General features: G+C 47.7%; 1 protein-coding gene and 1 long non-coding RNA gene across 5 annotated transcripts; one reads left to right on the forward strand and one right to left on the reverse strand.

Annotated features, from left to right (window-relative positions):
• Positions 1 to 12330: 12330 nt before the first annotated feature.
• On the reverse strand, positions 12331 to 16822 carry LOC140425845 (uncharacterized). 2 transcript variants are annotated; one of them, XR_011948042.1, is made up of 3 exons: positions 16243 to 16822; positions 16004 to 16020; positions 12331 to 13802 (listed from the first exon to the last, which is right to left on the reverse strand). It is a non-coding gene; the product is annotated as an uncharacterized lncRNA (long non-coding RNA). The 2 variants fall into 2 exon arrangements; XR_011948043.1 differs by lacking the exons at positions 16004 to 16020; positions 16243 to 16822 and adding an exon at positions 14363 to 15992.
• A 453-nt stretch (positions 16823 to 17275) lies between these two features.
• On the forward strand, positions 17276 to 94663 carry pkdcca (protein kinase domain containing, cytoplasmic a). Of its 3 annotated transcripts, XM_072510239.1 has the most exons (7): positions 17281 to 18128; positions 29910 to 30032; positions 32378 to 32649; positions 36997 to 37076; positions 41741 to 41848; positions 91662 to 91835; positions 93232 to 94663. In XM_072510239.1, exons 1-7 carry the CDS (start codon positions 17427 to 17429, stop codon positions 93315 to 93317), a joined length of 1545 nt encoding a protein of 514 aa, XP_072366340.1. In that variant the 5' UTR covers positions 17281 to 17426; the 3' UTR covers positions 93318 to 94663. The 3 variants fall into 3 exon arrangements, 2 of the variants coding, with proteins under 2 accessions (XP_072366344.1, XP_072366340.1); XR_011948044.1 differs by lacking the exon at positions 36997 to 37076 and having other exon boundaries at positions 17276 to 18128; XM_072510243.1 differs by lacking the exons at positions 91662 to 91835; positions 93232 to 94663 and adding an exon at positions 85207 to 85402 and having other exon boundaries at positions 17276 to 18128.
• The last annotated feature ends 49516 nt before the right edge of the window (positions 94664 to 144179 follow it).

The raw sequence follows: 144179 nt of genomic DNA on the forward strand, positions 1-144179 counted from the left end.
TTTGGAAACAAAAGTTTGTACTATTGACCTCTAAATGTGCTTAGGTAATAGTTAGATGTTCTGATAGAGAACTGCATCTCTGAATAGATAAGGGTGGATTGAACTGCCCTATATCCACCTTGCATGGGTGAGTTTTCAAATGTATGCTGATGACACCCAAGTCTGCCTCACATCACTTCTCTTGACTCCTCCGCTGTTGCTAAATTATCAGGCTGTTTATCTGATCTCCATTGCTGCTCAGCACAAATTTCCTCCAATTAATTATTGACTGAAGCCTTTGATTTTTGGTTCCTGCTCCAAACTTTATTCCCTATCTGCCAGCTCTAGCTTTCTCCCTGACAACAGCCTGAAACAAAACCAGATTGTTTACAGCCTTAGTGTCATAGAATCACAGAATTGTTACTGCGCAGGAGGAGGCCATTTGGCCCATTGTGTCTGCACTGGTCTCCAAACGGGCATCGTGACCCCCCCCGTCTTGATCATCTCTTCCAGCCCCAAACCCTTTACATAATACCTGTGCCTATCCAGTTCGAGCATCCCAGATTTTAATTGTTCCCAGATTTTAATTGGTGGCCGTGCCTTCAGTTCCATTGACTGTACATTTTGGAATTCCTCCCCTACACCTCTCTCCATCTAAACCTCACTTTTCTCCTTTCAGAAATTCCTTCAAAACTACCTCTTTGATCAAGCTTGTGGTCATCAGGCCTATTATCTACTTACGTGACTCAGCGTCTTATTTTGTCTTGTGATGCTCCTATGAATCACCTTGGGGTGTTTTGTCAGTTTAAAGATGCTAGATAAATGTATGCTTAGATAGCACTGTTGCTTCACAGCACCAGGGTCCCAGGATCAACTCCCGGCTTGGGTCACAGTCTGTGCGGAATCTGCACGTTCCCTCAGTGTCTGCGTGGGCTTCCTCTGGGTACCCCGGTTTCCTCCCACAAGTCCCGAAAGACGTGCTGTTAGGTAATTTGGACATTCTGAACTCTCCCTCTGTTTACCCGAACAGGCGCCAAAATGTGGCGACTAGGGGATTTTCACAGTAACTTCATCACAGAATCACAGAATTTAAAGTGCAGAAGGAGGCCATTCGGCCCATTGAGTCTGCACCGGCCCTTGGAAAGAGCATCCTACTCAAGCCCACGTCTCTACCCTATCCCTGTAACCCAGTGACCCCCACTTAACCATTTTGGGACACTTAAGGGCAATTTAGCATGGCCAATCCACCTAACCCGCACATCTTTGGACTGTGGGAGGAAACCGGAGCACCCGGAGGAAACCCACGCAGACACGGGGAGAACGTGCTGACTCCGCACAGACAGTGACCCAAGCTGGGAATCGATCCTGGGACCCTAGAGCTGTGAAGCAACTGTGCTAACTACTATGCTACCATGCTGCCCATTGTTAATTGTTCATTGCAGTGTTAATGTAAGCCTATTTGTGACAAAAAAGATTGTTATTATTCTGTTGAAATCACATTAAATCGGATTGTTTATTCTCCCATGTGTTGGGCATAGTGCAGCAATGTTCATCATTTCTCAATGTAAAGCACGACTGCCGCCTTATTATTACTAGCTCGGGAAAAGAAGTTTTCTTTGACCTGAGACACGGTGGGTGATGTATAAGAAGGTTAATGCATGATACGGGTAAACAATAGCCACACTGGAGAGGGTTTGTGGTGCACAGATTTTACTCTCAAGGACAGTATCTCCACCAATGGCAGCTGGCTGAGCTTGTCGGTGTGAGGTGTTTCATTATCTATTTAAATGTATTCACTCAACAAGTGGTACACAAAAGCATACACGACAAAAAAGATTTCCATAAAGCTGCTTTGCATTCTCTTACTCCCTCGGCCACCTTATTGTTGGGTCTCCGCAGGTAGGAACCCCGTGCAAAGTGAAAAATTAAATAAATCATGGACTTCTCTTCAGGATCATTAAACATTCCTCTGTGTTTACACAATTAACTGATAAAGCTCCTAAAGCTCTGATGAAAAGACACAAAGTCTTGCACTGAGATTTTAATCTCCACTGAATACCTATTGCTTGTGTCCTGTTGGATAAGCCTCTGCCAGGCTGCTCCTGTGGTGCAAGGGAGATGGTGCCGGGGGTGGGGGTGGCAGCGAGAGGGGGTGGGGGTGTGAGTAAAAAGCAACAGAAGGCAACTGAAGAACACAAAACTCATTTCTCATCCCCCCCCCCCATTTTGACCCCCCCCCCCCAAAATGCCAAATAAATGTTCAAAACAAAAATCACAACAAATAATGCTGTCTGTCTTCGTCATCGAATCGTGAAAGCCATCAAGATCGTAAACACCGATCAGCAGGCATTCTGATAGATATTGAAATTAAATTTGCAATATCCATAGTTAAAAGCAAATTACAGCGGATACTGGAATCTGAAACAAAACCAGAAAATACTGGACAATCTCAGCAGGTCTGACAGCCTCTGTGGAGAGGAAAGGGAGCGAATGTTTTGAATCTGGATGATGCTACTTTAAAGAAATGGCGTGGGGGCCTGGAAGTTCCTGGGCCTGGCTGGAACAAGGATTCGAGTTGGACTAGATGACAGGAAATTTGGGTAAGACACATTTCTGCTCAGAGTCGACCTTTTTTCTATATATTCTGATATTGCAGTGGAGAAAAGACAAAATAAAGGCCTACATTTCTAAAGCACCTTTTACAAAATGAGGATGTCCCAAAGCATTTCACAGCCGCTGAAGTACTTTTGAAGTGCACTCACTGATCTAATGTATGAATTGTGGTTGCCAATATGTACCCAGCAAAGTTCCACAAAAAACAAGGTGATAATGACCAGATAATCTGTTTCCAATGATGTTGCTTTGCACTTCTGTAAAATAGTGACATGTGATTTTTTTTACACTTGCCTGAGACAGCAGATCAGCCTCATTTAACAATTTGATCTGACAGATGATGCCTTCAATGGCGCACTGTTCCCTCGGTACTGCCCATATTAGCCTGGGTTTATGCACTCACATTTCTGGAGATATTTGTGAACGGATGGGTGCAAATTTCCTTTTTCTCACTTCAGTCGTGGTGGCATTGCCCCGAAATGCAGGGTTGGCAAGTTAGCGTTTCACCACTATCATTCCCAACAGTTCCACTGAGCAAACATGGCAGTGAGAGGAGGAGGAGGAGGAGGGGGGGGGGGGGGGGGGGGTGGAGGCACTAACACCAGCTTCCCAATTGCCTTGGTCCTATCCCTGTAACCCCACTTAACCTGCACATATTTGGACACTAAGGGGAAATTTAGCATGTCCAATCCACTTAACCTGAACATCTTTGGACTGTGGGAGGAAGCCAGAGCACCAGGAGGAAACCAACACAGTCACCCAAGGCCAGAATTGAACCTGGGTCCCTGGTGCTGTAAGGCAGCAGGGCTAACCACTGTGCTATCGTGCTGCCCACAATCTAGCTGCATTTCTGATCATCCTGATTGCACCAACAAGCTGATGGCCCAGTGTGTAGTTAAATGACAGAATCCTTCACCCCTTTAATGTTAATTTTTCTGCAGTGGTTAGCACTGCTGCCTCAAAGCAGTGGGGACCCGGGTTCGATCCGACTGTGATCACTGTCCATGCGGAGTTTGCCACATTCTCCCTGTGCCAGGGATTGGCATGATGGTGCAGTGAGCGGTTGCCCCCCCCCGGTTTGCCCCTCCCCAGCAAACCTCCACCCTCCCATGGCGGCTACCCATGTTGCTACCCTGCTATCTGCTACTCTTCAACGTTGCTACCCTGATGTCCAGCCCCACAGGACTTGCTGCAGCGGACTTGGGCTTGAGGGACTTTGACCCTAGAATGGTTTGTAAATTATGATTGATTGAAAAGATACTGTTATATTCCATTGTTTTCAGATTTGTGCGGTAAAATCGGTGAGTTCATATGCCCCCTCATAGTCCCAGCAATTTTTGAGCCTCTATCGTTTCTTTAAAGCTGTTATGAATATTGAACATTTAATTTGCAAATGTCACCTCAGCAACAATATCATATACGGCAATCCTTGTGAGGCATATGTGGACTGGAAAGTGCTGCTTTATCTTTCAATGGCTCCTTTTTCAGTCAGTTCTACTCCATGACACAGTGGGGAATGTTTGCACAACAACACAAATAGCTTTCTTATTGGTGCCTGCAGAAGATGTGTTTTTCACTGTGCTACACTCTAGCTGTGACTACCGAGGAGTCGACCCGCTGTCTTGCAGCCACAGGGAAGATTATTGCAATCCTCAATCACCTCCTTCAACTGGCCAAAGAATTCCTTCTGGAGTTGCAATGTGGTTTTCACTCAGTGAGCGGTACCACAGACATTAGGCTCAATCTTCTGGCCTCGTTACACTCACGTTCAAGCGTAACGAGGCCAGTGAATAGCAGGAGAGGCTAAAAACAGGAACTATGGCCAGGCAGCAAACAGTTTGCGATGCAACTGACCCGCTTCCGTAGGCGAATTCGGAATCTCGCAGTAGCGTGCGAGAAACCAATTATCACCACTTAAGCCCTATTTCCATACAATTAACGACAGCCACACGTCAGCCAATGGCCTCCTGCCATTCAGCGGCCTCCCCAGCAAGTGGTCACGCTGGCGCCGATTCGTACTCCTTTTGAAAAACATGAACCTGACGGAAGGGCTTCTGTGGGGAGCCAAGGAGGTGAGTAGCCATCTTTGCTCACAGGCAAAGAGGCCGGGAGGCTGGGCTTGCTACCCTTGTGCTCAGTGGGGGATGGGGGAACCTCAGCTGAGGGTGGGGGAGCCTCCGCAGGGGTGGGCTGCCATGGGAGGTGGGGGGTTGCTGGGGAAGGGGCAACCGGGGGAGCAACTGCTCGCTGCACCATCATGCCAATCCCTGGATTGTGTGTACCTGTTCTGGGGGCAACCCTTCTGCCCGTCTGCCCCGGACCACCCATAACTGCCACCAGCTGTTGAGACATCTAGCCTTGTAGCTGAAGGCTATTGCCAATAGGGAATTGGCAAACATGGTTAACTGAGCACTTAATATAACCAAGTGTATTCCCGTGGGTGGGCGGGCCATGTAGCATGCGGGAGTCCTAAACAGACCGTGATGCCTGAACAATATACCTGAAAACTGTGCGAGGCAGCACCACACACGCAGCAGCCAATATCCGAACACCCAAGGGATGGGACACCGCTCCAGCAACATGTCCACGGCACGAGGGTGGGTGGGTGCCACGGGGAGTGGGCTAGCACCCAGTCCGGGTGGTGACGTGAGCGGGTGTCCAGGATACAGAGTCTGGGGCCCAGTGAGGGGGGCCTGCTGCAGCCTGGAATACGTGGGGAGGACATTCCGAGTAGGGGTGGTGGTGGGGGAATCAGTGAGGGAATGGAGAGCCCCGAAGTGGGAACCACTGCTGTATCCTGGAGCAGTGGGTCATCCCTGCCCTCTTCAAGGCGCACCCCAGGATGGGGGCTGACTCTTGGGTGATAAGTAACATCCACTGAGGACCTGGCTAATGAAGCCAGTACGGAGGCCGGAGACTGAAGCGGAGACCCGGTACAACGAGTTCCATGCAGCCACCAGGGCTGTCATTGAGCAATGCTTCAGACTCCTCAAGATGAGGTTCTGATGCCTCGACCGCTCCGAAGGTTGTCCTCCAGCACATCGCCCGGAAGGTCACCCGCTTTGCTGTGGTCTGCTGTGTCCACCACAACCTGGCACAGCAACGGGGCGATAAGCTGGAGGTTGGTGAAGAGGAACATGTGGCCACCTCGGTGGAGGAGGAGGGAGAGGAGGAGGTGAAGGGGGGCAGGGACGAGGATGATGATGAGGCGCCGGACCAGCAGAGGCTGATGGAAGAGGCCGGGGAGGAACCTGAGGCCCAGCTGGAGGCTGCAGGACAGGCAGCGGTGGTGAGGGCCTGGCAAGCAAAGGAGGATCCTATACTGGCCTGATTCACCTAGACGTGGCCTGGTCCATCATCGCATCCTTACCCACCCACCGCCCCAATTTCCCACCCTCCCAGGGTATGTGTCACATCAATCCAGGGTGCTGGAACTGTGTCGGCACTCTCCACGGGTTACTGTTGGGGGCAGGGAGGTGATGATAACCCGCAGAGAGCTGGGCACTGGTGCTCCTCAATCTATGCCATAATCTGGCCCCTGCCTGTCTGCTGAGTGCTCACTCACACCCATCACCTGCATGCGGCAATGCATTGCAGAAAAAAGTGGCAGAGGCTTCCTACTGGTTGTGCACAAGGGTGTTTATTATTCAATATATGTCCCCACTTTCCTGATGGTGATCCCCACCTAACCCCCCTACCTACCTTGTCCCCCCTCCCCAGATGCCCTCAGTGATGCACAATGTACTTTGCCCTCCTAGTTGTGTCCCCAGGATGCACCTCCGAGGTGGAGGCAGCCGGTTTCAGCTTATGTTTCCCAAGCGAACTATTGCCCCACTTTATCTCCTGGAACTAGATTCAGCATTGCCTTCCTCCTTAGTGGACTGAAACAATGTGTTTCCTTTCCTACCTCCCTTTCTCCTGCCCTCCCTTCCTTTCTTTCTTTTTGTAATCAATTTTATATCTCTATCACCTTCCTCATCCCTACAATCTTCTGGGATCTCTTTACTCCTCCAACTCCAGTCTCTTGTACATTCCTCATTTTCATCACTCCCTCATTGGCATCCCTGCCTTCAGCTACCTATGCCTTAACTTTAGGGTTCACACCCTGAATCACTTTGCCTCACCACCTTTCTTCTCCTTTTCTATGCTCCTTCGAACCTGCCTCTTCGAAAGAAACTTTGGTCACCAGTCCTAATACAAGGCATAGTGTCAAATATTGTTCAATAATGCACCAGTGAGGCATGGGATATCTTACTATGATAAAGGCGTCATATAACTGTACATTGTTGTTGTTACATGTTCCTATTATCTATAGTCAGTGTTGTGCATGCACCAATTTATTGCATTTATTATTACTTCCCATATCATCATTTTGATTAACTTTTTAATGTCAATTCTTACAAGGGCAACTGCTGTAATTAACACTTAGAATATTACTCAGAATGACAACATGCATTCATATAGTGCCTCTATTGTAGGAAAACATCCCAAGAATCTGCATTGAGGTTGAAGGAAAAAGGAAACTTACCTGAAAAAGGAGGGATTGGAGGAGTGGCTAAAATCGTAGTCAAAAAGGCCAGTTTATGGAGAATCTTAAAGAGGGTGATGTTTGAGAGGTTGAGCATTGAGGGAAAGAATTCCAGGGTGCTTAGTGGAAAGCATGGCTACCAATAGCAGAATGAATGGAAGGGGACTTTACACAAGATTCCAGGATTAGAGGATTAGATCTTCAGGGGGCTGGAGGGTTGGGGGAGGTTATAGTGACAGGGAATGGAAAAGACACAGAGATTTCTTTTTTTTTAAATTATATTTATTAAAGTTTTTTAACACAATTTTTCTCCCTTACAAACAATAACCCCCCCTCCTCGTAACAAAAAAAACGAGAAATCGGGCAGAGCAAGATATCTACATGGCAAAATGATATATTTACACAGCTTTGTACACTGGCCCTCTCCCGTACGTGCCAGTTTCCCCAACCCTTCATGTTATCTCTTGCTCATCCACCCTCCCAGGCAGTCCCCCCTTTCCCCCCCCCCCCCCCCCTCCCCCCCCCCCCCCCCCCTCCCAGGACATCCCCTCCGCCCCCCCCCCCCCAAGGTTGCTGCTCCTGCTGACCAATCTTCCTCTAACGCTCCGCGAGATAGTCTAGGAACGGTTGCCACCGCCTGTAGAACCCCTGCGCAGACCCTCTCAAGGCGAACTTAATCCTCTCCAACTTTATGAACCCAGCCATATCATTTATCCAGGCCTCCAGGCTGGGGGGCTTCGCCTCCTTCCACATTAGCAAGATCCTTCGCCGGGCTACTAGGGACGCAAAGGCCAGAATGCCGGCCTCTTTCGCCTCCTTGCACTCCCGGTTCGTCAACTACTCCAAATATTGCTAGCCCCCAGCTTGGCTTGACCCGGACTTTCACCACCTGAGATATTGCTCCCGCCACTCCTCTCCAGAATCCCTCCAGTGCCGGGCATGACCAAAACATATGGACATGGTTCGCCGGGCTCCCTGAGCACCTTCCATATCTGTCCTCTACCCAAAGAACCTACTCAACCTCGCCCCCGTCAAGTGCGCTCTGTGGACCACCTTAAATTGTATCAGGCTGAGCCTGGCACACGAGGAGGAGGAATTAACCCTAACTAGGGCATCAGCCCACAGACCTTCCTTGATCTCCTCCCCCAGCTCCTCCTCCCATTTACCCTTCAACTCTTCTACCAGCGCTTCCCCTTCTTCTTTCAACTCCTGGTGTATTTCCGACACCTTGCCCTCCCCGACCCATACACCCGAGATCACTCTGTCTACAATTTCTTGTGCCGGGAGCAACGGGAATTCCCTCACCTGTCACCTCTCAAACGCCCTCACCTGCATATATCTAAAGGCATTTCCCGGGGGTAACTCGAACTTCTCCTCCAGTGCCCCTAGGCTCGCAAACGTCCCGTCGATGAACAGGTCCCCCATTCTTCCAATCCCCGCACGATGCCAGCTCTGGAACCCCCCGTCCATCTTCCCCAGGACAAACCGGTGGTTACCCCTGATTGGGGACCACACCGATGCTCCCATTGCACCCCGGTGCCGTCTCCACTGGCCCCAGATCCTTAGCGTTGCCGCCACCACCGGGCTCGTGGTATACTTTGTCGGCGAGAGCGGCAGCGGTGCCGTCACCAACGCCCCCAGGCTCATTCCTTTACAGGGCGCCATCTCCATCCTCTTCCATGCCACCCCCTCTCCCTCCATAACCCACTTGCGGATCATCGCCACATTTGCTGCCCAGTAGTAGCTCCCCAGGTTTGGCAGCGCCAACCCTCCTCGGTCCCTACTGCGTTCCAGGAACCCTCTCCTTACTCTCGGGGTCTTATTCGCCCACACAAACCCCATAATACTCCTGCCTACTCTCTTAAAAAAGGCCTTAGTGATCACGATGGGAAGGCACTGAAACACAAACAGAAACTTAGGAAGGACCACCATTTTGACCGACTGCACTCTACCCGCCAGCGAGAGCGGTAACATGTCCCATCTTTTGAAATCCTCCTCCATTTGCTCCACCAACCTCGTCAGATTCAGTTTATGTAGGGTCCCCCAACTCCTGGCTATCTGGATCCCCAGATACCGAAAGCTCCCCTCCGCCCTCCTCAGCGGTAGGGCCCCTATCCCTCTTTCTTGGTTCCCCGCCTGTAATACAAAGAGCTCACTCTTCCCTACATTGAGCTTATAGCCCGAAAACTCCCCAAACTCCCTTAGAGTCTGCATGACCTCCACCATCCCCTCCATTGGATCCGCCACGTACAGCAACAGGTCATGACACAGAGATTTCTACACAAGGATGAGAACTTTTAATTTGGAGGCTTTGGGGGATTAGAGTTAATGTATGTTGGTTAGGACATTGATAATGGATGAGTAGGACATGGCATGGGAAAGGATGTGGGCAGCAGAATTGCAAATGAGTTGGGAGATAACAACGGGTGAAGGGTAGGAGGCCATTGGGAATATATTGAAACACGTGAGTCTGGAGGTAACTAAAGGCATGGACGAGGGTTACAGAAGTAGAGCTGAAGAACACAATTCATCATAATGGGAGTAGGTGGTCTTTGTAATGGAGAAAGAAGTTGAATAAGAAAATCATAACTGAACAGGACACTAAGTTTGTGAGAGATTTAAACAGAAATTGCTGGAAAAGTAAATATTGATTTGGGAAGTGGTTACATTGGTCAAAGACTGGAGAAGAGAGGAAGGTAGAAAATGGGGCACTAGTTTGCAAGGGCAGGGAGGTCAAGGGTGTGTTTTTGATACAATGCTATTGAATGGAAGGGAACAGTTTAGCAAGCATGAGAGACAGGGAAGGAAGTTGTCTGGTCTGCAGTTTCGTGAGCATGGGGTCAAGGGAGCAGGAAATAGCTTTCCACGACATGATAAACCAGGTGGACCAGGGAGAGATGGCAGAGAAACTATAGAGAGATGTGGGTTCAGGGCTAGGGCAGAGAGAGGCGTGGGAACATGTAGCATGGTGGGGAAGGGAAGGATGTAAACAAAAACTGTGCCTGCTCTGATGGTCTAAACATTAACCAAAAGGAATGGAGTATTTTTGCTTCAGTTGTTTGAAGTGAAGGTAGAGAGGTCAGGGTAGAGGTGTTTAAGGAGATAATTGGCGGTGCAGAAATGAAGCCAAAGGTAATCTTTGTACTCCAGGATGATCATTCAGTAGCAGATGTTTCTGGAAGATAAGGGTTAGGCCTGGCAGAGTTTGGTGTGCACAGCTAAATCGATAATATACCAGGTATGCCTGAGTGTCCCTTGGAAGAGGCAGCAAAGATGAGGGCCATACTAAAGTGAAAGGTTGGGATGATTGAGAGTTAAGATTTTGCTGGTGATGAGAACAGTAAAGATGAGGAATGGTTGAGCAAATGCACAGCTACATGAGTATTGTGGTGAGTAAGAAGTCAAACATTTAACAGTCCCTGTGGTGGTTGCAGTTTATTGCAGGTTTTCCCTACTGGTGGAACAATGCACATTTCTTCTCCCCTGCTTGCAACTAATGTCTGCTTGTCTGCTGTATGCTCAATCCTTAGGTTTTGCATTTGACTTGGATACGTTACTTTAACTCGTAACATTAGTGGGGGGGGGGGGGGGGGGGGGGGGGGTGTTGGACTGTGTATGTTGTTGGTGACTATGTATGGATGGACGGTAGATTCCTGATTCCTTTTATGCAGGAAAATACGAGTTAAAATAACATTTTTTTAAATAGATATTTTTATTCTCCTTTTTCACATTTTCATCCAATTCCTGATTCCTTTTCTTTGATGTTTGTATTTAAAACGTTGAGAGTTGTTTGGGGGTTGGTGGGAGGAGGGGATTGTTGACCAGGGGTTTGACATTGTATTTGATTGTTTGTTGGTGGGTTTAAATTTGGATGAAAATGTGAAAAAGGAGAATAAAAGTATCTATTTTTAAAAATTTTATTTTAACTCGTATTTTCCTGTATAAAGTTGTTTCAAGGCTCCATGCCAACCCATCTCCATATCTTTCTGAGCCCAAACTTTTGCCCTCACTCGACCTCCCCCCTTCCGGTTTGTGATCTAGCATCTTTCTGAGCCTGCGGCCTAATATGTTGAGCGTTTCCAGCCTGGTCTGTTCTTGACTTCCGATATCCCGCATCTGCAGTATTTTTAAAAACTGACTGTGGGTGTTTACATTCACCTCACTTCAGAAACTGTGTGGGCAGCACGGTAGCACAGTGGTTAGCACAATTGCTTCACAGCTCCAGGTTCCAGGTTCGATACCCGGCTTGGGTCACTGTCTGTGCGGAGTCTGCATGTTCTTCCCGTGTGTGTGGGTTTCCTCCGGGTGCTCTGGTTTCCTTCCACAGTTCAAAGATGTGCAGGTTAGGTGGATTGGCCATGATAAATTGCCCTTAGTGTCCAAAATTGCCTTTAGTGTTGGGTAGGGTTACTGGGTTATGGGGATAGGATGGAAGTGTGGGCTTGCGTAGGGTGCTCTTTCCAAGAGCCGGTGCAGACTCGATGGGCCGAATGGCCTCCTTCTGCACTGTAAATTCTATGATTATGAAAGCAATGGTACAGATAGAAAGAAAACCAAATCGGCCCCGGCTCATTTTTGTTTTCAAGCTTGATAACCCGGTCCTCAGAGCACCAGCCAATCGTCGAAAACTTCCTTCAGCAATTAACTTCCAATTATCCCCATTCAGACATCTTGCTCCACAGGAAGGACCTGAGAAGTGGTCTTAAAGGGACAGGCCACCCACCATATCAGCAAATATCACAAAAATCCTCAGGCCCCTGGCTATCCGTAAACAATCGGCTACTAATGCAGAGCATTGTTGAATCGATATATTGTTTGGCCTAGCTCGAAACAGAAGTGATTTGAAGAAAAGTATTCCAGGGCACCATAGGGTTAGTTAGTGCGGTCATTACATTGATGAATTAATGCAGGGACAAACTCAATCAGAGTGCTGATGCGGGTAAGAGCTGGAACAGACCCAATTCACCGCAATTAAAAAAAACACACGGTGAGCATTTCAAAGGCAATCCATGAGATTGGAGGTGGAAAAAATTGAACGTCAATTTAAAAAAATGAGGACTTCAGAAACACTTCCAGTTGCTAAGCATATTAGGTAACTGGCCAGGGGTCCGGCTGAATAGCTTCGAAGCACTGCCTCCATATCTGGTGCCTTCCCCGTGTATACAATGCTGGGCTTTTTTTTCGACTTGAAATAATATTGTTTAGATAAGGGCAGAGACAGACACAATTTTAATTACGGTGCGAAAAAGACCAATATTTCAATTTACAGTCAAAGCTCCGTATATTATTGCATGGTTTACAAGTTGTCAATTAAACGGCGGGATACTAATTATATATATTTGGCAAGTAGAGTGCTGGCTTTCAAATCAAAACACAGGAAATATATTGGAGTAAGTAGTTATTTGCTGAAAGATGTTTTCCCCCCCAGCCAAGCCTTTCCAACTGCCTGGTATGTTCCAGTACAACTGCTGGGAAATATTGTGTTAACAGGAACTCCGCTCCACCTTACCTAATTTTCTCTCCCCAGACAGTAGCACAAAACTACTTCCTAAAATCTCTCTGGGTGATTTTCTGCAAACAGTGGTCGCAATGTCAGGAATTTTAACGCAGTTTTATCCCAATTGCATATTAGCCTGTCTGCAGTATAGCCCACAATTGAAGTTTGCTGTCACAGTTCTGGCAATGGGCTGTATGGGGTAGAAGTACATCACGTGGACGGGATAGCAGCATATTTCTGAATTTGATATTGAATGTTCGACAGAAACTGAACTGCAGTCAATGTAATGACCGCACTAACTAGGTAGATAGAGGGTCAGCCTTTACACCCTCAGAGCTCGATACTGGCGCTTTGAGATCCCCATATGTTCGTTTTGAATTATTGAAAAAAAAAGGTTTCTTTCATACAATCATTTAAACATTATTTTTAAAACTAAAAGGCTCAGCGTTACATCAATGCATATATTACAGTTCGCAAATAAATTAATTCAATATATTTATTATGGTTCATCAATTAATTAATTCTATGTATATATTGCCGTATGCAAATTAATTAATTTAACGCATATATTAGTTCATAAATTAATTACTTCAATGTATGTATTACACTTTACAAATTAATTAATTCAATGCATATATAATCCGCTTTATACATTAATTAATTCTATGCATATATTACAGTTCACAAATTAATTTAATTCGATGCATATAATACACTTTATAAATTAATTAATTCTATGCATATATTGCAGTATACGGATTCATTAATTCTATGTGTTTATTAAAGTTTATTAAAGTGCAAGTGGAAACAATGGGAACGCCGTTAATACACATCTCTTTCTCACTCACGAAATAAATCAAAGTGTCTTGTGGTTATCTAGACAGGAGCAAACAGCTCCAATTCGGTCTACCTTCAAGCCCTTCGCCCGATTGCATGGGGCAGTGTGGACGTTTCAATGTTGTTGTTGCAGTATGAATCTGGACCAGTGTTTATCATTTTGTTACTTCGCGATTGGAAATGTTTCGATATTTCAGGAAAGTTCGCCTGTGAATTTAGTTCCAGTTCCAATTCAAATGAATAGCATCAATTCTCCGCCCAATTCCAGTTAGAAATATATATTTTTTCTCTTCTTCACAAGGAATCTGCTTCGTCTGACCTTGGCCTCTGGTAACTGGATGTTGTTTCCTGTATACATGTCGCAGAGTATTTTTTTTTGTGATGTGCCATAGATTATGAATATGCAGTATGATTCTTCTCAGAATCAATATTAGCAAGCATAAGGCTGAAGTGTTGTTAAAATGAGCGCATTGCCAGCAAATATCAAGTTAATTCGTAAATTATTCTTCCTTTTTGTAACAGTAACGGGGTCAAGCTCTTAGTCATCTGATGATTTAAAATTATACTATATGGTCATGCAGTCACTCAATAAAGTTATATAATAAAAATATAAAATATATATAAAGATATAACCATGATAGGTGACCTCGCTGTATCCCGCCTTTTTGCCATAAGGTGATATCAGACAAGCAGAATTGGTACAGCCGCCTTCTCCGTATCAAGTACTATATATACCCGGGGAAGTCTGCCAAGATGAAGATCTCTGGCATTTAGAATGAAATGTTGCCCCCGTGTTAATCGCCTCGGTGTAACACCCACCATCCTGCGGGTTATTGATCTATTAATAAACGGCTGATTAAAGTCTAAAACCTAACACCGTGCTAAATTTGACTCATTAGTAAACTGACCGTGTTGTCAAACCTCGGGCGTCCAGTAACTCTTGCTCCTTGAGCTATGTAGTGCGGGAAGAAGTCTATTTCTACCAGTCGATACGTTCCGTTCCAGCGCACGTAATGACTGTCATGGAGCAATATTGGGTTGGGATTATGAATCAGAGACGATCATTGATTAATGCTTGAAATGTGGTACATTGAGTACTTAGATATGCGTGTGAAGACTGAGCTGCAGTTCCCAGTATCCAGAACTGCTGGCGTTGTGAATCTTTCCCGACGGGTGGAATGACACAGTCGGCCAGGTCATGCAGTGCACAACATCGCGATACAAATGAATTACTGTATCTGTAAAACGCTTTTTTTAGAAATCAATCCTAAAGGTGCAGGAACATTCCCTGAGATAGGCAGAAACACACAGAGGCAATAAACCCAGCGAAGTTTAAGTCGCAGGGCAACAACGAGAACTTATGTACTGCCTCATTCTGTGTGCCCTGGTGATACATTCTGCCCCGCTCTCGTTGCTAAAATTACACTCCATTTGAATGGATTAGTAAAATCCCTGGAATTAGTCTCCAGAACACTAACAAGGCAAAGGATTAAATATGCTCGGGTTTGAAACTGAGGTTTGAGAGATCAACAGTTGTGTGGCGGTGGATGGCACAGCCGTGCAGATATCATGGTGTCTGTTCCCTCCTCACCCACACAAATTGCCCTTTCCAACATTATTGACTCTTGGCAGGACGTCCCGTTCGTTTTAAATGGATTTACACATTTAAAAGGCGAAGCTTGGTTGTTGCCGAATCCGATCGGGAGCTTTTCCCATTCGTTAGTTTGGTATTTGTGAAATTGAGCGGGCGGTTCACGTGCAGATTATTATATACACTATAAAAGGTTACATTCAAATATAAGTTTCGCCCCGCTCTTTAAGCCACAGTACGTGTTCTCATATAATTGTGCACTGGGGTGGGGGGTGTAGATCGTTGTTAAATTGTACATAGTCCTGTATTTATGTTGCGGTTATAATACAGTTGGCAAAAATTGAAGGCTCGGTTATATTGTGAGGAAAATGGGCGCCGTGTATATTGTGCAAGTTGTTTGACATGTTGTGGGTAAGTGAGCAGTAGGAATGGTGTCTCTTTAAAACCCGCTGGATTTATTACTTTGAATCCTCCAGGCCACCCAATCCCGAAATGCGAGTCTCGCTCAGCATGGTGAAACAGTAGATGGCGTATTTCTTAATTGCAAAATATAATTTCTCGAATTTCGGTCTCCGAAATGTGTTAGTTGTTCCGGCATTGCCGCCATAGCCACAGTGAAGGGACATTTCCATCAAAATAGGTCTAACCACAGTCAAGTACAACGTTAAAAAAAGACAAGAAACTGTTTCCCCTGAACTGGGAAAATAATGCAGAGATCGCCTGAAAGCGGCGCATGAATCAGTAAATGGGGCAACACATTAATCCCGCGTACATTAACAAAGCGGCTTTGCATGGCACAGCCAGGAAACAACTGCAAGAAATATATTGTGCAGCGCTTTAGGGCTTTATAAACAAGTCGCCAATGTGATTTAAGAAATGGTTTGGAGTGACACAAGAGTTGGGACACAATTGGCACAAACACAAACTAAAACAGGGATTGAAAATTTCCGAAACTCACAACCAAGCTAGCAGCATCTGTGAAGAGAGAAATGGAAATATCTAAGCATTTCAAGTATGGGCGCTTCACCCGAATTCTCAGCCTCCTTTACAATATGTGACAAAGTTCATTCAAACTAATTAACCCCCTATCCATTACTTTTCCACCAAATGTTTAAGATTCCGCTGAACGATGCAACTACGAGGATATACAAGTTGGTCAAAATTCTATTTGACTGGGATCGTGATGGTGAAACTTGCCTTCTTGAGAATAGTCCAGCCTCACGTGTATTTTGCTGAAAATGCTGTTGTTGGGGTTTCCTGTGTAAAGGTCCCACACTGTACACCGTGTCGACCCCAAGTAAAATGGGATAAACTGAAAGTAGAAGACTGTACAAGATATAAATTAACACGACGAAGCGCACGGGGATGTTTCATTAGGATAAAGGGGCTATATAAATACAAGTTCTTTTGATTTAGTTACCGCTCTTCATTTCCATTATTTGCTTCTTAGGTTAGAGAAATTAGGGATCGCACAGTGGATGAGGCTGAAGTAATCCAGCGTGATCCACCGACTCTAAATAGTTACTTCAGTCAGTATACTGTAACAACAATTCTGTATAACCTGCATGAAAAGCTGCCCCGAAGTTATCCAGGTTGCGCGCCCTTCATTTATTCCCATTCATCAATTATCGCACTAATCAAAACATTTATTTTTTTGCCCCCTTTCCGGCTCCTCTAGAATTTGAAGCATGATTGCATTTGTTAATTAGTCGCTAATAGCGAGGTAATGTGCGCTTGATGGATAACCGTGTCATTGCCAATCACTCCACTCATTCATATTCCCAGCGGCGCGGGGCGGAGTATTTGGGCTCAGGTTTGTCACGTGCGCTGTCTGGCGGGGCGGGCCAGAGAGCACCTCCTTCACAATGGCTGTTGATGATTGGCGTGAGGGCGGACCAATAGGTTGGCGGCGTTCGGTGCGTCGATTAGTCCAGATCCCAGTGTACGGGAATCGCTCGCGCGCGCCAGCTATCGCCGGGCGCCGTGGCAGAGGAGAGGAGGGGGGGGGCGCGATGCTCTCTGGGACTTGTAGTCCCGGAGATCCTGGGCCGTCGGCGGCCAAGGTGAAGGGACTACGACCCCCATGCTGCCACGCGACGCTATGCGCATGGCTACTTTACCCCTGTCAATCAGCACGCGTCACGCTGCTTTGCTTATCAAAAGTTTGTGTGTGTGCGGGGGGAGGAGTGATGGAGGGGGGAAGTGCAGCCAATGTGAAGAATACATAAGGAATGGGGGGTGGGGAGGGAATCCCCAAGTGTTATCTTCCCTGCAGGGTAGAAATGTTACTGTACAATGTGAAAACTTCAGTTTCAAACAGCCGCCCTCGATAGTGTTTCACACACTAACTAACTAACTCCCTTTGGCAGATTGAGAACGAGATGAAACGCAGAAAGATTGCCATCGCAGCCGGACTCTGCTGTTCATTCTTCCTGGGCACTTTGCTCAATTTGTTATTCATCCCCGGGTTTGACCATCAGCAGCGGTGGCGGCATCAGCGCCTGGAGAGTCCCGGGCAGCGGGATCACCTCAGCGTGGACCCGTCACTCCTCTTCAGCCGGGTGAGCGACCGGGACCTGCTGCAGCAGCTGAGGGAGAGGTACGAGGAGGTGGTCCGCTATCGGCAGCAGCCAGGCGCTTCGGCGGCGGCGGGGAGGCTCGCCAGACCGCTGGAAAGGCGCTTGATGGACCTGGCCCAGAACAGCTCCCCTGACCAACTGCAAGCCCAGCAGCAGCAGCAGGGACACCCCGGCTTTCACAAGACTGCGGCGGGAGAAAGCACCTTGGTCTTCAGCAGCCCAGCCAGTGCTTTTCGGTTCCATTCCCTTTCTCTGGGCTGCCCGCATATTAATAACGCCAGCAGTGTCCATTACTTGGGCTCTGGGTACACAAAAGCGGTGTACAAAGCGGTGCTGAACGACACGCTGGCAGTTGCTTTAAAGTCGGTGGACTTTGGGGGCCACGACATGGAAAACTGTGTCAAGCAGTACGGCACACTGGAAGCTTGCTACAGGCTGGCGTCCTACAAGCTTGTCAAAGAGATGACACTTTTACAACGGTTGCAGCACTCTAATATTCTGAAGGTAAGTGCCAAGGAATTGTGTCCATCGGGAACTTGTTCATGGGGCAAATTCTTAATGGGGAGGGGGCGAGGAGAGACTGAGCATATTCGGTTTATTTGGGGATTCCGTTCTTTATTCCGACCCCATCCTGATCTCTTTTGGTCAGAAACAGGCTTGAAAAATGTGTCGAGCGAGTGCTCAATGAAAACACCGCTAACCCCACCATTATCTAAACTCATTCACGGTGTTCCCGAACATTTCGAGCATCCTCTCGCTGGAATTAAAATGTGCAAAAGCAAACAATTCCGTTCATTCAAGATATTTCTCACTTCATCTTCCCGAGACAGCACATTGGATTTCTGGCGGTACATGTGACACTGAAGTACATATGATTCAATTCTAACCCTCCCCAGTTATTTCAACATCATGTCACTGTACAACTGGGTGGCGATATGAACGGTTTTGAAGTTCTTAGACATAATTCACATTTCAAAGTCCAGAAGACGCAATTATGGGCTGACTTTTTTTTAAAAAGTGAATTAAGTTTTCGAAATGATGTTAGGCTGAAATGTGTTGGTTGTTCGTTCTCTCTGCCGCTCACTTATTGTGTTATTCAGTCAATGTAATATTTAAGAAACAATTCATTTTGGATCTTTGTTGAAAGGTGGGGGTTGGGGAGTTGGTCAGTTCTCCTTGGAGCTTTATCGGAGGGGGTTAATTTGGGTTAACTGTGTTCCGGCTGGCCCCAGCTCCACACATGCCCAACTTCCCGCTGCATTTTGCTTTTAAGGTGCCTTGCTCTCGGGTGACCGAAGCCGAGATCCCCTCCTGTTTTTTTTTAAAACACAGACTGGCTGAGAAACTGGAATGTATTGTCAGCACTGCGTGCGGATTCCCTCCAAGGCGTTTGAACTGCAAGAGTTTCAGATTGGTTGTGGGTAAGGGGGTTGCCGGTTGGATTAGGGGCTCGACGTTCTCGCCAGGGCTTCAAGGGGCAATGCTGTAAGATACTGTTCCAGTTTAAAATGCAAATAGGCGAAATCACTGCTCCCACTTTAACACAGACGGGTTGTAATGTATTGATCCTAAAAACGATGACTCCGCCGCTTTCAAAATTAATCACTGCTCACAACACATTTGAAACCTTGCACAGATTAATAAAACCGGTCACTACATCACCGCGTGGCTCCGAGTAGTTTTAAGGGCCACACAGACATGATGCGCTTGGGACATGTTGCACATTTCCTGCAAGTTTAGTGAAACCACTGCGCTTACACAGGGGACAAGGCTTCTCACCCCCCGGCTTGTCAGACCCCACCCTCCCCCACCTCATACCTTCCAGCAAACCCTAATAATAAACTCGGGATGGGATCTTCTTGCCACGTCTATCTCGGGCCGTGTACACTCTTAATGATTGAAGAAAATAGTGTAGGATCAGCCCTTCGATTCGTCGGTTGCCCCGGCTTCATATCGAGAGCGACAAAGGGGTTTGTGTTTTATTCGGTATGATTTTTTTAAAATGCCAGATCCATTTCAACCGATAGCTTTCTCCAGAACTTTGTGGGTTGAGGGAGGACGGACAGATCAACCGGATAATAGATAACAGGACAGACAGAAAGAAAGAGGGGGGTGCAATTTAGGAGAATATTTGAGAACATGCAGTGGGGAATTGGAATGGGTTTGGGGGAACAGACAGATGGATATATGTGTGGCGGATAGGGAAAGATGTCAAATCCAGGAGGCAGTTTCTATAGTAACCATGCCTCGGTTCCTTACTGGGGAAAGCGATTTCACCCTGGACAGATGGCAGGTTTAAGTGTCATTTGCAAGATAACAACCATGATCTGTAGTGCTCAGCTAACTCAGCTCTGCCCTACGTCTTGGACAATCCGCCCAGGCTGGTTCCAGCTTCAAATATCAGTCAGTCCTCTGCCTATTATCAACGGCTGAACGGTTTCAGTTAGGGAGTAAAGTAGTACATTTTCCTCGGCAAAACATTTTTTTTAAATGATACTGGCGTTTATATGAATAATTTCCGTTATTAAAAGGGCTCTCTCTCTTTTGTGGGAAGGTGTCAAGGCACCAGGAGAAATGGCTGAGTCTGTCAAAAATGCAATTTCCCCCCTGCTCCCCGCGCTCGTTGCAAATCTGTATTTGAAACAAGTTTGAGGGCCCAATTCTAACGCTGCCCTCAGTAATAACGTTTGACCCGACCCGCCACCTCTCCCCGCGACCCCCAAATTAATAAGAGCATCGGCTGTGTCCCTCTTAACAGCAGCCCCGGAATATGACTCCGCTGTGACAGGAAATCCGTGTGGATTTGTATCAAACTTTGCCAATGTGCTTTTTAATTGAAAAAAAAATCCAAAGCGGTTGATGAATTTGATCAGATTCTCCTGAGGATTCTTTGGCTGCAATTTCCGGGTCTGCAAGTAGCGCTCTCAACCGGAGAGTGTGCCCTGTCACTGCACTCAATGATAGGCCCTCCCTCTTATCCATCTAACAGTCGAAGTACCTCCATGAAAAAACACCAGTTCATTCAAATGATTGCAGATTACAATTTATTGAGCTTCGGGGAAAACGAATGTTCTAGACCCGCCCGCCCCCCCCCCCCCCCCCCCGCATTTGGTTACTCTTCCCTGGTCAGAAAGAACGGTACAAAATGCAGTCTACAGATCTGATACTCGCAAACACAGAACACCAGTTTCAATTGCCACTTCGACTGGATATTGTTTGTTATAAACAAGTGTTTGCCTGTATTTAATACATTAGCTGGGCAAACAGAGGAGATTAAAGTGCAGTGGTTCACTGTCCAGTTGTAATCTGTGTGCTGATATACCTCATGGATCCTACAGAGCAGATGCTTTGTGAAGCTCAGAAGGTTTGATAAAATAAGCTTGGGTTTTAGTGAGAACAGATATCCAATGACTATTGCTGGGAATGGAATTCAAACTATACAGTTTACTTGGTCTGGGTAGCGGGGCAGCTAAACAAGTGTTCATTCGCTCATCGAAATATGGAAGATTCCTGGGGAAGCTGTCCCTTTGAAAGAAGGTTTGAATATGCATAAACTCCTCCCGCGCCGAAATCTCTGACCACGAGCAGGTGGCAGCATGTAGAAAAAGTTGTTGGGAAATTGGAGTTATTGGCAGGAGGGGGAGGTAGGTTTCTGTGAGGAGCTGTTTAATTCAAAAGGGTTCAAGCTGAAATCCGGCAGAGTGCGATCGATGTGGATCTCTGGTTTATTGGCCAGATCAAATCAGAGCTGCTCCAAATTGCATTCTCTTTTCCACTTAAAGCGAGGATGTCCACTGACAGCCTTTCTCTCTCACACAAAAACACACGCACTTATTAACAGTCCTACTGTGCCTCCCTCTGAATCTTGGGTTAGCTATTTTTCTGGATAGTAACTTTCTTCAGTGGATTAAAAATATCGACCCAGAGCACCAAATAAATCGCAGCAGAAGGAACACCTTCTCCAAGCCGGAGAATACACTCCTGTGCAATTTCCCCCACTCAGTTAGGTATTCACAGGAATGCCCCTTTGGAAGGACGTGCGCGCCCCAATTTTGAGAAGGGGTGTGTAGTTAATTCCTGAGTAACACTTTCTAGAGGATAGACATGTAAGCAGCAACTCATTCGATCCTGACTCCTGCTAGTTGTACCTATACACCACCGTGTTCAAGATATCGAGGCATTTTATTTAACTGCTCCTCTATCGAACGAAAGACGGTGTCAATCCACTCCTGCCTTATTTGACCTCAATTTATTGAACAGAATTTGCACCTCAAAGCCGGGAATTCACAAATGTCTGGACGAGGTTAACCTCATTGCGAGTTCACTAGTGCTGCTCCAGGGTGAAGTGGTTCGGTCAGGGAAAGGTGTCAATTATGTATTTCACATGGTCCCTGTTCCTGCTCTGGGCTGCACAGGTAGCAATATGGCCAATAAATGGTTGAGAAAGAAACCGTCACCAGGGCGGGGAGGGAAAATACATTTGTCACCAATCTGCACATTGCAGACGCCATCTGAACAAGATGTGGCTTTCCTGTGTATTTTGGAATTCATTTTATTCTGATTCACACAGAAAGCTGCTTTTCCAGCGATTCCTTTTGTGAATGTGCCAAATTTGCATTCACTTTATAACAAGAAAGATGCTGGGAGCAGAAATGCAAATAAAAAATGGATCGAATTCCTCAGGGTTGTTGTGGCCGGAGGCCCGAGGCTCACACTCGCTATCTACGATGACAGATGCTCTTTAACCTCATTGCTTTCCGCCTGAAGTGTGTTGGTATTGATCGATTGCCTGTCCTCTCTCCCCCCCCCCCCCCCCTCCCCTCCTCCCTTTGCATTTCACCAACTACTGAGGGTGATCTTTGGCCCTCCACCTTTGGAGGGAGGATGGAGTGTGGGTGGGGTGGGTGACTTGTCCCTGTCACCTCTGGGTACTTCTCCACCTCTTGTGGCAAAGGAGCCGAATGTTTCAGTGATCCTTGCGGCTGTTCAGCCCTGAGGGCTCATTGACCGGCCGCTCAATGGAGTTGACGACGGGACAGGCTGTCATCTCCTTCACATAAGATGAAATATATGTGTATATATATATATATATAATAGCAATGTCAGCAAGTTTCCCTGATCAGAGAACGAACGTGGGCCTTTTGGGCTCTCATGTTTTCTGCATTGCTGAAGGGCAGTCTTCAATTATCAAACACAAACCACTGACTCCAACTCGTAATAAAGTTCATCACACGGCGCAGGAACCATCCGCATCCAGATCATATGACAAGGAAAGAAATCGTCTGAATATTGCCATCGAATGAACAGAGATTTGGCCTGTTCTGCTGATCTAATGGTTAACGATTAACCGGCGATTAACTGAGGGGAAAGTCAATCGCAGCCGTGACATCAATGTTATTGAGGTGACTGGCGAGGGTAAATTGGAGTGCAGACAGGAGGCAGCAAGTTTCTTGTGAGGTTTTCTGCTCAGCGCTGAGGGGAGGCGCACTGAGGAGGCCTGTGTGTGTGTGTGGAGAGAAGATTTGGAGGGAAGCTTGTGAGCTTAATTATTCTCCCGCTTTGTTCCAGTGATAGCAAAGGGGCAAGGAATGCCTGTTGTAGTTACTGCAGAATGCGTGTTGTTGGGGGTGGTACAGTTCAATGCAGAGGAACACAGTCTTGTTGGCTTAGCGCTGCTGCCTTATGCAATCCAGTCAACCAATAAATAACCATTCAAATCAAATATTGCAAAAGTCATTGGATCAATTGCACATGGTTAAAACCTATAGATTTGAAGTAAGTTAAGGATTTAAAAAAAACATGGTGACATCACATCGGGGAGATGGAGGGAGCTCGATTGGCCAAGGCTCTTATATTTATTGCATGTGTTTTTCTACATGTTGTGAGTGAGACAGGGGGAAATTGGGATAAATGGCGGGGGGGAGAGGGGAGGGGGGGGGGGATGAGAATTGTACACCGAACAAGGCACAGAAAGGGTAAAGCAACTATTTCTTCAAGCTTCATTTGTATGGTATTTATGTTGATGCAAAGTAGTTTTGCTTGCTGTCGAATGCAAGTGTGCATTAAAATTCAGCAGATCACCAGGTACTCTTAAATAATGAAGCGTGACAGCCTCTCCAGGAGGCTATCTCACATCACTTTGACTTCCCACTTCCCATACTGGTGCTGTTTAAAATTTGAGAGCCTGTTCCACAAACCAGTTCTCTGCATTTATATTACTAGCCCCAGCTCTCGACCTTTGACAGCAAGATCTTAAATTAGGAGATAAATTGGATCTACCAGGATTTGGTACTGATAAATGCACACGCTGGACCAGGTCTCCTGAATCCAACCTGAGTGCGATTTTAATTTTCCCAAGGATCTGCTTCAATTCAGTTCAAATTCCCAAAGAACACATAAGGTTAGCATTGCCTTCAGCAATTTTAATGAATACAATACACAAAATACAAGAACATGTTCGGAGAAACACCCCAACGCATTATTTCACACATTTGGTGCTAATATGAGTTTAAGAGACCAAGGAGAAGTGACAATGATTTATCGTTTTGTTTATTAAGGGTCCGAAGAAATCATGAATAATAATGCGTGGCTCACTCTGCACCTGCAGAACCAAATCAAAAAGGGAGCATTTTATTTCAAGTTCACCAGGCATCTCAGTGAATAAATAGTACAAGAGAGTTTGTGCTTCAGAGCATTATGAAGCAGCTCGTGGGAGATATATCTCTGGAGCATAGAAAGATTGAGCAGAAGGACAGAGGGCTTCATATTTCACCAGGGCACTTTCAGAATTTGAATTCAATTTTAAAAATCTGGAATCAATAACCTGCCCTCAGTAAAAGTGATCATGAAACTGATGGCTTGTCATTCAAAATCCAACTGATTCATTAATCTGCTTTAGGGGATGAACCCTGTTGCCCTTCCCTGATCTGGCCTGTGTGCCAGTCCAGTCCCGCACTAATATCTTTGACTCTTAATCTCCCTCTGAATTTTTTTTAATTAAAAAATATATATATATTTATTAAAGTTTTTTAACACAATTTCCCTCTGAATTGACCTATCAAACCATTCGGTTGTATCAAATTGGGCAAAGAATAGACTACAGCAGTTCACAAGGGCCACTATCAACATCTCAGGCCAACGAGAAATGGCCAATAAATGTTTGCCGTGGCAAACTGACATACTACAACAGAGTTATGCAGCTAGGCTTGTCCAAGAGTAGTACCTGAGGAGGCTCAGACTGACTAGGAATGGCTGCATTTAAGATGTTCTGCCTGGTTCATAAAGACCTTCAAAGAAGTCAGCCATTTGCAGTGCACCATACAGTGTCAATGGAAGCCACTACTCCTCTGTAAACACATTGTGTGACACGCACTATCTCCATTATAACATTAGATTTTTCAATATCCTTAATTTTCTTCCCCACTTCTTTCCTCCTCTGTCAAAGGTACAGACTCATGCTGAATTATGTTTCGGAAATTTGAATGTAAATCTTGCCACAGTTGCAGATGCCCCTATGAGGAGGCAAGGGGCACGGTTGAAAAGCCAGGGCCTTCATGAATAACCTCAGATGGTACAGGAATTGAACCCATGCAGTTGTCATTGCGCCACATCACCAACCAGCTGACCATCCAACTGAGCTAACCAACGAAAAGTACTATTGGCCCCCCAACAGCTCACCCAAGTGATTGCTGTGCAAGCGTAAACCTGAACAGTAAATGTTAGCAGGGTGCTTAACAGTGGAGAGCATCAGAATGGGGCTTGATCTCATACACGTATGCACACTTTCCAGCAGGCTTAACTGGCCAAAATCAGGAGAAGAAAACCTGGTTGGCTTTCTTCCCCTCTGACTCAGAGGTGGAGAGATCTGTTGTGGCATCTCGCTGGCTGATATCAATTAACGTATGGTTGGCGCAGTGGGTTAGCCCTTTGCCTCATGGCGCCGAGGTCCCAGGTTCAATCCCAGCTCTGGGTCACTGTCGATGTGGAGTTTGCACATTCTCCCCGTGTTTGCATGGGTTTCGCCCCCACAACCCAAAGATGTGCAGGCTAGGTGGATTGGCCACGCTAAATTGCCCCTTAATTGGAAAAAATGAATTGGGTACTCCGAAAAAAAAAATGTTTTAATTAACATATGGAGTGAACTTGCACTTTTTCTCTCTTATATTCTGAAGGGTAAACAAAATACTGTAGGGGCAATAAATTCTCATTCTTTCCCTTCATGGGATCCCCATACAATGCCTTCCCTAAACACTATTGACATGGGTAAGGAAGGAAAAGAAGGACAAGCTTTGTGACCAATTTCAGAAAAAATGGTGGGACATCCTTTCCAACTCCAGAAGGCAATCGAGCAAATGGCAAGTGTCCATGGTTATCCATGACACATCACTGAGCAAACGCAAATGACACATCCCTCGTTTGCCCAAATGTTCTCCACCAGCAAAATAAATGACATACTACAGCATTTCCATATCTACCATATTCATAAGAAAACTGTTGTGGATAGCTTCAACCCTTTGAAAAAATAAACCCTTGTTTATTTTTTCAATAAAAACTACTTTTTCAATAAAAGCTGAGATGATAAAATGAGCAGCAATGTACATAATTGTTGCCACTGATTTTGCCATCATTTACAGACTAAAGCATTTTGCACGATGCTTCATCCATATCACCAAGCCCCTTTTGGAGACTTTCTCGGTGAGCTCCATGTGTTCTTGCAGCATGAAGATGTGTGCTCGCAGGCATTCAGGAAAATGTCACAACTCTATAGAGTGCAATTATAAAGGAAAACTCTCACTTTGAGTTTGAAGCCTTGCTGGAGGCTGGCATAAGACTGCTTCTGAATTGCACTGGGCTTCTCTCCCCAGTGATTCTGTTTGCTATTCACTTCACACAACAAAACAGGGTCCATTTTTCTTGCATATTCATTCATGAGGGGCTGCTGCTTGCATGCTGTTAACTTGCTGATGACAGCTTAATAAGGTCCTCACTTTGTGTTTCACCCCAATGAGCTTGTCAGGCTTTGTGTAGCAGGCTAACCTTTCCCTTTTTTCTCCAAAGGAAGGGGCAGTTGTGTCACTATTATTTAGAAGAATGAAGAACTTTTGAGAGACGGGCTGTGACAGATTGCACTGAGGTTGTCACACAAATCAAAACCTACAAAATTCTGATTTTCATTATTAAAAACATTGGTGGACTCTTTAGCCTAGAAATAAAAATAATGAAGCAGATTACAATAAATAATTACCTTTAACAGTTCGAACGGTGCAGTATGTAAATTCAGTGGTTTTGATTCTATAGGTCATTTCCCTTATTCAAACATGATTAGGTATTGTTTTCAGAAACAAACAGGAATGATGTAAAGAAGCACAAATCGATTTAAAAAGTAATTTTTGCCGGCAAAATGTTGCTCTCTTTGTTCTATGTGACAGTGGACAAAGTACTGTCCTGATTGCAAAAATAAGTTTGTCTTAAAATGATTGGAAATAGACAGCAAACAGTGTACAATCTGGAATCTCAGCAATCAGGCTGAAAATAATTTATTTAAAAAGAGAGATGACAAGGATATACATAATGGGGGAAAAAGTTAAATTGTCGTTTGTAGATAAACGACTTGGGAAATGTAGAGTAAAACAATTTTTAAAAATTTAATTTGTTCTTTAATGATCTGAGGTAATCTTATTCAGTTAAAATCTTGATTTATACACAGGATATAAGCAGTTCTTGAGTTCCTCAAAATTTTACTTTTTGTCTTTAATCAATTTATTCCCCTATTTGGTTCCGACAGACTATATACTGATGTTAATGGACTATTTTTGCAGCACACTTGAAACTTTTGATCAAGTGTTTCTTTTCCTCTAACTATGATAGGTCTTGTGTAGAATTTACCATAAATGTGAGTTTTTTGAGACACTAAGATAAATTGTGTACAAATCTCCAATAATAGTCCTAGGTTGCACTCCATTTTATACAAAGGTAAACGTGTAGAAATGTTAATGATTGGGGGTTGGGTGCTGCACTTGAGTGAAAAGCACAGATTGCTCATGATTTACCACAAACCATCAAGTTGTCAGTTTAACATCTCAAGATCCTGTAAGGAAACTGGTTTTGATAATTAAAATGTCACATTGATGAAGTAAGTAGTTCTAAGGTTGGGGCTGAGGTACATATTAGGGTTGTGCAAAGGAAATTTTAATCTGCATGGAACCGTAGATCAGCCATGATCTTATTAAATGGCGGAGGGATGAATGGTCTCCGTCTGTTCCTATTTCTTACAGTCTTTTCAATAAATTGACTCCATTATTGGCTCTAATTTTAATGAAAACAGTAGGGGAAAATACTGCCATCCCTCACTGGCTTACTTAAAACTGACCATGCCTCAGAATAATTTGTCAGATGGCTAATATTCCTAATTCTTTTATGGAGCAACTGAATTATGGAACGGTTAAAGAGCAACATTACAATTACATGGGATCAAGTTTAACTGTTCCACCCATTGTACAGAACATCTGATTTTCTTTTACACTGACAGCCATTGCTCCTTTCAGTTCAACGCAAGCCTTATGATTTGTTAGTGATAATCCTTTGATCTGATGAATTTTTATTTTATCTTTAAAGACTTAATAATAATAATAATCTTTATTATTGTCACAAGTAGGCTTACATTAACACTGCAATGAAGTTGCTGCGTAAATCCCCTCGTTGCCACACTCCGGCGCCTGTTTGGGTACACAGAGAGAATTCAGCATGTCCAAATTACCTAACAGCACGTCTTTCGGGACTTGTGGGAGGAAACTGGAGCACCTGGAGGAATCCCACGCAGACACAGGGAGAACGTGCAGACTCTGCACAGGCAGTGACCCAAGCCGGGAATTGAATCTGGGATCCTGACGCTGTGAAACAACAGTGCTAACAACAATGCCACCGTGCCGCCCTTAGCTACTAATGTGACAGCGCATGCCATAAGGCAAAAATTATACTTAATCATAGGTCTGTATGAAATTACGAAGGCAGCACGGTGGCACAGTGGTTAGCACTGCTGTCTCACAGCGCCGAGGTCCCAGGTTTGATCCTGGCTCTCAGTCACTGTCCGTGTAGAGTTTGCACATTCTCCCCGTGTTTGCATGGGTTTCACCCCCACAACTCAAAGATGTGCAGGCAAGGTGGATTGGTCACGTTAAATTGCCCCTTGGAAAAAAATGAATTGGGTGCTCTAAAATTAAATTGCGTCTTTCCAGGAAATCCAGTCCTGCCACTTCAATTTAATGAAGACATTTCGTTAACATTTATTATTACTACAGTGACAAATGTTCACATTTAGCAGCACTTTATGACATAAGCACGTTAGCAAACAGGTTCCAGTTTACCCAGTGAGTGGGTAAGAATGTGCAATTCACTACCTCAAAAAGGAGTTGATGTGAATAGCATGGGTGCATTTAAGGGACAGCTACATGAACAGATGAGGAAAAAAGGAATCAAAGTTTCTAAAGGTAAATGAAGTAAAGGGGAAACTGACTCATGTGCGGCACGGTAGCATAGTGGTCAGCACTGTTGTTTCACAGCGCCAGGGTCCCAGGTTCGATTCCCGCCTTGGATCACTGTCTGTGCGGAGTCTGCACCTTTTCCCCGTGTCTGCGTGGGTTTCCTCCGGGTGCTCCAGTTTCCTCCCACAAGTCCCAAAAGACGTGCTGTTAGATGAATTGGACATTCTGAATTCTCCCTCAGTGTACCCAAACAGGTGCCGGAATGTGGTGACTAGGGGCTTTTCACAGTAACTTCATTGCAGTGTTAATGTGAGCCTACTTGTGAAAATAAAGTTTATCAAACAAACTATGGCGGGGCAGCACGGTGGCACAGTGGGTTAGCCCTGCTGCCTCACGGCGCCGAGGTCCTAGGTTCGATCCCAGCTCTGGGTCACTGTCCGTGTGGAGTTTGCACATTCTCCCCGTGTTTGCGTGGGTTTCGCCCCCACAATCCAAAAGACGTGCAGGGTAGGTGGATTGGCCATGCTAAATTGCCCCTTAATTGGAAAAAAATGAATTGGGTACTCTAAATTTGTATTAAAAAAGGAAAAAAAAAACTATGGCACCTGGGCCAATGGATTAGATTCTGTGCTGTAAAGATTGATCAAATATGGTGCAAAAGGCCCCAGGTATCATGTTTTGATTATCCGTTAATTGTGTTGCAGCAATATTACCAGGACTAGTCTGTTTTGTCTACACATCAACTTTGATGAAACAACTTAACATGCTGTTCCCCCCCCCACTTCCCAATCATTCTATTCTGCAGCTATATGGTTATTGTTACCAGGACAGCAATAACATCGCAGACACATTGACCACTATCACAGAACTCGGATCTCCATTAGAGATGATTCAACTTCTGCAGACTTCATGGGAGGAGCGATTCCGAGTGAGTACTGAGGGTCTCCGGAACTTTGAGTGGGAAGATGGCCGGAGGGGGAGGGGGGGGGGGGGTGGGGATTGAAAACATGCTGGAAAGAATGGAAAGGAAATATCTCGGCCACAAAAGAACGTTGTTTCCAAAACTATTCTCTGCGATTTTAAATCCTGCTTGGTAAACAAGGTGGCCTTTTTAAATCTTCTAATTAGTCAGGAGCTTGTTGGTCAAACTAAACTATTTTAATCTGATTAAGCATAATGAGATAATCTCTCTTGTCTTTTGTTTAGAATTCTTGGATTTAACATTCCAATTAGCATAACATTTAAAATAATAGCAATGCTCTTTTGTATCTTCTTCCATGTATCTTTCAATGCATATTTTTAACTGCTGTACTTCCTATTATTGTCAGAGGCTCAGAATCTCAAATGTTGTGGTAAAGCATCCCCAAAGAGACGAGCCTCAAACACAACAGGCACTTTGAGGAGGGACAGGCAGTGTGTGTGACACTTCCATTTTGCTTTTGCCATGAATAACATCTGTTATATTTATTTCCTTTCCTCTTGCCTAATGTGTTTCATCATCAAATACATTTTTGACATTTTTCGAGAAAATAAAACAAAGCTAAATTTAATTTTTTTCCCTTTTTTAAAGCAAAAAATGCTCTTTTTCTTGTTACTTTCTCCCCAACTTAAGCTTTCTGTATTCTCAGTCGGGATGGTAAGTCCATACAGTGTATAGGCATTGCGATTGATATTGTCAATTGTGCCCTTCAGTCTCCCTCTGGTAGGCACCCTTTACTGCTGCAGGAGGCCACAGCTATTGATAGGAATTTTCTTTATCTGCCACCACCAGAAGGCTTCTTTCTGAGAGATTTGTCTCCTGGAAGATTTTAAAAGCAAATGTGAGCCGTTTTGTTCAAAGATTCAGTGCTCTCGTGAAATATTTTTTTAGTAATATTTTAACAAAATGGAAGAGCTCTCTCTGACTAGGTCACAAAGGATTTTCTGCATTTCTTTTTTAAAGTAGTTAACTGTAAATTTCTACAGCAGTTTGTTTTCTTCAAATCCCTTCTTTGATGCTAATTACTTTGTTTCCCACGCGCGTTACGTAGAATGAACTACAAGGTGCCAAACAAATCAAAATGACACCACTGTCGGGGCAGCACGGTGGCGCAGTTGTTAGCACAGCTGCCTCACGGCGCCGAGGTCCCAGGTTCGATCCCGGCTCTGGGTCACTGTCCATGTGGAGTTTGCACATTCTCCCCGTGTTTGCATGGGTTTCACCCCCACAACACAAAGATCTGCAGGGTAGGTAGATTGGCCACGCTAAATTGCCCTTAATTGGAAAAAATGAATTGGGTACTCTAAATTTATTAAGAATTTTTTTTTTTTTTTTTTAAAATGACACCACTGTCTTAGATTCATTAAATGTGTCTTCTTTTGTGTGATGTAAACATAGTGAACTTCCAGGGCGGCATGCGGTGCAGTGGTTAGCACTGGGACTGCGGCGCTGAGCACACGGGTTTGAATCCCGGCCCTGGGTCACTGTCCGTGTGGAGTTTGCACATTCTCCCCGTGTCAAGAGTGGGTTTCACCCCCACAACCCAAAGATGTGCAGGATAGGTGGATTGGCCACGCTAAATTGCCCTTTAATTGGGGGGAATGTGCAAACTCTAAATTTATAAAAAGAAACATACTGAACTTCCCTCTATTACAGTGCCATGCTGAATTTGGTATTTGACATAGAGCTGTGATGTAAAAACACTGTTTGGGATGGTGCTATTACAGAGCAGTGCATCTCAGGTTCAATTTTCAGCCTTTGCCAAGTTAACTAATCTTAGCCAGGGCAACAGTTAGGGTTCCTGATTAGAGAGAGAGAAATCAGTCAGTCTTGCTTTTGATTGTCTCCCGATGCAGACATAAATTTCAAGCGAAGACAGAATTGGACTTGGCTGCATGTCCTACATAGTTGAATACATTCATATTTAAAGAGTAATCAGTTGGGTGAGATACAGATTGGTTCCAGAGAAATGTGTCCTTCTGGACCATGCTTCCATTCTGCAATGGCATTGGTGGAACTGCATTGCAGCAAGAGGCATTATTGGCAGCAAGAGAGAGAAATCAAAACAGAACGGATAGGGACCTGAAAGCACATCAAATTAAGATGTAGGCTCAGCAATATTAGCCAGTTAGTCTTTATTTATAAACAATTTCAGTGCAATCCCTCCTTATACATCTATTAACAAATTAAGAACAAGTGAAGCTGTATTTCACTGAGCTCTGTCTTTTTGGAGCTTTCTCTATAAAACCTGAAGCATGTTGTATTAAGTCTACGTTGTGCTCTTTTCATTGCAGATATGTTTGAGTTTGATACGCTTATTACACTATTTGGCCCATTCACCTCTTGGCTCAGTGACATTGTTGGACTTCCGTCCTCGCCAATTCGTTATTGTGGATGGTGAACTAAAAGTGACGGATTTGGATGATGCCAGCATCAATGAAACACCCTGCTCAAGAAATGGTGACTGTTTTATGGAGTTTCCTGCTCGGAATTTCACCTTAACCTGCTCCTTGGAGGGTAGATGCCAAAGCATGAACGAGAAGCGGAATCTTTACAATGCATACAGGTAATCGCTTCTTTCACTGCTGAACGTGTCCGAAGAGCTCAGATTGCAACCACTGGCTATTGTCTGAAACCAACTGTTCATCAGTTTCATCACCAAGCAAAATTGCCTTGAAACTGCATTCCACTTAGCAAAGAACACACGTGTCATTAACTTCGTTCTTTGGTTCTTAGAAGGGATAATATGTCCAAACATGGTACTGTCTGATATGCACTCAGTGTTTATTATGACAAGAGAGGAAAAGCAATGAATAGTGAGAGAATTTGCAATGATCCCAATGTTTTTGCACTGTTCAGTCATAATCTAGGCAACAACAAATACCCACATACAAACACCATATCATACTAATCTTTACAGATAGGTGTGATTGCTCCATTCAATTCCTTTCAGAAGCATGCAGTCTGAGCAAAACATCATTTAGCCACTAACACGAGCCTTGCTATAAGAAAGATATGAGACGTTACAGAACAAAAACATGGCTCTGCAAGATTCTGTGGAATCTGTGTGTTGAACTCACATGTGATATGTAAAACATCGACATGCATCTTTTATACCTTAGAAACTGCTGCCAAATGCATTGCCACAAAACTACTGCAGAAATGGCAAATGATATTTGGAGATTGGGGAAGGACGGATTTTAAGCCGGCATTTGCAACACCGGCGGAAAATCCCACAAAATCGCAGGTGCAAGAATCTCGCTCGCGAGATCTCGTTCTCTGATTTTCCCTGCTTCCTCTGGTGGCAGGGTCATTCTGGATGGGAACTTTCTTTTAATATATTTGAATAAATTTAAATGTATTTAAAGGGCTTCCCCATCATATGTTCCCCTCGGATAGGGAATTCCCCCTTGGTCGATGTGACGTCACGTCAGCAAGGTTTACAACAACGTCTGCAAAACGTGAAGCTGTCAAGGGAAACCTACCAGGGACGCAAAGGTAAGTATAGCCCGGGGGGGGGGGGGGGGGGGGGCATGCCCGGGCAGTGCTCTGTCACTGTGAGAGGTTGGCAATGCCAGAGGGCTGTGCCAGGGATGAGCACTTTGGGAAGCCCTATTGGAGGGGTTCTCCTTATGTGAAGGGGGCACCCCGATGCTTGTGTGGTGGAGGCGGTTGACCCGATGCTTGTGGAGAGGGGAGGGCTGCCACAATGCTCGTGTTGGGGGGAGTTGCTGTTATACCTGGCAAGGGCTTGATGGGGTGGGAACAACTAACGCCCACTCTTGATTCATCTTTAAAAGGAGATGTGAGGGGGCCAGCATGGCCGCAAGGTTCGGGATAAACTTGCCGTAATAGTTAATAAGTTCTAAAAATGAACAAAGCTCTGTGGCATCCATTGTGTTGGGGGCCTGCTGAATGGTGCGCTCCACCCAGTAACTGAGGTAGACCACCTCTCTTGCATGGAAGACACATTTCGCCCACTGCAAGTGGACACCAGACTCAGAGAACCGTTTCAGCACGGCCTCAAGGTTTTCCAGATGTTCTTGTTTGGATGCTTCCGTGACCTGTACGTCTTCTAAGCAGACTGCCACACACGGCAACTCTCAGGATGGTCTCCATTACTCGTTGAAATATAGCACAGGCAGAAGACACACCAAAAGGCATCCAGGTGTATTTGTAATATCCTTTGTGTATTGATTGTAACATATTTCTGGGAGGCTGCGTCCAACTCAAGCCATAAATATGCGTGGCCTATATCGAGTTTAGTGAATGAGTGTGTACCCGCCAACTTTGCGTAAGGACCTTCAATGCAAGGCATGGGATATCGATCTAATCTTGAAGCCGTATTCACTGTCCGTTTATAGTCCCCGCATACCAGACTGTCTTGCCCGGTTTGAACACCAGCACCACCAGCGCTGCCCAATCCATTAAATAATACGGGCCTGATGATATCCAGAGTCTCCAGCCGACTGAGTTCAGTTTCCACTTTTTCTAACGACGCATAGTATTTCTGGCCTCGCCCAGAAATACTGGGGTTGAGCTCCGCTATTTTTCCCAGTCTGTGTTGAAATATTTTGGGATACATGCCCAGCACTTCGTTTAGGCCATCAGATCCCACCTGGAGGATGCATTGCCAATTTAGTTGTAGGTGGCTCAACCAATCATGGCCCATCAAGCTGGGGCCTTGTCCCCTGACCACAATCAGCGGGAGGCGCACCGATTGGTGACCATAAATCTCTGGAGTCATGGGGGTACCTGCAAAGTTCAATGCCTCACCAATGTAGATGGTCAACTCTGCCTTGGTATCTGTCAGGTCCAAATCCTGTATTCCGTGTTTAATGCGGTCAAACACACTCTGTCTCATAACAGAAACCACCGTGCCAGTGTCCTGTTCTATGTCCAGCAAATGCCCGTTCACCTGCACCGTAATCCTTATGAGGGCCACCCAGGACATCTTTGTGGTCTTATAAAACTGGCAAGGGACACTTGCCAGGGTGCCAGGCTGCATTTTTTCCATGCTGGGGATCGGGTCCAGGGGTGCTCTGTGCAGAGGGACTGAGGACCCCCTATTGGTCAGTTGGGGCTTTGGGAGAAGGGTTGGGAAATGGTGCCCTGATTTCTCCCTGCACTGAGGAGATCGGGTGAGCGGAGCTCCTCTGTGCAGGAAACGGGACTAATTGCAGCCTCGCCGGGGAGTTCCCCGCTGAGGCCCCGAATATAACCAGAGTCCTGGTAGATAGCGTGGTGTTTCTCTGCGCTGCGAAACACCCGGCTAAACGCGCTCATCCCGGACTCTGTTCCAATTCGGTTAGATCGTGCCCCTCAGGTGGATGATTTGATCATTTACTTTACCACTCTCTGCGGAAACCTGCTTTCTGCTAATTTGTTATGTTTCCTACATTATAATGGGTCGAAAGTACTTCATTGGTTTTAAGTTGCTTTGGGATATCTTGCTGTCATGAAAGAATCGTCTTCTAATTTTCAACATTTCTGTGGAAATCCTTGCACGGTACTAAAGCATCTGTTTAGTCCAAAACAACTTGACAGTGCTGAAGCCCAATAATTGTTTTATTTGGTTTTAGTATTTTGATTGATCTTGCTGCATGCCATTGTCATCATTGGTCCAATTTTCAACTCCTACCCACCTACCTATTTCTCACTGAAAAATAGGCAGAGGACAATAAGAAGTAGAAACATACCTTGGTCAGGTACAATCTTCAGGCAGGCTTGAAAATGGGAGAGCAGCTTGACCACCTTAAACAGGTGGAATGCAACTTAAATATGCAAATCAGTGTCTTGCCCTGGTTGTAGAGGTTTGCGTTCATCTTTTCAGATACAAACAGAATGAGTGTGCACATCGCCTCACACACACACATTTGAACGTTTCAGCAGTTGAGCTGTCTAACCAGTGGTCCTTAAGGGGATCCTTAACGGACCCAGGAAACTTTTAATTTGTTTGGTGGGGCCAAGAGGAGCAATGTGCTTTCTGGTTCTGAAACAGAAAAGTCACTGATGGGCTGCCTCTTAACATTGGCAGTGTGGTGCGGTATAGAAACCACCCAGTTTTTAATTCCAATGAATTCAGGGGAAATTGAAATCGAGTAGTTTCCATGAGGTTGGCCGATGCACAAAGCCAGTGTTACACTGCGATGGGAGGATCGAAAATCTACATCCTTGTTTTTGTTTTTTACCCCTTCGTATGCTCTTGTGAAACATCAGGGAGAGGATACTCTCAGCTTTGCTAACTTCTTTGAAATTTAACAGAGTACAAAAAGAAAAGATAAAGTAGTGGATCGGGGATGGGGAATTGCTTTTTAGTAATAGTGTGAAGCGAGTGACAGCGAATCAGCAGCTTACATCCACCCAAGTTACTTCAGTGGAAAAAAAAGATAATTTGGAGAACAATCTGCCAACTTTTAATTGTCCCTTTTCCAATTTTACCTCAGATTAATTTTAAAACCACTTATATATAATGTAGCATTAAAAGGGTATTTTGTGAATAAGATTTATGGAACTGATCAGTAAAATAGCGAGGGTGAAATTCAACTTCATTGAGGCACAAAATGGGCCCAAGTGGATTGGTCATTCATTCTGTATCGCTCTTGACCTCCCTTTCCACTGACTTCATTCCATGTATTTTGTGCCTCTGCCAAAGTTGAATTTCACACCCAATGCCTCTATCTCACATCCGTGACCAAGCCTAATTCCTAGCTTTTAGCTAAAATTATTATCATGATAATAGGGTGCAAGAATCATTCGTAAGGAATGCAGAGTGGCATTGGCAGATGACTGCATGAAAGTTAGTTGACTGACCTTTAGACTTGAGATCTGAAGTAGGAGGGAAAGAAAAATAATAAATCTCTTATCTGTCAAAAAGGTGTTTAACACAGCTTAATATTTGCTCCCATTTCAGGTTCTTCTTTACCTATCTCTTGCCACACAGTGCCCCATCAAGTCTCCGGTCACTGCTGGATACTGTAGTGAATGCTACAGGTATGAAAATGACATGTTTATTACACTGGCTTCATTCTGTCTGAAGATTTTGGTTTACATATTTCTAGCAATAGTCTGACAAGTATAGAACTAGAATCCTGATATTACAATAGATTAGGATAGAAGCTGCAATTCACTGGAGTACTTAAAATCAAATTGGCTTGCCAATCCTGATGAAACAGTCAAATGTATTAGATACGTTTCATTCATTGATACATGCACTTAATCACATGGACCCTCTTGCCAGGATTTTCCAGGATTAAGAGAGGGCGTGCAGAAGAGGCTGACGATAGACAAGCAAAGGACTTGGAGATTGTGCAGGTGTAGTAGGAGCTAGCGCAGTCCCCAGAAATAGGCAGGAGGCAGGAGTGAGACCATGGAGTGATTTGAGCACAAAACCACAAATTTTAAATCTGAGGTACTGGGGAGTAATAGTTAATCTTAGTCAATAAGGAACTAATTAGTACAGGAAGCAAACACCCACAGTTATCTGTCAGAGAATGCGACTCATGCCTTTGATTGCAGGTGTTTCAATGGTGTGGGAGCGGCAGAAAGCTGGGCCAGAATTCTCCGGTCGTTGAGATTCAGTTTTTCCGCTGACGGCAGGTTTCGTGGAGGGATGGGGTTCTTTCAATGGGAAATCCCATTGACAAGCGGCGGGAGGATAGAATCCTATCGCCAGCTAACGGTACACGGCCGAGAAACACGCAGCTGGGGGATCGGAGAATCCCGCCACTGGTTTGAGGAAACAAGTCAGTGAATTCACAGGCCTGTTTAGGCAGCAGAATTTACCAATTCGAGAAATATAATCAATTGAAAATTATAGTAATTAATTGCTTTGTGTGGTTTTACAAACATATCTTTACACAAAGAACAAGCAAATAATTGTGATGAAAGATCGAACTTCCAACAATTTAAATGGATATTTTACTGGACAGTTTGCTTATTTAGTAAGTTCCAAATGTCATATTTCAGAAACCATATCCTCTGAATTGCTTAGACCGTCAATTTTAAGGGCAGCACGGTGGCGCAGTGGGTTAGCCCTGCTGCCTCACGGCGCCGAGGTCCCGGGTTCGATCCCGGCTCTGGGTCACTGTCCGTGTGGAGTTTGCACATTCTCCCCATGTTTGCGTGGGTTTCGTCCCCACAACCCAAAATGTGCAGGGTAGGTGGATTGGCCACGCTAAATTGTCCCTTAATTGGAAAAAATGAATTTGGGTACTCTAAATTTATTTTTTTTTAATAAAAAAAATTCTAAGCATCAATTTTAGGATAGTGCAGCCTGCAATATGAGAGATGGATTGTAATAGGGAAGATTATTCTCCCAGCAAACACATACAAAGTGCTACTCCCATTGTGATTTATTATTTTCCATGTTTTATTTGAAACCAAAGACTAAAACAGATTTGGAGATTCAAACCGTTTTCTATGAACGCAACCAGCCGATTAGGTCATGGATGGATCCTGGGATTTTCATTTACAGTTCAAGGGAATCTGCAAGTATTATAGAGTTGCATAGGAACAGAAGAACAGCAAATGATTGGGTGGGGAGAATCAGAAAGTAAAATGATTGGAAATAAGTAGATTGTTGTTGTTGTTGTGCTGCAGCTGGGTGTAAATTGTTGCTGAAAAAGGTTTTCAAAACTGACTAGCTTCACCCAAACACTCAAATATTCTGGATTCATTGTCTCATCCAACATTAAATGGCTTTCGTTAAGGAAGTGCAAGACTCCCCGAGCTCATAAAAGAAGTTGGTACGTCTGTCCTACAAAAAACATATACCTGCCCCAAGCCAGTTTAAATCCTCCACTTTGGTCACATTGCAGATGATGGCCGTTACCAATCTATAATATTTGTGTTAATATGTTTAACAAAAAAAGTACCGAAAACTTCATTCTCATGCAACATTGTTTTTAAATCATCACGATTACACAACAAAAATGTGCAACTTTCTACCTGTATAAACTCTAGCTCTTTGGAAATGGTCCGTTCAGTAAATGGATCGTGTGGATTAGATGTAGCCTTTCTAGGACTTATCAGTGGCTTGGTATTTCAAACAATACTTGCTTATTGCAAAACAGGTGCAAACTTGTTTCATTCTTCACAAGATATGGGGCCCGATTCTCCTCAAAGTTAATTTCAAAGTTAATTTGAGGCGGGTTTTTCCGTGAGTTCCCCATCGCTATTCAATGACACTTAGTCACTTTTTTGGACCCTGGGGAATTTCCCACCGGTTTAGCCCACAATTAGAATTTTTTTAGCACTGGGGAGCTGAACTCCGAGATTGGAAGAGGAGCACTGCCTGCGTGCCAGGGTGGCAGTGCAAGAGTGCCATTTTGAAAGGGTGTCCTGATCTCTAAGTGAATTTGTGGACCCCCCCCCCCACACATGGGCAATGTCACCCCCCCACAAACATGAACACCACCCCACATCCCCCAAGTGAGGACACCCCGCTATGGGTTCCCTGGAGGTTCGCCCTCTTCAGCACCCCCCCCCCCCCCCCCCCCCACCCCCGCAAGCTCCCTTACAGCACTCCCTTCCTTCTAGGACCCCACCCATCACCCACCCGACCTCCCTGAGACCCCTACTTACCTGTCCTGTACATCCCCATGCTTGAAAACCCCCACTCCGCCCTCATTACATGGGCATGGCCCCCTCACCCCCTGACCCTTGGCAGTGCCACCCTGGCACTCAGGCACCCTTGCACTGTCATCCTGGTACCCAGGCAGTGTTCTTGCTGGCTTGACAGTGCTATCCGGTCACTTTGGCAGTGCAAGGGTGGCAGTGCCAAGGTGCCCACATTCCAGGAGGAGGACCAGGGAGCTACCCTGCACTTACCCTGACTACCCTGGGATCTCCGGTGGCCCAGGAGAGATACCCCAGGTGCCTTTCCACCTGGTCCACGATTGTGTGGACCAGCACAGATTGGTACCCGGCTGCAGCCTCTCAGGGAAGGCCGGTGGATCCCGCACAGATATGTCGTAAGTAGGTCATTCGCTCCCACCCATTTGGGGCGGAGTTCCAACTCTGACGTCTCGCAGGGCTTAGGTGAATCTCGGGAGGCACGAAGGCTGTCGGGAGGTCTTTCCTGGCATTCTCCATCCATGTTGCTCTCAAGCGAGATCCCAACGCTGCCGGAGATTTGCGCCCATAACCAGAAATGCATCTTGTCACCAATGTCCTGATCTCAAGTGTGGGTATGATGCCGCAGCAAAAAGGAAAGATTGAGCCATGCCTTCCGTATGCGTTGACACTTACTCACATTGTTCTCAGCAAGGTTTCGAGGCGAATGACAGGACATGCCATTATCGGGGTGAAGAGAAAGAATGGCCGACTCTTATCGCTGTACCCGTGTTGTTTGACTTAATGACAAATGGTGGTTAAGCTCACCCTACACCACCACCTTCCCCTCACCCCAACTCTCCTGCTCCATCTCCACTTGGATGAGAGAGGGATTTGTAGTGTCAAGCTACAACATGAAAAGAACAGAGATGGGACACAGGCTTCTTCCTGTTGGTCTGCTTAATTGTGAAAGAATAGACAATGTTGCTGGATATTGTACCCACAGTGCCAATCCCACATTCCGGTTTATTAATGACACACCCACAATGTAGTACCATAATTAATTAATTCATTCTGCAGTTACAGCTCACACAAATCCATTCCACTTGGTGTTAATTGTAAAATGGCCAACACAAGCGCTACTGTCGGAGCAGAAGGCGTTTAATTGTAGTGGCGTTTTCCAACAGTGTATGCTGGTTTGTGACATTCCTACTATGCTAATATATTTAATTGACCATCACATAAAATATCATGGGCAGAATTCTCCGATGTCACCCACTGGTGGGATTCTCCGGACCTGCTGCAATGAGTGGAGTTTTGGCCAAATGCCAAATTCTCTGTTCTCGCTGGCAGTGGTGACAGGGCAAATGAGACCCAGAGAATTCTGCCCCATTTGTGTTTTATTTTGTAATTAACCAACTCTCCTACTTCCCTTCTTATACTCAGCTCCATTAAAGATATGGCCAATTGCCATTTTACAATTAGAAAGTAAGGAGTGTGACCTGATCATCTAATACTATAATGCTCATTCCTTCCTACGGGGTTGTACCTGCATTGTGAGCATCACCACACAATGGCCTTACTGAGATCAGGAACTTGCTATCTTGAGACTTGCAGCGATAACCTATTTCCTAGCATCCTCCGTGCCATTGCATGGCCCTGGTCATCAGATTTCTATTAGTTTTTTTAAATTGAAAAGCCTAGATGCAGGTCTAAGGCCTGCAGTTCAAGAATGAGAAGAATAGAAGAGAAGACAATGGATATCAGAAAGTAGTGGAGTAGTGGTTAAATGACTCTTAAGTTTGGGGTTTAAAAGCTTGAGGATTGCATGGTCTGTAGGAGGAGGGGGAAAAAATTGGTGGTGCACAGTTTGTAAGGCTGTGTGGAAGAAAAAGAGAATTAGTTGGCCAGTACAATGAATACAATGAGTATTCAACACAGTTTGAATGTAAGGGGTCAGAAGCAGAACAAGAGAAAACTGTTCAGAGCAGCACTGACCATAGCAGCATTGAGAAGCTAAAATGGAAAGAGAAAGTCACATTGTACTCAAACGATTGAAAGAGACAAGAAAGCATTTAACTGAAACATTGTTTGTTTTGCAGGGGAGTTGCGCTGGGGAATAGACGAGACACTAACTCAGCTAGAGGAGGTTCTGTACCTGTTCAAGAGTGGTTTATATCTGCAGAATGTCACACAAAGTCGAACCTCGGGTAAGACAGCCTTAATTACGCTTACTGCACGACTGCCAAACCTCCAAACATGCTGTGTTCTGTTTGAGCATCAGGTTAAATGGAGGGGGCAGGGGAAACTTTGATTCATCACAGATTGTGTCATTGATTCAAATGTTCAAAGTAGTGCTGAAAGTCTGTGGTTGAGATGTACGAAGGCAGATTGTAAGAAGACAAATAATTATAAAGTAATTTTAATCCTGGCATGCAATTAGGTGGGGCGACATTACATCAGTGTTGATCCGTGGCAAAGGTTGGCTCACAAAATGTACCTTTTATTTTATTATACTGTAGGGTAGTTTTGTTTGATTGATGTCATGAAAAGAAGTAGCAGGGATTTTTGAGACTTTGGATTGTTTTGGTGCTGTAATCAATGTTACACCCTCACATTCTGAAGAAGCAATTACCATTTAGGTACAGTACAGTTATTTCAATATGGGGGTGTAGGTTAGGGAGAGTGGGAGGATGGTAATAGATCAGCACCTTTTCACTGTGTGTCCATGAAATAGGAGATTGCCCACACCTTGTTGAACATCAAATTGTTAGGAGTATAATCTATCCCTTCACTGAAAGCAAAGTTTTGTAAGGGCCCCAAAGAATCCAGCACGAGTTTTAAGGATACAAAATAATAACGTTTATTTACTATAACTATATATACATAGCAGTAGCAGTAACTTCCCTTGCTACCTTCTCCTTCCTCCTGGTTCCTGGACTGGCCAGCTTATTTATAGTAGGGGTTTATCCACCCACCTCATTGGGGAAGTTCATACTCCCATAGGATTGTGGGATAGTCATTAGTCCCCAGCCAATCGTCAGTAGGCAGGTTATAACACAAAGGAAAAGCAGAATGTGAGTTGCCCTCATTCAAAGTGTCAATGTTTGCTCAATGGTAGCATTTTTGCCTCTGAGTCAGAAGGTCGGTGGATTCAAGTCCCACTCCAGAGAAATTAATTTTAAAAAACTATGATGATACGCCTTGCAGTACCGAGGAGTGCTGTACTATCAGGTGCAAACATTTAGATGCAATTTTAAATCAAGGCCCCATCTACCCTCTCAGGTGGGTGTAAAAGATCACATGGTGCTATTTTGAAGAAGAGCAGAAGAGTTCTTCCTGGTATACTGGCTCATATTTATCCTGCAGTCATTATCACTGAAACAAATTATCTCGCATTATATCATGTTTGTTTTCAGACTTTCCTGTGTGTGAATTAAGGACGCGTTTTCCTGCATTATCATAGCGGCTAATACCACGTAAAAACACTTAATGGGCCATAACGTTCTTTGGGACTTGCTACGGTTGCGAAAGGCATTATATAATTGCTAGCAATGTTGGCTCTAAGCTGCACAGGTGCAAAGCTGACCAGCAATCTGAAACATATTGCACAGGCAACATTCCCTCAAAGTTGTGTGTGCACCCTCAAACATTTTTCAAATTTCTACAAAGATAGATTAGAATGAACATTATTTGCAAGTCTATTTTATGATCTGAAGAAAGGAGAAACTCGGGAACAGATCTCTTAATCACTTCTTTCATCGGGGAAACAATGCAATGCATGTGCACTTGTATGTGAGTGTGTCTTTGTGTCCATGCACCTACATGCATATGTATGAGTGTGCAATGAGAGGCCTGAGTGTAAAACACAAAACTTAGCTGTCGCGAGGAAGTTGAAATGATTATATAGGGTGGAATCTGCCTGGTCAAGTAGAGGTGGGCTCCAAGGTAGCACCGGGAGAAAATTTTGCAATGACCGTGTCGGGTAAGCGGTCTGGCATGTTCCTGCCTCTGGCCGATAATATTGAAGATGAGGTGAAAATGGTAAGGGATACTTGCCCGATGCAGCGGGTCGCCACTTACCATATTTAAGTGCCCAATTGTGGGAAAATCGGAGCACCAGCAGGAAGATCCTGGTGGCAGACAGACCTTTGCTGAGACCAAAGCTCAGCATGTACCTGGAGGTAGCTTGTCGGTGGCTGGCCTGGGGGAGTCCAGAAACCCCCCCCCCCCCCCCAACTCCCCAGAGGTATGTGGGTCACATCTGCGGCTGCAGGCCATCCTGTTGAGGGGAATGACGGCTGGGGTGTTTCCCTGGCAACTGTGGCCACATTTTAATTTTGACAATGTAGTACTGTTTCAGAGGGTGCCTCGAGATAGAGGTGCGACCTTGCAGCGGCAGTGCCCACCTCTGCTGATGGAGCTGCTGTTCTCAGATTGGGCCGGCAGCCTCAAGCACCTTCTTGCCACCCTTAATTGGATGGCAGTTGTAGTGGGGTCAGTTAGGAGCCCACCTCCCCGAAGATTGTGCCAGTGAATGCATTTCGGGCAAGTGCGATGTCGGGACCCAGAAATGTTCTCAACCCTCAATCAATTTTTAAAGGGCATAAGATCCCGCCCATACAGTGCTAACCTGACATGTGTCCAAGTCACAACCACATGTAATTCTACAACAGATATTCATGGATTAATTCTAGCCCCTCACAGCTGCTATTCAAATTATAGTTTGTACCCATAAATCAGAGATTTTTCAACTGCTATGATCTGAAGTTATTCTATTAATTTAACCAAGTAGCTTTGGTTGGTTTGTTTGATGTTTGATGATCAGAAAATGAACAAATACGTTTTTGTTTTCTATTGTAAGTCTAAGAATTCTTTGATCCAGGGTGGTGTTCCTCTTGTTAGTCACACTGCAAGATGCTTTTTCTCCAGCTTTTGCATTCTCTAGTGAAGTATCACTCTTTAAGATGCTTGAGTGAACCTTTGTTCTGTGAGCAGTTCTGGGCACAACACCTTAGGAAGGATATTTTGGCCTTGGAGGGAGTGCACCGTGGGTGTACAAAAATGAAACTTGGAATACAGAGGTTGAGTTAAGAATTTCGAAGATTAAGGGATGATCCGATCGAAGTATTCAAGATATGAACAGGGAAAGACAGGGTAGATAAAGATAAACTATTTCCACTGGTTGGAGAATCTAGAACTAGGGGGCATAGTCTAAAAATTAGGGCAGACCGTTCAGGAGAGATGTTAGGAAGAACTTCTTCACTCAAAGGGTGGTAGAGGTTTGGAACTCTCTCCCACAAACAGCAGTTGAAGCTAGGACAGTTCTTAACTTAAAATCGGAGGTTGATAGATTTGTGTGAAGCAAAGATATTGAGGGATGTGGGCCAAAGGCAGGTATATGAGTTAGGTCACAGATCAGACTTGATCTCATTAAATGGTGGAGCAAGCTCGAGGGGCTGAAAGGCCTACTCCTGTTCCTATCTTCCTTTGAATGGCAGTGAACATGTATAACTATAAAAATTGTACATCGAGCACCTATTTCTTATCTGTCACATTTCAACAACTATCTGTGCCACACTGTAAAAGAAAATATAAAGACTAATGGAAAATCAAGGACAGAAAATATCAGTGCCAGAACAACTGCTGCATCATGACTGTTGTATGTAGCAGCATATTTTCAAACAGTAATGACCTCTTAATTACTCTTTGTCTGACTTCTGGTTGCAGCTATGCCTAGGTAGGTCGCACGTTCGGCAGCTCCTGCCGGGAACGGACTTTTGGGCTCTTCAGAGGGGCCCCAACAGCAATTGTTCGACGGCTTCCAGTGTGGGAAGGTGACAGCAAGGTCCCCCCGACATTATATGGATTGGACCAGGAGTGGAGCAGTTAAAAAAGTGATCCTCGTGCAGCGAAAAGTGCGAGGGAGGAAAAACAAGATGGCGGCGGGTGGAGACCAAGCAGCGTGGGCGCAGTGGTCGCAGGAGCAGCAGGAGTTTCTTAAACGCTGCTTTGAGGAGCTGAGGACAGAAATGCTGGCGCCAATGAAGGCGGCGATTGAGAAGCTAGTGGAGACCCAGAAGGCCCAAGCGGCGGCGATCCGGGAGGTGCGGCAAAAAGCCTCGGAGAACGAGGACGAGATCTTGGGCCTGGCGGTGAAGGTGGAGGCGCACGAGGCGCTGCACAAGAGGTGGGCGGAAAAATTCGAGGACCTGGAGAATAGGTCAAGGAGGAAGAATCTTCGGATTCTGGATCTCCCTGAAGGAGTGGAGGGGCCCAATGCCGGGGCATATATGAGCACGATGCTCAATTCGCTGATGGGTGCAGGAGCTTTCCCGAGGCCCCTGGAGCTGGATGGGGCTCATCGGGTCCTAGCAAGGAGACCCAAAGCCAACGAGCCGCCAAGGGCTGTAGTGGTGAGGTTCCACCGCTTTATGGACAGAGAGTGTGTCCTGAGATGGGCCAAAAAAGAGCAGAGCAGCAGGTGGGAGGACACGGAGATCCGAATTTACCAGGACTGGAGTGCGGAGGTGGCTAAGAAGAGGGCTGGTTTCAACCGGGCTAAGGCGGTGCTCCATCAGAAGGGGGTGAAGTTGGGGATGCTGCAACCAGTGCGATTGTGGGTCACGTTCCAAAATCGGCACCACTATTTTGAAACGCCTGATGAGGCATGGAACTTTATACAGACTGAAAAGTTGCACTCAAATTGAGGGCTTGTCGTGGGGGTTGTTTACTGTGTTTACTGCGTTTGGGGAATGTTCTTTTTGTTTGAGTGCTGGGTGGGGATGGGTGAATGGTTTTGATGTGGGGGCTGTGGGAGCGTGTGGGCGTCGGTGTTGGAGGGGCAGGGCCCCACGGAGGAAGAGGGGTGGTGGAGGCCCGGGAATGGGGAGTTGGGGTAAGGCTGCAAAAAGGAGCTGCGCCAGAGGGGCGAGGCCGTCTCAGGAAAGCGCGGGCTTTTTCCCGCGTTAGGGAAGGATGGGGGTCGGGCCGGGGGGGTGGGGGGGGGGGGGCGGTGCTGGAGAGCTGGAGAGGAGCGCACACTGACTGCCAAGGGATGGGGGGGATTCTCTCACTGGGAGGTCGATGGAATGGCGGGAGAGGCTGGGGTCAGCAGGCGTTAGCTGACTTACGGGAGTGTCATGGGGGGAGCAAAATGGCTAGATGAGGATCTAGTGGGTGTGAGGGGGGGGCAGGGGGAGGAACTGGGTTGCTGCTGCATTGGCCAAAGGGGAGCTGGAAGTAGGAGAGGTAGTCGGGGTGGGGGTCCGCCGCCTGGGGGACTGGAGGATGCGGGAGGCGCGGGGACGTGGCTGGCCTAGAAAAGGAGATGGCTAGTTGGCAGGGGGGGAGGGGGGGGGCAAGTAGCCCCCCGATCCGACTGATAACTTGGAATGTGAGGGGCCTTAACGGGCCGGTCAAGAGGGCCCGGGTGTTCGCGCACTTAAAGGGACTGAAGGCAGACGTGGTTATGCTCCAGGAGACACATCTGAAGGTGGCAGATCAGGTTGGGCTGAGAAAGGGATGGGTAGGGCAGGTCTTCCATTCAGGGCTGGATGCGAAGAACAGAGGGGTTGCAATACTGGTGGGGAAGCGGGTGTCGTTTGAGGCACTGAATATTGCAGTCGATAATGGAGGTCGACATGTGATGGTGAGTGGTAGGTTGCAGGGGGTGCGGGTGGTACTGGTGAACGTATATGGCCCGAATTGGGATGATGCCGGATTTATGAAACGCATGCTGGGTCAGATTCCAGATCTGGAGGTAGGAAGCTTGTTAATGGGGGGGGGGGACTTCAACACGGTGTTGAACCCAGCATTGGACCGTTCTAGGTCCAGGACGGGTAAGAGGCCGGCTGCGGCCAACGTGCTCAGGGGGTTTACGGACCAGATGGGGGGGGAGTGGATCCATGGAGGTTTGCCAGGCCACTGGCCAGGGAATTTTCCTTCTTTTCCCACGTCCATAGAGCCTACTCCCGGATAGATTTTTTCATTTTGAGTAGGCCGCTAATCCCGAAAGTGGAGGAACGGAATATTCGGCCATAGCCATCTCGGACCACGCCCCGCATTGGGTGGACCTGGAGTTGGGGAGGAGAGGGACCAGCGCCCGCTGTGGCGCCTTGATGTGAAACTGTTGGCGGATGAGGGGGTGTGGGGGTGTATTGAAAGATATTTGGAGGCCAACGACAATGGGGAGGTGCAGGTGGGGGTAGTCTGGGAGGTGTTGAAGGCGGTGGTCAGGGGACAGCTAATCTCCATTAGGGCCCACAGGGAGAAGAGAGAGTGGAGGGAGAGGTTGGTGGGGGAGATTTTAAGGGTGGACAGGAGGTATGCAGAGGCCCCCGAGGAGGGGCTACTTAGGGAGCAATGGAACCGCCAGACGGAATTCGACCTGTTGACCACGGGGAAAGCAGAGGCACAGTGGAGGAAAGCGCAGGGGGCAGCGTATGAGTATGGGGAGAAGGCGAGTCGGATGCTGGCACATCAGCTTCGTCAGAGGGAGGCAGCGAGGGAGATTGGTGGAGCTAAGGATAGAGGGGGGAATACGGTGCGGAGTGCGGTAAGAATAAACAATGTATTTAGGGCCTTCTATGGGGATCTGTACAGGTCTGAGCCCCCAGATGGGGAGGAGGGGATGCGACGATTCCTAGATCAGCTGAGGTTCCCAAGTGTGGAGGAGGAGGAGGTGGCTGGTTTGGGGGCGCCGATTGGGCTGGAGGAGCTGGTTAAAGGATTAGGGAGCATGCAGGCGGGGAAGGCCCCGGGGCCGGATGGGTTCCCGGTTGAATTCTACAGGAAATACGTGGACCTGCTGGGCCCGTTGCTAGTGAGGACTTTTAATAAGGCGAGGGAGGGGTGGACCTTGCCCCCGACCATGTCCAGGGCGCTGATTTCTTTGATCTTGAAACGGGACAAGGATCCATTGCAATGTGGGTCGTATAGACCGATCTCGCTCCTCAATGTTGACGCTAAGTTGCTGGCGAAGGTGCTGGCTACGAGAATTGAGGACTGTGTCCCGGGGGTGATTCATGAGGACCAGACAGGATTTGTGAAGGATAGGCTGCTGAATACAAATGTGCGGAGGCTCCTCAATGTGATTATGATGCCCTCGATGGAGGGGGAAGCGGAGGTAGTGGCAGCTATGGACACGGAGAAGGCCTTTGATCGGGTGGAGTGGGAGTATCTTTGGGCAGTGTTGTGGAGGTTTGGTTCGGGGAGGGGTTCATTAGTTGGGTCAGGCTGCTATATAGAGCCCCAGTAGCGAGTGTGGCTACGAACCGGCGGAGGTCGGAATACTTTCGGCTGTATCGGGGGACGAGGCAGGGACGTTCCCCTTTGTTGTTTGCATTGGCAATTGAGCCGCTGGACATGGCACTGAGGGAGTCCAGGGAATGGAGGGGACTGGTCCGGGGGGTGAACTCTTTGTGGTGCATTCAGGGGACCAGGGAAGGGGGATAGACGAGCTACCGCTGAAGAGGGCGGAAAGGAGGGCGGAAAGGAGCTTTCGGTATCTAGGAATCCAAGTAGCTAGGAGTTGGGGTGCCCTGCACAAGCTTAATTTGACGCGGTTGGTGGGGCAGATGGAGGAGGATTTTAAAAGATGGGATATGCTGCCACTCTCACTAGCGGGTAGGGTGCAGTCGGTCAAAATGATGGTCCCCCCGAGGTTTCTCTTTGTGTTCCAGTGCCTTCCCATTATGATCCCGAAGGCCTTTTTCAAACGGGTAAGCAGGAGCATCATGGGATTTGTGTGAGCGAATTAGACCCCGAGGGTGAAGAGAGTGTTTCTGGAGCGTAGCAGGGACAGGGGAGGGCTGGCGCTGCCGAATTTGTGTGGCTATTATTGGCCAGCCAATGTAGCGATGATCCGTAAGTGGGTAATGGAGGGAGAGGGGGCGGTGTGGAAGAGGTTAGAGATGGCGTCCTGTGTGGGCACGAGCCTGAGGGCGCTGGTGACGGCACCGCTGCTGCTCTCGGCAACAAGGTACACCACGAGTCCGGTGGTGGTGGCAACGCTGAAGATCTGGGGTCAGTGGAGGCGACACAGGGGTGAGGTGGGAGCCTCCGTTTGGTCCCCGATTTGGGAGAATCATCGGTTCGTCCCGGGAAGGATGGATGGGGGTTTTCGGAGCTGGCAACGGGCAGGGATTAGAAGAATGGGGGACCTGTTCATCAATGGGACGTTTGCGAGCCTAGGGGCGCTGGAGGAGAAGTTTGGGCTACCCCTGGGAAACGTTTTCAGGTACATGCAAGTAAGGGCGTTTGTGAGGTGGCAGGTGAGAAAATTCCCACAGCTTCCGGCACGTGGGATTCAGGACAGGGTGATATCGGATGTACGGGTTGGAGAAGGCAAGGTTTCGGCGATTTACCAGGAGCTGAAGGAAGAGGAGGAGGCCTCGGTGGAGGAGTTAAAGGGCAAGTGGGAGAATTCATAGAATTTACAGTGCAGAAGGAGGCCATTCGGCCCATCGAGTCTGCACCGGCTCTTAGAAAGAGCACCCTACCCAAAGTCAACACCTCCACCCTATCCCCATAACCCAGTAACCCCACCCAACACTAAGGGCAATTTTGGACACTAAGGGCAATTTATCATGGCCAATCCAACTACCCTGCACATCTTTGGACTGTGGGAGGAAACCGGAGCACCCGGAGGAAACCCACGCACACACGGGGAGGGTGTGCAGACTCCGCACAGACAGTGACCCAAACCGGAATCGAACCTGGGAGGAGGAGCTTGGGGAGGAGATTGATGAGGGTCTGTGGGCTGATGCCCTGAGTAGGGTTAATTCTTCCTCCTCTTGCGCCAGGCTCAGCCTAATACAGTTCAAAGTTACTCACAGAGCGCATATGACAGGGGCGAGGTTGAGTAGGTTCTTTGGGGTGGAGGACAGGTGTGGGAGGTGTTCGGGGAGCCCAGCAAATCACATCCATATGTTCTGGTTGTGCCCGGCGTGGATGGGTTTTGCGAGGACTATGTCCAAGGTGGTGAACGTCCAGGTCAAGCCGAGCTGGGGATTGGCATTATTTGGGGTATCGGACGAGCCGGGAGTGCAGGAGGCGAAAGAGGCCGGTATTCTGGCCTTTGTGTCCCTGGTAGCCTGGCGGAGGATTTTGCTACTATGGAAAGATGTGAAGCCCCCCAGTGTGGAAGCTTGGATCAATGACATGGCAGGGTTCATCAAGCTGGAGACGATAACGTTTGCCTTGCGAGGGTCTGTGCAAGGATTCCTCAGGCGGTGGCAACCGTTCCTAGACTATCTCGTGGAATGTCAGGAGGAGGTCAGCAGCAGCAACCCAAGGGCGGGGGAGGAGGTGGGGGCGTTTCTTTTGGGGTGGCGTTTGGGTGAAGGTGTTTTTTTTTTCCTTATTTGTGTTTTTGTATATGGGGGAAATCCAATGTATAATTTCTGATTGCTGTGTTCTTGTTTCTTTCTTTTTGTTGGGGAGGGGGTGAAAATGTGTTGAAAATTTGTTGGAAAATTTGAATAAATATATATATATATTTTTTAATTCTCTTTGTCTAAGAGAACCCTCAGCCTTCAGCAGCAGGGGTGAATCTCAAATCACTGTCCTTCCCACTTTTCCGATATAAAAACAGTGGGTGCAATTCTCCATTTGGGAGATGTGTTGATGCTGGGACTGAATTGTGCGCAGTTTGCGTTCCTGTTTCTGGAGCAATTCAGGATATGCTAATGGGCCAGGAAACCGCTGGTGAGAATTCCGAGCAATTCCCGGCCCAGCGGGTGTTCTAGCCTCTGTGGCTGGAGTTAGCGCCAAAGAGCCTGTTGGAGCTGTTTTTAAATGCTTCACTTACCACACACTCAATGCATCCTGAAGACCTGCCCCCCCCCCCGAGGTTGAGAGTCCGAGGTGGACCCACAGCTCCATACCAGTGAGGAGCAAAGGGACGCCCTCTTCCCCAGGGTGGACTGCAGATGCAAGCTCCTGCAGACTGCAGACTCCTGAACACTGCCCGTGAGGTGGTGGTGGAGGCAGTCAGCGCTGCCAGTTCCATCAGGAGGAGACAGCTGGTCATCCGAGGGGTGGGGGTCACTGGTGAGAGGGACAGAGAACTAGGAAGGGTTGCAGGTATCTTATGGTTGGGGTGAACTCTGCTGATCCCCTGTTCCCTCTGCAATGGGGCAGCGCTTCTGTGGAGTGTCAACATCTGGTGGACTCCTGATTGAGCTTGAACTTTGATGATGCAGCTGGGGTATGAGGGTGTCCAGAGGGGCAGCCTGGGTGGGCTCCCAGATGACCAGAGGCTTTCTGAGCATTGAAAGGAGACAGGCAGCACTCAGCAGTATGAGTAGCCAGGAACCTGTAAGTAGCACCAAGGGGTGCGTTGAAAAAACAGACTGCAGCAATGGTGACCTGAGCCCGGCCATCCTGATTCTGAGGGGAACACCCTAAATCCACGGACCTGTCATCAAGTCACTACCCTTTACTCCTCCCAGCACGGGAAACAAACATCCAGGAAGCTCAACGGTTTTTCAATGTTTTTTAGCCTCTTGCTCACCCTCTGCAGCCATGGCGCCCAGTCCACGTTTGTCAATACTTGTAGTAATTCACACCCGCTAGACTTCTGCCTGAGAGGAGCATCGCGGAAGGGCGGAACCGACTGTGTCCAACCCGCTAATCCCACTTAAATGCATGCAAATGCCTGATTTGCATGCCACCGCCGGCACGGGGCGCAAACCCCGTTATCGCCACCAACGAGGGACCGGAGCATTGTGCCTGAATCGGTGCCAGGCGCAGACCTCGATTTTGGCCGGACGCCCGATTCTCCGCCCGATCGCGATTTCCGGCATCAGAGAATTTCGCCCAATATTCAACATTGTCCTCTGTCTCATCCGAACTTCTGTGGAAAAGTCCTAGTTCCAATGTTACCCCCCTTAAGTTTTAGTCATCCAGGAGTTATTCCCTTAAAAATGCAAGTTGGATTTGTGAAAAAAAGAGACTTCCATTTGCATCGCACTTTTCAGAATTGCAGTCTCCCCGTGTCTGCGTGGGTTTCCTCTGGGTGCTCCGGTTTCCTCCAAAGATGTGCAGTTTTGGTGGATTGGCCATACTAAATTGGCCCTTTGTTTCCAGGGATATGCAGGTTGGCGGGGGTGGAATGAGAGCCTGGTTAGGGTACCCTTTCAGAGCATCAGTGCAGACTCAATGGGCCGAATGGCCTCCTTCTGCACTGTAGGGATTGTATGATTCACAACCTCCAGAAGTCCCGTAGTGCTCTACAGTTTAAAGAGTACCCAATTTTTTTTTCCCAATTAAGGGGCAATTTAGCGTGGCCAATCAGCCCACCCCGCACACCTCTGGGTTGGGAGGGCGAAACCCACGCAGACACAGGGAGAACGGGCAAACTCCACACGAACAGTAACCCAGGGCCCGGATTCGAACCCGATCCGTGCTCTACAGTTTTTGTAGTGTAACGTGAGAAAGACAGCAGCCAGTTTGTGCATGACTAAATCTCACAAACAGAAACAGATTATCTTTGAAATCGTGTCATGGGATCTTTTACAATCATCAGCAAGGGGCCTTAGTTTAAGGTCTCACCGGAAAGGCAGCACCTCCTGCAGTGCAGTCGTCCCTCAGTACTGCAGCAAAATGTCAGCCTAGATTTGGTGCTCAGGACTTTTCGGTGGAGTTTGACCTCATGCCTTTCTGACACAGGGAGAGATTGGTATCAACTGAGCCACGGCTGCTGACATTGCTGTAAATTGCCGAATCCAAAAGTAAGGGGAAAAATAATGGGTAAAGTTTGCCCAGTTAATCCAAGCACCATTTGGCCTTAATGGGATTACTGGATCTCAGGAGGGAAAAAGGGCTGGAGATTATCTTTTTGCTTTTCTTAGCCCAGGAAACATGGAAGTATTTCTGCTGGGTTTGCCAGAGTCTGACCCTTCAATGATTCATTCGATTTCCAGCCCACCCCTAGAACTGCCGACTTGCCCCTCCCTGAACTGGCTTGTCAGCTGATTTGCTGCCTTCCCTGATTGGAGAGCTGCACCAGGGAAGCTGCTTGTCATCCACAACTCACTATTGGCATTCAAATGATGGCCAAAGCCATGTTTGGCATAGACCCTGGCCTGCACGGCCCAAAATGCAGAACCGCTGCTCTGGAGACTTTGCGCCAGTTTTGGGTGAAAGTGAAATTTCTTGCCCGTTGTATTTACATGGATTGATGGGCGGAATATTATCAGCATCACAAAGGCAGCTTTGGAGGCAGAAAGGAAAAGTTTTAGGAAAATCTTCTGTCAAGGTGGCACTCGATGCATCCCCACTTTTAAGTGGTGTTGGAAGACACGGGTAGAGACTGACATCAGCCATTCATCCAATAGCAGCAGGTTGCTAAATAGGACAAATTAAGTGCCACTTAGGAGCAAATTGGTGACATTTTGCCAGGATTTTACTTCTTACTGGAGACAAGACAACCTACACTGAGACCAAAGCCTGGTAGGTGAAAGCAGGCCTCCTATTAGTTTCCAACCCCCTCCCGCCAGAGTCACAGGTGCCAGAGGGCTTAAGCACCTGCTATAGGCCATTCTGTCAACCCTAATGGTGGCCTGCCAGCTCTGGCCACAATTTATTTTAAGCTTTTGCTGAAGCAGACATCTCCATCCTGGGGCATCTCTACCAGTGGGGCTTTAGCCACTCAGGGTGTAGGGTGCTTCCTTAAGGCTCCCGCTCCCCCCACCTTCTGTGCACCCTGACCCCTGTCCTTAAGATGTGAAGGTTAGGTGGATTGGACATGATTAATATGCAAGGGTACGGGGATAGGGCAGGGGAATGGGCCTAGGTAAAGTGTTCTTTCGGAGGGTCGGTGCAGATCTGATGTGCCGAATGACTTCCTTCAGACCTGTTGGAATTCTCTGGATTAATTGGAAGGCGCTCCCGAAGGCAGCCTGTTAATTGGCCTCTCCAATAAGATTGCTTACCTGGAGAGACATCATAGAATCCTTACAGAGTACCCTACTTAAGCCCACACCTCTACCCTGTCCTCACAACCCAGAAACCCCGCCTATCTTTTTTTTTGACACTGGGGGCAATTTAGCAGGCCAATCCACCTAACCTGCACATGTTTGGACTGTGGGAGGCAACTGGAGCACCCGGAGGAAACCCACGCCGACACGGGGAGAAAGTGCAAACTCCATACAGACAGTGACCCGAGGCTGGAATTGAACCCGGGACCCTGGAGCTGTGAGGCTAACCACTGTGCCACCATGCCACCCATATATCATAAACAACTAAGGTGGTAAGATTCCACACAGTCATAAAACAGCATAGCCGTTGACTTGTTTTATTCATAAAACAGCATAGCCGTTGACTTATCCTGAGCAGTATAACAGAAAATTTATTCAGCTTAAATAAAAACAGAAATGCTGGAAATTCTTTGCAGGCCTGTCAGCACAAGAAGGAGAAAAGTCAGCTCAACAGTCTTGGTAGGTCACTTCATTAGAACCAATCCCATTTTCTTTCAGTTGTTCCTATTCACTCTACTCTATGGAATATCCCTTTTAAAATAAAATAAAACATAGCAAAAGTTCCGTTTTCTGTGTATTATTTTGTCACATTCCACCGCTTGGTGCAGTAGATACAGCCAGCATAATGAGACAAAATAAAAACACTTGGGTATTGTAAAGAAAAAATCCGAACAGGTTTGGGTTGTGGGCAGGCCATATGTCTGCTGGAGTTGAGCTGTCCAGTCTTTCTGGCTGGGTGACGGTTAGTTGATTTGAAATGGGCGTCTGTCGCTTACTGCTTCATTGCAGCTGTATAGCAGAGGGAGACGAGTGATGATTGATTGCAGAGTTCAGAGTGGGGAATAGAAAGGACAGAAAAGCCATTCATTGTCAAACAGAACTGAAATAACCCCAGATTGTCTGTACTTACCTTGCTTCATAATTAGCATGAAAAGCTGCACAGGTGTTCCGATGATTTTCCAATTCTCTGATATCCGTCATGCTCCCTGCTGACTGATGCCTGTCATCACGTTAAATTTATTCTCAGTACCACAATAAATACTACAAACGTTCCTTTGTGGAGAAAGTGCTAGGAAGGTTGTGCTTTCTCCGGTGCTGCTTGATCCCAGTTTAAGTGGCAAATCGGAACCCACCATTGAGGTGCTGTGGATTAACTGCTGCTCATTGTTTCGGTTTTTAAAAATTGTTGAGAGACATGCAATGACCAGAAATCAGCAGGAAAGCTATGGTCAGTTTTTCTCTGTCCCTTTTCAGGTTGTGTTCAATTGTCACACTCTCTCTTCCGCTTTTTCTCTCTGTATATCACATTCTATCTCTCCCTTGCTGTCTGCCTCTCAATTTATTCTTTGCGCTCTTTCTGCCTCCCTTTTCCTCTCCCAGTCACACTCTTTCTTTCCCTATCTGCCTGCTGTATTGTTCCTCCTTCCTTTCCCTCTTTCTCCATCTTCCCCTCTCCCACCTTGGGCCAAGTGGCTAGCACTGTGGCTTCACAGTGCCAGGGTCCCAGGTTCGATTCCCCGCTGGGTCACTGTCTGTGAGGAGTTTGCACATTCTCCCCATGTCTGCGTGGGTTTCCTCCGGGTGCTCCGGTTTCCTCCCACAGTCCAAAGACTTGCAGGTTAGGTGGATTGGCCATGATAAATTGCTCTTAGTGTCCAAAAAGGTTCGGAGGGTTTATTGGGTTACGGGGATAGGGTGGAAGTGAGGGCTTAAGTGGGTCGGTGCAGACTAGATGGGCCGAATGGCCTCCTTCTGCACTGTATGTCCTATGTTGGGCTTGATTTTAAATCTGGGTTGGGAACCTGAAGCCCAGGCGATGCCCGGGCCTCGGACCCTCCACCTCAACTGTGTCGCTCATGCAATGCTATTTTGTAATGTAAATGACCTGGCTGGACCAGAGGTGAGCCTGTGACCAATTAAGGCTGTCAAGTGTTACCAGGAGGTGGGAGCTGCCTGCAGAACATGAGCAGCAAAGGCAGCTGGCAGCTAAGGTCGAGACCTGCTGCATCCTTCACAAAGAGAGCAGGCAGCACTTTGGAGGGCCAGCAGCCTAACCGTAGTATTCAATTGTTCAATAGTTCGATGTTTGATTATGTGTGCCTGTTGACTCTTCTGTGTTCTGTGCGCTATTAGTCAAGCCTGGGTATGGTTACAGAGAGAAACAGAAATTAAACTGCAATGGTAAGATGTCAGCTTGACACTGCAGGCATTTTAAAAGCTTTGTAAATAAAACTCCTGCTCAAACTGGTGTGTCATCTCTATAGATCTCCAAGACATAAAACACAACACGAATCTCACATGAAAGTGTCCAAATGGCCAAATGAGAGGTAATGCATGCGATCCAGCACAAGATCCAGCAGGCCCCCACGTAAAAACGCTCTCATTTTCCCACCATATTGAATCCAATAGCCATGCGTTAACATGCACCAGTTCACTGATTTTTCAATCGAAGTTCACAGTGGTTAGCACTGCTGCCTCACAGCGACAGGAAGCCGGGTTCGGTTTCAGCCTCGGGTGGCTCTGCGTGGAATTTGCAGGTTCTCCCTGTGCTGCGTGGATTTCCTCCGAGTGCTTCGGTTTCCTCCCACAGTCCACAAATGTGCAGGTTAGGTGGATTGGCCATGAAGATTGTGTGGGGTTACGGGGGTTACAGGGAAAGCACGGGCGAGTGGGTGCTCTTTCGGAGGGTCGGTGCAGACTCGAAGGGTTGAATGGCTGGACTGTAGGGATTCTATGGATTCATCCTTTCCCTTCTCAACCCTTTAAGAAGCTCCTCAAGGAGCTCAACAAGCTGTTAATTGGAGGTGTGTGTGTTCCCTGTTTCAGCACCTCTCATTTTCCTGTTGAAAATTGGATTGCGCTCAGAGGCTTTGGGATCCAGAGACACCTTCTTGGAATATAATTTTTATATTGACCCGCAACCATTCTCAACTCGACTGGCAATTGAAAATTCAGCCCCTTACCACCCACTTTCTTTCTCATCTGCCTCTAGCAATCATTACTTTTTTCTCTCTCAATTCTTTTGTGCACTCCATCTTTCTACAGTGCTGTTTCCATACACTGCTCTAACTTTTTTATGATATGTTACAATGGGTACCGAGGTAATATGAATGTCCCTAAACTTCCAGTTGTCCACTGTGCAGGAGTGTACCTTCAGGCTGAGCAAGACTAGCGTAGGCCTCCCGTCCCGGGCTTCCATACGCTAATTGTGAGGCCCATTCCTCACTGCTTACCTTTGGTAGCCCATTGTTTGTAGCCCCTGCCAACCACAATCCCACCCCCACCTCCTGGCAAGCTAGCACCTCCTTTTTGGGTTTGCTGACGATTTTGATGGGGCCAGAGGTAAATTTACACTTTTGGGGGCGCCGCTCTCCCTCTTTGCGGGGTTGTGTGAGCCTTTTTGTGTCTCTAATCCGTGGTGTTAGGGTCCTGGGACTGTTTGGTGGGGCAGGGGCCCTAGTTTTGGGGAGCAGATTATCTTAGAATTTTAGAAAAAGTCATTCCCCCTAGTGGCTGCATCATGGATTGGATTAAAACCATACGTTAATGTTCCTCTGTGTATCACATGAAATGCAGAGATTAAAGCTCTTTCCCATCCCCGGAAATCCCCTGATATGGAGATCAGATGGAAACCTGGTACCATTATACACACCTCAATCTGCCCTACATACAAGATGTGACCTGTGCTGCAGCGTAGTACAAATATACCCAACGCAGTACGTGCAAAGATTAATCGCCAAGCTTTACTAGGCAATATATACTGAGGCAATAATTTGAAACCATATTGAAAACAGAAAAAGCAACAGCTCTGAGGGGGAATGCCAGAATTAACAGACCATTCCCTCTGTCAGGTCGACATTGTCAGAGAGTCACTGGAAAATAGACTGCAGCCTGCAGGAGATTCACACTAAAACCCTCCCTTTTCAATTGCAGGCTGGTTCTCCAGCTCCAAAATTGCAGCATATGGTCCGTGGTCCGGTGAAGCCCCTCGCTCTCTCCGTCCATACTCATGATCTCTCCCTTCCCCCTCTGTCCAATCTTCACCCTTCCATCCTCTTTCCCTCCATTCTCCCTTCCTCCAGCTCCATCCCCCAGCCCCCCCTTATGCTTTTCTCTTTCCTCCGCCAGCTCTCCGTCGTCCCCCTCTTTCTCCCTCTATTCCTGTGTAAATTTGCAGTGGAACTCGTTGGTCGATCCGGCTGCTCCACTTTGCCGACCAGGGGAAGGTATCACGGCACTGGTTCGGTTACCGAGCCATAACCGCCCCCCCGCACGGGGTCGATGCCGGCTGGGCTGCAGGGGGGCGGCCTTTGAAAGAACTCAAGACCAAACACAACCTCTTTTTAAAAAAATATATTTATTCAAATTTTCCAACAAATTTTCAACAAAACCACCCCCCCACCCCCCCAACAAGAAGAAAGAAACAAGAACACAACAAGCAGAAATTAAACATTGGATTTCCCCCATATACAATAAACCCCATTTAAGAACACAAATAGGGGGAAAAAAAAACACCTTCACCCAAACGCCACCCCAAAAGAACCCCCCCCCCCCCCCCCCCCGCCCGCCCTTGAGCTGCTGCTGCTGCTGACCTCCTCCTAACTCTCCACGAGATAGTCTAGGAACGGTTGCCACCGCCTGAGGAACCCCTGCACAGACCCTCGCAAGGCAAACGTTATCCTCTCCAGCTTGATGCACCCTGCCATGTCATTGATCCAAGCTTCCACACTAGGGGGCTTCGCATCTTTCCATAGTAGCAAAATCCTCCGCCGGGCTACCAGGGACGCAAAGGCCAGAATACCGGCCTCTTTCGCCTCCTGCACTCCCGGCTCGTCCGATACCCCAAATAATGCTAATCCCCAGCTCGGCTTGACCAGGGCATTCACCACCTTGGACATAGTCCTCGCAAAACCCCTCCAAAACCCATCCAGCGCCGGGCACGACCAGAACATATGGACGTGATTTGCCGGGCTCCCCAAGCACCTCCCACATCTGTCGTCCACCCCAAAGAACCTACTCAACCTCGCCCCTGTCATATGCGCTCTGTGAGTAACTTTGAACTGTATTAGGCTGAGCCTGGCGCAAGAGGAGGAAGAATTAACCCTACTCAGGGCATCAGCCCACAGACCCTCATCTATCTCTTCCCCAAGCACCTGCTCCCACTTGCCCTTTAACTCCTCCACCGAGGCCTCCTCCTCTTCCTTCAGCTCCTGGTAAATTGCCGAAACCTTGCCTTCTCCAACCCATACACCCAAAATCACCCTGTCCTGAATCCCACGTGCCGAAAGCAGCGGGAATTCCCTCAGCTGCCGCCTCAAAAATGCCCTCACTTGCATGTACCTGAAAGCGTTTCCCGGGGGTAGGAAAACTTCTCATCCAGCACCCCTAGGCTCACAAACGTCCCATCGATGAACAGGTCCCCCATTCTTCTAATCCCTGCCCGATGCCAGCTCTGAAACCCCCCATCCATCCTTCCGGGACGAACCGATGGTTCTCCCGAATAGGGGACCAAACCAAGGCTCCCACCTCGCCCCTGTGTCGCCTCCACTGCCCCCAGATCTTCAGCGTTGCCGCCACCACCGGACTCGTGGTGTACCTTGTCGGCGAGAGCAGCAGCGGTGCCGTCACCAACGCCCTCAGGCTCGTGCCCACACAGGATGCCATCTCTAACCTCTTCCACGCCACCCCCTCTACCTCCATTACCCACTTACGGATCATCGCCACATTGGCTGCCCAATAATAGCCACACAAATTCGGCAGCGCCAGCCCCCCCCTGTCCCTGCTACGCTCCAGAAACACTCTCTTCACCCTCGGGGTCTTATTCGCACACACAAATCCCATGATGCTCCTGCTTACCCGTTTGAAAAAGGCCTTGGGGATCAAAATGGGAAGGCACTGGAACACAAAGAGAAACCTCGGGAGGACCGTCATTTTGACTGACTGCACCCTACCCGCTAGTGAGAGTGGCAGCATATCCCATCTTTTAAAATCCTCCTCCATCTGCTCCACCGACTGCGTCAAATTAAGCTTGTGCAGGGCACCCCAACTCCTAGCTACTTGGATCCCTAGGTACCGAAAGCTCCATTCCACCCTCTTCAGCAGTAGCTCGTCTATCCCTCTTCCCTGGTCCCCTGAATGCACCACAAAGAGCTCACTCTTCCCTATGTTGAGTTTATACCCCGAAAAGTCCCCAAACTCGCTAAGGATCTGCATGACGTCCGCCATCCCCTCCACTGGATCCGCAACATACAGCAACAGGTCGTCAGCATACAACGACACCCGGTGTTCCTCTCCCCCCCGGACCAGTCCCCTCCATTTCCAGGACTCCCTCAGTGCCATAGCCAGAGGCTCAATTGCCAGTGCAAACAACGAGGCAAACTGCCTCGTCCCCCGGTACAGCCGAAAGTACTCCGACCTCCGCCGGTTCGTAGCCACACTCGCCACCGGGGCTCTATATAGCAGCCTGACCCAACTGTGAACCCCTCTCCTAACCCAAACCTCTGCAACACTTCCCAAAGATAGTCCCACTCCACCCGATCAAAGGCCTTCTCCGCATCCTTAGCTGCCACTACCTCCGCTTCCCCCTCCACCGAGAGCATCATAATCACATTGAGGAGCCTCCGCACATTCACAAATCCCGTCTGGTCCTCATGAATCATCCCCGGGACACAGTCCTCAATTCTCGTAGCCAGCACCTTTGCCAGCAACTTAGCGTCAACATTGAGGAGCGAGTTCGGTCTATACTACCCACATTGCAATGGATCCTTGTCCCGCTTCAAGATCAAAAAAATCAGCGCCCTGGACATTGTCGGGAGCAAGGTCCCCCCCTCCCTCGCCTTATTAAAAGTCCTGACTAGCAACGGGCCCAGCAGGTCCACGTATTTCTTGTAAAATTCAACCGGGAACCCATCCGGCCCCGGGGTCTTCCCCGCCTGCATGCTCCCCAGTCCTTTAACCAGCACCTCCAACCCAATCGGCACTCCCAAACCAGCCACCTCCTCCTCCTCCACCCTCGGGAACCTCAGCTGATCTAGGAATCGTCACATCCCCTCCTCCCCCACTGGGGGCTCAGACCTGTACAGATCCCCATAGAAGTCCCTAAATACCTTGTTTATTCTCACCACACTCCGCACCGTATTCCCCCCTCTATCCTTAACTCCACCAATCTCCCTCGCTGCCTCCCTCTTACGAAGCCGATGTGCCAGCATGCGACTCGCCTTCTCCCCATACTCATACCTGCGCTTTCCTCCACTGATCCTCTGCTTTCCCCGTGGTCAACAGGTCGAATTCCGTCTGGAGGTTCCGTCGCTCCCTAAGTAGCCCCTCCTAGTGGGCCTCTGCATAACTCCTGTCCACCCTTAAAATCACCCCCACCAACCTCTCCCTCTCCCTCCTCTCTCTCTTCTCCCTGTGGGCCCTAATGGAGATTAGCTCTCCCCTGACCCCCGCCTTCAACACCTCCCAGACTACCCCCACCTGCACCTCCCCATTGTCGTTGGCCTCCAAATATCTTTCAATACACCCCCGCACCCGCCCGAATACCCCCTCATCCGCCAACAGTCCCACATTAAGGCGCCACAGTGGGCACTGGTCCCTCTCCTCCCCAACTCCAGCTCCACCCAATGCGGGGCGTGGTCCGAGATGGCTATGGCCGAATATTCCGTTCCCTCCACTTTCGGGATTAGCGCCCTACTCAAAATGAAAAAATCTATCCGGGAGTAGGCTCTATGGACGTGGGAAAAGAAGGAAAATTCCCTGGCCAGCGGCCTGGCAAACCTCCATGGATCCACTCCCCCCATCTGGTCCATAAACCCCCTGAGCACCTTGGCCGCAGCCGGCCTCTTACCCGTCCTAGACCTAGAACGGTCCAGTGCTGGGTCCAGCACCGTGTTGAAGTCCCCCCCCCCCCATTATCAAGCTTCCTACCTCCAGATCCGGAATCTGACCCAGCATGCGTTTCATAAATCCGGCATCATCCCAATTCGGGCCATATACATTCACCAGTACCACCCACACCCCCTGCAACCTACCACTCACCATCACATATCGACCTCCATTATCCACTGCAACATTCAGTGCCTTGAACGACACCCGCTTCCCCACCAGTATTGCAACCCCTCTGTTCTTCGCATCCAGCCCTGAATGAAAGACCTGCCCTACCCATCCCTTTCTCAGCCTAACCTGATCTGCCACCTTCAGATGTGTCTCCTGGAGCATAACCACGTCTGCCTTCAGTCCCTTTAAGTGCGCGAACACCCGGGCCCTCTTGACCGGCCCGTTAAGGCCCCTCACATTCCAAGTTATCAGCCGGATCGGGTGGCTACTCGTCCCCCCCCCTCCCCGCCCCCCTGCCGACTAACTTGATGCACCCTCCAGTCCACCAGGCGACGGACTCCCGCCCCGACTATCTCTCCTACTTCCAGCTCCCCTTTGGCCAATGCAGCAGCAACCCATCCCCCCTCCTCCCTCCCTCCCCCCCCCCCCCCCGCTAGGTCCTCATCTAGCCATTTTGCTCCCCCCATGACACTACCGTAAGTCAGCTGACTCCTGTTGACCCCGGCCTCTCCCGCCATTCCATCGACCCCCCAGTGTGAGAATCCCCCCACACCTTGGCAGTCAGTGTGCGCTCCTCTCCAGCACCGCCCTCCACCCCCCTGGCCCCACCCCCATCCTTCCCTAACGCGGGAAAAAGCCTGCGCTTTCCTGAGCCGTCCCCTCTGGCGCAGCTCCTTTTTGCGGCCTTACCCCAACTCCCCATCCCCGGGCGTCCACCCCCCCTCTTCCTCCGTGGGGGCCTGTCCCTCCAACACCAACGCCCACACTCCCCCACAGCCCCCACATCAAATCCATTCACCCATCCCCACCCAGCACCAAATCAAAAAGAAGATTCCCCAAACGCAGTAAACACAGTAAACATCCCCCCATGACAAACCATCAGTTTGAGTCCAACTTTGCAGTCTGGATAAAGTTCCATGCCTCATCAGGCGTTTCAAATAGTGGTGCCAATCTTGGAACGTGACCCACAATCCCGCTGGCTGCAGCATCCCGAACTTCACCCCCTTCCGATGGAGAACCGCCTTAGCCCGGTTAAAACCAGCCCTCTTCTTAGCCACCTCCGCTCTCCCGTCCTGGTAAATACGGATCTCCGTGTTCTCCCACCTGCTGCTCCGCTCTTTTTTGGCCCATCTCAGGACACACTCTCTGTCCATAAAGCGGTGGAACCTCACCACTACAGCCCTTGGCAGCTCGTTGGCTTTGGATCTCCTTGCCAGGACCCGATGAGCCCCATCCAGCTCCTGGGGCCACGGGAAAGCTCCCGCACCCATCTGCGCATTGAGCATCGTGCTCATATATGCCCCGGCATCGGGCCCCTCCACTCCATCAGGGAGACCCAGAATCCGAAGATTCTTCCTCCTCGACCTATTCTCCTGGTCCTCAAATTTCTCCTGCCACCTCTTGTGCAGCGCCTCGTGCGCCTCCACCTTCACCGCCAGGCCCAAGATCTCATCCTCGTTTTCCGAGGCTTTTTGCCACACCTCCCAAATCGCCGCCCCTTGGGCCTTCTGGGTCTCCACAAGCTTCTCAATTGCCGCCTTCATTGGCGCCAGCATTTCTGTCCTCAGCTCCTCAAAGCAGCGTTTAAGAAACTCCTGCTGCTCCTGCGACCACTGCGCCCACGCTGCTTGGTCTCCACCCGTCGCCATCTTGCTTTTCCTCCCTCGCACTTTCCGCTGCACCAGGATCACTTTTTTAACCGCTCCACTCCTGGTCCAATCCATAGAGTGTCGGGGGGACCTTGCTGTCACCTTCCCACACTGGAAGCCATCGAACAATTGCCGTTGGGGCCCCTCTGATGAACCCAAAAGTCCGTTCCCGGCGGGAGCTGCCGAACGTGCGCCCTACCTAGGCATAGCCGCAACGGAAGTCTTGACCAAACACAACCTCGATGGGCTCTCCTGGAACTTGTTTAAGTCACTCAAGTTTGACACCACAACCACCTCTCAGTGTCGCCCCCGCCCCCCTGCATTGGCTGAGGCCCGTACTGCTGTGTCTTTCATTGTAAGTCTGCCTCGAGGTGGGACCTATTCGCGTGAGTCCTGGGGTTAGAATCTCACACTGCAGAGAACCTGCTCCTTCCCTGTCCACCCCAGCTCCCTCCAGCAGTCAAAACTAAGACTGGAGTCTCTCCAAGAATGTACTGTATTATTCCACTGATTGAACATTGACCAAATGTGAGAATCACACACTTGGTAGTTTTGCTGCAACAAAAGGTTTTCCACCCATTCCCCTCACCCCTCACCCCGCCCCATCCCCACCTCAGGCTAAACCTCAATCCCTGGCAGAAACCCAGCAATCTTTAAGGAGCTGACTGGCGCCGGGCCCTTCTCCATTGCATTCTTGCTGGTGCAACTAAGCTGTTGTGTCTCTCTTCCCCCGTTGAATAAGTGTGGGAAAGAAGATCAGCCATAAAAATGGGACAAATCTAAAACTAAAAATATAATCCTTGAATTGCAAAAAAATGAGAAATGCACTAAATTAGAAGTAAAACCGACGGGGAGAATGCGCACCAGTAATTTGAAAGGAGAGCTGGAAAGATGTTTTCACTGATCACAAGGCTTGGCTAGCACTGCAGAGTGCCACACAAGTATGGGAGAGTTAGCTGCATGTGTTTGCACAGGCACAACTCAGTGCTTGAGAAAATAGATGGGTCAGAGAGGCTGTATGCTCTCAGCTACACAATATGGGATACAGCTTCTATTAATTTTGTTTAATTTTATGCAGGTGGTGGGCATTAACTGGGGAATCACTTGTGTTCCTATAAATAGGAACAAATTGAAACTGATGGCTCAGTTATGAGATGCATGTTTGTCATGTGTATATTTGCGAATCGAAACTTAAAAAAAGATGTGAAGATTGCCTCCAGTTCTATCCTTCACTGCCTGGCTTTCTGGGTTAGAACAGTTTCTGAATGGGAATCGGTGCCGACAGTGCGTTTCTTCTGCTTTGTGGACTGGATCAGTGAAATAGGTCAGTCATATCATGAGATTCTACTAAACCTGGCAGACCGTCTACCTTCATAGAAAAATATGGGCAGAATTTTCCATTCAGCGCATGGAGCGGTGGCCGAGGTGAGAAAACCGGCGTGCAGCTCTCCAGCTGAGTTTTCTCTCCAGATAATCCGGCACAAAAATATCTGGAGGTGGGGCCTTTGTCGACAACAGTGGCAGGGCAGGACCAGATAGAGCCTGCAATGCTGGCTCCACCGAGATTTGGATTTGGATTTGATTACTTGCCATGTGTACTGAGGTACAGTGAAAAGTATTGTTCTGCGTATAGACCAGGCAGATCGTTCCATACATGAAAAACACATAGGACATATGATAAATACGTAATGTAAAATAGACACAGGCATTGGGTGAAGCATACGGAGTGTAGTACTTCTCAGGAGTGAATATGTGTGAAGAGGTCAGTTCAGTCCATAAGAGGGTCAGTTAGAAAAGGGCTCCCCGATCGGCGCTTTAAAAAATGCAATCTCCCATGGATATGCAAACCCCATGCCCCACCAAACATATATGGGAGACCCTCCCCCCCACAAGGGCAGCATGGTAGCATAGTGGTTAGCACAGTTGCTTCACAGCTCCAGGGTCCCAGGTTCGATTCCAGGCTTGGGTCACTGTCTGTGTGGAGTTTGCACGTTCTCCCCGTGTGTGCGTGGGTTTCCTCCGGGTGCTCCAATTTCCTCCCACTGTCCAAAGATCTGCAGGTTAGGTGGATTGGCCATTCTAAATTGCCCTTAGTCTCCAAAAAAGGTTAAGTTGAGTTACGGGGATAAAGGGGATAGGGTGGAGGTGTGAGGCTGAAGTAGGGTGCTCTTTCCAAGGGCCGATGCAGACTCGATGGGCTGAATGGCCTCCTTCTGCACTGTAAATTCTATGATAATCACCAGGAACACCCCTCCCCATGCAAATGGGTTACTCTTCCCCTGCCCCCCCACACACCGAGGTAACCCACTCCACACAGATACGGAGAGCCCCTCCCCACACACGCATAAGGGTAACCCACTAATGGAGCTCCCCAGAGGACCCAGTCCTGGCATTACCAGAGTGTCAGGGCACTGCCCGAGCATGTCCCCCTACGAATATACTTATCTGTGCGCTCGTGGGGGGTTCCATTCGACTGTTTCACGTTTCTGAAAAAAAGTTGTAAATTTTACCAATGTGACGCCATGTCGGTGTGGGGGGACGATATGGTGGGGAAGCCCGCTAATCATATTAAACTTGTATGAAATGTGGTCTCGTATTGAAATGAGATCTCGTTTTCCGATTCATAAGAGGTTTTACGACAACGTCGCCAATCGCGTTTGCAGCGGATGCAAATTTGCGGCCTACGTGTTGAGAAGCTTTTCCCCCCTCCGCACAATCATCAGGGGCTTCCCCCACACCTCGAACAATCGTCAGTGTCTCCGCCCCACCGGACATTCAATGAGGGCTTCTCCCCCCTCCCCCTCCAATCACCGCTGATGTATTGCTGGTGTTTCCCTCCCCCCCTCCCAGTGCCTGCTCCTCCCAGTGCCTGCAAATTTCTCACCTCACTGCCAGCTGACCCCCCCACCACACAGAAATGGAACCATGGGGTCCTATAAGTGCTACACCCTGGCACTGCCCCTGGCACTGGTTGGCAATGTCAGGTTGGCATTGTGCCAGTCTGGACCAAGTGGCACTGCCCGGGCATGTCAACCGCCGCCCCCCCCCCACCCTGGGGGCTATATTTACCTCCTGGAGGGATCCCTTCGACTGAATCCTATTTTTAAAAAGCTGTTGTCAACCTTGCCAACATGACATCACAAGGCATGAATAATCGGCGGGGAGGGGGGGTGGGGATCATGTGGCGGGGGGCTGGCGAATCATATTAAAATTTATCTAATTCATTAAAATGAGATTCTCGCCTGGGGTGTGGAAAAACGGGAAACGCATTCTCTCCGGATTTTCCACCCGCGTCACCGTTCTCTCTGACAGAATTGCCCCCTCAGACTTTTTTCTCCTTTTTGTGAGTAGTAGTCTAAATGGTGAGCTTACATTTTATTCTGTTGCAGCTGTACTTCTGATATGACGTTGCGTTTGCAGGTGAAAACTTGGGAAAGTCTGGCATTTTTCCAGCCAGGATCTGCACTAAGCAGTAAATCACAACCTGACTGCTGTGAGTGGAGTAAATGGTCATTAGGGCTGATTAAATTCAGCTTCAGGGATTCTTCAGACAAACTGAATAAAGAGACCACAATCTATCGCACCTATAACACTGCATTAAACTGTAAAGTGAGTTTGTTTGACCCGACAGGGTTTTGGGATATGGGCTCATTGAGAATGTATACAAGACTTGAGTTATTACTGGTGAATTGTGCTTGTTGTAATCGGTTTTGTGTTTTTTTGCCTATATGTATTCACAGTAACTGGCCTGGAGGCAAACTGTAACAGATCATTTTGTACTCGCCAAGACTGTTTACATGTGATGTATGGTGTTCGTTCTTTGAAAGAAGCATGACTGTCAAGTTAATTCAACTCACACAGCACATTAATCGAAAGAGGAAATTGTCGTCTAACTTTAAGATTTTTATCAAGAATTCTTTTTAAAAAAGAAAAAAATGTCAAATTGGGAACATGATCTAGTTTCTGTTTAGGCTAAAGAATTGATCTTGCAGTTAAACAGACATTCAGTCATCTTAGCTGCATATGGTTCTCCACCCTTAAGAGTCATTTATTGAAACTGCCATGGAGAATCTGCTGGCCAATAATGTCAACAATGTTGCAGTATCGCTTCTTCCAAATTTCTCCCCTTTTCTTTTGAAGGTGTTGGGATATGGTTCCGTGGGAATCTACCGTCCTCTGGCGCCTGACTCAATTTGTTATTCTTCATGTTTGGACCGAGTGTGTGAGTGCACAGATTGTTTGACTGAGAGGAATCACAGCTGAATGTAAACTTAGCCTTGTCTGATGTTCACATATGCATTTTCGGCTAGATCAAGATCAGGAGCAACAGCTCTGCCTGATTATTTTCATCCTCTTTAGGTCAGGAAATTGATGGAAACTATGAAGCCAATACCCTAGCTGAGACCAGCTAACCCAGCAGGGACTGTCGACCAAACCTCAGATGTTCCTTGTCGACTGGTTCAAACCAGAATTGGGGAGCACAATCGACCACCTGGGTGGACTCTCTTTTTTCTGAGCAGAGTACTGACTCTTAAGCAGGTTTGCAGGTGGCTTTCGCACCGCCTCCCTGCCTGCTCTTGACCTGTCTGCAATTTTACAGAGGGCGGGCAAGGCCGAGGGTAGCCTGTCCACCCTCACCCCAATGGAGGTCCTGAAGTGGCAGAGGTTAGGTGACTAAGGGCTGCTTCCCAACTGGTTACAAGTTTTTCAAGGATGGGGGTGTGGAGGGAAGCCGCAATTGACATTCCTGTTCGATTCTTGGGCAGAAAAAGGAGGGGTGCCTCCATTACTGGTTCCCTTTCAAGATCAGGCATGGTGTTCAGCCCCCTTCAGGTGCTCTATTTCCACCTGGTCTTCCTATCACGACCCCCACCCCTCTCTCCCCATTACAGTGGACTTCCCCTCCCATCCCTGCCATGAGACTCCCACACATACCTCCACCCTGCACTCCAGAATATAGAATCTGGGGACGGTTCTAATCCCAGCTGTGGCCGCTGCTCCCAAAGGTGCTGCTGGGACTACAGATCTGCTGGCCAATCGAACTGGCCGGCAGCTCTCTGGGATAGGATTTCCTCCTGAGTGAGAGGCAGAAATCTCTTCAACCAGCCAATTGTTGCTTTCTGGAGTGTTAAAAGACACTGGGGATCACAGCATTGGTTGGCATGTGTTCCCGGCCGACTCTTTGAGTGGAGGGGCAAGGAAAGCCGGCCAATGAAAGATTCTGTGCTGGATTCTCCGATTTGGAGACTATGTCCGGAGCATGTGTCTGGTCTTACGACCAGAAAGTCGGCGCCGCTCCCGCACCGATGCTCCACCCGGTTGGGGGCTAGCAGCTGCGCCACGTAAAGCCCCCGGCTTTACCTGCAGATATGGATGGAGAACTGCAGGGTCCATGGCCGCGTATGCGCAGGGAGGTGACCTGCAGTGGCTGCGCCGTACAACATGGCGCCAGCCACGTGCGGACCCGGCCTGCCAGATAGTGCCCCCCCTGTAATCCCCCTCGCCACCCCGGGACCATCCCCCACCAGTCCCCCCCCCCCAGTTTTCCGCTGAAACCCCCTAGGCCTGCGGAACGCCCACCCCCCCACGGCTGTGGCGGCACTGGACGCAGTCCGCAGCTATCACACGAGGCCCGATAAACTGAGCACACACGACCGACGCCCTCGGAAAGTTGGCCCATCAGGGGTGGAGCATCGGGGGAGGGCCTCAGGTGACGTCCTGAGGCAGTCCCAACGGCGTGCGGTGTACTCAGCAATTACACCGTTTTTGAAGGGGTGGAGCATCCAAAAACGACTCCGCCCCTGATTTGGGTGTAAAAAATTATTCTCAGGCCAATCGCCAAACCCGATTTCGGCGTCGGCAATCGGAAAATCCCGCCCTCTGTGTTTAGCGATTTATGGCACAGTCAGGTGAAATCTTCCAACCGGGAGGGAAGGGAAATTAGCAAGAAAATCAGTTTGGGGCCACACTCACCCCGTTCTTATTGGCTGCTCAGATTGGCAGTGGCAGAGGCCAAAGTTGATGTGGAACCAATGGAAAGGGAGATAAGTGTGCAGGTTGCAAAAGAGTTTAAAAGAGTTCAATTATTAAAACTTGTCCTTCTTTCATCAATATTAAAATGACCGTATGAAATAAAACATCTTGAGAAGCACGGTGGCAGAGTGGTTAGCACTGCTGCCTCACAGCGCCGAGGTGCCAGGTTCAATCCCGGCTCTGGGTCACTGTCCGTGTGGAGTTTGCACATTCTCCCCGTGTTTGCGTGGTTTCGCCCCCACAACACAAAGATGTGCAGGGTAGGTGGATTGGCCACACTAAATTGCCCCTTAATTGGGAAAAATGAACTGGGTACTCCAAATTTATTTTTAAAAATGAAATAAAACATCTTTATGTCTAGAGCCGAATCTCCCAAATAAAACAAAAATTCAAATATGCCAAGTCAGTCAACACATGTGAGCAAAACAGAGATCTTCGGATCCTTCTTTACAAGGCTGCAGTAGGCAACTTACTTGTTATTTCAAATAAAAGCTTTAAAGTAAAAGAAGAGAAGGAACGGCACAAAAGTTCCCTGATCGCAAAGACAGTTCAACATTAGAAACAACAAAATCGCCCAGGAGTAGCTGCCAGGAAATATTACCACAGGCTACAATTTGAAACTGCTTAAGCCTTGTCTGGGAAACGGACTGTCTGGAGGGAGAGAAACATCAAACGGCCTGATCAAATCACATTTTATCCACAGTCTCTCCAAAACAATGCTGATATCAACACCCAATGATATTTTTAAAAATAACTGATTTAATTTATCTTCCAAAAGTTGATTACCATTACAATTAACCACTGCATAAGTAGAATCACATTTAAATGCATTGCAAGAAATGCAAATGTGCGATTTTACGGCTGTGCCTATCTGGTGATAGACATGTATTTAGTACTTTAAAAGACCATTAGGGTGCAAATCAACCATAACCTTGCCTTTTGTGCTATGATTTATTACTGTGAGTGAGCCTTCAAATATTATTGAAACTTTTCGGGTAAAGGCCTCTCCTGGCAGGACGCAGGACTGAACTCGACCAAGCCTCAATATAATCTACTAGATTCAAAGCAATGGGATGTCTCCAGTGGTGGGAACAGCTGGTTTGAGAATGTGCTTGGATGTTTAATAAGTTGACGTTTGTTGCATTTTTGTTTTGAATGAGGCTGGTCGCTGCTCGCAGGAAATCTTCAGTCTCTTTATCTGAGATCAACCAGTCATGCTATCTGCTTTGAATGACTGTGAAAGGTATGGGAGTAGCTGCTGGCTTGGAGGGAGGACTTGGCACTGAGATACACAGAAGCTCACAACACAAGCATACCTTTTGCTTATCTGTAAGATGAACTGTAGGAAGTGCCCCTTTCTTCGGAGCTTCAGCAGGTGTCTCTGATCATTGCCAAATTTGTCTTGGCTAACACCCAGAATCATCCATATTTAAAGTGAAAAGATCTTTGCAGAGCAGGTGGTGATCTTTCAACAACATACAGTTGCCAATCAGCAAAAATGACACCGATTAATTGGCACACGTCTGTATATCAGACAAAATGTTCCGTCTTATTCAAAATAAGTGAATTGTGATAAATCTTGGGGGGGTTTTCATTTTTGAAGTGTGAACATTGCTCATATTTATTGCCCATTTGTGGTTGTTTCCAAGATGACAATGGCGGTTCTTCTTTTTGACTTTCAAGCCATGTGACCCAGCCCCACCCATTCAGGCTAGTGGAGAATATTCCATCAAACTCCCAATACAACCTGCAGAGGGTGGAAGGGTTTTGGGTCATCAGGGGGTGAGCCACTTTGCAAGCCGGGAATCGAACCTGGGACCCTGGAGCTGTGAAACAACAGTGCTACCCACTGTGCTTACGTGCTGTTGCTGGCATGGAACTTGGCAAAGGCCATTGAATGCGAAAGAGAGGCTCTCTTTTGTTGCAGATGGTCATTGCTTGGCACTTGCATGGCACAAATGTCACTTGACTCATATCAGCCCAAGGCTGGACATTATTCCAATCTTGCTACATGCCAGCATGGACTGCTTTGTTATCTGAGAAATGGTGCATGGAGCTGACTCTGTGCAGTCAGCAGTGGCCAGCCCCACCTCTGACCCTATGATGAAGAAAAGGTCATTGACAACGCCACTAAGAATCGCCAGGACTAGAGTGTTTTCCTGAGGAACTTTTACAATGATACCCTGAAATGGAGCTGCTGATCAAAGCTATCTTCCCATGACTCTATTCATCGGATTAAGTTATGTGGAAGGGAGCAGGGAATTATAAGCAGATATAGACAGACCAAGTGAGTGAACTTTGACAGCTGGAGTTCAATGAAGGAAAGTGTGAGGTCATCCACTTTGGGTCTGAGAAAAATAAATCGAAATATATTCTTAACGGTGAGAACTTAGGTACTGTGGACGAGCAAATGGATTTAGGTGTCCGTGCACACTAATAACTAAAAACTAGTGCACAAGAACAAAAGGCAATCAAAAAGGTTAATAGAATGTCAGCCTTTATGTCAAGTGATGCTTCAGTTGTGCAGGGCCTTGATCAGACTCCATCTGCATTCAGTTTTGAGCACTGAACCTCTGTAAGGAATATCTTGGCCTTGAAAAAAGGCAGAGAGCACAGATTCACCAGAATGGCAACAGGGTTTAAAAGGTTAAAATATGGGGACTGCTTACGTAAAGTTGGCTTGTATTTTTTTCCCTTGAGGTTCGATGGTTAAAGGATGACTGAATTTAGATGTTCAAAATGATAAAGGGATTTGAGAGGATAAGTAGTGAGAAGCAATTTCCTCTGATGGGGGAATTCAGAACAGAGAAAATAAGAACTAAGCCATTTAAGGGTGAAATCAGGAAGCACTTTTTCGCATGAATTGCAGTGATGTCTCAACTTCGCTACCAACCCTTCTCCAAAACTGAACAATTGAAATGTTCAAAAGCGAGATTGCTTGATTATCTTTGTTGTAAAAATATCAAGCAAAATGGAGCAAAGGAGGGTTAATCAAATTGTAGTACAGATCAATCATAATATGACATAATTGGCTTGATACTGGCACTGCTCCTGTCAGAGAATCTAGAACTCGGGGGTCACTATTTGAAAATAAGGGGTCGCTCATTTATGACTGGGCAGGATAAATAGTTTCTCTCAGAAGGTCGTGAATCTCTGGAACTCTCAAAAGGCAGTGGAAGCAGAATCTTTCAATATTTTTAAGGCAGAGCTAGATAGATTCTTGAGTAACAAGGGGGTTAAAGGCTACCGGGGTAGGCTGGAATGGGGGGTTGAGGTCACAATCAGATTAGCCGTGATCTTATTGAATAGCGGGAGCAGACTCGAGGGGCCGGGTCCTGCTCCTAATGTGTATGTCTTGTTCCTATGGTGATGTAAGAGCCTGGGACTTCAGCTGACAGGAATAACTCCCATCATTATGCCTGGTTAGTCTTCAGCAGTCACCAGATATTGCTGAGGAGGACTTTGCAGGGTGGTGTGGGCTGGGGGCACCTCTGTGTCCTACTTCAATGTTTGCATTCCAGCCAAGTGGTCTATCTGGTTAGATATTTGTTTTTTCTTTCCAGCAACTTGGTACAACTGAATGACTTACCAGGGTATTTCATAAGTTATTTGCATGGTTAAAATACTTTAAAAAAAAAATTTAGAGTACCCAATTCATTTTTTCCAATTAAGGGGCAATGTAGCGTGGCCAATCCACCTACCCTGTACATCTTTGGGTTGTGGGGGCGAAACCCACGTAAACACGGGGAGAATGTGCAAACTCCACACGGACAGTGACCCAGAGCTGGGATCGAACCTGGGACCTCGGCGCCGTGAGGCAGCAGTGCTAACCACTGCGCCACCGGGCTGTCCTATTTATTGCTGTTTTTATCATATTCTAGTGTCCGAGTACTTGTCTTAATGGTGCATACAATGCTATCTATTTATTTTCTAAATCATATTATATTGCCCTAGTACCTGTCTTACTTTTTCTGTCTGGTGTGACTGGGGCAACTCAGTGTCACCTCTTCTTGGCAACTACAAAGTAGGCCTATTTAAACTGCAAACCTATCCTCTGTAACAGATTGCTGTCCTCTTCCTGGAATCTGGCCAGCTTCACTTTGAAGGGCTGCAGCAAATTTTTATTCATTGCGGAAAACAAGTCGCTGTCTATCTAAAAAAAGGACACCAAGGAGCATTTACAGAAACATTGAGTAAAGCTGTGGAATCTCTTAATGGTTGTAGGAGGGAACCTGGACTGAGATCTTTGCGTGCATAACCCCATGCTGGTTATAGGAAAATCCACGGGAGCTCAGGAGAGGGTTATATGCACGCATCATTGTCTACAGTTAAGATCAGCACATGTGCACTTTAGCAAGAGTTGGTGCATTGTGATGAAGAGCAGGAACCCTGGCTAGCTTCCTCTGCTAAGCTAGGAAAGCTGTGCTATTTGTAACATTCCTACCCCATCCCTTACTGGGATCAGCATATCCCGTGCACACTGTGTTGGCCGATGTAGCTCAGCCAGTTGGTAGGTTAAGTATTCGAATCACAAGCAGGATGTACGTGAGTTCTTAAATAATCACTGAAGGATGCGGACGGGCATCTGTGAAACAATTATATCTAATGTACAGGATCTAAAATACAATAATTACAGAGAAATCGCAGTTTTGAATTAATGAAATGAATAATCGTGAAAGTTGAAGTAGCAGGCTAATAATAGCATAGTATATGTGCTGTGTTTTATTATGGAGTAACTTTAGGCAGTTTACACATGGAAATATCTCTTTCAATCTTAGTTTTTCCTTTGCCATTTACCTGGCCAGTTGTGGACTTCAACGCTCCATGTAACACATGTACTACTTTAACATGACTTGGAAGGCCAGTCTAATGGCAACCTCAAGCAGCTCCATGTAAACAGTTTAAAGTGCAAGCTGACTGACAATGTGCAGGGAAATGCAGTAAATGATGGTGAAAGTATTGGGAAATTGCATTACCATGTGGTGCAGAAGTGTTTTCACACATGTGAAAGGTTGTAAATAGTGACTTTAGTGATTATAGCCTACCGCATAAGCAAAAGATCAACAATAGTCTCTGTGCATTACTTGAAAGGCACTTTTTTTGAAGTATTCCTTTTTAAAGTGATTTACTTCGCTGGCCCCAGTGGAGTCTTTTCTACGTCACACCAAATTCAAAAGGGTGACAGAGTGTCCAGCTTTCCAAACCCCATCAATGCTCCTCTGAAGCAAGCCACTGTTTGCTTTGCAACAGCAAACTGGGGATGATTCTGCTTCCAATTTTCCTTCTCTCCCATTGGGGAAAACACCTGGCCCCGTATAGCTTGCTGCTTCCTTCCAGCGATGACTGCAACAGAGCCTCAAGACATGTTCTGATATATGTCTTCGTGATCAGACCACCTAGTGTTGAAATACATTTTAAAAACATCTCGGACCAAATTATTCAGAACCTATTTGAACAATAATCCCAATTGAGAAACCTTTAAGAATGCAAACTGTAAATCATTTTTAATGATGGACTTGGCAGTTTCATGAATAAATTTGTCCTTTCTTGAGTGCCACATTCTTTTCATCTGTTTGCCTTCCTCCTTCCTCAGAGCTATTGTGTTGAGATATGATACGAGCCAAGAGACAGTTTAATTGTGGTGCCTCTACTGCCAACTTGGGCTGAGCACAGCTAGTTTAGCACACACTGCTCTGCACAGATCAACTCCACACTATTTATACCAATTGAGTTACTGGGAAAGTCGGCAATATTCTACAAGTTTGGAGATACCATCATGGTTCCAAACCAAGCTTCTTCAGAACAAACTTGATTTGAATTTACTTTATACAGAGCCCTTTAATAAACTTTTGACTGTTCATGGGAGCATTAAAAGACAACATGATCTAGTGACTCGTAATGTTGTTTAGGTGTCACTGTTGTTCGAAGGATCTTTGCGCTTGCTATCTTGCAGTTACAATTTTGTTTCCTTGGGAAGATTTTTGAGTCCGCGTTGGCCACTAGTGAGAACGGCGGCTCAGGTGCAATTCTAGCCGGCGGGTTTGTGTTTTCCAATTTTTCCAGGCCTCTCGCCGGTGATGTAATGAGAATCCTGCCACTGAAGGCGGGAATCCTCATTCAAATACATTTTGGGTGCAGTTCAGCAGACACTTGAACTGCACTCACTTCTAACCCACCAGGTTACACACAGGCCGCTGAGTCTCTCAAAGGTGGAAGTGCTTCATTCAGGTGGAGTTGAGAGGGGCAACTGTGGGGAAATGGTTATTGTGTGACAGGGGAGGGAGTGAGTCTCAGCGGAAAGGTGCTCACATAATGGGCTGTGCATGGTTGGATGTCCCAGATCCTGAGAGGGTTGTGGGTCGGTGCATTGTCAGGACTCCTCATTGCACACTTCGATGCTCTCTTTCTTTCAGTTTTTTATTCGGAAGAATCATGGAGCCAGTCGAACTGGCAATTCTTTTGATTGCGATCGAGCAGCAGCAGCAACATCAACATGTCGCTGCACAAGAACAGTGCCCTGCAGAGGAGGGGGAGGTAAGGCCTGTTGGTCTTCCAGGAGCAGGACAACAAATGATGGAGCCTCGGAAAAACCACTACCGGCCATGGGTGTTCCGACGTGGAACTTCCTACCTGCAGATGTCAGAGGTCCAGTGCCGGAGACAACTGTATCTGCCTTGGGGGATAGTGGACAACCTGTGCCAGGTGACGCAAGGGTTGGCACCACATGGACTGGGAGGTCACCATTGCCTGTGGCCCTGATAATTATTGCCACTCTGAACTTCTATGGCAGTGGCTCGTTTCAGGACTGCACGGGTGACCTGTGTGGTATTTCCCAGTCAGCAGTGCACAAATGCATAAGGGGGGTCAGGGATGTGCTATTTGTGAGGGTCCACATGTACATCAACTTGGACCGGGACCAAATGAGCCAGGATGCCAGGGCTATGGGCTTCGCCCGCATAGCAGGCATGGTCCAGGTGCAGGGTGTCATCAACTGCACCCATATGGCTCTGCCCATGGAGGCATGGGGTGCTATTTTCTAACTGCAAGCAAACCACCCCCTCAATGCCCAGATTGTCTGTGAATATGTGGTGTACATCATGCAGGTGTGTGCCCATTTCGTGGGGAGTGTCCATGATAGTTACATCTTGGGGAGCGCGCAGATCCAGTGTCCCAGAAGCCAGCCTACTAGTTAATCCCACCGAAGTGCGAGATTCTGCGCTGGTGGAGGGTCCAGGTGACAAGTGTGATGCCTCATCAATGCTGGTCTCCGAAATGTCTCCCTCGGAGCTGCTTAGGTCTGTGGTGTCCAAGGACTGTTAGGATGGTCTGGGCTGGTCTTCTGGTCGCCCTGCAATGGAAGAGAAATGGCATTGGTGCGGGACGGGGAACACTGATAGGACAAAGGTCACTCACATGAGGATTGCGCCATGTCTGCATGTCTTGAGGTTTCTAACTTCAGTCTTTGACCTGACTTCGCCCTCTGCACAGAAGCGGTCCTGTTCCTCGTCGGGAAGCTTAAGGCTCGTTCCTCAAATGCGGTTAGGGTCTGAGCTCTGGGATCACTCTGGCTGGCTGTGACCATTCACGCCTGTTGTGCTCGAGTTTGTCCTGCAATGAGATAGATGGGAAGAGTGTAGGTGGGAGTCATGCCACATCAGATGTGGATGAAGTGTGGCATACATGGGAGGTGAGTGAGAGTGGACATTTGAGGGGCACCAGAGGTACTAGGGAAGTAATGGTCGGTCGGGGTGGAGGGGGAGACAACACATGCCAAGCGGTGTGACCCTGTGGCGTGGGTAGAAGTGAGATCACTGTGGAGGTGTGAGGGGTATGTTAAGAGTTTCTGAGGGAGACATCAGATGGTGGGCTTACCCTGACTGCACAAACCCTGGCTGCTGAATGAAGGTCAGTCATCCGCAGCCCGGTCCTTTTATGGAGCGAGCTGGTGCTCCCAATCGCCGCCACAGCCTCCCAGGTGGGGTTGGTCATTTTGCTGGATGGACGACTGCCAGATCGTAGGTAGATGATCTCCCTTCTCTGCTCAACCCCATCCAGAGGTTGCTGAGGGCTCCCTCTGTAAAGCATGGTTCAGTTTTTCTGGCAGTCAGCCCCCCGCTGCCTGTGTTGAACTTGGAACAAGCAGTGGGGAGGTGTTTAAACAATGCCTCTCACTAATTTCAGAGATTTAGCTTTCCTAGGGCAAACATATCAGAGGTAAGCTTTCACCAGCGCTACATGAATCATGTGGAGAAAAAAAATTGTTGAAGAGATGAATATACAGTGAGTTTCCCAATGCTGGGATTCTGCCCGGTTTTCTCACCGGAGCCAACACTTTCTGAAAATATTATAAAACTCCACCCCTTGTCTACGATGCAAACTGCTCATCGCAATGTATTTTTTATAAGCTTCTCAATTTTGGAATCTAGATGCATCAAATACTTTTGAGGAATTTCTATGAATCTTGATGACTACTTTAGTGGAAATTTGGTTACCTATCACTTAACTTTGGTCCCAATATTTTAAGGAACATGAGAGGAAGTTGCTTTTAGCCTGGCCTGGCCTCTTTCTGATGGCTTTTATCAACCTAGTTTAACATTTTAAAAAATAAATTTAGATTACCCAATTATTATTTTCCAATTAAGGGGCAATTGAGCGTGGCCAATCCCCCAACTGCACATCTTTGGGATGTGGGGGTGAGATCCACGCAGACTCGGGGAGAATGTGCAAACTCCACATGGACAGTGACCCGGGGCTAGGATCGAACCCGGGTCCTCGGCGCCGTGCTAACCACTGCGCCACCGGGCCGCCTCGCGCTTTTATCAACCTAACACTGAACTGATTCAACAAAATCTAGGTTCAAGTGCACCATTCCTCTGATTTGTAAATTGAGCTGCCATGATGAAGATTGATCAGAAAGTGCAATGCCAGCATGGTCTAACAAGTAAGCTCCTGGGAGCCCATGTGAGACAGTCAGGTAGTCTGCTGCCTTTGCACTTTTGAGACCTGCATTTGGGTTTGGCTCAGATGCAAGGGGTGAACCTCTACTCAATGGCAATTGTGAGGATCTTACACAAAATTAATTTCAACACTCTCTCAATTGGAGTAATGTGCCACCCGGTATGATTCCGAGTCACATGAGCCGGGAAATTTCAGTTTCAGTCTTTGGTGTGTGTTGAGGGAACTGATCTCAGTCAACAGGGATGACAGACATAATTAGCTGGTCAACCAGAGAGGGACAGGAAGATCAGCTGAGGTTCTCATTTATGATCTGTATGTAATGCTCGAAAGTGCTTGTAAGAGGATCAGTCCAATCACTTGCTGGTACTCATTAGGAGAACGTTTGAGCAATGATCACTTGGATAAAGTAGCAAAGGGAGCTGCAAAATCATATTCCCAGTAAGTAAATGCTTTCACAAAAGGAGAGAAATTTGAAGTCAGAGGAACAAGTTTGAGTCGTCTCAACCCAGCTCCTGTTTTCGATCGAGGTCCTTAGAACTACAGTTGCACCTAAACAACATCATAAGCCTGTAGATCATTTTGTGTTGTAATGCTCCTGTGAAGCGCCTTGGGACCTTTTTATTATATTAAATATACGTTGTTATTGTTGATTATAGGGTGCAAGCCCTCATGCTGTTTTCTGTCCAGCAACAAATTAGTTTTAATTTCAGTGGCTGGTATGGATCTTCCACAGCCATTACGGGAGTACTCATGGCAAGAAATTAAAGGTGTGATCATTGTTTGGTGCTACCGCTACTTATCGGTCATGGGGTAAATGGGACATGTTGCTTACAGTGGAAGCCAAGGTTAGAAATAGTTTTGAGTGGAAGTCATTCCGTAATATGAACATGACTTTATTGGGATGCTGGTTGCTGAGGATGCTGAGGATGTAGTTCCACGGAAAACTTCAAACAACATAGGAAGGTTAAAAGGTGGAGTCTACATACAGCTGCGGGGGGAAAAAAAATCTTCATTAGTGATTATTTTAATTTGCTGCTGCATGGCTTAGCTTTAAAGTTCCGAGGCAGCTGGGGAGTTGAGAGACAGGACACATTTTTTTTCCCCTTGAACCACACAGAATAGAGGGAGTTCATGAAGGGAAGCGAGACTGAACGGCAGCCAAGGGTGCAGTACAGGGCAGGCCAGAAGAAAGTATCAAACCGACATGCTTCATGTACTTCTTTCTTAGAATCCCATCAAGGAACCTTTTTTTGTCAAACAGAGCAAGAAACGTTTTGCTAATTAAAAGCCTCTGCACCATTCATGTGCAGGGAGGGGGGGGGAAAAAGCAAAATAGTTTTGCATTTCTGATTTGGGGGGAGGGGCAGAAGACTCCAGTCCAGCTCTAACAGCAACAATCAAACTCAGTGTTTGGGATTTGATGAAGAAATAGTTCAGCTGAATGGATGCTACTTATTAAAAGCTGCATTCTTTCTGCGAGAATGAATAGAATAGAGATATGCACCTCCACAAGAGTAATGGATATTGAATTTGCTGAGCCAAATTTATCTGCAACATCTTTTTCAGAAATATGTCGGTTTCTGCAGATTCAATAGATAGAGCTTTGTGCAGTGAATCATAAAGGAACTTTTGAAGTTGCAGTTAGTGCCATTTTCTTACATTTTATTTTGAGATGGTTGAAGGGCTCAGAAACACCTTTTTTCCTATAGGCTTGTGAATAATTGAAAAGTGGTTGATTAAACATTTAAACACTTGACTGTCGAAGGGTGTTAACAATGTCATATTCTTCCTTTGTGGAAAAACACAATTAGTTGCATGCTTTTGAGAAATGTGCTTTCAAGCTGCTGCTTGATTTACTGAAGCATCGTTAGCTATACAGCAGACGGAATGCTGAAGAAATAAACACCCAAAATACTGAGTGTGCACAGCAGGTCAGTCAGCGTCTGAAAAAGAAAAGGTGGATTACTGTTTTGGTCAACGGTGCATTTCCTATTTTAAAATTTTTTTAAATTATAAATTTAGAGTACCCAATTCATTTTTTCCAATTAAGGGGCAATTTAGCGTGGCCAATCCACCTAGCCTGCCCATCTTTGGGTTGTGGGGGCAAAACCCACGCAAACACAGGGAGAATGTGCAAACTCCACACGGACAGTGACCCCGAGCCGGGATCGCACCTGGGACCTCGGCGCCGTGAGGCAGCGGTGCTAACCACTGCGCCACCGTGCTGCCCACTTCCTATTTTTATTTTAAATGATTTCCACAGTTTCTTATTTTAAAAGGGTGTTTGTTGTTCACTATCCTGGGAGTATGGGATCAGTGAAATGTCCCTGAAATGTCATGGAGATGGCAGATTGACATGCAGGTCTTCAGTTTTACACAAGAAGTGACCAAGGGCATGGATTATGATGAAACAAATTGCTTTCCATTCCTCTAAGGGCCTAGCCTCCAGATGGCTCCTTCTTCCGCTGGTGTGGCCCAAATATGAATTCACTGGCCAAAATACCACTATGCCTGAGCACATGTCCATAGCAGGCACTATGCTGCCTGTGTGAACATTAAAAATTAGAGAGGCTGGGTTTCAGTACACGGAAGCAGCATCACGAATGCTGACTTAATTTAGTGAAGTAAAACTGTTTGAGATTGGCCTGCTGTTATTCTTAACACTATTAAACAACAGTTTAAGGGGGTGTGTTACCATGTAATTGTGTCTTGTAAACGTTTTATTGTGTTGTATACCAAACATACAATGGTGCATATAAAAAAAGTTACTTGATGTGCTCTGCCAATAATGGCTTACTACATAGGTTCGTCACCTGATATTATACTTAGCTACACAAATTAGAAAGGTCCAAGGTCTAATATTTGTTCTGTTGAGTTTGTTGGTCGCAGCCTTGCTGATGGTAGAGGCGGGATATTTGTTCTTAGCACCTCAGTGTTAGGAAGGACTGAGATCAACAAGGGTTTACCATTCTGGTCGCTGTCCAATAAACACTTATCTGTGGATATTGGGTGTGAAAAGACCGAGAAAATCTGTGAGGTGTAGACTGCTCATACTGCTGGAATTTTCTGGTCCCACCCGCCCCAGGACTGGAGATTCCCACCTGGAGTCAACGAACCTTTGGCTGGTCCGTTACATTTTCCACTGCACCCGCAGCGATTCCTGCCATTGGGTGGGGGGGGGGGGGGGGTGCAGAATCCCGGCCATACAGTTCATACATAAAGAAAGGGCAGCACGGTAGCCTTGTGGATAGCACAATTGCTTCACAGCTCCAGGGTCCCAGGTTCGATTCCGGCTTGGGTCACTGTCTGTGCGGAGTCTGCACATCCTCCCCGTGTGTGCGTGGGTTTCCTCCGGGTGCTCCGGTTTCCTCCCACAGTCCAAAGATGTGCAGGTTAGGTGGATTGGCCATGATAAATTGCCCTTAGTGTCCAAAATTGCCCTTAGTGTTGGGTGGGGTTACTGGGTTATGGGGGATAGGGTGGCGGTGTTGACCTCTCCAAGAGCCGGTGCAGACTCGATGGGCCGAATGGCCTCCTTCTGCACTGTAAATTCTATGAGAAATGGCCCACCTGGGTGAGTTACTGGAATACTGTGCAATCTATATGAACTAAGACAATTCACTGCCTTTGGAAGGTGTGGCAAATTGAGAAGTCAATAGAGAAACCACAGTGCCAAGCGAAGGATACACCAAATCTGAGCTCCGATCAGTTTACATTGCTGTCAAACAGGCAGTATGTTACTGATTTTGCCAGGAATTAAACTTTCATAAGAGCCTCCTAACTGGTATATTTATCAAGGATATGTAGCTAATTACATTTTTTATAAGCGGAAATACATACTTTATATGAAGTTCAGTTGCCAAATGATTAACTGTTTGCTTTTTTCTTTTGTCAAATTTTAAAAGTTCATCTTCTAATACTTTGGACCCAATCTAGCAGCTTTGAGCAGACAGTACAAAACATCTATTTGCCAATAACTAATGTGACTGGCCTAGTCCTATGGCTTTAAGTCTGTTAGTCGTTCATTTAGCTTGCACGTGGCAAGGCTGCTTGGTTAAACAGCATGCTTCACTAAATAATTAAAGGAAAAAATTCAAGAGCTGGACAGGTTACAGCCAGTTTTTTTTTCAAACATGCTTGAAAATCACCACAATATACTAATTCATCTGTTTTCAATTATCCCACTGCACTGTGCGTCTCTTCACAGTCCAAATTATTTGGAAGAAAAAAACTAGGCCTGAATTTTATGTGGGGGTTATAGGATAACATCTAGTGGCATGGTGAGGGTGCTGTGCCCTGCCTACCACTTAATCAGCTCTGTTGGGATTGTATCAGTGATGGGATAGGAGTCAGCCCCACCCACCCTGGAGCCAATTCAGACCCTTTAGTGACCAATTAATGGCCAATGAAGAGACCCATCTTGTTGTTGCTGATATTTTACCAGTTGCGGGTGAGTGGCAAAGCCGCCAGATAAACCCTGGTGGCCTGGCTTTGGAGTTGGCAAAGTGGCATACTTCCTGTTCGATCATCCTGTGTCCCATGAAGTCCCCACCCCAATGAAAGGGTCAATTAAGTATACCCACCTTCCCCCACCTCACAGGGGCCTACTTCATTGGCCCTAAAGAAGCTGCCCCACATAGCTGGTTATCCAGCCTCTTCCACCTCCTTGGCGGCACGGTAGCACAGTGGTTAGCACAGTTGCTTCCCAAAGCACCAGTATCCCAGATTCCATTCCCTGCTTTTGTCACTGTGCGGAGTCTGTGTCTGCATACATTTCCTCTGGGTGCTCCGGTTTCCTCCCACAAGTCCCGAAAGGCATGTTGTTAGGTACTTTGGACATTCTGAATTCTCCCTCAGTGTACCCGAACAGGTGCCGGAGTGTGGCGACTAGGGGATTTTCACAATAACTTTGCTGTATTAATGTAAGTCTACTGGTGACACAAGTAAAGATTATTATTATTATCCATGACTCCACATCGGAACTGCCTGGATTGGGTGCTGCTGGCCACCTGATGATTGGCAGCTCTAGGAGGCAGGGCAGCTCCCATATGGAGACTGAGGCCATGCCTGAGGATCATAACATCCGGTCCTGGCTTCCCGGACCAATGGAGGTGGGTGCGCCCCAACTTTTCATCCAATGGGTGTAGCCACCATCTCTGCAAGAACTAGCAACTTTCTCACATTCGGCAGGGATCTCATGTGTGAGTTTACAATTCCGCTCCCCCGCCCCCATGTCATTCCAAGATCATTCCCTCAATATTGACTGTGCCAATGTATCCCATTATTTCTCTTGCCCTTCGTAAGTGAGAGCATGAAAAACATTCACAGCCTCTGCTGTTAGTTGGTCTGACGAGAGCATGAGAGAGAGAGAAAGAAAGAAAGAAGAGTAGGGAAGGTAAAGGGAATAGGATAAAAGAGTAAGTTAATGGCATTTGATGGATGCAGCAGATGTGACAGGCATTTTACTGCTTTAATTCCTCAGGGCATTGCCTTGACCAATTAGATTCAAGCTAAGTGGTTTAAATTTTCCAACGATGACGTTCAAAACATTTTCAAACAATGGGCGGCACGATTGGACAGTGGTTATCACTGCTGCCTCACAGCGGCAGGGACCCGGGTTCAATTCCGACCTCTGGCTACTGTCTGTGTGGAGTTTGCACTTTCTTCCTGTGTCTGTGTGGGTTTCCTCCAGGTACTCTGGTTTCTTCCAACAGTCCAAAGATGTGCAGGTTATGTGGATTGGCCATGCTAAATTGCCCCTTAGTGTCCAACGGTTAGGTGCGGTTAAGGGTTTGTGGGAATAGGGCTGGGGATTGGGCCTAGATGGGGTGTACTTTCAGAGAGTTGGTGCAGACTCGATGAGCCAAATGGCCTCCTTGTGCATTGCAGGGATTCAACGAATGCCTGACAGTTAACTGTCAGTCACCATGAACTGATGCATTCTCCATGGCAACAACTCAACAAGAGTCTACTTGCTGACCAATCAACACTTTCTCTTCTCATACAGCATAATGTTGTTATTTCCTCTGACATTGCAATCTTTGTGATTGCCCTGATGAGTTCAAAATAAAAAGTTTTAACAAAATGTCTTTTTTCATCAATACTCAAGTTCTATCCTAACAAATGACTGTTTATTTTCGTACTTTAAATGGTTGTCTGGATTCTCAGCCAAGCCTCCTATTGATACTTTGAAAGGTCTGGATGATTGACAGTTATTGGCTTGTAGTGAAATGACTTTTGTCATGAAACATCTGGATTTTCAAATGGTCCCCATAATATATTAATGAATAAGGTCCAAGAATGCAGAGCCAGAGGACAAGTGAGAATGTATTGCTAACTGGCTCCAAGACAGAGACTGGGCATAAAGGCTGGTTATTCAGTGGCAGAATGTTGGAAATGGTATTCCACAAGGATTGGTGCTGGGACCACAGATGTTCACATTTTAATGATTTAGACTTTGGAATCAAATGCAAAATTTCAGAATTTGGAGATGGCACCTAATTGGAGGGGTTGGGTGATGTTACTGAGGAAGATTGCAAAACATTACAGGCGGGCCTTAATAAACTTGCAGAATGGGCAAATAATTGGCAAATGCAGTTCAAGACAGATAAATATGAGGTAACACATGTTGGTTGGAAGAGTACGGAGGTCAGTTATAACTTGGAAGGTGCAAGTCTGGAGGGGAATCGAGGAACAAGGTGATTGGAGTATAAATACATCAATCACTACATCAATCAATTTATCTGACAGGAAAAACATAATTTACTGCAAGCATTTAGTGTAAATCAATTTTCAGTCTGAACATATTCTTTTCACATGAACTGGAGTTGAAAACAATTTCAGAGCAACATGAATTGCTGAATTCTCTTTAACAGAAAATTCTTATTTTTCTGTCAGGAAAATTGATTTGCAGTTGAGGCAATAAATGGAATTAAGATACAGATCAGCCATGATCATGGAGCAGACTCGAGGGACCAAATGGCCTTATTCCTGTTTACATATTGCTATGCTCCAAAATTGCTACTCTAATTTGCTAAAAAGAGACAAAGATATTTAAATAAAATTCATTGAGTGATAAAGGCAAGACAATTAACATTCTTTTGAAGTCAAAATCAGACCAGGCTTCCAAGTTCAAAGACTCATAAGTTGTAGTTGGTAATTACGGATATTTAATCTTTCCATGTCCTGATCTGTGATAGTATGGCACCATTTGATGGTAGATCAGAATCACATGCAAGAATGAATATAGTACTTGCTCTTGTAATTGCAAATAACTAGGAGGTAAAAAAAATGCAACTATAATTGTAATTATTTGTTGCAGTTCATCTTAACCTTCTGACCTTGTATCTGATTAGCAGAAGCACTGCACTGAGATTAAAGCAACATTCCAAAAAAGTATGTTTCAACAAAATCTCATTTAAAAGTAGCATTTTGTCATACTTGGGTAGTCCAGGCTACAAATTACTGCAGGCTCAGGTCATGCCCACTCATGTCATGAAACAACATCAACAATAACATTTGTCTGGATTTTCAAAAGGCCCTCCTTAATGCTCCACAATGGACTAATGAATAAGGGCTGAGAATGCAGATTCAGAGGACAAGTGAGAATGGATTCCTAGCTGGCTCCAAGACAAGAGACTGGGTGTGATAACACTCACCTGGACCACTTTCTCCCCATGGGCTTCGTAGAATATGAGTTCCCGTGGTGAACGGGCGGAGGTCCACCCAGCTGGTGCTCGTTAGTGGGACCTTGAAATGTAGCTCCCAGACCCGGATCGGCAGTTCTCGACAGTCCTGGGCCGAGCGGGACGTTTGCTTTGTGTGCCATGGTAGTGGCTTTATTTTCAGTTTAAAATAAACCAGTTTGGCCTTTCACCCCTCGCCTCCTGGAATTATTACACTGGGCATAAAGGCTAGTTACCCAGGGTGAGGGAAGTGGTATTCCACAAGGATTTGTGCTGGGACCACAGCTGTTCACACTTTATTGTGATTTAAACTTGGGAATCAAAAACACAATTTCTGAATTTCCGCAAATGGGGGGAAGGGAGAGGGAGTGATTGGGTGATGCTACTGAGGAAGGTTGCGAAAAAATGCAGGCGGGCATTAATAAACTTGCAGAATAGGCAAGTAAAGTTCAACACAGATAAATGTGAGGTAGCCTATTTTGGTAAGAAGAGTAGGGAGGTCACTTATAACTTGGAAGGTGCAACTCTAGGTGGGATCGGGGGACAAAGTGATCTCTGTGTACAAATACATCAATCACCAAAAGTTTGATCCCGGCCCCGGGTCACTGTCCGTGTGGCGTTTGCATATTCTCCCCGTGTCTCCATGGGTCTCACCCCCACAACCCAAAGGTGTGTAGGTTAGGTTGATTGGCCATGCCAAATTGCCTCTAAATTGGGTACTCTAAATTTATTTTTAAAAATAAATACGTCCTACGTAACAATACCTTGCGCAGAATTTTCTCAAAAAATGGCAAAGTGTCCAGTTCTTTAGTCGAGATCTTCCCACACTTGCCATTTTGTGGAAGCTGGGCATGTCTTACACCATCATTGTGAGGGAGGGGACTTAAAGACGTCGGCAAACCTGGCTCCACAGAGATTGGGGTGCCATTTTTAAAGGGTGCCCTGATCTCAATGAGGTTAAAGACACCCTCCCCCCCCCCCCCCCTACCCCATAGACATCGGCACACCCCCATCAATAATCGCAGGCTGCAACCCCCACCCCACCCCCCAGGATCACTGACATCAGGGCCCTTCCAATGGGCCTGCCTAGGCCTTGCCCCTTCAGGCCCTGCCCCTAGGTTGGCACTGCCAGGGTGCCGGCGGCACTACCCTGCCATGTCCCTGACCACCCAGGGGCTACACTGGCCTCCAGGCCCCATGTGTGGTCATCATGTCTGGTCTCCGTTTTTGAAGAAGTGATTCCCCGCCAAATCACGCCGTTATATCACGCCGGCGGGTGGGGACATCTGACATTCCCGGGAGATTCGGCACCGAGTCGATTTTGAATAGTTAAATATATTAAAATGTCTGGTAATCAGGTTCATGCCTCCTTGGGTGGGGTCTCTCTCTATTCCTATAAATCCTATAAACTCTTGCCTCCACAACCATGTCTTGCTTTTTTATGCTCTCCAGCAAGAGAAATGCCACACATCATGAGCACAGTGCACACATCAAGGAGGGCGGGGTCTTATTCTGAGAAGCTTCCCGTCGAGAATCCTGTCATGGCCGTTCGTGAGAGCTTCTGACCATAACGGGATTCGTAACAGGGCCGGAAAATCGCGCCCCCTTATATTTGTATAGTGCTTTTACCACACAAAAATGTCTTAACGGGCTTTCCAAAGCATTATAAAACAAAATAACCCACTGAGCCACAAATTGGGATAGGTGACCAATGGCTTGATCAGTGAAGTAGCTTTTAAGGAGTGTCCAACCCTGTTTGAGCACTGAATTGGAGATGGTAACAAGAAGATTTGCACTGTGTGCCACTTCACACATCATTTCTAAGATCTTTTGTTCTTGGCTACAATTATTGTCTGTCACTGAGAAGGTGCTGGCAACTACTACACAGGTCATTATTTTGAAGAAGAACGGGGGAGTTCACCACAGTTTTCTGGCCAATGTTTATCCTTCGACCAACATAACTAAAATAGATTATTCGGTCATCAGCCCAATGTTGTTGTGGGAGTTTGCTGTGTGCAAATTGGCTATAGCGTTTGCTACATTTCAACAGCGAGCACACTTCAAAGTACTTTATGGATTTCTTTGTGACGCTCTGAGGTCATGAAAGGCAAGTCTTTTTATCATTCGGGTGCCAGGATTTGCAGAAATGATCGGTGGCACTTTGGCAAGTGCAGTAACCATGGTACATTGGCTGTTGTTCACACTGGCATGGCTTCTTCCCTTCAGTAATAATAAAAACATGACAAACTGTTGCAGAATCTGAGTACAGTTAGCCAGGCTTTCAATAAAGACAATAAAGATTATTTAAAAAATAAAGATGCCTCCTAGTTCGCCATACCAACTTCCTATCGGACAAGGAGTCTCAGCCAACGAGTGGTATGCTGTGTCTTGAGGTGCCTGGGAGGGATGGGGTAGGACAGGGGTCTGGTGCAGGTATCAGCAATTGGCCTGAACTGCTTGCCATCCTTGTTGCTGCTAGCTAATCTTCTAAATGTGCTTAATAAAGGAATTCCCATTGGGCAAGAAGACATTGGTGCCACGAATGGAACAAAATTGGCACATAGGGGGTGGGATTTTCCACTCCCACGCCGAAGTGGCCGCGCCGTCGTGAGCGCCGTTGAGGTTCATGACGGCGCGGAACGGCCCTGGTCCCGACCAATTCAGGCCCTGACAATGGGCCAGGATCGGGGCCGCGTCATCTACACGCGCCAGGCCTTGTCGCCCGCGTAAAAGCGGCGCCGCATAGATGACGCGGCCGGCGCCGCACAACGGGCGTCATCCACGCATGCGCGGGTTGGCCGGCGCCAACCCGCGCATGCGTAGTTGTCGTCCTCTCTAAATCCGCCCCGCAAGAAGATGGAAAGAAAGAGGTCCTCCTTTAGAGAGGACGGCCCGACGAACGGTGGGCACCGATCGCGGACTACCCCACATTCCAGGTGAAGCCCGGTGCAGGATCCCCCCTCACCCCCCCACAGGCCGCCCCCCCCAGCGTTCACGCACCGCCCACGACTGCAGCGACCAGGTGTGGACGGCGCCGGGGGGAACCCGCCGTTTTGGCCTGGCCGCTCGGCCCATCCGGGCCTCAGAATAGCGGGGGTGCCAGAGGATCGCCATTTTGGGTGTCTCCGGCGATTCTCCAGCCTGCGGCCCGCGAAACTCGACCGGGCCGTTCCCGCCGCTTGGGAGAATCGCGGGAGGGCGATGGACCGGCGTCCCCGAAAATGTTGGCGGCCCAGGCGATTCTCCCAACCGGCGTGGGAGTGGAGAATCGCGCCCAGGCTCTTTGGCAGTGGCAGGGTGGGGTGAGGAGGTAGTATAGAAGATTAAAAAGAAAGGTTTAAAAATTGGCTCAAAATACAATGACCTCAACTTTACTGTATCTTGGGCAGTACAGTGGCACAGTGGTTTGCGCTGCTGTCTCACGGCGCCGAGGTCCCAGGTTCGATCCCGGATCTGGGTCATTATCCGTGTGGAGTTTGCACATTCTTCCCGTGTTTGCATGGGTTTGCCCCCACAACCCAAAGATGTGCAGGGTTGGTGAATTGGCCACGCTAAATTGCCCCTTAATTGGAAAAAATGAATTGGTTACTCTAAAAAATGTTTTTTAAAACTTTACTGTATCTTTTCACATTGCACTATTTAATTAACTTGTGTAGCAAAACTAGGTGGTCACTTCACATGGGACACAATGATGTCCTACAGGTCAAAATGGTGGGAACTGGACATTCCAAACCTTAATTTACTATTTAAATAGAATGCTTAGGTGTTTGAGGCAGACACTTAGAACATAAGAACTAGGAGCAGGAGTAGTCAATTCAGCCCTTCGAACCCGCTCCGCCATTCAATATGATCATGGCTGATCTCATGTTTGCCTCATCTCCACCGTCCTGCCCACTCCCCATACCCCTTCATCCTGCCACTAATTAAAACCCTATCTATTTCCTCCTTAAACTTGTTTCAACTTGTTCCGGCGTCCACTACCCTCTGGGGTAGAGAATTGCACAGATTCACGACCCTGGCACCATAGCTGAAAAATAGATGAAGTGCAAAGTGAATGGAATTCTAGTGGATTGCATCCTGATCAAGTTTGAGATTGTGTTTGGATTCCATAATACATGAAAATGTACTCAAAAGTATCCTCACAGGTAATAATAACTAGACCATTTGATCATTAATTTGTTGATTGTTAGAGCATTTTGCACTCTTCTCTGGTGTTGAATTTAACCAGGCTGACTAGCCTTCCTCCAGACCATGTACCATGAGGGAGATAGTGACCTCCTAGGAATTGCCAATCCTTGACGTGTGCACTGTGCTCGTGATGTGTGGCATTTCTCTTGCTGGAGAGCATAAAAAAGCAAGACATGGTTGTGGAGGCAAGAGTTTATAGGATTTATAGGAATAGAGAGAGAGAGAGAGACGAGAGTGAGGAGAGAGAGAGAGAGAGAGAGGAGAGAGAGAGAGATCAAGAAACAATTAGACAAAAAGGTGGTGAATAAGATGAATTAATCAAAATGAAGCATCTTGGTTTTTGACATGAGTGGATACCTTACACACACACTGCTCATCGTTGAAAGTCAGGATTTATTCCACCAGTTTCATGCAGATCGGTTTGGTTCATAGATTAATGATGTTAACCTCACTTATTTGCTTTGTTTTCAGAATACAAACAATTAGCCAATGTTGCAGTACCAGATGAAAACTACAGGTGTTGGCCATCTTACCACCATGAAGGCTGCCTGCTGTCCGTCTTTGATCTTAATGAGGCCATGGAGATTTGTGATAATCATTCCCAGTGCCATGCTTTTGTTCTAACCAATCAGACAACTTGGACAGGTAAACCTTAATCTAGTCCAGACAAAATCCAATCCAGTATGGCAACAAGGGGTGGGTGAAAAACCTGCCATATTGGGACAACTTTAGTGAGAATATTGGGCTGGTCCAAGTTAAGTGTACCTCCCTAACAATATTCACGAATGGGCTTTTTATTTGAGGTATCGGGCCTTTGCCAAAATGTTTTATTCCAATTGTCTTTTGATTAAAAAAAATAAAATGGCGGCCTTGCTCCTAACCTTCATCAGTCATGCTGATGATCTTCATTCAAAGTGGAAGATAAACCTGAATGAAACAACTCTCAGGGAGATCCCAGTTCATGCATGGCCCCATATATTTGTCACACTGAGGTGGTCTTATTTAATTGAATCAGGAAAATGCACAGCACCATGATAAACCTTAATTTAAGGAATGGTGGGGTGGCACGTGGCGCACTGGGACTACGGCGCTAAGGAGCCGAGTTCAAATCCTGGCCCTGGGTCACTATCTGTGTGGAGTTTGCACATTTTCCCCATGTCTGCGTGGGTTTCACCACCACAACCCAAATATGTGCAGGTTAGGTGGATTGGCCCCACTAAATTGCCCCTTAATTGGGAAAAAAATAATTGGGTACTCTTAAAAAAAAATTTTTTTAATTAAGGCATGGTTCCATCAGCTAATAACAATATTTAGGGTACTCGAAGAACTCCAGAACGAGGGTAATCGACTTCTATTTTTTTTAGAGCATCCAAATTCAAACAGGATATGACAGTTTTATGAATTATATTGCTAATATGTGTACAGGCTTTAAGGGAACTTTTAAATGAAGAGACTGTTTTGAAAGTAAGGAAGATCCCTGAAGAAAAAGTGGTGTGGTATGACATGGAGGAGGAAGGGAATTTACTTAGAAAGAAAGTCAAAGCAAGCCACAATGAGCATTCCAATGGTGAGCTGTATGAACCACTGATCTATCATTCTCTGTCATATCTTGATGCATGCGCCAGTAATCACTGCCAGCACAGGCTAGGATCAAGTCCAGCTGTTGGAGAATGTGAGTGGGAGCTCAGTTCAGCTTGTACGAGGTCAGAGTGTGAAAACACCAGGCACCGATGAAATCTGAAAATGACACTCCACTGAAAGATTGCTTTAATTACTTCTATGAGCTGCAGAAGGATAACCAGCGTAGCAGTGACTGTAATTGCTGCTTGTCTGTCAGCATAATATGCTGCTTCAGTAATTTAGAGGAAGTTTTGAAAACCAAGTCCCGTCTAATTAAAGCAAGCAGGTGAAGGAAACTCATCCTTTGGCATATTTGATCACCATTTGCTGAAACAGGCTGGAGCGAGAGTTCAGCAGCTGTGGGGTTGTTTTCTCATTGGAGTGAAATTCTGACCAACTATTACTTCTCCTCCACTCACAGGGCGGCATCTTGTTTTCTTCAAAACCAGCTCAAATCACATGGTGCCTGCTGCGGAGAAGATAACATTTGTGAAAGTGACGGGTTGATTATTGGACCGGCTTTGGACACTCGAGAGCACAAGGGGAATAATAAGCAAGGCCCATTATGGGGCGAAGTGCGCGTGCGCAGTTGCTGGTGTGTTTTTTCCTCTCCACTGCAGCGCGATGACATTGGACGAAAGAGAGGCGATTAGGATCACCTGGAAAATGTGCAATAAGGCGAGGGTGGGGAACACGAGCCGGAGAACAAGCCACATGTGTGCGTGGCTTTCTAATGCAAGGTCACTGCCATTTAGTCTGACAATCTGCTCCACTTCTCTTGTCACTGAGCAAGTAGAAAAATTACCTCAGGATGCTGCGGGAAATAGGTCAAACTGTAAGACATTGCTTGAAGTAGATGGGAGGGGCCATTTTGAAAATGCATTAATAATAAGTTTCCCGTATGTCAGGATACAGAAAGGAATTCAGTCACAGTGTGCTTTTGGCATTTTCAATATTGGAGTGTAACAAGGGTGTTTCATTTGCCCTCATTTTTATTTCTTGGTATTGTCTTTCCTTCCCCTACCCTACATAGTCACTCCGTGCACAGCCTTGTTCTCAGATCTCCATTGATGCTATTCCTCATAGCTGACAGGGGAATGTTTGTGGGTGATGGGGGAGTAGGCCTTCCATTCCAAAATTTTCTTCCAAAAATCTCAGGGAATCTCAGGTTTGAAATCTATCCCTTGAAGTTGGGCCCTCGGCATATTAACATGTTCAGATGAAAATTTTCCCCCGCTATTTTAATGAAGCGTTAACCAGTTTCTTCCAATACTCCTCAGCTTGTTCCAAGGCACAAACTTTTGCAATTCACTTCACTAACCTGCAACCTAATAACACAAGTCTTTTCATTATTTTGAAAATACCAATGCTTATCAATTCAGTGCTGTTCAGTAACATTGGCAGAGCAGGAGATTTGAAAAACATTAGAAAATTGAAGCTTTAATGTACACCCAAGAAAAAGCAACAACTGATCAGGTGTATTTTTAACTTTTTATCATCTTTTGGTGGACAAAGTTTGTCTTGCTTATTTGCTTTCAATGAAAGTATTATTGATGTAGTGACATCTGTTATGATCCTTTCTGGCTCCAAGGGGTCATTTTCCAACTTTACACCTCAGCGATTGAATATTACCCATCAGAGCTCATATTGGAAATTGAGCTGTACACTGTGCATGATTTTCTGGTTATAGCTCTACGGCATCGTAAGAATCATGTCTGAATTTCTGATAGCGATGAGGCTCTCCACTGAGAATGTAAAGGCAGAAAATCACTTCTAATATTTTTTAAAATGTGATATACATATTTTTAGCAAACATTTATTTATTTTTTGTATTAAAACAGCATTAAACATGACGAAGTGGACATCAAGTGTATTTTGTTGAGTGTGTGTTCCTGTGTGAGTGTTCCTGTGTGAGTACAGTGGTGTGGGATATCACTGGGCAATTGGAAAGCTTCTCAACAGCTTTCATTCTTTCCAGCTGCAGCAGAATATGTTGATCTGAGCGCCATATCTGGGATGACTTGCTTCATGTGGTACAGGAGCCACAACTAGGCAGAGGCTGGGGGCAGAGGTGGGTGGGGAGTTGGACGTCACTTGTTGGATGCCATGTACACAGTAGGGAAATTGCCTGGTGTTGTTTTTGTTTGACGCAATGGCATTTTTTAATCTCTGCAATCTGAAACTTCACTAAATGCCACCTATGCATTGTGACGATTGCTTGTATGATTTGGGTGAAGCTGGGACTGCTGATTGCACATTGTATTGTTGATCCCATAGAGCTAAAGTGTGAAAGACCTGTTCAGTCTGGCAATCGCAGAGTCAGATCTACAAAGGATGTGATTAGTGCGGTGAGGTCTGTGTGTAACCAGGACAAGATGATTTTTGATTACACACTTGATTAGACTAGAACAGAGCACAGTCCATCAAAGCCTTTTAACATATGGGGGAGGGGAAAGAAGCATCCCAAACTGAAATAGATAAATTTGTAAGACAAATAATGTGTTTAAACCAGTTAACAGATGGACAGTGCTTCACATTAAAGAAATGTCCGAGTTGAATGGGGCAGGTGTGATGGATTGCTTGTTACTCTATCCTCACTGTGAGGTTCAAACAGGCTGACCTGCCCTTTTGCCTTTTCAAACACATCCACTCACTCTACTTCAGATCCTGAGAAGCTCTAACCCTTGTTCTGAAAGAAGATCCAGGGTCTGCTGAATGGCTGACCCAGAGCACAAGATAAACAAATCTGGGGGAAAAAGCAGCTGAATGATATTTACTCAGTACAATACCAGCAGCCATTGATGAAAAGTGACTGTAGGACAATGGGAGGATAGGAATAGGAACACAGACTGATTTATATACATTTCTTCAAACTTCGAAACGCTACCGGTGTTTTATTATACACAGTCCCTGTTAACATCGTTGTCTTGCGGAGGGTAAACGGTGATGTTTTAAAATGTTTTTAATTGCAACAGCAATGGAATAAAATGCCCATTTTGGTAATAAGAGTTGGAGGTAGATATTTGGCAAATGATTCAGCTTTGAGGTGGGGGCTTGGGAGGGGTTGTTGAATTTAAAGTGGGGCGGGCTAGTGCTAAATTGCCCGTTCATCAAAATGATGAACAAGATGTTTACACAGCCCATTACATTTCTTCCCTTGACTGCCCCCCCCTTCCCCACCCCTGTTTTCCCCTCTTCTGAAGACACCTGTTCATACTGCAAGAGCCCAAAGGGTTCCCAAATGGACAAAAGCCTTTATGCCTAATCACTCTTCACATGGGGGCCAAAACATTTACGTTTTGGAGGCTCTTCCTTCCACACAGCTAGCCAGATTTTACACACACTCATCCTGAACAGGTCTTGCCTGATTTTCACTTAGCCCTCGGGTGGATGGGATAGCAGGCAGGGACCATTACTCCAGACCCTTGACATCTTTCCTCCCACTCAGATTTACACTGACACTCTCAGCATTTAAATGAAGGAATAATGATTTGCTAACATCTACCTTTCATCATTTGTACCACATGTGTGCTCAGCAGTTATAATGACTGTAAGACAAAGATCACAAGGCCAGTGCGTCCTAAACTGTTGCCCAATATGATCCCATTTTAATGCCACAGACTTTGTGTGATGCTAGAGTGAAGATTGGGGAGTTGTTGAGCGGGTAGGGGTGAGAGAGTTGCCACCATTTATTTTAATCAAGCCAAGCCCAGATCATTAAAAGCTTGACAAAATCTTTTTATCTTCACCATTTTTATCATTCAACCACACTGCAAACTGAATTACCATCACTTGCTGTGATGCACATCCTAACTCCCACTGCACCCCCCCCCCCCCCCCCCCCCCCCACCCCCACCCCATCCCCTCCAAACAAGCTACAATGGGTTTCTCCTTGGACCATCATCTCAACTTGTTCTTTCTGAAGAAAAAGGAGGAACAACATTGGCGAGCCAGGCTTGTGAATCTGTAATGGGAATACATGGGGCTGGATTCTCCGTTTTTGGGACTAAGTACCCACGCCATCGTGAAAACTGTGGTCCTTTACGCCAGGAAAACTGGAGTGAAAAGCGCACAGATTCCCCGTTTTGCTGGGGGCTAGCAGGGAGCCAGTGTAGACTTACTGGGGCCCCCAGCACTTCCCGGTCAGAGACCGCGCATGCACACAGCGGCGCCCGCAGCAGCTGCATCGTGCACCATGGCGGACTCAGCCCAGGGACCTGGACCGGCAAAATAGTGCCCCGCATTGGCCGCTCGCCCGACCCGGACTGCCCCCAGCCCCGAATGAAGACCCCCCCTGCCCACCGATCGGCCCGCCCCCGACTGTGACGGCCCCGGATGCCACACAGTCCGCAGTAGCCACGCAAGGATCACGGACGGTGAGACCACATGAGTCCCACGCCGTCGGGAATTCGGCCAGTCGGCAATGGAGCATCGTGGGCAGGCCTCATGCAATGGCCTGAGGCGGTGGATACTCGGGAGTACGCCGATTTTCGGGGGGGTGGAGAATTTAAAAACCAGCGCCGCTCCCAATTTCGTGGCAAAAGGATTCTCCGCCCCGTCGCCGAACACGATTTCGGCATCGGTGGCGGAGAATCCAGCCCAAGATACCCACCCAATGGAATCCAAGAGGATAAAGCAGAGGCGGGTTGCTATGATCCAGAATGCACTGCTTGAGAGGGTGGTGGAAGCAGGTTCAATAATAATTTTCAAAAGAGGAATTGGATAAACACCATGACATTTTGCCAGCCTTTGGGAAAATGGCAGAGGAAAGTGGTTCTTTCAAGGAGCCAGCACAAGGTCAATGGGCAAAACGTCTTTGTTCTGTGCTGCATCATTCCATGAGCATGAGCAGTAAAAGCCCAAATGCGAGCCACCCCTTATCCAAAGGCCTCCCATCATTCAGCAGCCACCCCATCAAGTGGTCATGCTGGTGGCAATTAGTACTCCTTTTGAAAAATGTGAACCTGGGGGAAGGGCTCCTATGGGGTGCCGAGGAGGTGAGTAGCCATCTTTGCTCACCGGCAAAGAGACTGGGGGAGTTGAGATTGCCACCACTGTGCTCGGTGGGGGCTGGGCCACCATAGGTGGGTGGCGGGGGCGCTGTGTGGATAACCGGGGGGCACCCGCTCACGGCACCATCATGCCAACCCCTGGATCATATGTATCTGTTCCTGGGGCAACCCGTGTCCCTGCCTGTCTGCCAGACCAATCAGCCATAACCCCCACCAACTGCCGAGGCCTCTGACCATGCAGCTGAAGGCTATTTCTAATAGGGAATTGGCAATTGTGGTTAAGTGAGCACTTTACACAGCCCAAGTGGATTCCTGTGGGTAGGTGGGCCATGTAGCATGTGGGAGTCATTGCCCAGAATCCCAAACACACCTTGATGCCTGGACACTGTGCTTGAACACTGCGGGAGGTAACACCACACATGCAGCAGCTAACATCCAAACACCCAGGGGATGGGGCACAGCTCCAGGGGAATGGGCCGGCGCCGTCGACTGGAGGATCTGCAGGTGAATGGACATGTGGTCAGTGGGAGGGATGGGTCAGTCAATAATGCAATAACAACTCACATTTGACAGGTCCCCTGGGTGGAGCCTGGTGGTTCCTCACCTCTGCCAGCGTCTGCCAGCCTCTACGTGGGTGACCGATCTGTCCTCAGCCACCCCAGTCACCTTTTTTGGCACTGGAGGTGAGTCCTGCTGGCTACAACCCGAGCTCACAGCTGCCGCCATTTTGTCCCAGGCAGCACTGGCTGCCCTATGGTTCACCCTCCAGGACCCTCGGGGGAACAGGACATCCCTCCTGGCCTCCAGGTCAGTGACCCTGAATATTGGGGCTGGTCTCCTCGGCGCCATTGTTGCGAGCTGGCTAGCGTTGGCTGAGCAAGTGCAGCCTAAGTGCTGCTCGACCTTATTAGCGGGGGGCTGGCGAGCGTGGCCCCAGCGAATCAGCTGGAAAGCTGCGAGACGCACGTGAGGCCTCGCTAAGTGGACCAATTGACGTTGAATGGAGATGCCGGAAAGCTTGTGGCAATTCCCACTCACCACAACACTTAGAAATCTTTCCGCTTGCTGTTATATGTGGTGGATCCGGTGGGGGGAATGCCGGAGGTAATGAGGATCCTCAGGGAATTCGGGGATTTCTCGGGGTACAAGCTCACCAGGGGGAAGAGCGAGCTGTTCGTGGTTCACCCAGGGGACCAGGAGAGGGGGATTGGCGTGCTTCCACTAAAAAGGGCGGAGAGGAGCTTCAGGTATTTGGGGATCCAGGTGGCCAGGAGCTGGGGGGCCCTGCATAGGCTTAATTTCACAAGGTTGGTGGGGCAAATGGAGGAGGGGTTCAAGAGGTGGGCCGCGTTGCCGCTGTCCTTGGCTGGTAGGGTGCAGTCAGTCAAAATGACTGTGCTCCCAAGGTTTTTGTTCCTGTTCCAGTGCCTCCCCGTGTTTATCCCGAAGGCCTTTTTCAGGCGGGTTAACAGGAGCATAATGGGGTTTGTGTGGGCGCGAGGGACTCCGAGGGTGAGAAGGGTGTTCCTGGAGCGGAGTAGAGATAGGGGGGGGGGGCTGGCGCTGCCCAACCTCCGTGGGTACTACTGAGCCGCCAATGCGACGATAGTGCGCAAGTGGGTAATGGGGGGGGGAGGGTGCTGCATGGAAGAGGCTGGAGGCGGCGTCTTGTGAGGGTACGAGTCTGGGGGCGTTGGCAACGGCGCCGCTGCCGCTCCCTCCAAGGACGTATACCACGAGCCCGGTAGTGGTGGCTGCCCTCAAAATCTGGGGGCGGTGGAGGCGGCACAGGGGGGAAGTTGGGGCCTCGGTGTGGACCCCAATACGGGGGAACCACTGGTTCATCCCAGGGAGGACAGATGGAGGGTTTTCAGGGTGGCACAGGGCAGGAATACGAAGGTTGGGAGACCTGTTTGTGGACGGGAAGTTCACGAGCCTGGGTGAGTTGGAGGAGAGGTATGGGCTCCCCTTCAGGGACACCTTCAGGTACTTACAGGTAAGGGCGTTTGCCAGGCAGCCGGTGGTGGAATTCCCGCAGCTGCTGCCACATACAGTACAGGACAGGGTGCTCTCGGGGGGTGGGCAGGAGTGGGGAAGATCTCAGAAACTTACCAGGTGATGCAGGAGGAGGAGGAGGCCTCGGTGGTGGAGTTGAAAGGTAAGTGGGAGGAGGAGTTGGGAGAGGAGATCAAAGAGGGGACATGGGCAGATGCCCTAGGGAGGGTGAATTCTTCATCTTCGTGCGCGAGGCTCAGCCTCATACAGTTTAAGGTGCTGCACAGGGCACACATGACCGGGACAAGGAAAGCTGGTTTTTTGGGGGTGAGGACAGGCGTGTTAGGTGCTTAAGAAGCCCAGCAAACCACACCCATATGTTCTGGGCATGCCCAGCGCTGGAGGAATATTGGAAGGGCGTAGCGAGGACGGTGTCGAGGGTGGTAGGATCCAGGTTCAAACCGGGCTGGGGGCTCGCAATATTTGGGGTGGCAGATGAGCCGGGAGTGCAGGAGGCGAAAGAGGCCGGTATTCTGGCCTTTGCGTCCCTGCTAGTCCGGTGGAGGATTCTTCTTCAGTGGAAGGATGCGAGGCCCCCAAGCGTGGAATCCTGGATCAGCGATATGGCGGGGTTTATTAAGTTGGAGAGGGTGAAATTCGCCCTGAGAGGGTCGGTACAAGGGTCCTTCAGGCGGTGGCAACCGTTCTTAGACTTCCTGGCAGAATGGTAGACATTGGTCTATGGCAGCAGCAACTCGGGGGGGGGGGGTTACTTTAGTTATGTTTAATTATACTGGGGATCTGAGGGGGTGTATATATTTGCTATGTTGGCTGTGTTAAGTTGGGGTGTTAATTTATTGTTTTTGTACAGGGGGAGGTGGATATGGAGGGTTGTTTTTTTTTTACTGTTTTGCATTTAACCCTGTTGGGTTCCTTTCTCATTTTGTTATTGATATTCTGTGAAAACCTTAATAAAAATTATTTAAAAAAAAAAGAAATCTTTCCAGAGAATCGCTCCCCTTGTGTTTTGTTTTCTCCTTGGCACCTATGTGAACTCTTAAATGTAATTCTGTCTCCTCCTATCATACTGTTAAGAGGTGCCCCATGGCCATTGATTTATGGAAAGGAGGAACTAATAGTATTAATGAAATCAGTAAAGTCAGATGACTATATTCTAATGCAAACCATTCTGGGGCCAAACTAGACGGCTCTCCACAGTTTGATGCTCCTGGTCTTTAAGGCAACAAACAGTCTGTGCATCCATTGAACAAACGTGGATGTCAATAGGGTCTCTGTTTTACAGAGTTTCAGTGAAGATCTGGCAGAGACTTCCGTACACTCCTAAGCATCCATAATATTACTACTCATACAGGTAGTGGATTCCACCACTTATGCACATTGTCTAGAATGCTTCTCAGCACTTGCATGTAAGTTTGATACACTGCAAGCATCCTCGTTTTAAAAACAGATCTGTCAGAATTAGTTTTCCAGGTTCTTCAATCGAGGAGCGGCATTCCAATTAGCAATGTCTGCTTCAGTACCTTCCATTGACACCTGCTCATTCATGCTTGTTTATCTCAATATATCTCCTTTGACAGATTGTCTTCTTCCTCAGATGTCTTGGAGTTAGCCCTTGAAAGGGGAGTGAGTGAGTGAGTGATGACACATGCACTGAAATGTTGGTAAGGCCAAATGTAGATGGGCCTGAATCTTCTTCTTCGGTTTCCTCAAACACATCTCGGCAAAGAAAAGAGGCTAGAATGCTAAGGGTGGGGTTCTCTTGTCATTTTCAGTAATGCTAGTAACTTGAGGTTTTTGTGACGTTATTTAATGTTCAACACAATAGGATGAGAAATGAGAGAAGCAGAATATTATGACAAATCTGCAGCTGGCACTTGACTTGCTATCTCTCCATTAGTTCTCCCAGTATGACCACTCTCCCAGGCGCTCCACTGCTTCTCTTTGCTAGGGTGAGTATGTCATAATATACACCAGTATATCATGGTGCAGACACACACTGATGGACACACAGTGGGACCAATCAACACATACAACACCGCAGCCAATCACCAGTTAGAGCACACGCACTATAAAGACAGAGGGCATCAGGGTTACCGCTCATTCGAGTTGCAGCTAGCTATGAGGACAGAGCTCACAGCCTGTAACACAGACATTCACCATTTAGCACAGGGCTAAATCGCTGGCTTTGAAAGCAGATCAAGGCTGCCAGCAGCACGGTTCAATTCCCGTACCAGCCTCCCCGAACAGGCGTCGGAATGTGGCGACTAGGGGCTTTTCACAGTAACTTCATTTGAAGCCCACTTGTGACAATAAGCGATTTTCATTCATTTCATTCATTCATTCATGTGCTGGGTGCATCGACTGGTTAGGACAAGGCAAAGGTCTTTAGTTAAAGCTAGTATTGTGGTAACCCACAGTCTGAGTATGTTAAACAGTTAATGATTCAATAAAATAGTGTTGCACTATTTCAAGTGTTGGTGACCTGTATGTGTTCCACGGATCCAGAGCACCCAACACAACAGAGTAGGCAGTGGTTCTCTGCCTTTTGTCAATTTTTGTCAGCTGTAATTGGCGTCTTCCCCGGTAAAAATATTCCAAAAGGTGAGAATGACGTCTGGTGATAATGCAGTCAAACCCAAATGTCTGCATGCAGCCCATAATTGGATAATAACAGGTACATGAGCCAGGCAATTACATTCAGTTTCTTCAGCCAGAGTGTGGTGAATCTGTGGAACTCTTTGCCACAGAAGGCTATCAAATCACGGAGTGTCTTTAAGACAGAGATAGATAGGTCCTTGATTAATAATGGGATCAGGGGTTATGGGGATGAGAAAAATATCAACCATGATTGAATGGTGCAGCATACCCGATGGGCCAAATGGCCTTATTCTGCTCTTATGTCTTATGGTCTTATGCCGTGGGATGCTTCAGCGGATGTGAAGGGAGGAATACTTGCCGGTGAAGGCTAGAAGAATAAGGAGCATTGTATGAGCTCATGGATGGTTTTGGCACGTCATGCAAGAGCCTTAACAACAGCGAGGGAGAGGTAGGTGATTGTAAATGACAAATAATCTTTAGTATATTCTTGAAAGATGTAGCTGGGCAAGGTGATTAAACTCTTTCAGGGACAATTTGGAGTTGGCACTGACTGTCCTGGCTATCTCCTTTCACTGCTGCTGTGCTGCTCTCCATGTGGGCTTGTGCCAATAAGTGCCAATACCTTCCTTCTCTACCCGTCTTTGTGGGAAAGTGCTTCCACAGACTCATCATTGAAACTTGCAATATGAAAGTCCAGTTTGAGAAATAGCAAGGAGCACCCTATTTTCTTGGTACAGGATATTTATTACCAATATTCAAGGTGATGGTGGCATTGTGGCAATATCACTGGACTAGTAATCCAGAGGCCCAGGCTAATGCTCCAGGGACACAGTTCAAATCCCACCATGGCAGCTGGTGGAGTTTAATTCAATGAATTAATAAATCTGGAATTAAAAGCTATTTTAAGCGAAATAAAAATTAAATTAAAAACCATGTGATGTCAATTATTGTAAAAATCCATCTCGTTCACTTATGGCCTACATGTGACTCCAGACCCACAGCAATGTGGTTGGCACTTAAAATGGCCCAGCAAGCCGCTACAAAGTCCAAAAAGAATGCACCACCCAGGCACTGCAAATCCTCCTTACTCACATCGGGGGGCTTGTGCCAAACTTGGGACAGTTGTCCCACAGACTAGTCAAGCAACAGCCTGACATTGTCAGACTCATGGAATCATTCTTTACAGACAATGTCTTAGACGCCACCTTCACCATTTTTGGATATGTTCTGTCCCACCGGCAGGACAGAATCAGCAGAGGTGGTAGCAGAGTGCCATAGAATCAGGAGGGAGCTGCCCTGGGAGTCCTCAGCATTGACCCCGGACCCCATGAAGTCTCATGGAATCATGTCAAACATAGCCAAGGAAACTTCTTGCTGTTTACCACCTATTGCCCCCCCCCCCCCCCCAACTGATTAATCAGTACTCCTCCATGTTGAACAGCAATTGGAAGAAGCACTGAGGGTGACACTCTGGGTAAGGGGGGGACTTTAATGTTCATCACCAAGAGTGGCTCGGAAGCACCACTACTGGTCGAGATGGTCTAATCCTATCTTCAGTGAAAAATGCCAAGTTGATTATCCATCTTGGCCTCCTCCTGAGGTCTTCATCAACACAGATGCCAATTGTCAACCAATCTGATTCACTCCACACAGCCTCAAGAAAGGCTGAAGGTACTGGATACGGTGAAGGCTATGGCCCTGACAATATCTCAGCTGCAGTACTGTACACAAAACATGTGCTCCGAGCCAAGCTGTTCCAACACAGGCATCTATCCACCAAATGGAAAACTGCTCAGGTATGTCCTGTCCACAAAAAGCAAGACAAATCCAAGTCAGCCAATTACTGCCCACCAGTTTACTCTCAATCATCATGAAATTGATGGAACATGTCATTACCAGTGCTATCCAGCAGCACCTGCTCAGCAATAACCTGCTTACGGACGCTCAGTTTGGGTTGTGCCAGGGTCACTCAGCTCCTGACCTCATTACAACCTTGGTCCTTGGTCCAAGCATGAACCAAAGAGGTGAATTCCAGAGTTGAGGTGAGAGCGACTGAGCTTATCATCAAGTAGCATTTGATACAGTGTGGCGTCAAGGAGCCCGAACAAATCTGAAGCCATTCAGAATCAGGGAATACCTCTCTACTTGTTGGAGTCAAAGCTAGCAACGTGGAACATGCTTCTGGTTGTTGCAAGCCAATCATCCCAGAACCAGCACATTTCTGCAGGCTTTCTCAAGACATTGTCCTCTGGCCAATCACCTTCAGCAGCATCATCAATTACCTTCCCTCCATCAGGTCAGAGTGGAGATGTTCACTGAGGTTTACACGGTGTTCAGTATCATTCACAATCCTTCAGGTATCAAAGCATGGAGCATGACCTGGGAATTGTTCAGGTTTTGACTGATAAGTGGCAGGTGACACATGCATCACACAAGTGACAGGAAATGACCATCTCCAACAGGAGAAAATGTAAACTTCTCCCCTTGAAGTTCAGCAATTGGACTCCTCTACATTAATAACCTGGGGTTACCATTGATCAGAAACTGTACTGAGCCAATCATATAAATACTGTGGCTATAAGAACAAGTCAGAGGCTGGGAATCCTGTGGGTGGTAACTCACCTCCTGATGTCCCAAAGCATATCCATCTTTTAAAAAGCACAAGTCAGGGGTTTGATGGGGTACTCTCTGCTTGCCTGAATGAGTGCAGCTCCAACAATACTCAAAAAACTCAACACCACCTACAATAAAGCAGCCTCATGATCTGCACCCCACTCACCACCTTAAACATTCACTCCCCAATCACCAGTGCAGAGTGACATCAATTTGTGCCATTTGTACTGCACCAAGAGCCCCTTCCAAACCCGTGAAATCTAACCCCTAGAAAAACCAGAGCAGTACATTCATGGGAACTACTCCATCTGCAAGTTCCGTTCCAAGTCACACATCCTGATATGGAACTATATTACTATTTCTCATTGCTGCTGGGACAAATTTCCTCTGTGGGCACTCTGGACATACCGACAACATGTGGACTGCAATAATTCAAGATGGTTGCTCATCATCAACCTCTCAAGGGCCATTAGGAATGGGCAATAGATTGCTAACAATTCTCCCATCCCACAAATGAATGGATGCTTCAGCGGGATTTGGACAGGCTGAGTGAGTGGGCAGATGCCGTATAACATGGATGAATATGAGGTTATCCCACTTTGGTCGCAAAATAGCAAGGCAGATTATTATTTGAATGGGTGTAAATTGAGAGAGGTGGATACAAGCAAGTCCTCGTCCATCTGTCGCTGAAAGTAAACACGCAGGTACAGCAGGCAGTAAAAAAGGCAAATGGTATGTTGGCCTTCATAGTGAGAGGATTTGAGTCTAGGAATAAGGATGTTTTACTCCAATTGTACAGGGTATTGGTGAGGCCACACTTGGAGTATTGTGTGCAGTTTTGGTGTCCTTACCTGAGGAAGGATGTTCTTGCTGGGGGAGGAAGTGCAGCGAAGATTTACCAGGCTGATTCCTGGGATGGCAGGACTGCCATATAAGGAGGGACTAAATCGGTCATGATTATATTCATTGGCGTTTAGAAGTTTAGAAGAGTGGGGTGGCGGGGGGGGGGGGGGGGGGGGGGGGGGCAGCACGGTGGCGCAGTGATTAGCAATTCTGCCTCACGGCTCCGAGGTCCCAGGTTTGTTCCCGGCTCTGGGTCACTGTCCTTGTGGAGTTTACACATTCTCCCCGTGTTTGCGTGGGTTTCACCCCCACAACCCAAAGATGTGCAGGCTAGGTGGATTGGCCACGCTAAATTGCCCCTTAATTTAAAAAAATGAATTGGGTGCTCTCAATTTATTAAAAAAAGAAGAGTGAGGGGGAAATCGCGTAGAAACTTATACAATTCTAACAGGATTAGAAAGGGTAAATTCAGAAGGAATGTTCTAGATGGTGAACGAGTCCAGAACTAGGGGACATAGTTTGAGGATAAGGAGTAAACCTTTTAGGACTGAGTTGAGGAGAGATTTCTTCACCTAGAGTGGTGAATCTGTGGAATTCACTACCACAGAAAGCAGTTGAGGCAAAAACATTGTGTAATTTCAAGAAGGAATTAGATGTAGCTCTCGGGGCTTAAGAGATAAAGAGATAGGGGGGAAAGGGAGGATCAGGGTATTGAACTTGATGATAAAAAAATAAAATAAATAACCTTTGTTGTCACAAGTAGGCTTGCATTAACACTGCAATGAACACTGCAATGAAGTTACTGTGAAAAGCCCCTAGTCGTCACATTCTGGCGCCTGTTCGGGTACACAGAGGGAGAATTTATAATTCTCAGCTGGTACAGGATCATGCATGATCATAATGAATGGCAACGGGCAGGCTTGAAGGGCCGAATGGCCTCCTCCTTCTTATATTTTCTATGTATATTTCTATGTATGTATGAAAAGAAAATGTGAAAAACCTAGATTCCGATATCCACACATACACTTTCCAACAAATGTCACTGGATAGCAATCAAGAATCCTCAATCACTTACCCCATCTTAGCCAAGGAGCTCTAAGGAGAATCTAATTGTAGTGCGCATTCTACTGACCTAACTGAAATCAGCTAACTCAGTACTGATGCAGGATCAAAGCCACTTGTGACCATAAAGCGCAGATTTTTAATAAGAGATCCATTAGTCAACAAAATGTAAATGAAAGCTCTGATGTGCCAGGGATTTAAGAAATGAAATACTTTATGATGACTAGAGCGCTGAATAGAGGAAAATGTCAGCTTGAATTATTTGCTGTAGGTATCCAGGAGCTTAATGTTCTCAAACTTTCAGCCAAGCTGGATAGATGCCCATCACTAAAGAAAGCTAATGATTTCATTATGTAATTTGTTGGCAATATTTAATATAGGCTTCAACTTATGTTCTCCAACATGCAGTCTTAGCAGTTCCAAAAATTGATGTTTCTGCAACAACTTACACATGTATCACTCTATTAGTCACTTGCACAAAGTGCTATTACCTGTCTGGCACAAAACTGGAAGAGTTTTATCTTCTGTTATGAAGTGAGGGAAATAGCAGAGTGGAGTTGCTCCTTAGACTATGAGCTGATTGAAAAAGCAGCCATTTGCTTTCATCTTCTTGCCTTAATCCTCCAGGAAGATTCCAGAGACTCAAAACATAATTGAGACGCTTTAGTAGGAAGCGTACTACAATTCCACAATTTGTTGAAACATTAAAAGATCTGAATGATTTCTTCTTCCCCTCTATCTTTCCTGGGGTACAATTAGGCCAGATGTCATGTGTGTCGTGTTAGGTACACTGGTCTAACACTGGCTGCAACTGGATGCAGTTTAGATCAGAAAGGTACTCCAGATCTTGAAGTTAGTACAATCAGGTTTATTGAACTAATAGCACAGTTAGCACAGTTCTCTGTGAGTTCGACTCTCTGCTAACTTAAGTGTGGTTACTCTGTCTGACTGAACCAGACTAGCTCTTAGCCATGTGGTGGAGGTGTGAGATTGTAACACCACCCTTGACTGACTCTCTAGATGTTCATCAGTGGAAAGAGGCGGAGTGTGAGTGCCTCGTGTCTTTTATAGTCAGATCCCACCCCTGAGTGTCCTGCCTGCTTATTGGTCATATCCTGTTCTTTGTGTCCATTAGCTGCTTGTCTGTATATCGTTATGTGTGTGTTGCATAACACGCTGCAAGAGGGGGTCTTTGGCTGTCTCCTCACGGATACGAATCACCTTCTCATCAGATGCCGGGAGTGTGCTAGCACACAGCAGCACCTGTGACTTAACCTGTGACTCAATTTGCTGGATGACGTTCAGTGGTTCACAAGGCACGGTGATGGAGCGGGACTGTGTTTCGGCAATGATGAGCTCCTTGCCAGGCGTGTACACCAGGCCAAAGTCGTACCTTCTGAGTTTGAGGAGGATGCGCTGCAACCGAGACGTCATGTCATTAAGGTCCTTGTGGATAATGTGGACCAGGGGCCTGTGATCCGTCTCGACTGTGAATGCCGGCAGGCCGTAGACATAGCCGTGAAACTTGAGAATGCCAGTGAGAAGGCCCAGGCATTCCTTCTCTATTTCCGCATACCTTGTTTCAGTGGGCGTCATTGCCCTTGATGCGTAGGCAACCGGTGCCCAGGATGAAGTGTCATCGCGTTGCAGCAGGACCGCACCGATGCCATCCTGGCTTGCATCTGTCGAGATTTTCGTTTCCCTGTCTGGTTTGAAAAATGCCAATACGGATGCAGTGGTGAGCTTGGCTTTCAGCTCCAACCACTCTGCCCGTTGGCCACCTTCCACTCGAAGGTAGTGGACTTCTTCACTAGGTTTCGTAGGGCCGTGGTGTGTGAGGCCATGTTTGGGATGAACTTACCCAGAAAATTGACCATGCCCAGGAAGCGCAATACCACCTTCTTGTCTTCCGGGACCTTCATGTCTGCGATGGCCTTGACCGTGTCTGTGTCAGGGCACATGCCCTGCTGAGAGATCTGGTCTCCTAGGAACTTGAGTGTCGACATGCCAAAGCAACATTTGGCCCTGTTCAGCTTCAGGCCATTGGAGTGGACACGGCGGAATACCTGCTGGAGACGGGAAACATGCTCCTCAGGGGTCGTGGGCCACATGATGACGTCGTCCACGTACACACAAACCCCTTCGATGCCCTCCACCATCTGCTCCATGATGCAATGAAATATCTCCGATGCTGAGACGATGCCGAATGGCATACGGTTATAGCAGTACCTGACAAACGGTGTGTTGAAGGTGCAGAGCCTTCTGCTGGACTCATCCAGCTGGATTTGCCAGAATCCATGTGACGCATATAACGTGAAAAACCGTGCATGTGCCATCTCACTGGTGAGTTCCTCCCGCCTCGGGATGGGGTAGTGTTCACACATTATATTCTGGTTGAGATCCTTATGATCAATGCAGATGCGCAGGTCTCCAGAGGGTTTTTTAACCACCACCATCGAGCTGACCCAGTCAGTCGGTTCGGTTGCCCTGGAAATAATCCTCTGCTGCTGCTGCTCCTTGAGCTGTTCCTTCAGGTGTTCCTTCAGCGGAGCGGGGACCCGGCGTGGTGCATTGACCACTGGCTTGGCATCAGGTCGCAGTAGGATGTTGTACCGATATGGCAAAGTGCCCATCCCGTCAAACACATCTGGATACTGAGCGAGGATGTCGTCAATGCCAGTTTGAAGATCCACATTGGAGGATGTCTTTGAATAAACCCTCTGCACCAGGTTTAGCTTTTTGCAGACATGCGCACCCAGGAGGGATGCCCTGTCCAGCTTGACAATTTCAAACCTTAGCCGTGCATGCGTGCTCCGGTTGGAGACGAGTAGATGGCAGGACCCCAGTGCCATGATGGCATTACCGTTATAGTCCAGGAGCTGGCAGGCTGCTGGAAGGACCTTGGGGGGCTTCTTGATGCGTATGAAGTCTGCCTGTGAGAGAAGGTTGGCAGAAGCACCTGTGTCCAGCTTGAACTGGATGGAGCTGCGGTTGACCTGCATCACCGCACGCCATTCGTCCTCCGAATCCACAGCGAGGATGGACTGAATGTGAGATGAGTTAGGTGTGGCATGTTCACGTGTGGTAATGATGCCCACTCGGTAGGCGGACTCCAGGCACTCGTCCTCTGGATCTGTTGTACTGCCAGGATCAGAATCCTGTAATTGTCGTTGCGCATTCTGGACGCGCCGTCGTCGGAATTGGGAGCGCTGGCCCCTGACTGATGGTGCAGACCTGCACAAGGCTGCATAGTGTCCAGGCTTCCTGCAGTTTAAACATCGCCTGCCTCTTGCAGTGCAGTGTCCCTTTAAGTGGGCGTTGCCACAGTACGGGCACATCATGACGTCGGTGTCGTGACGCGGTGTACGTCGTTGCACATGCGCAGTGCGGTCAGCAGACATCTGCACCTGCGCAGTGTGGATGTCGGCCGCTTCATTATCCCGTTCGCACCAGGCTTGCGTGGGGCTCCGGGAAAAGCGCGCGAGATGGCCGCTGTCTTCAATGCTGAGGTGCTGCATCCGGGAGATGGCCTGCACACTCACTGCCACGTGGGAGGCAACTTTTTCGTTTTCAGCCGATTTGTATTGGGAAAACCGACTTTTTGTGTGCTCATGCACTGTACATGTTTCAGTCGCGACTGGCAGGGTCATATGCTTGATTTTTAAGAGCTGCTCTCTCAGAGGATCAGAATAAACTCCAAACATGATTTGGTCTCTGATCATGAGGTCAGCAATATCACCAAAGTTGCAGGGCAGCGCTAGCAGGTGGAGGCTAGTTAAGAATGCATTGAAAAATTCATTTTTACCTTGTAGACGCTGTTTGAATATGTAGCGCTCGAAGATTTCATTGGTGTCCACTTCACAGTGACTATCGAACTTGTCTAGGATGGTCTGAAACTTTGTCTTGTCCTGGCCTTCAGTGAAGTTAAACGAGTTGAAAAGTTTGATGGCTTGATCACTCGCTGTTTAAAGGAGAAGCACAATCTTTCTTGCATCAGACGCACCCTCGAGGTCTGAGGCTGCAATGTACAGCAGAAACTTTTGCTTGAATGTCCGCCAGTTGGCACTGAGATTGCTGGTGATCCTGAGCTGGTGAGGAGCCTGAATCTTCTCCATGGTGCAGGGATACATTTGCTGGTCATCAAGGAACGGACTGAGGTAAGCCACCTTAAATTAGTAGTCTCCTGGTATCATGTCGTGTTAGGTACACTGGTATAACACTGGCTGCAACTGGATGCAGTTTTGATGAGAAAGATACTCCAGTCCTTGAAGTTAGTTCAATCAGGTTTATTGAACTAATAGCACAGTTAGCACAGTTCTCTGTGATTTCGACTCTCTGCTAACTTAAGTGTGGTTACTCTGTCTGACCGAACCAGACTAGCCCTTAGCCACGTGGTGGAGGTGTGAGATTGTAACAACACCCTTGACTGACTCTCCAGATGTTCATCAGTGGAAAGAGGTGGAGTGTGAGTGCCTCGTGTCTTTTATAGTCAGATCCCACTCCTGGGTGTCCTGCTTGCTTATTGGCCATGTCCTGTTCTCTGTGTCCATTAGCTGCTTGTCTGTATATCATTATGTGTGTGTCTGCATATCATGACAATATGGGCACCTAAAACAGTAAATGTTGACCTGTCTGTACAACCTAAGAAGACATCACAAGTAGCCATGATCCTGTGCTCACCCAAGGTCCACTCACAAGCTCGATAAGCTGGGTTCCCTGGATAGTGATCAGGAGGAGGGACTAGGTCAGGGGGGCACAAAGTGAAATGCAATGTTCCAATGAAATCAACTAATACAACACAGAACAGCAATTCAACATAGACTCACTCAATGCCACACCTAATATGTTGATGCAAAATTTAAGAACATAAGAATTGGAGCAAGAGTAGGCCACCTGGCCCCTCGAGCATGCTGCGCCGTTCAGTAAGATCATGGCTGATGTTTTTGTGGACTCAACTGCACTTACACAACCGCTCAGCTTAACCTTTAATTCCTTTACTGTTGAAAAATCTATCTCTCTTTGCCTTCAAAACATTCAACAAGGGAGCCTCAACTGCTTCACTGTGTTGTGTTTGGTCCCTTGCACTTTACGATGAACTCACCAAACACTTTGTTCTGTCCAAACCAAGATCCTTGAATTTTGTCTCGTGCGGTAGGATGACAATCTGATACGGAGCACGTTATCATGGAGTCTTGCTACTCCTCTGGAACTTAAACCTGTGCTGACCAATTACATGTACGTGGGTGGCATGGTAGCAAAGTGGTTAGCACAGTTGCTTCACAGCTCCAGGGCCCCAGGTTCAATTCCCGGCTTGGGTCACTGTCTGTGCGGAGTCTGCACATTCTCCCCGTGTCAGCGTGAGTTTCCTCCGGATGCTCCGGTTTCCTCCCACATTCCAAAGATGTGCAGGTTAGGTGGATTGGCCATGCTGAATTGCCCGTAGTCTCCAATCATCCGGTACTACTCCAGTGGAGAGTGAGGACGCAAAGGTCATCGCCAACGGCGCAGCAATCTCCTCCCTCGCTTCCCATAGTAACCTTGGGTATATCCGTCAGGCCCAGTGGACTTATCTGTCCTGATGCTTTTCAAAATTTCCAGCACATCCTCCTTAGTATCAACCTGTTTGTGTCTATTAACTAGTTCACACTGTTCCCATGAGCAACAAGGTCCCTCTCTCTCGTGAATACTGAAGCAAAATATTCATTTAGAGCCTCCCCTACTTCCTCAGACTCTAGGCACAAGTTCCCTCCACTATCCCTGATCGGCCCTACTCTCACTCTGAACATCCTCTTATTTCTCACATAAGTGTAAAACGCCTTGGGGTTTTCCCTACTCCTTCCCGCCAGGGCTTTTTCATGCCCCCTTCTAGATCTCCTCAGTCCATTTTTGAGTTCCTATCTTGTAACCCTCTAGAGCCAAGTCTTTGTTCCTTCCTGGCTACCTTGTAACCCTCTCGAGCCAAGATCTCAAGTCTTTGTGCACCAAAGGAGATTAAAAGTGGGGGTGGTCTTCCTGCAAGAGACGCACCTCCGCGTGAAGGTCCAGGTTAAGCTAAGGAGGGGGTGGGTGAGTCAGGTTTTCCACTCGGAGTTTCATTCAAAGTCGCAGGGGGCGGCAATTTTAATGAGTAAGAAAACGGGGTTTGTGAGCGCGAAGGAAGTGAGGGATCCGGGTGGGAGATACGTGATTGTGAGTGGGGTATTAGAAGGGACACCACTGATATTGGTGAATGTGTGTGCACCGAGTTGGGATGATGTAGGTTTTATGAGGGGTTGGTGGCAGGGGATTATGTGGAGACGGAGGGAGCATCGGGTGTCACTCTTTGCTGACAACCTACTGCTGTATGTTCTGGACCCAGTGGAAAGCATGGAGAGGATCATGGGGACGTTTGGGGCATTCTCGGGATATAAGCACGGTATCACATGGGTCGCACTGTTGCTTCACAACTCCAGGGTCCCAGGTTCAATTCCCGGCTTGGGTCACTGTCTGTGTGAAGTCTGCATGTTCTCTCCGTGTCTGCGTGGGTTTCCTCTGGTGCTCCGGTTTCCCCCCACAAGTCCTGAAAGACGTGCTGTTAGGTAATTTGGACATTCTGAATTCTCCCTCACTGTACCCGAACAGGCGCCAGAATGCGGCGACTCGGGGCTTTTCACAGTAACTTTGTTGCAGTGTGAATGTAAGCCTACTTGTGACAATAAAGATTATTTAAAAATATAAATGTAGGGAAAAGCGAAGTGTTCTGGTGAACAAGTTGAGTCAGTGAGCCAATCTAGGGGGGATGCTATTTAAGGTGGCCAGAGGCAGGTTTAGATGCCTGGGGATTGGGGAAGCGAGGGAATGCGCGATGGTACACAAATGGAATTTAACAAAACTGGTGGAGGAGGCTAGGGAGGATCTGAAGAGGTAGGACACGCTGCATATGACTTTGGCAGGGAGGGTCCAAGTGGTGAAGATGAACATTCTGCTGCGGTTCCTGGTCATATTCCAGACACTTCCGATCTTTGTACCGAAGGAGCTCTTTCAAAAACTGGACACAATTATTTCGGATTTTGTATGGGCAGGGAAGGTGCCAAAGTTTAAGAGGACTGTTACAGAGACAGAGGCAGAAGGGAGAGTTGGCGGCGAACATGGAGAAGGTTAGGCGGTGGTGCAAAGGAAAAGGGGTAGAATGGGTTAGGATGGAGGAAGAATCCTGTAGGGGGTCCGGCTTGAGGGCTATGGTGACGCCGGCATTGCCAATGGTGCCAAGGAAACACTCAGAGAGCCCTGTAGTGCCGTCCACAGTGAAGGTCTGGAACCAGCTGAGGAGGCACTTTAGGATAGAGAGGATGTCGGTGTTAACACGGTTGTGCGAAAACCACTGTTTTGAGCCGGGGGGGATAGATGGCATGTATACATAGATACATAGATGATAGGAGCAGGAGGAGGCCTTTTGGCCCTTCGAGCCTGCTCCGCCATTTATCACGATCATGGCTGATCATCCAACTCAATAGCCTAATCCTGCTTTCTCCCCATAGCCTTTGATCCCATTCTCCCCAAGTTCTATATCCAGCCACCTCCTGAATCTATTCAAAGTTTTAGCATCAACTACTTACTGTGGTAATGAATTCCACAGGCTCACCACTCTTTGTGTGAAGAAGTGTCTCCTTATCTCTGTCCGAAATGGTTTACCCAGAATCCTCAGGCTGTGACCCCTGGTTCTGGACACACCCATCATTGGTAACATCTTCCCTGCAGCTACCCTGTCTAGTCCTGTTAGAATTTTATAAGTCTCTATGAGATCCCCCCTCATTCTTCTGAACTCCAGCGAGAACAATGCTAACCTAGTCAATCTCTCCTCATATGACAGTCACGCCATCCCTGGAATTAGTCTGGTAAACCTTCGCTGCACTCCCTTGAGAGCAAGAACATCCTTCCTCAGAGAAGGAGATCAAAACTGCACACAATACTCCAGGTGTGGCCTCACCAAGGCCCTGTACAATTGCAGCAACACATCCCTGCTTCTATACTCAAAACCTCTTGCAATGAAGACCAACATTCCATTCGCCTTCTTTACCGCCTGCTGCACCGGCATGCTTACCTTCAGCGACTGGTGCACAAGGACACCCAGGTCCCGCTGCACACTCTCCTCTCCCAATTTACAACCATTCAGGCAGTAATCTGCCTTCCTGTTTTTGCTTCCAAAATGAATAACCTCACACTTATCCAAATTATACTGCATCTGCCATTGGTTTGCCCACTCGCAAGTGGAGAGAAGTGGGACTGGTTAAGGTGAGGGACCTGATCCTGGAAGAAGGGTTTGCCAGTTTAGAAGAACTGAAGAAGAGGTTAGATCTCCCGAGAGGAAGTGAGTTTAGATACCTGCAGATAAGGGACTTTGCGAGAAAGAGTTTCCCAGATTACCGAGATACACCCTGTTGGAGTGACTGCTGCTTCCAGATGTGGAAGAGGAGGGCAGGATCGGAGACACACACAGGTGCCTGGGAGAGTAGGAAGGTGAGCAGGTGGTGAAGATTAAGGAGAAGTGGGAAGGGGACCTGGGAGGGGAGATAAACGGAGAATATGGAGTGAGGCGCTATGAAGGGTAAATGCGACCTCGTCGTGCGCAAAGATGAGCCTGATACAGTTCAAGTGGTACACTAGGGGCTGATTTAGCACAGTGGGCTAAATAGCTGGCTTTTAAAGCAAACCCAGGCAGGCCAGCAGCGCGGGTTCAATTCCCGTACCAGCCTCCCCGAACAGGCGCCGGAATGTGGCGCCTAGGGGCTTTTCACAGTAACTTCATTTGAAGCCTACTTGTGACAATAAGCGATTTTCATTTCATTTCATTTCAGGGTACATATGACTCTGGCAAGAATGAGTGGGTTCTTCCAGGGAGTGACAGACGAGTGCGAGAAGTGTGGGCGAGAACCCGCAAATCATGTTCATATGTTCTGGGGCTGCAAAACATTGGGGAGATTTTGGGCAGGTAACCAGGGTAATGGGGGTGAAGGTTGAGCCGGACCCATTGGTGGCAATATTCGGGATATCGGAGAAGCCGGAGCTGATGGAGGCGAGGAAGGCAGATGTTGTGGCCTTCGCCTTTCTGATTGCCCAGCAAAGAATTCTGCTGGAGTGGCGGTCAGCAATGCCGCCGGGGGTTGTGGCCTGGCCAGGGGACTTATTTGACTTAATTCGTCTGGAAAAGATTAAGTACAAATTAAGGGGTTCAGCGGAGAGCTTTGAGGCAAGGTACGGGATGTTTGTGGCTGTATTTGAGGAGCTGTTTGTCGTGGGGGTGTTGGGGGGTGAGAGGGGAGGGAGGAGGGGGATGAGAAAGGGGAAAATTTGTACAAACTGTATAATGTGTTGGGGAGTTTGTTCCCCGAATTGTTTATGTTTTGTAACCTTTTATATACGTTTGGAATAAAATACATTTTTATAAAATGAGGCAATACATCAACAAGTAATTAAAGGCATTGACAGATTATCAGATTTACGCACCAACCCTACAATTGACAGATGTTTCCACAGTGAGCAATTCAAGTAGAAACTGAAGTGTGTACAAGTGTGTGCTTTTTATTATCTCACCTGAAAAATGGCATTAAAGGATTCCTCAAAATCTAGGGGTTCATGAATGAATTGAGTTTTGGTGTTGCTCGATTAAGCATGCACGCCGGCTTCTGTCAGTTGGAGGGTTGGTGAGTAAATCAGGACTTCTGATAATCTGTCAATGCCTTTAATTGCATGTTGATGTATTGGAGCATATTGGAAAGTTTGGGTTCATATCACTTCAGGGTACAAGATTTTACAACATTACCGTAGCATTTCAGGGCACTAACAGTTTCTTAAAGATGGTTTCCTTGGTTTATATCAAAGTTTAAAATAATTTTTTTGTGGCAGCAAAATGACAAATGCTTGTGGTTATTTTCTCTTAAATATCTGGTGCATGCATATCTGGGACTATGACGCTGAGGATCCGGGTTCGAATCCCGGCCCTGGGTCACTGTCCATGTGGAGTTTGCACATTCTCCCCATGTCTGCGTGGGTTTCACCCCCACAACCCACAGATATGCAGGTTAGGTGGATTGGCCGTGCTAAATTGCCCCTTAATTGTAAAAAGAATATTTGGGTACTCTAAATTTATTTTTTAAAAGTGGATTGGCCATGCTAAATTGTCCATTAGTGTCCAAAGGTGTGCAGGTTAGGTGGGGTTATGTGACTAGGGTGGGTGAGTGGGCCTAGGTGGGGTGTTCTGTCAGGGGGTCAGTGCAGACCAGATGGGCCGAATGGCCTCTATCTGTATTTGATGATTCTAACTGTTTCTTAAAGATGATTGCAAAATGTTACTGGGCAAGAATCCAACAAACATTTTCATAAAAATCTTCAAGTGGTTTTCTATAAAACATCAATATATCAGATGTCTCTGTAGAAAGAAGAAAAACTGAGGAATGTGCTTGGAAGCTGAGTTATTGGTATCTGATATGTGTTGGCCCTATCATTCTCTGTACTCTCTGCAAATTGCTTTCAATAAGCTCTTGGCAAGTTCAATGGTACAAATGAAAAATTGCCACAGAATCAAGAGTTACAGCAAGAAATACTGTCCTCCAGTTTCATTGGGTGAAATTTTCACATCTATTTTCAGAGTGTCTGGCTCTGTTTGGAACCCAGCGTGTAGCTCTCCAGCTGCCTACCCAAATTTTTAGTACCGATTTTAAGTTGCTCTGAAAAAAAAAAATCAAGGGCATGATTTACTCCATTACTGTGGTGGTACAGGACCTGATACAGCTGGCAAGGCCGACTCCATTTAACCCCATTAGTTTGCCTAAAATTAATTCTCTTCATTAACATAGCACACAATTAGCCGGGTGTTTCCCACGCTCGGAGCACTGAGGAACACCACACTATCGAATGGCCTTTCGGGTAGATCGGGGGCCTCAGCAGGGATCGCCCAGCTAAGGCTGCACTTAGTCCCATTTTCTGCACTGAGAAGCTTGCCGGAACTCCTCAGTGCAGGGAGAGATCGGGAGGCCATTTTTAAATTATATCCCGATCTCTCGGCTCCCGACACAACCTCCCACGCCCCCCAAGCACCAACTCATGTATAAGGGGGTCCTCGGCCATCACCCACCCCATCGCCCTGCACCAGGTCCAATCCCCATCGCATGAAAAATGCCAGCTTGGCACCTTGGCAGCATCAGCCTAACTCTCTGGTAGTGGCCCTGCCAGCTGGCAATGCCACCTGGGCTCCTTGGCAGTGCCAAGTTTTGCCAGCAGTGCCAGGGTGCAACCCTGCCCAGAGGGCAAGCACCTGGGGGCCTCCGAAGTCCTGGGAGACCCCCATTAGTGCCATTCTGTCTGGTCCCCGTTTGTGGAGACCAGCACTGAATGACGCTCACCCAAGGTCTCCAAGAGAAGAGGGTTTTAGATCCCATGCCTTGGTTAGATCTCAGGAACACATATTAGGGCAAGACTAGCTGTCTCACTCTAATAAGCAAATTTACCAGAAAGTGATCCCACCCACAATAGGCGCACTGTTTTCCAGGCTGGATGTGGACCGAATGATATGATTCAGGGTGTAATTGCCTGAGGCTGCTACTTGCCAAGTGTATGGAACAGTTTAACTGGGACACTCGTTCTGAAGTGTTAATGAAGAGAATTTGTTTTAGGCAAACTAATGGAGTTAAAGGTTGACAGATTTTAAAGAAGGTAGCTGCAGAGATTGTGGATGTATTGATCGTCATTTTCCAAATATCTTTGGATTCTGGAACTGTGCCAAAGGATTGGAAAATTGCCAAGGTGGTGCCCTTGTTCAAAAAGGGAGAGAAGCAAAATACAGAAAACTACAGGCCAGTTAGGCTAACTTAAGTTGTTCGAAAAATATTAGAATCAATTATTAGGGAGAGAATAGCAGTGTATTTTGACAGTCATAATTTGATCAAGCAGAGTCAGCATGTTTTCATGAAGGGAAAATCCTGCCTGACAAATTTACTAGAGATCTTTGAGGAGGTATCAACCAGAGTAGATAGAGGTGAATCAGTCAATGTTGTATATTTGGATTTTCGGGCAGTAGGGTGGCGCAGTGGTTAGCACTGCTGCCTCACGGCACCGAGGTCCCAGGTTCGATCCCGGCTCTGGGTCACTGTCCGTGTGGAGTTTGCCCATTCTCCCCGTGTTTGCGTTGGTTTTGCCCCCACAACCCAAAGATGTGCAGGCTACGTGGTTTGTCCACGCTAAATTGCCCCTTAATTGGAAAAAATGAATTGGGGACTCTAAATTTATTTTAAAAATAACATAAATTTGGATTTTCAAAACGCATTTATAAGATGCCACAATAAAAGCTGCTATGCAAGATAGGAGCCCATGGTGTTGGGGGTAATATTCTGGCGAACTAACTGGAAGAAGCGAGTAGTGATAAGGGGGCCTTTCTCAGGTTGAAGGGCAATAACCAAAGACAGGGATCAGTGCCGGGACTTGTCGCTCTTCATAATATATATTGATGATGTGGAGGAAGGAACAGAGTGTACTGTGGCCAAATTTTCAGATCATACAAAGGTGGGAGGGAAGGCAGAATATAAGGAGAATATAAATAGTTTCCAGAGACATATTGATAGTCTAGGTAAGTGGGCAGAAAATTGGCAATAAAATTAAATGTGGGAAAATGTGTAATGGTTCATTTTGGAAGAAATGATGAGAAGGCGGGTAATTATTTAAATGAGAGAGACTGCAGAAAGCTGTAGCACAAAGGGACTTGAGGGGTCCTTGTTCATGGAACCCAGAAAGCTGGCGTACAGGTGTGGCAGGTAATAGGGAAGGCAAGTGGAATGCTGCCCTTTATTTCAAGGCTGGGATATAAAAGTAAAGCGGTGTTGCTGCGACTGCACAAGGTACTAATGAGGCCACATTTAGAATACTGTGTACAGTTTTGGTCCTCTTATTTAAGTAAATATATATTATCATTGGAGGCAGTACAGACGAGGTTTACTAGGATAATCCTGGATATGGAAGGAATGCCGTATGAGAAAAGATTAAACACGCTGGATCTGTACTCCTTGGAGTTCAGAAGAATGAGAGGTGATATGACTGAAACATATAAGATTCTTAGAGGGTTAGACAGGGTAAATGTTGGGAGGATGTTTCCACTCGGGGTTAGATAGGGTAAATGTTGGGAGGATGTTTCCACTTGGGGTTAGATAGGGTAAATGTTGGGAGGATGTTTCCACTTGGGGTTAGATAGGGTAAATGTTGGGAGGATGTCTCCACTCGGGGTTAGATAGGATAAATGTTGGGAGGATGTTTCCACTTGGGGTTAGATAGGGTAAATGTTGGGAGGATGTTTCCACTTGTGGGAGAGTGTAGGAGCAGAGGACATATTCACAGAATAAGTGGGTGCTCATTTAAGATGATTTGAGGAAGAATTTCTTCTCTCCGAGTGGTGAATCTTTGGAATTCTTTTCCCAGGACACATCAGCCGTGTCCTTGAACATTTTCAAGACTGAGATCGATAGGTTTTCATCAGTCGGACAATTAAGGCATACATATAAGGCAGGAAAGTGGACTTGGTGAGTGTTCGATCAGCTGGCAGAGCAGGCTCAAAGGACTGAATGGCCTAATCTGGTTCTTATTCCTTATGGTCTTATGGCTTAATAGGGCTTTGCAGGATCACCTGTGCTTTACCAAGTCTTATCCTGATCCAATGCCTGGGTCAATGCAATATGGTCCTGTTTGGGAGAAAATGATGCACAACTAAGTGGGGCTGATATTAAATGACCAAAGTTACTTAATTGTCCTGGAGCTGACAGGTTTCAATTGTCAGTTGCTCTCCTGAGCAGGGGGCAAATTCTCCTTCCCAAAGCCGTTTAACATTTGCCTGTCAGGGCACAATGACTGCTATTTTCACGAAGTGACGGGAATGGAAATCCACGGTAAGTTTGCGACTAATCAGGATATACCCAAAAAATGTAATTTCCATGTTTGTTATGACTTGGTGGATTTTACTTTTACTCACAGTATAGACAAAGGATAACCAGGTTGCCACACGGCAAGATACTTAACTGTCATAATATACACCAGTATATCATGGTGCAGACACACACACTGATGGACACACAACAAGATCAGTCACCACACACAACACCACAGCCAATCACCAGTTAGAGCACACTCACTATATAGACAGAGAGCATCAGAGTTCCCGCTCATTCGGGATGCAGCTTCTCAGAAGGACAGAGCTGACAGCACAGATCTTCACCATGTGCTGAGTGCATAGTCTGGTTAGGACAGGCATAGGTCTTTAGTTTAATCTAATATCGTGTTAACCCACAGTGAAAGTATGTTCAACAGTTTCTAACTTAATAAAATAGTGTTGTACTCTTTTAAGTGTTGGTGGCCTGTATGTGTTCCACGGATCCAGAGCAGCCAACACAACATGATACCAGGAGTTGAGGGATGTTAGAACTTCTTAGACCTACCTGCAAGTGATCTGCCTTCCACCAGCATACAGCCATCCTGCAAAATGGACAGCGTCCGCCCGCCGCCGCCGCTCCGCATCACCGGTAACCTAGGGGCCAACTGGAAGATATTCAAACAACGCTTCCAGCTCTACCTGGAAGCCACAGACCGGGAAGCTGCCTCAGACACCAGGAAGATCGCTCTCTTCCTATCCACAGCCGGGGAACATGCCATCCACATTTTCAATTCTCTCACCTTTGCTGATGGTGAAGATAAATCAAAATTCAAGACGGTCCTCCTCAAGTTTGACAGTCACTGCGACATCGAGGTGAGTGAAAGGTTCGAGTGCTACGTATTCCAACAGCGTTTGCAGGGTAAGGATGAACCTTTCCAGTCCTTTCTGACCCACCTCCGCATCCTTGCGCAGTCCTGTAATTACGGGCCCACCTCCGATCCATGATACGCGACCAGATCGTTTTCGGTGTTCAGTCGGACCCCCTACGCCAGCAGCTCCTCAATGTAAAGCAGCTCACCCTAGCGATTGCCATCGAGACCTGCGTGTGACACAAACACGCCATTAGTCAGTATTCCCACATCCAAGCGGCAAGGTCCCCATGAGGCAGAATGGGTTCAAGCAATCGATCAACGCCTGGGCCTCAGCCTGGATGAGAGCGGCCATTTCACGCGCTTTTCGCTGACTCCCGCGCTTGTGCGCACCGAACAAGGGGACGGCGACGTCGACGAACATCCTGCGCAGGCACGCACCACGTACGACCGCACCGCGCATTCGCGGTGGCGCAGCAAACATACTGACGCGACAACGTGCGGCAACTGTGGCTCCGCCAACTTAAAGCGGCAATGCCCTGCCAAATCCCGACGATGCCTGAGATGTGGCAAACTTGGCCACTATGCTGCTTTATGCAGATCAGCTCAGCCTGCCAACTCGTGTCGCTCCAGCCAGCCTCACAGGAATTTCCGGGCCATTCAACCCACGGTCACCGAGTCCGATTCGGACCTGATACCCGATATTGACACCGAGGACCCGAAGGCGTCTTTTCGAGTCGGTATCGTTACAAAAAACAGGGTGTCCCCGAAGCAAAGACACCAGCCGCTGTTGGTATACAGCATCGATCCAGACGATGAGTGGTGTGCCACCCTTGCGGTCAACCGGTCCCAAATACGATTCTGCCTGGACACTGGTGCCTCCGCCAATCTCATTGTGTCTGACCTCCAAATCTTCGTGTCAAACCAGCCATCCTGCCATCAGCCTGCCAGCTATTAGATTATAATGGCAATGCCATTGCTGCCAGCGGCTCGTGCCAACTTGAAGTGACGCACAGGTCACGCAAAGCCATCCTGCCCTTTGAAATTGTGGGCTCCTCGAAAGCCTCCCTGCTTGGCGCGCAGGCATGCAAGCTGTTGAACCGAGTTCAGAGAGTTCACTCTCTCTCTCCTGCTGATTCGTCTGCCTTTCAGGACACCGACTCCAGGGCGCAGCTCGACGCCATTAACTTTTTAAAAAATATATATATTTTATTGAAAATTTTTTCGATCAAAATTTTTTCCCTTTACAGATCAAACATAACAGTAAAGAAAATTTAACAATAAACAAATGGCTAATCAACATGGTAATCTAATTGTTTAACATAAACTAAAACTTCCACCCCCCCCCCCCCCCCCCCCCCCCCCCCTCCCCCCTGGGTTGCTGCTGCTGGTCATCTGTCTTCCCTCTAACATTCGGTAGTCGAGGAATGGCTGCCACCGCCTGGTGAACCCTTGAGCCGATCCTCTCAGCGCAAACTTTATCTGCTCCAGTTTTATGAACCCCGCCATATCGTTTACCCAGGCCTCCAGTCCGGGGGGTTTCGCCTCCTTCCACATCAGTAGAATCCTACGCCGGGCTACGAGGGACGCAAAGGCCACAACGTCGGCCTCTTTCGCCTCCTGCACTCCCGGCTCATCCGCAACTCCAAATAAAGCTAGCCCCCAGCCTGGTTTGACCCGGGCCTTCACCACCTTGGAAATCACACCCTTCACTCCCTTCCAATACCCCTCCAGTGCCGGGCACAATCAAAACATATGTGCGTGGTTTGCCGGGCTTCCGCCGCACCTCCCACACTTGTCCTCCACTCCAAAGAACCTGCTCAGTCTTTCTCCCGTTATGTGTGCTCTATGTAGCACCTTGAATTGAATCAGGCTCAGCCTGGCGCACGAGGAAGAGGAATTTACCCTGATTACGGCATCAGCCCACATACCCTCCTCTATCTCCTCCCCTAGCTCTTCTTCCCACTTTCCTTTTAATTCGCCCACCAACTCCTCCCCTCCTCCCTCATCTCTCGGTATATCTCTGACACCTTGCCCTCTCCGACCCACACCCCCAAAAGCACTCTGTCCTGAATCTCCTGTGCCGGGAGCAGCGGAAATTCCCTCACCTGTTGTCTTGTGAACGCCCTCACCTGCATATATCTAAGGAAGTTTCCCCGGGGCAACTTATACTTTTCCTCCAATGCTCCCAAGCTCGCAAACGTCCCATCTATAAATAAATCTCCCACCCTCCTAATTCCCAACTGGTGCCAGCTCTGAAATCCTCCATCCATTCTTCCTGGGGCAAACCTATGGTTGTTCCTGATTGGGGACTCCACCAGGGCACACCTCTCTGTCACCTCCATTGTCCCCAGATATTCAATGTTGCCGCCACCACCGGGTTCGTGGTAAACTTTTTTGGTGAGAGCGGTAGCGGCGCCGTCACCAGCGCCTCTAAGCTCGTCCCTTTACAGGACTTTCTCTCCAGTCTTTTCCACGCCACTCCCTCGCCCTCCATCATCCATTTACGAATCATCGCCACATTGGCGGCCCAATAGTAGTCGCCCAAATTCGGTAGCGCCAATCCTCCTCTGTCCCTGCTACGTTGTAGGAACCCCCTCCTTACCCTCGGGACTTTCCCTGCCCACACGAAGCTCGTGATGCTCCTGTCTATTTTTTAAAAAAAGGTCTAAGTGATTAGTATAGGGAGACATTGAAATACAAATAAGAACCTCGGGAGGACCATCATCTTAATTGCCTGCACTCTGCCCGCCAACGACAGAGGCTGCATGTCCCACCTCTTGAAGTCCTCCTCCATTTGTTCTACCAATCGTGTCAGATTAAGTCTGTGTGAGGTTCCCCAGCTCCTAGCGATCTGAATCCCCAGGTATCGGAAGTTTCTTTCCACTTTCCTTAGAGGCAGGCCTTCTATCTCTCTACTCTGGTCCCCTGGGTGTATCACGAATAGTTCACTCTTCCCCATGTTAAGCCTATATCCCGAGAAATCTCCGAACTCCCTCAACATCTGCATAACCTCTATCATCCCCTCCGCTGGGTCCGACACATACAACAGTAGGTCATCCGCGTATAGCGATACTCAGTGTTCTTCTCCCCCTCTAATCACCCCTCTCCATTTCCTGGAGTCTCTCAACGCCATGGCCAGAGGTTCAATTGCCAACGCGAACAACAGTGGAGATAGCGGGCATCCCTGTCTTGTTCCCCTATATAATCGGAAATACTCCGATCTTTGCCGACCCGTGACTACACTTGCCATTGGGGCCCCATAAAGAAGTTTGACCCAGCTAATAAACCCGTTCCCGAACCCAAACCTCCTTAACACCTCCCATAAATACTCCCACTCCACCCTATCAAATGCCGTCTCTGCATCCATTGCCGCCATTATCTCTGCCTCCCCCTCCACTGGGGGCATCATTATCACCCCTAATAGTCGTCGCACGTTGACATTCAGTTGTCTCCCCTTTACGAAACCTGTCTGGTCTTCGTGCACCACCCCTGGGACACAGTCCTCTATCCTCGATGCCAGTACCTTTGCCAGCAATTTGGCGTCCACATTCAATAATGAAATAGGTCTATAGGACCCGCACTGCAACGGATCTTTATCCCTCTTCAGAATTAGCGATATCGTCGCCTCCGACATTGTCGGGGGTAAAGTCCCTCCTTCCCTGGCCTCATTGAACGTCCTCACCAACAACGGGGCCAACAAGTCCACGTATTTTCTATAAAATTCCACTGGGAACCCGTCTGGTCCCGGAGCCTTCCCTGCTTGCATGTTCCCCAGCCCCTTAATAACCTCGTCCACCCCAATCGGTGCCCCCAGGCCTTCCACCTCCTGCTCCTCCACCCTCGGGAACCTTAATTGATCCAGGAACTGCCGCATCCCCTCCTCTCCCTCTGGGGGTTGGGACCTATACAGTCCCTCATAAAAGGTCTTGAACACCTCGTTTATCTTCCCTGCTCTTCGCACCGTGGCTCCCTTTTCATCTCTAATTCCCCCTATCTCCCTTGCTGCTGTCCTCTTTCGCAATTGATGAGCCAGCAGGCGACTAGCCTTTTCCCCATATTCAGACCTCCTCCCCTGTGCATTCCTCCACAGCACCTCCGCCTTTCTGGTGGTCAGAAGGTCAAACTCCGTCTGGAGGCGTCTCCTCTCCCTGTACAGTCCCTCCTCCGGGGTCTCTGCAAATTCCCTGTCCACCTTTAAAATCTCCCCCAGTAATCTTTCCCTTTCCTTGGCCTCTGTTTTCCTTTTGTGGGCCCCAATGGAGATCAGCTCTCCTCTGACCACCGCTTTTAGTGCTTCCCATACCACTCCCACACGGACCTCCCCGTCGTCATTGACCTCCAGGTATGTCTCAATACATCCCCGCACTCTTCCACACACTCCCTCGTCCGCCATCAATCCCACATCTAATCGCCAGAGTGCTCTCTGCTCCCTTTCCTCTCCTAGTTCCAGGTCCACCCAGTGTGGGGCATGGTCCGAAACCGCTATTGGCTGAATACTCAGCTTCTTCCACCCTTGAGATCAACGACCTTCCCAGAACAAAAAAATCTATCCGGGAGTACACTTTATGGACATGGGAGAAGAAGGAGAACTCCCTGGCCCTCGGTCTAAGAAATCGCCATGGATCCACTCCCCCCATTTGGTCCATAAACCCCTTGAGCACCTTGGCCGCTGCCGGCCTTCTTCCGGTCTTTGATCTGGATCTATCTAGCCCTGGGTCCAGCATGGTATTGAAGTCCCCTCCCAATATCAAGTTTCCTACCTCCAGGTCCGGTATACGACCCAACATCCGTCTCATAAATCCGGCATCGTCCCAATTCGGGGCATATACATTAACCAACACGACCTCCATTCCCTCCAGCCTGCCACTCACCATTACATATCTACCTCCGCTATCTGTTACGATGTTCTTTGCTTCAAATGCTACCCGTTTCCCCACCAATATGGCCACCCCTCTATTCTTTGCATCTAGTCCTGAGTGGAAAACCTGTCCCACCCATCCTTTCCTTAACCTAACTTGGTCCGCCACCTTCAGGTGCGTCTCTTGGAGCATAGCCACGTCTGCCCTTAGTCCTTTCAAGTGCGCAAGCACTCGGGCCCTTTTAATCGGTCCGTTCAGGCCTCTCACGTTCCACGTGATCAGCCTCACTAGGGGGCTACCTGCCCCCCTCCCGTGTCGACTAGCCATCACCTTCTCTAGGCCAGTCCCATATCCCGCCTCCGCGCTCCCACTCGCTCCGCAGGCGTCGCATTCCATCCCCGTCCACCCACTCTTTAGCCATTTCCTTTTTGATTTCCGCAGTAGCAACCCAGTTGTGTCCCCCCCCCGCCCCCGCTAGATCCCTTTCTAGCGTGATTGCTCCCCCCATATTACTTCCGCAAGTCAGCTGACTTCAACTGACCCCGGCTACTCCTGCTCACTCCTTGACCCCCCCCGTGTGGGGAACTCCCATCCGCCTTGCGCCTGTCTTCCCGCCATAATCTTTCTGGCGCGGGAACATCCCTTTATCTGACCCGCCTCTTGTGGCGCAGCTCCCTTTCCTCTCCCCCTCCCATTCCTCATTCTCCGCCTATGTCCCTTCTTTCCCCCCTCACCGGCGCCCACATTTCCTCGTGTCTCCCCCCATCCCAATTTACTTCTCTATTTACATCAACCATAACAATAACAATAACATTCCCTACAGTATCAGTCCCTCAGTTCCGATCCAATTTCTCCTCTTTAATAAAGGTCCATGCTTCTTCCGCCGTATCGAAATAATGGTGTCTCTCCTGGTACGTGACCCATAGTCGTGCCGGCTGCAGCATCCCGAACTTCACCTTCTTTTTGTGTAACACCTCCTTGGCTCGGTTAAAACTCGCCCTCCTTCTCGCCACCTCCGCACTCCAATCCTGGTACACCCGTACCACTGCATTCTCCCATCTGCTACTCCACACCTTCTTAGCCCATCTCAGGACCTCTTCTCTATCTTTAAGGCGGTGAAATCGCACGATTGTCGCCCTGGGTGGTTCTCCCGCTTTTGGTCTTCTCGCCGGGATCCGATGTGCCCACTCCACCTCCAAGGGGCCAGTAGGGGCCTCAGCTCCCATCAATGAGCTTAGCATCGTACTTACATAAGCTCCACAGTCCGCTCCTTCCACTCCCTCAGGGAGACCCAGTATCCGAAGGTTCTTCCTTCACGGGCCTGTTTTCTAGGGCCTCAATCCTTTCAATGCACTTTTTATGGAGTGCCTCGTGCGTCTGTGTTTTGACCGCCAGGCCCAGGATCTCGTCCTCATTATCCGTCACCTTCTGCTCCACCACGCGGAGCTCTGTCTCCTGGGTCCTTTGTGCCTCCTTGAGCCCCTCAATTGCCTGTAGCATCGGGGTCAGCACCTCCCTCTTTAGTAGCTCCACACACCGTCTCAGAAATTCGTCTTGCTCGGGCCCCCATGTCGCCTGGGCTTTCTCCGCCACCATCTTGTGTCTTCTCCCTTTCTGTCCCTTTCGTCGACGATTCCTCGCGCTGCAGCCGCCGCCGACGATATTTTCCTCTTTCGTTGGGGGGGGGGGGGAACTCCCTATTCACTCACCCCACACCGGGTTGCGTCGCCCAAAAATTTCCCGTTGGGGCTCTTAAAAGAGCCCGAAGGTCCGTTGGAGCTGGAGCCGCCGAAACGTGCGGCTTAGCTGGGCATCGCCGCAACCGGAAGCCCTCGACGCCATTAACAACCAGTACCATGACGTCTTCGAGGGCATGGGCATGCTCCCGTACACCTACTAGATTCTATTAAAATCGAATGCCACGCCTGTGGTGCACGCACCTCGCAGGGTGCCAGCACCCCTTAAGGACCGCCTCGAGCAGCAGCTGCAGGACCTCCAGAACCAAGGAGTGATTTCCAAAGTCACGGAACCGACCGACTGGGTCAGTTCCATGGTATGTGTAAAAACGCCTTCTGGCGAATTGAGAATTTCCATTGATCCCAAGGATCTGAATTGCAAGATCATGAGGGAGCATTATCCAATTCCCAAGCGCGAAGAGCTCACATGTGAGATGGCTCGCGCCAAGCTCTTTACCAAACTCGACGCCTCAAAAGAATTCTAGCAAATCAAGCTCGATAAATCCAGCAGGAAACTCTGCACATTTAGCACTCCCTTTGGCAGATATTGTTACACAGGATGCCGTTTGGGATCATCTCTGCATCAGAAGTGTTCCATAGGATTATGGAACAAATGATGGAAGGCATTGAAGTCGTTCGCGTCTATGTCGATGACATATTCATTTGGTCCACCACCCCGCAGGAGCATGTTAGTCGCCTCCAGCTCGTATTCAGACGTATACATGAGCATGGCCTCCGCCTCAACAGGGCCAAATGCTCTTTTGGTCAGACGGAACTCAAGTTCCTCGGGGACCACATCTCCCAATTGGGTGTGCAGCCGGATGCGGACAAGGTAGCTGCCATCACAGCTATGAAAACACCAGAGGACAAGAAGGCGGTCCTCCGATTTCTGGGCATGGTCAATTTTTTAGGGAAATTCATCCCTAACCTTGCCTCTCATACCACGGCTCTCAGGAATCTGGTCAGGAAGACGACAGGCTTCCAATGGCTCCCTGCCCACGAGCGCGAATGGAGAGAACTCAAAACAAAACTGACCACGGCGCCGGTCTTAGCTTTCTTTGATCCAGCAAAGGAGACCAAAATTTTGACCGATGCCAGCCAATCCGGCATTGGGGCAGTGCTCCTTCAACATGACGAGGCCTCATCATGGGCCCCCGTTGCATATGCGTCATGTGCGATGACCCTCATGGAGCAGCGCTACGCGCAGATAGAAAAGGAGTGCCTGGGCCCTCTGACCGGTGTGGTTAAGTTTCACGATTATGTCTACAGACTTCCTCAATTCACCGTCGAGACCGATCATCGCCCACTGGTCAATATAATACAGAAAGACTTGAACGACATGACGCCTCGTCTCCAGCGTATTCTTCTCAAGCTCCGGCGATACGACTTCCAGCTGGTGTACACCCCAGGCAAAGACTTCATCATTGCTGACGCTCTCTCCAGGTCAGTCAACACTCCATGTGACCCAGCGGGATTTGTCTGCCAGATTGATGCCCAATTGGCATTCGCGGCCTCCAATCTACCTGCTTTGGATGAACACCTCATTCTAATTCGCCGCAAGACGGCGGCTGACCCTTTGCTACAGCGTGTCATGCGCCACCTAACAGACGTGTGGCTCAAGGGCCAATGCCCTCAATTCTATAATGTCAGAGATGATCTGGCGGTAGTAGATGGGGTTCTTCTAAAACTGGACCGCATTGTCATCCCGCATAGCATGTGCCAGCTTGTCCTGAAACAACTACACAAGGGCCATCTTGGCGTGGAAACGTGCCGCCGACGGGCCCGAGAGGCAGTGTACTGGCCCGGCATTAACGAGGACATAGCGAACACAGTGCTCAGCTGCCCCACTTGTCAGCGCTTCCAGCCGGCCCAACCACGTGAGACCCTGCAGCCCCATAAGTTGGTCACGTCACCATGGACCAAGGTGGGCATCGACCTGTTCCACGCGCTGGTTAGAGACTATGTCCTGATTGTGGACTACTTTTCGAATTACCCGGAGGTGATACGATTGCACGACCTCACCTCGTCTGCAGTCATTCGTGCATGTAAAGAAGCCTATGCTCGACACGGCATCCCGCTCCCGGTTATGTTGGACAATGGCCCCTGCTTCGCCAGCCAAGAATGGTCCAACTTTGCCAGGCGGTACAATTTTGCCCATGTGACGTCCAGTCCCCTGTACCCCCAATCCAACGGCAAAGCGGAGAAGGGAGTACATGTCGTCAAACGGCTCCTATACAAGGCTGCCGATGCTGGGTCCGATTTCTACCTCACCTTGCTGGCCTATCGCTCCGCCCCACTGTCCACTGGCCTGTTACCAGTCCAGTTACTCATGAGTCGCACCCTGAGGACGACGGTGCCGTCCATCCCTGTCCCAGACCTCGACCACATTCCGGTCCTTCGCCGGATGCAGCTGTCTCGTGCACAGCACAAGGCGGCTCATGACTCCCGTGCAGCTGGTCTCCCGGCTCTGGCTCCAGATGACAACGTCCGCGTCCATCTTCCGGATGGTGGCTGGTCTGCAACCACTGTGGTCCTTCGGCAGGTGGCCCCCCGCTCGTTTCTGGTTCGTCTACCGGATGGCTCCATTCTGCGCCGCAATCGACGTGCCCTTCGTCTCATTCCACGCTCGCCACGTGATCCTCCAGTGTCGCCTCGCCCTCCTGCTGACCCTGCCACGGACTATGCAGAGTTCCCTGCCACTCTGCCTCCCACTGACTTTGACGCAGTCCAGCCCGCTCCTGAACCGGCGGCTCTCGACCCACCCTTGAGGCGGTCAACCAGAATTCGTCGCCCACCTCAGAGACTAAATTTCTGAACTTTTCGAACTTATGGACTCTCTGAATTGTTTTGTTGCTTTGTTTGATCGTTTCCCTGGTTTGTATATAGTGTTGATCTCGTTACTCTTGTTACATACTGCTTCTCTGCACCAGGCACCTTCCCATGTAAGTAGCTTAGTTCTCATGTACGTAGTCCTGTAAATATGTCTTCGCACCCCACACGTAGTTAGGAACATTCTCACCGCACATTATTTATTGCCACACACATACATTTCTTTATAAAAGGGGGATGTCATAATATACACCAGTATATCATGGTGCAGACACACACACTGATGGACACACAGCAAGACCAATCAACACACACAACACCACAGCCAATCACCAGTTAGAGCACACTCACTATATCGACAGAGGGTATCAGAGTTCCCACTCATTCGGGATGCAGCTTCTCAGAAGGACAGAGCTTACAGCTTACAGCACAGATCTTCACCATGTGCTGAGTGCATAGACTGGTTAGGACAGGCATAGGTCTTTGGTTTAATCTAACATCGTGTTAACCCACAGTGAAAGTATGTTCAACAGTTTCTAACTTAATAAAATAGTGTTGTACTCTTTTAAGTGTTGGTGGCCTGTATGTGTTCCACGGATCAAGAGCACCCAACACATTAACCAGTTGTCAGAGTTTATTGCAGAGATGTTGCTCACCACATAGAACATAGAAAATACAGCACAGAACAGGCCCTTCGGCCCACGATGTTGTGCCGACCTTAAATAGAAGAAGAGGGAAAAATCTCCCAAATGTCTCTGATGATGTCACCATGTGACATACTATAGAGAGGCATTGGGTACGATACATAACATCCCTCCCCCTTTACTCCTTTAATGGGACTACAAATACTAACAAAGATTAACGTAAACTTTTACTCATGGTGAACAGTGATGATATGAGGCTGTTTAGCACACTGGGCTAAATCGCTGGCTTTGAAAGCAGACCAAGGCTGGCTCAGTAGCACGGGTTCAATTCCCGTACCAGCCTCCCCGAACATGCGCCGGAATATGGTGACTAGGGGCTTTTCACAGTAACTTCATTGAAGCCTACTTGTGACAATAAGCGATTTTCATTTCATTTAACCAAGTATTATCATTATGCAATTTTATACATATATTAGTTCGAGACACTTTCAGGTGGAAGCCAGTTCTGCTAAGGCAGAATCCGTTATTCAGGAGCCTTTGTTTTCTCACTCTCGGTAGTTTGTTCCACGCTTGGATCAGGCACATCATCGAAGAAAGTTGGTTCTTCTTCAGCTTCTACAGATGTTGTTGGCTCAATTGTTGGAGAATCGGAATTCTACTCAGTCATGATCATAGCTCCAAACTTTGAGTGTCAGATGCTGGCCTTTTTCTGATACTCTGTAAACTCTCTTTTCGAGGTGAGGACCTGACTGGTGTGTCTCCTCAAAGCTCTCTTGTTATTGGTTTGCACCGCATAAGAAACAGCCCCACCTCCTGTGCAAGTTCTCAAGATTATATCTGGGGCGAGATTCTCCGACCCCCCGCCGGGTCGGAGAATCGCCGGGGGCTGGCGTGAATCCCGCCCCCGCCGGTTGCTGAATTCTCTGGCACCGGATATTCGGCGGGGGCGGGAATCGCGCCGCGCCGGTTGGCGGGGCCCCCCCGCGATTCTCCGGCCCGGATGGGCCCAAGTCCCGCTGCTAGAATGCCTGTCCCGCTGGCGTAGATTAAACCACCTACCTTACCGGCGGGACAAGGCGGCACGGGCGGGCTCCAGGGTCCTGGGGGGGGGGCGTGGGGCGATCTGGCCCCGGGGGGTGCCCCCACGGTGGCCTGGCCCACGATCGGGGCCCACCGATCCGCGGGCGGGCCTGTGCCGTGGGGGCACTCTTTTCCTTCCGTCTTCACCACGGTCTCCACCATGGCAGAGGCGGAAGAGACTCCCTCCACAGCGCATGTGCGGGAATGCCGTGAGCGGCCGCTAACGCTCCCACGCATGCGCCGCCCGGTGATGTCATTTCCGCGCCAGCTGGCGGGGCACCAAAGGCCTTTTCCGCCAGCTGGCGGGGCGGAAATTCGTCCGGCGTGGGCCTAGCCCCTTAAGGTTGGGGCTCGGTCCCCCAAGATGCGGAGGATTCCGCACCTTTGGGGCGGCGCGATGTCCGACTGATTTGCGCCATTTTGGGCGCCGGTCGGCGGACATCGCGCCGATACCGGAGAATTTCGCCCCAGATGTTTATTGTTGATATAGTTTTTCAAAGATAAGGGATATAAGCCACCAGTTTCCCGGCACTCGTAGCACCGAGAAACACATGGTTATTCAACACTACTCATGTTGAATAAGGGACCTAAATGGGGAACGCGCGGCCAAGGCTGCACGATCTCTGCTCGCCGGAACTCACCACTGCAGCAAGAGTTTGTAACGTCACTTTTAAATGGCGTCCCGATCTCCGAGACCCACAGAAAAAATCCCCAACCTCCCCCCAGCCCAAACGCAATCCAAAGATGTGCAGGGTAGGTGGATTGGCCACGCTAAATTAACCTTTAATTGGAAAAAATGAATTGGGTACTCCAAATTTATATTAAAAAATAAATCAATCAAATTCCCATTTAGTTTTGGATAGACCCAAAATCTCAGTGCATCACCTTTCATTGGATTGGATTGGATTGGACTGGATTTGTTTATTGTCACGTGTACCGAGGTACAGTGAAAAGTATTTTTCTGCGAGCCTCTCAACAGATCATTAAGTACATGAGAAGAAAAGGGAATAAAAGAAAATACATAATAGGGCAACACAACAATGTAACTACATAAGCACTGGCATCGGGTGAAGCATACAGGGTGTAGTGTTAATGAAATCAGTCCATAAGAGGGTCATTTAGGAGTCTGGTGATAGTGGGGAAGAAGCTGTTTTTGAGTCTGTTCGTGCGTGTTCTCAGACTTCTGTATCTCCTGCCCGATGGAAGAAGTTGGAAGAATGAGTAAGCCGGGTGGGAGGGATCTTTGATTATACTGCCCGCTTTCCCCAGGCAGCGGGAGGTGTAGTTCTTTGATCTCTGTAGATATTGTGTCTGCCTGGGAATTTTCATTGTCCTCAGTCATTCTGTAGACTCTTTTTTGGATTTGGGTGCGATCTTGTGTTTTACCCATCTTTGAGGCTTGAGAATTTTGTCTGAGCCACCATGCCTTTGTTATGTGATCTTTCTTGCCATAATTATGACATTTGTTTTCTTGACACCAACATTCTTGTGGAGAATGACCACCCAGGACAATTTTGGCATGCTTGGATGTTGAGAGATCTTTTTTTAGTATTCATTTGTTGCCAGCTCCAATTTAGGAGGCTTCTTTTGCTGCCAATTCCATAGATGCTGCTATTTCAACAGCAAGTTTTAGTGTTTCATAGATTTTTGTCATCAATCGTCTCTGGATTGTCTCATTTCTCAATCCAAACACAAGTCTGTCTCACAGCGTGTCCTCAAGGGTCGGTCCAAACTAACAATTCTGTGCTAGTTTCCATATGCTGCTACAAATGGTGGAATATTTTCACCCTCTTCTTGACTACATTGATAAAATCTGAATTCCTCTGCTAAAATTAGTGGTTTGGGCGAGAAGTGTTCTTCAAGGGTCTTAGTTAATTCCTCATAAATATTGTAGTATGCTTTGCAAAATGGACAAGAGTTTGTAATAGCGTGAAGGTTTTCCATCCTATTATACTCAAGAAATTTGCTACTTTAATTTTAACTGGTATCCTGTTTGCAGCAAGGTGGTACTGGAATCGCTCTTCATAGGAACTCCACGGTTCCGTATTCTTCTAAAATGGTCCCATACCTCCACTTTTTCCTGGCATCACAGTTACCTGTTCTTAAGTTGTAACACTTCCTTTAACAATCAACCCCCTTATTTCCTGGTTTTCTCTTTTGTAGGAGTTTTTTTTTCCTGAGCCTCCCGACTGAGCAAATCGACTAGCACAATAGTTGACTCTCTGGCTGAAAATAGTTTCTTTGTTTCCAAGCCTCCAAGTCTCCGAGTGCTGCCGGCTCGTGGTCACATAGGAATAATTTAAGCATGGTCCTCAGTTCTTTCTATCAAATCTAAAATTAACATGCACTCTTAGCAAGGCTAAAAACCCTGGGTGGGATTCTCCATCCCGCCGCACCAGTGGCGTGCCCACCCCAGCAGCAGGATGCTCCACCCCGCCAGCCAGCTAATGGGGCTTCCCATTATGGCCACCCTCACGCCATCGGGAAATCCCGGTATGGGTGTGCTGCTGGCGCAATGGAGATTCCCGCCAGTAGAGGATTCAGCCTCCTGTTCCCGATGGCCAATTTTACTGCACATTTATGGATGGGTGGCACATTGGCATATGGCCGCCTCACAGCTCCAGGGACCCGGGTTCAATTCCGGCCTCAGGTAACTGTCTGTGTGGCGTTTGCACTTTTCCCCCACGTCTGAGTGGGATTCCTCCGGGTGCTCCGGTTTCCTCCCACAGTTCAAAGATGTGCAGGTTAGGTAGATTGGCCATGCTAAAGTGCCCCTTAGTGTCCAAGAAGTTGGGTGGAGTTACTGGGTTATGGGGATAGGGTGGAGGTGTGTGCTTGAGTAGGATGCTCTTTCCAAGAGCTGGTGCAGACTTGATGGGCCAAATGGCCTCCTTCTGCACTATAAATTCCATGACTTAATGGATGGTGGGGTGGTCTCCTGAAAATCGATATCTGCCTCGAAGTCCAGGTCTGGCTGCTTTTTTCCCCAGACTATTTCACTGGAAAACCATCCTTGTCGCCAGCTTTGTTTTTAATAGTTATGATTTTGGGGGGTTTTACATTTACTCACATTACAGACAAAGTATAACCAGGTTAGTACACTGTACGTTACTTAACCAGTTGTCAGAGTTTCGTGCAGAGGTGTTGCTTGCTCACAGCCAAAGATGGAAGAGAGGGAAAATGCCCTAAATGCATCATAATCATGTGATATACCATGCAGAAGGTATTGGTTACAATACTTAACAATATTGGTTTACTTTTCTTGTGGGGCCCAGAGGAGAAAGTGAAACTGACAAGCTGGGAAGACTTTGAGCCATTGCACTGAAGAGCTCTAACCATGACCATTTTGAGATGACCACTCACCTTAAGCTGCACTTCCCTGCTGTCAGCCTTCAACATGGCACGGGAGCAGCTTATGCTGAGAGCCACGCCACTGCCAACAGATCAGTCCAAAGATGTGCAGGTTAGTTGGATTGGCCATGATAAATTGCTCCTTTGTCTCCATAGATGTGCATGTTAGGTGGGGTTATGGGGGTAGGGTGGGGGATTGGGCCTAGGTGGGATACTCTTTCAGAGGGTCAGTACAAACTCGGTGGGCCAAATGGCCTCTTTCTGCACTGTAGTGTTTCTATGTTCATATATTCTATGTGAGAGGGCGAAGACTGAGGGTGAGTATGCTCAGATGAGGATGCGAGGTTCCTGGAGAGAGGGGAGTGAGTGGAACTGCAAGATGCGTCGACGAGGCATGCTGTGCAGGAGAATGGTTAGCAGGTCTGAGCGTGTATCTTGGTACCTGAAAGTGTTACATCACTCACTTGGCATGTCCTCCGCATGTTCTGGAGCCTCTTGGGGCATTGTCTGCTAGGGATGACATTTCAGCAGCTGACTTCCTTGGCCACTTACACCCACACTTCTTTGCTTGGAGAGGTTGTCCTCCAACTCCCATCCATTGGAAGGTCATCACATTGCAGCCGCTCAGATCCCACAACAGGATTCACAGGTAAGTCTGAGAGACGTGGGGAGCAGCCTTTCTGGCATTGTTAGATTTCTCTCTTTCTCCTGCTGTTTGCTCACAACTTAGAACATAGAACATAGAAAATACAGCACAGAACAGGCCCTTCGGCCCACGATGTTGTGCCGAACCTTTGTCCTAGATTAATCATAGATTATCATTGAATTTACAGTGCAGAAGGAGGCCATTCGGCCCCTTGAGTCTGCACCAGCTCTTGGAAAGAGCACCCTACCCAAACTCAACACCTCCACCCAACACCAAGAGCAATTTGGACATTAAGGGCAATTTATCATTGGCCAATTCACCTAACCCGCACATCTTTGGACTGTGGGAGGAAACCGGAGCACCCGGAGGAAACCCACGCAGACACGGGGAGGACGTGCAGACTCCGCACAGACAATGACCCAAGCTGGAATCGAACCTGGGACCATGGATTTGTGAAGCAATTGTGCTATCCACAATGCTACCGTGCTGCACAACTTGGAAGAGACATTGAAATCAATTTCATAACCTGCAGTAGTGAGATTCAAACTCATGGCCTCTGAGTTACTTGTCCCCAAACCTAATTTCTGTGAGAGCTTCCTTTGGGTCTCTTGCAGTTATTTATTTTTAGAAAGAAAACTGTTTCCTTTTGGGGAAAGGAACTGAATTGGTTAAACACTGTAATTTTGCGTGGTTTTCTGCATTGTCAAAACCACAGCAAGAGGTGTGTGGAATCTCTTCACAATATCTCTTTCCAAAATTAAAAGTTTAGTGAGAAGTGCCAGCGAAGAACAGGACCCGCTGTCAAAGTTAATGGCTATGGGGATCCTTTTGTTTCTTCCAGATTATTTCAGTCAATTTAAAAAGAATTTCCTTTTATCTGAACAGTGAGTGCTGCTGATGTTATCAGGGAAACTGGCCTGAAGCATTTGCTGGGTCAGATCTGTACTGAGTGTGAGGGAGTACTTTTAATGTTTCCAGCACCGATCCCAGTATTTAACATGGGGATGATACAGGCATTGTCATTTTGAGTATTCCTGCGAACTCAGCTTCCTCGCGCCATCAGACCCGGTGACTCCTCCCAGCCATCAATGATGCTATCTCAGTACTCATTATGAAATACATTGACAGGGAGGAACCGTCTTCTTTTCTCTGAATGTCTCATTCGGTTTAATGGGGGCTGCAATATTAGTGGCCAGCCTGGATCCGCATCTGAGCCACCCAACTACAGGAAAATAGATTAGTAGTAAAGTATGCAATTCACCTCTTAGATGTTTTGTCAGAGTGCCAGGCATTCTCAGACAGGTCCAGAAGGTGTTCCCTCCCCTTGAAGTGATTGGAGCGGTTCCAGGAGCCTCCTGCCTATCAATAGTCACACCTGAACATCCATGATAGGATAGAAAACCTGAAGAAGCAAGGTCGACGTGAAGCACTAAAAAGCAATATCGATCCAATAATAAGATGTCTGGTTGTTACTTTATTTTTCAGAAAAACATTGTTCCGTACTGTAAACAAAACGTCCCTCACTCCCAGGCTCCGTCTCCATCATAGAACAAACGTTCCAAATAATTTACCACACCTTTACTTCTTGAAACCTCAGGGGTATTGGCACCAGTTGAAAAAAGGCTTTGCGAGAATCCCTCCGCAGTACCGTTTCCCCCCACAAATTGCCTATTTTACCAACTTTTATCCTGAGCAGTCCCAAAGCAAAAGTCAGCACTTGACGATGTTTTTGTAAATTGTGCTCACCCTTTGCCGGCCCTTTTGGTGTGGTCCATTCTGCCAGCAGATATCAGTCTCTCTAATCTTATCTGAATTGGCAGAGACTCTGACTGTAATCCTTCAAATCTCCCTGTATCCGCAGCACATTGCTGCTTTGTGACACACGCCTGCCACAGGAATGTGCAGGTTAAATTGCCCTAAAAAGGGGAATGTAAACATTTTTCAGCCCACCAGCTGCCTGGTGCCTTGAGAAGCGATTGCAGGATAAATAGCAGCCGTACCACTGCCATTTGAAATTTGCATGGAGGTATAGTCCGTCGCATAATTCTGCTGTAAAGGTGGCCCAATCCAAATTGAGGCACAAAATGTCAGACCCCAAGGAGTTAGAGTTGTATCGTTCTAACTGCAAGCTGGGCTCAGTAAAACTGTAACCAGGGCAAAGGAAATCTTTCAAAAACATTCTAATTTGACAAACACTTGGAGGCCAGTGAGCGAACTCTCAGCATTTTCATCTTGTGTCTATTTGCAAAGCTGTTTTACTTGACCAGACAGTGGCACCATACCAACACTTCCATCCACTTCATATCCAGCCAGGCAAATATTGCACTCAAGCTGGTAGCTATAACATGTAAATGTTCAGGTATTGTGAAAAAATGCTTGCTGATTTCTCTCCTAAATATCCCCGGTCCAATATTGCGATTATGCTCCCTCATCTTGACTCCCCATCAAGATGGAATAGTTTCTCTTGTGTCCACCTTAACTAGTTTTTGTATTTTACAGGATTTTTAAGTCTCCACAGGTGAGTAATCCAGATTTGTAATGAGTCCACAAGATTTTTCTGGAGAAAGTTTGGTTTGGTTGAAGTCATGCCATTGTTCTAATTATTAAACAGATTTGAGCCCTTATTTCTTTTTTAAATTTAGAGTACCCAATTCATTTTTTCGAATTGAGGGGCAATTTAGCGTTGCCAATCCACCTACCTTGCACATCGTTTGGGTTATGGGGGCGAAACCCACGCAAATACGAGGAGACTGTGCAAACTCCACACGGACAGTGACCCAGCGACGGGATCGAACCTGGGACCTCGGCGTCGTGAGGCAGCCGTGCTAACCACTGCACCACCGTGCTGCCGGGCCCTTATTTAAAAGGTAGTAAAAATGATTTGTTTCCTTTTAAAAATGTTCAGTCTGCAATTTGTTCAGTCTGGCAAATAGTTCAAGTACCAAGATAATTCTACAAGTTAAAATTGCGGAAGTTAGGAGCATGAAAAGGTAAAAAGGGGGATCACTGAGTGCTTCATGATTAATGGGATACAAGTTGAGCATCCCTTATTTGAAATTCCGAAAACTGAAAAATTTGAAATCCGCACTTTTTTTTATCACCGAAGTGAAGACGTGCACCATACATACGCAGTTCCCAACATGCAACACACATGCGCAGTTCCCAGCTGTGCACCACACATGTGCAGTTCCCAATGTTCCACACATACGCAGTTCCCAACATGCACGGCGTATGCGCAGTTCCCAACTGTGCACCACGCATGCGCAGTTCCCAATGTTCCGCACATACGCAGTTCCCAACATGCACCACACATGCGCAGTTCCCAATGTTCCGCACATACGCAGTTCCCAACATGCACCACGTATGCGCAGTTCCCAACTGTGCAGCACACATGCGCAGTTCCCAATGTTCCGCACATACGCAGTTCCCAACATGCACCACACTACGAAGTTCCCAACGTGCACCACACATACGCAGTTCCCAATGTTCCGCACATACGCAGTTCCCAATGTGCATCACACATACGCAGTTCTCAACATGCACCACACAAAAGCAGTTCCCAACATGTGCAATATATTCCAAAATCCGAAAATTTGCAAAATCCGATCCACACCCGGCCCCAAGCATTTCGGATAAGAGATTTTCAACCTGTATTACCACGTAAGATCTTTGAAGCAAATATTATAAATGTTTTCAAGCGATACTGGATGTTTTTTGAAGGTTAAAAGCTCAGAGAGATATGGTGAGAAGGTAGGTTGTTGGCAATAGGCTGTCAAATGTTAGCTGCCCTTATAACTTGTTTTTTATTCTTTATGGGGGCTTTGCTGGCAAGGCCAGCATTTCTTGTTCATCCCTAATTACCCTTCAGAAAGTAGTGGTGAGCTTCCTTCTTAAATTGCAGCAGCCCTTCTGGTGCAGGCATTCCCACAGTGCTGTTAAAAAGGGAGCTGAGACTTCCGGGTGCGGAAATGGAGGAGGACTTCAAGAGATGGGACATGGTATCCCTGTCACTGGCAGGGAGGGTGCAGGCGGTTAAAATGGTAGTCCTCCCGAGATTCCTCTTTGTGTTTCAGTGCCTCCCGGTGGTGATCACGAAGGCTTTTTTCAAAAGGATCGAAAAGAGTATCATGAGTTTTGTGTGGGCCGGGAAGACCCCGAGAGTGAGGAGGGGATTCTTACAGCGTAGTAGGGATAGGGGGGTGCTGGCATTACCGAGCCTAAGTGAGTACTACTGGGCCGCCAATATTTCAATGGTGAGTAAGTGGATGGGAGAAGAGGAGGGAGCGGTGTGTAAGAGATTGGAGAGGGCGTCCTGTAGGGGGACTAGCCTACAAGCTATGGTGACGGCCCCATTGCCGTTCTCACCGAAGAAATACACCACAAGCCCGGTGGTGGTGGCGACTTTGAAAATTTGGGGCCAGTGGAGACGGCATAGGGGAAAGACGGGAGCCTTGGTGGGGTCCCCGATAAGAAATAACCATAGGTTTGCCCCGGGAGAATGGATGGGGGATTTTGAATATGGCAAAGAGCAGGAGTAACGCAACTGAAAGATCTGTTTGTGGATGGGAAGTTCGCTAGTCTGGGAGCGCTGACCGAGAAATATGGGTTGCCCCAAGGGAATGCATTCCGGTATATGCAACTGAGGGCTTTTGCGAGGCAACAGGTGAGGGAATTCCCGCAGCTCCCGACGCATGAGGTGCAGGACAGAGTGATCTCAAAGACATGGGTGGGGGACGGTATGGTGTCAGATATATATAGGGAAATGAGGGACGAGGGGGAGATTATGGTAGATGAGCTGAAAGGGAAATGGGAAGAAGAGCTGGGGGAGGAGATTGAGGAGGGGCTGTGGGCGGATGCCCTAAGTAGGGTAAACTCATCGTCCTCGTGTGCCAGGCTAAGCCTGATTCAATTTAAGGTGTTACACAGGGCGCATATGACTGGAGCACGGCTCAGTAAATTTTTGGGGGTAGAGGATAGGTGTGCGAGATGCTCGAGAAGCCCAGCGAATCACACCCACATGTTCTGGTCATGTCCGGCACTACAGGGATTCTGGATGGGGGTGACAAAGGTGCTTTCGAAAGTAGTGGGGGTCCAGGTTGAACCAAGCTGGGGGTTGGCTATATTTGGGGTTGCACAAGAGCCGGGAGTACAGGAGGCAAGAGAGGCCGATGTTTTGGCCTTTGCGTCCCTAGTAGCCCGGCGCAGGATACTGTTGATGTGGAAGGAAGCCAAGCCCCCGGGGGTGGAGACCTGGATAAATGACATGGCAGGGTTTATAAAGCTGGAACGGATTAAGTTCGTCCTAAGGGGATCGGCTCAAGGGTTCACCAGGCGGTGGCAACCGTTCGTCGAATACCTCACAGAAAGATAGAGGGAATGGAAAAGAAGAGGTAGCAGCAGCAGCCCGGGGGGGAGGGGGGGGGGGCGGGGGGAGGGGGGGGGGGAGGAACCAGAAGGACTCTCAGGGTTGTTAATATATATGTATAATATGTATAGGTCGTTGCTATAAATAATTGTATATTGGACTGTTAAATCATATTTTTGGAGAGTGTTTATCTGAGACAAGGCTGTTGCCATTTAGTTTTAGTTTTCGTTTTTGTTATATATTATTTATTCTTTGTTTATAAAACAGGTCATTGTTATTTATACTGTTATATTATTGTGTAAAGGATACACAATGTACTGTGATGGTTGACCAAAAATTTTCAATAAAATATTTTATTTAAAAAAGGGAACTCCACTGGGTCACTGTCCGCGTGGAGTTTGCACATTCTCTCCGTGTCTGCGTGGGTTTCACCCCCACTACCCAAAGATGTGCAAGCTAGGTGGATTGGTCACTCTAAAATTGCCCCTTAATTGGATAAAAAAATAATTGGGCACTCTAAATTTATAAAACAAAGGAAAGGGAGCTCCAGATTCGTGTCCCAACAATTTTCTTTTTAAAAAAAATATATATTTATTCACATTTTTCAACAGATTTTCAACAACCCCCCCCCCCAACAAACAGAAAGAAACAATCAAAAATTATACAAAAATTATACATTGGATTTCCCCCATATACAATAACCCCCCATATGACATTTAAAAGCACCTATAGGGAAGCCCCCCCCCCACCCACCCAAACACCCCCCCAAATGAACCACCCCCCTCCCCCCACCCCCCCCCCCCCACCCTGGGCTGCTGCTGCTGCTGACCTCCCCCTAACGGTCCGCGAGATAGTCTAGGAACGGTTGCCACCGCCTGAGGAACCCCTGCACAGACCCTCGCAAGGCAAACGTTATCCTCTCCAGCTTGATGAACCCTGCCATGTCATTGATCCAAGCTTCCACACTAGGGGGCGACGCATCTTTCCATAATAGCAAAATCCTCCGCCGGGCTACCAGGGACGCAAAGGCCAGAATACCGGCCTCTTTCGCCTCCTGCACTCCCGGCTCGTCCGATACACCAAATAATGCCAACACCCAGCTCGGCTTGACCCGGACGTTCACCACCTTGGACATAGTCCTAGCAAAACCCCTCCAAAATCCATCCAGTGCCGGGCACGACCAGATCATATGGATGTGATTTGCTGGGCTCCCCGAGCACCTCCCACACCTGTCCTCCACCCCAAAGAACCTACTCAACCTCGCCCCTGTCATATGCGCTCTGTGAGTAACTTTGAACTGTATTAGGCTGAGCCTGGCGCAAGAGCAGGAAGAATTAACCCTACTCAGGGCATCAGCCCACAGACCCTCATCTATCTTCTCCCCAAGCTCCTGCTCCCACTTGCCCTTTAACTCCTCCACCGAGGCCTCCTCCTCTTCCTTCAGCTCCTGGCAAATCACCGAAGCTTTGCCTTCTCCAACCCATACACCCAAAATCACCCTGTCCTGAATCCCCTGTGCCGGGAGCAGTGGGAATTCCCTCACCTGCCGTCTCACACACTCCCTCACTTGCATGTACCTGAAAGCGTTTCCCGGGAGTAACCCAAACTTCTCCTCCAGCACCCCTAGGCTCGCAAACGTCCCATCGATGAACAGGTCCCCCATTCTTCTAATCCCTGCCCGATGCCAGCTCCGAAACCCCCCATCCATCCTTCCCGGGACGAACCGATGATTCTCCCGAATCGGGGACCAAACCGAGGCTCCCACCTCGCCCCTGTGTCGCCTCCACTGCCCCCAGATCTTCAACGTTGCCGCCACCACCGGACTCGTGGTGTACCATGTCGGCGAGAGCGACAGCGGTGCCGTCGCCAGCTCCCTCAGGCTCGTGCCCACACAGGACGCCATCTCTAACCTCTTCCACGCCACCCACTCTCCCTCCATTACCCACTCACGGATCATC

Source organism: Scyliorhinus torazame, chromosome 1 (genome assembly GCF_047496885.1).
Source record: "Scyliorhinus torazame isolate Kashiwa2021f chromosome 1, sScyTor2.1, whole genome shotgun sequence".
Classification (NCBI taxonomy): domain Eukaryota; kingdom Metazoa; phylum Chordata; class Chondrichthyes; order Carcharhiniformes; family Scyliorhinidae; genus Scyliorhinus; species Scyliorhinus torazame.

What these genes read in the sequence shown, in the direction of transcription:
- pkdcca (XM_072510239.1), top strand. Translation starts at nt 17,427, where the DNA reads ATGAAACGCAGAAAGATTGCCATCGCAGCCGGACTCTGCTGTTCATTC. An exon ending in AGCACTCTAATATTCTGAAG is followed by an intron (nt 18,129 to 29,909) that starts GTAAGTGCCAAG and finishes TCTATTCTGCAG; the next exon opens with CTATATGGTTATTGTTACCA. An exon ending in CATGGGAGGAGCGATTCCGA is followed by an intron (nt 30,033 to 32,377) that starts GTGAGTACTGAG and finishes TTTTCATTGCAG; the next exon opens with ATATGTTTGAGTTTGATACG.